The sequence below is a fragment of the Stegostoma tigrinum genome, chromosome 9 (genome assembly GCF_030684315.1).
Source record: "Stegostoma tigrinum isolate sSteTig4 chromosome 9, sSteTig4.hap1, whole genome shotgun sequence".
In the NCBI taxonomy this organism is placed as follows: domain Eukaryota; kingdom Metazoa; phylum Chordata; class Chondrichthyes; order Orectolobiformes; family Stegostomatidae; genus Stegostoma; species Stegostoma tigrinum.
This window is the reverse complement of record NC_081362.1, coordinates 94,700,352-94,844,530: the sequence shown is the minus strand read 5'-3', so window position 1 is coordinate 94,844,530 and position 144,179 is coordinate 94,700,352. Positions and strand designations below refer to the sequence as shown.

At 44.5% G+C, this 144,179-nt stretch overlaps 5 protein-coding genes across 6 annotated transcripts in view; 2 read left to right on the top strand and 3 right to left on the bottom strand.

Moving 5' to 3' along the window:
* Positions 1-1,074: 1,074 nt before the first annotated feature.
* On the top strand, positions 1,075-20,803 carry ltv1 (LTV1 ribosome biogenesis factor). The gene is made up of 11 exons (XM_048536819.2): positions 1,075-1,255; positions 6,144-6,272; positions 6,926-7,123; positions 7,720-7,807; positions 8,193-8,328; positions 10,517-10,757; positions 11,366-11,493; positions 13,879-14,012; positions 14,453-14,505; positions 16,571-16,771; positions 17,837-20,803. The coding sequence occupies exons 1-11, from the start codon at positions 1,253-1,255 to the stop codon at positions 17,951-17,953; spliced, it is 1,428 nt and encodes a 475-aa protein (XP_048392776.2). The 5' UTR covers positions 1,075-1,252; the 3' UTR covers positions 17,954-20,803.
* A 12,656-nt stretch (positions 20,804-33,459) lies between these two features.
* Positions 33,460-42,494, top strand: LOC132210043 (zinc finger C2HC domain-containing protein 1B-like). The gene is made up of 5 exons (XM_059648856.1): positions 33,460-33,687; positions 34,679-34,814; positions 35,695-35,885; positions 36,984-37,050; positions 42,412-42,494. Exons 1-5 carry the CDS (start codon positions 33,460-33,462, stop codon positions 42,492-42,494), a joined length of 705 nt encoding a protein of 234 aa, XP_059504839.1.
* A 1,161-nt stretch (positions 42,495-43,655) lies between these two features.
* LOC125454641 (zinc finger protein PLAG1-like) lies at positions 43,656-96,566 on the bottom strand. Of its 2 annotated transcripts, XM_048535621.2 has the most exons (9): positions 96,485-96,566; positions 88,145-88,342; positions 70,530-70,572; positions 68,774-68,929; positions 66,708-66,820; positions 59,560-59,709; positions 57,939-58,055; positions 53,527-53,942; positions 43,656-46,711 (listed from the first exon to the last, which is right to left on the bottom strand). In XM_048535621.2, the coding sequence occupies exons 2-9, from the start codon at positions 88,148-88,150 to the stop codon at positions 45,439-45,441; spliced, it is 2,274 nt and encodes a 757-aa protein (XP_048391578.1). In that variant the 5' UTR covers positions 88,151-88,342; positions 96,485-96,566; the 3' UTR covers positions 43,656-45,438. The 2 variants fall into 2 exon arrangements, with proteins under 2 accessions (XP_048391578.1, XP_048391577.1); XM_048535620.2 differs by lacking the exons at positions 88,145-88,342; positions 96,485-96,566 and having other exon boundaries at positions 70,530-70,681.
* Positions 96,567-119,461: 22,895 nt separating this feature from the next.
* sf3b5 (splicing factor 3b, subunit 5) lies at positions 119,462-122,130 on the bottom strand. Its single transcript, XM_048535988.2, has one exon. The coding sequence runs from the start codon at positions 122,011-122,013 to the stop codon at positions 121,753-121,755; it is 261 nt and encodes an 86-aa protein (XP_048391945.1). The 5' UTR covers positions 122,014-122,130; the 3' UTR covers positions 119,462-121,752.
* Positions 122,131-135,369: 13,239 nt separating this feature from the next.
* The window catches only part of oprm1 (opioid receptor, mu 1), a 15,329-nt gene continuing 6,519 nt past the window's right edge, over positions 135,370-144,179 (bottom strand). The window contains exons 2-3 of the mRNA XM_048536776.2: positions 141,538-141,890; positions 135,370-140,857 (exon numbers count right to left, since the gene is read on the bottom strand). Of these exons, the coding sequence (XP_048392733.1) occupies positions 140,325-140,857; positions 141,538-141,890 (886 nt within the window). The 3' untranslated portion in view covers positions 135,370-140,324. The remainder of the gene's footprint in view (positions 140,858-141,537; positions 141,891-144,179) is intronic.

The following is a 144,179-nucleotide window of genomic DNA, read 5'->3' as shown; positions in this document are numbered from 1 at the left end:
CTTTTAACATTTTCCCTATGACCAAGGTTAAGCTTACTAGCCTGTTACCTGCTCTACCTTTAGGACAAAAGTTACTGTAATTTTTTTTCCCCAGTGTAAAGCAACCTTCCCCAAGTCTATTGGGTTTTGGAATATTAAAGCAGCACACTGGCCACCTCAAAACCTGCTTCTTTTAAGGATGACATAACAGGACCCAGGGACTTATTAACTCACAGTTCTAAAAAATTACGCAGTAGCAGGCCAGGGTGGCATGGCGGCTCAATGGTTAACGCTGGTGCCTTACAGCACCAGGTACCTGTGTTCGATTCCACCCTCAAATGACCGTGCAGAGTTTGCACGTTCTCCTTGTGTCTGTGTGGGTTTCCACCGGGTTTCTCCCACAGTCAAAGATGTGCTGACTGGGTGGATTGGCCGTGCTAAATTACGTGCAGCGTTCAGGCATGTGTAGATGAGGTGCACTGCCCAGGAGAAATGCAGGGTTATAGGGCGGGATGCTCTTCGGTGGGTCGGTGTGGACTCGATGGGCCGAATGACCTGCGTCCACACTTGTATGGATTCCGTGAAAGAGGACTCTCCATCGGTTGTGAGCAATCACTTCGCGCGCAGCTGATGGTCATGACTGTCCTTCACTTTGTTCCTAGCCCTCTCCCTGCTAACCGTAATTTTCAGCTGTTCCACCCTCCCTTTCAATTCCTGATCTCGAGGGGGAATGGTTTCTTTCCTCGTCCTGAAAAACTGAAAGCACTTCAGTCTATAGTAAAGCAACTGGTGCTCAAAAGCGAACAAATGTAGTCGGTTGTGCCTCGTGACGGGTAACGAGTTCAACGGGTAACGATCCCCACCTCCAAACACGGGGCTCTCCTCCAGTATCCCAGAGTGCTTCACTACTCCAGCCAATCAGAGCCCAGAGTTCGGCAGGTGGTCTGCCAATATCCCAGAGTCCTTCACCACGTCAGCCCATTGGAGACCGGAATTTTGTAAGGCCGTCCTCCAACTTCACGACACCGGCCAATCGGAGCCTGGAGCCTGGGAGGTGGTCCTCCAGTGTCCCAGAGGCCTTCAGGTTTCCAGCCAATCGAAGTGGAGAGCGCGGCCGCATGGCGGACTAGAGAGAGATAGGGTTCTCTGTTGTTTCTGAGGAATTCGGTTTTCCGGTCTTTTCCGGGGATTCGCCCGCGCCTGGGGGACTCGAGGGGCTAATTCCCGGAGTCGGGGTTTGCATCGCGGAGGCGGGCGGCATCATCCAGCGACCATGGTAAGGGGGCCGCGGGCTCGGGCCGAGCTGAATTTCTGTAGCGCCCGTCACCCACCTCCCAGTTGCGCCGCTGGAAACATGGTCACGCGTCCACAGGAAGATCTCACATCGATCACTCTGTGCCTGATGTGGCCTGAGGGATACGTACTCAGTATGTGGGAAACTGTGGGACCTCCCTGGCCTTCCCCCTGTACTGTGGGGGAGGGCCGGGGGAAGGGTGGTGCCTTTAAGCTCACCTGGGACGGCGGACAGTGCCCCAGTCTGACTACTTTATCTGAGGGACTGCCCCTCCGACAGTGCAGTGCTCCGGGTAGTGCCCGCTTTGGGCTCACGCCTTGGAGTGGCACTTGCCCTTGTGGGAGAAGGTTGTAGGGTCATGGGTGCTGCTTGTCAAGCAATAACAGAGAGTATTCCGATTGGTGCGTGACAGATCGTTGAGGTTGTGTAGAGAGTCCTGCAAACTTCATCCAAAATCACCACTTACAGCAGATGTAGAAAAGATTTAAGCACTTTCGCCCAATGAATCTGATAGTGGCTATCTGTTTCTCAACCCCAATCTCTCGCCTCTTCCCCGTAACCCTTGATCCCCTTACTAATCAAGAACCTTTCTATCTGTGTCTTAAATGCACTCAATGACTTGTAATGAGTTACACAGATTAACCACAGAAGGTTGAAGAAATCTTAAGTCTAAAGAATTACTCCTTCACCCTGAGGCCCTAGTCTGTCCTAGTGGATATGGGGACTGCAGATGCTGCAGAATCCAAGATAATAAAATGTGAGGCTGGATGAACACAGCAGGCCCAGCAGCGTCTCAGGAGCCTCTGATGAAGGGTCTAGGCCCGAAACGTCAGCTTTTGTGTTCCTGAGATGCTGCTGGGCCTGCTGTGTTCATCCAGCCTCACATTTTATTATCACTGTCCTAGTGGAAACGCCTTCACCAGGTGCATTCTGTCCAGGCCCCTCAGTGTTCTGTAAATTTCAATAAAAATTATGCCCCACATTTTTCTAACTCCACTGAGTACCAATCCAGAATCTCCAACTCCTCCTCATATGGCAAGCCCTTCATTGCTGGGATTATTCTTGTAAACCTTATTAGATACTAGACCTAAATCTGCTCACAGAATTCCAAATGTGATCTGACTACCGCCGTATACAGCCTGAGCAGTACATTTCGGCTCTTGTATTGTAGTCCTTTTGAAATGGATGTTATCATTGTATTCGTCTTTCTATCTGCCAACTAAACTTGCATGTTTAGGAGTGGCACAGTGGTTAGCACTGTTGCATCACAGTGCCATGGATCCGGGTTCAATTCCACTGGAGGGTGATTGTCTGTGTGGAGTTAGCACATTTTCCCCGTGTCTGTATTGGTTTCGTCTGGGCACTCCAATTTCCTCCCACAGTCCAAAGATGTCCAGGCTAGGTGGATTTAGATTAGATTCCCTACAGTGTGGGAACAGGCCCTTCGGCCCAACAAGTCCACACCACCCCTTGGACCATTCCACCCAGACCCATCCCCCTATAACCCACACACCCCTGAACACTACGGGCAATTTAGCATGGCCGATCCACCTAGCCTGCACATCTTTGGACTGTGGAAGGAAACCGGAGCACCCAGAGGAAACCACGCAGACACGGAGGGAATGTGCAAACTCCGCACAGACAGTCACCCGAGGCTGGAATTGAACCCGGGTCCCTGGCAATGTGAGGCTGCAGTGCTAACCACTGAGCCACAGTGCCACCCCATTTGCTATGCTGAATTGCCCATAGTGTTCAGGGATGTGTCGATTATGTGGGTTATAGGGGGATGGGTCTGGGTGGGATGTCTGAGGGTCGCTGTGGACTTGTTGGGCCGATAGGCCATTTTCCACACTGTAGGGATTCTGTATGTTAAGGTTAACAGAATCCTGAACGAGGACTGCAAAGTCTGTTTGTGCTTCAGATTTCATCTGTGATTTCTTTGTCCACTGTCCTAGACTCCTAGACAAATCCTTCTGCAGCCTCCTTGCCACCTCAACACAACCTGCCCCACTGCCTTTCTTTTTGTCATCTGCAAATATAGTAACTTGTCAGTTTGGGCTGACAAGTGGCAAGTGACATTTGCACCACACAAATGACTTCGCAAGGGCAACTAGGGATGGGCAAGAAATGCTGGCCAGCCAGAGATGCCCGCATCCCACAAATGAATAGAAAACAATGTCCTCAGTTTCTTTGTCTAGGTTGTTAAAGTATAATTTGATAGCCGTTGTTCCAACCCGCACCCCTGAGGAACTCTACTCGTCACTGGTTGCTATCCTAGTAAAGACTCATTATCTGGTTTTCTGTCTTCTGCTGGTAAGCCAATCCTCTATTCATGTCAGTACCTTATCCCTCAACCACACGGGCTCTTGTGTAATTCAGCAGTCTCCTGTGCTGCACCTTGTCAAAGGCCTTCTGGAAATCCAAATAGATCATGTCCACTGGCTCTCCTTTATCTAACTTGCTCGTTATCTTAAAGAATTCTGACAGATTTGTCAACCATGATCTCCCCTCGACAAAGCCAAACTGACTCAGCCCCAAGTTGCAATGCAGTTCTGAGTATTTCACAATCTCATCCTTAACAGTAGACTCCAAATCATATCAGTGAGTGAGGTCAGGTTAACCAGCCTGTAGATTTCTGTTTACTGTCTTCCTCTGCCTTAAACAGGGGTGTTACATTAACCATTTCCTAGTCCTGTGAAACCTTCCCTGACTCCAGTGATTTTTGAAGGATCACCTCAAATGCCTCTACAGTCTCCTCAGTTATCTCCATTAGTTGTTTGGGGTGTAATCCATCTGGTCTTGGTGATTTATGCACTTTCAGGTTCCCCAGCACTTTCTCCTTTAGTGATGGCAACCACCTCTGTCCCTGGCTCGAAGTTCTGGTCTGCTGCTGGTGTCTTCCACTGTGAAAACTGATGCAAAGTATTCATTCAGTTCCTCTGCCACTTCTTCCCCAATATCACTAATGCCTTTTCCATTTTCCAGCAGTCCAGTGTCCATTCTTGCCACTGTCTTACCTTTTAGGTATCTTAAAAAAAATTATTCTAATATTCTTTTATATTACGTGCTAGCTTACACTCATATTTCATCTTCTCTCCTCCATTTGCCCCCAACTTTTTTTTTTAAAATTGTCCACAGAGTGTTTTTAAAGGCTTCCCAATCCTTGGGCTCACGACTGACATTCACCACATTGTATGCATTTAGTTTTGCTTTTATACTGTCCCTGATGTCCCTTACCAACCATGGTTGTTACCCTTCAGTGTGTTTCTTCGGATGAATTTCTGTTTTGCCCCTTTAATTAACCCCAGAAACTCTTACTATAACTGCTTCCCTTCTATTTAATTCTGACCAGCTCCTCCCTCATGTCTTTGCAGTTACCTTTACTCAATTATAAAATGTTACATCTGATTCCAGCCTACCCTTCTCAAACTATTGGTTGAATACTATAATGTCATGGTCACTGTGCCCAAGGAGTTCATTCACCCTAAGCTCCCTAATCAAGTCTGCCTCATTGCACCTCACTAAATCCAGAATTGCAAGTTCCCTAGTGGGCTCCATCACAAGCTGCTCCAAAAAAATTCTTGCAGACATTCCACCAATTCGTTCTCTGGGGATTCGCTACCAACCTGACTTTCCCAGTCCACCTGTACATTGAAGTCCCTCATGAGGATTGTAATAGTGTTTTTCTTAACTGCCTTTTCTATTTCCTTACCCACATCCTGACCACTGCTAGGAGGCCAAACCCAAGTCACAGTGCAGTTTTTTTCCTCATTGCACTTCCAAGTCTACACAGACAGATTCTGTGTCGTCCAACTTCTTGCAATTTGTTTAATTTCAAATCTTACAAACAAAGCAACCCTGACCCCTCAGCCCATCTGCCTGTCATAAAGTCATGCAGCATGGAAACAGACCCTTCGGTCCAAACAGTCCATGCCAAATATAAACTCAAACTAAACTAATCCTACCTGCCTACTCCTGGCTCATATCCATCCAATTCTTTCCTATTCATGTACTTATCCAAATGAATTTTAAATGTTGTTGTTGTACCCCTATCCACCACTTTCCCAGGAATCTCATTCCACAAGTGAACCACTCCTTGCACCTCGTCTTTTTTAAATATCTGTCCTCTCACCTTAAAAATGTGTTCCCTAGCCTTGAAATCCCCCATTCTAGGGAAAAGACAGCTATCATCAATTCTATCTCTACCCTTCATTATTTTATAACCTTCTGTAAGGTCCCCTTACAACCACCTGCGTTCCAGTGAAAACGGCCAGATTCTGTGTGGTATCTTCAGTGTAATCCTTCCTTTCTCCATAACTGAAACCCTCTCCTTTAGAAAGGATGTCTATCCTTGGGTATTTAGTTCCCAATCCTGATGCCGTGGCAGCCACATTCTCTGTGATATCAACGTTGCACCTGCCAGTTTCAATCTGTGCTGCATGTTCACTTGCCTCGTTTCATAGACTGTGTGTATTTAATGTGTCCTGCATCAACTTCCTTTCTTATTGTCCCCATATCTGATGTGCCCAAAGTTCAATTCCTGACACTTTCAACACACTCTGTCCTATCACTTCTTTCCCTTTAACCTTTTCTATAATTTTCCATGCTGACAATCTGAAATGAAGTAGAATGGGAGCAGACGAAGTGCACGTAGACCAGTTGGGCTGAATGGCCAGATTCTGTGCTGTGCCTTCGGTGTAATTCTCCCTTTCCAAGGTCTTGCCATTTTTAACATGGTGTGATATGACTGTCATTGGGTTTATAAACACACTATGATCAGTCTGTGAAGCTGACATGTGCTGATGGAGTTATTTCTCAGATCACTGTCTTATTTGTGCGCTGTAATCCCTTCTCCTGTGTTGTTCTTCAGCCTCACCGCAAGAAGAAGCCCTTCATTCAGAAGAAATCAGCGGTGACCTTCCACCTGGTGCACAGAAGCCAAAAAGATCCACTGGTTGCAGACGAGAACGCCCCCCAGAGAGTACTGCTACCAGCAGAGGTGATTCGCTTTGACATATATCACGAGCTGCGTATGAACGTGATAGGGATCAGCACAGGATGGAAGCAGCTTCCTAATGAATTGACCTTAACTTTTGATCTTTGGACCCTGGTAGGACCATATGAGATAACAGACCCCCTCAATTCTGCTCCATCATTGAGTTAGATCATTGTTGATCTAGGTCTCAACTTCTTCTTTCAGCCATGTTTTAGTTCGGAGTGATCGTGGAATATGGTTTGTTCACCTGACAGGGCTTGCATTAACAGAGATAGCAAGAACTGCTGATGCTGGAGTCACAGACAGCACTGTGTGGGGCTGGAGGAGCAGAGCAGGCTGGGCAGGATCAGAGGAACAGGAAAGTTGACGCTTCGGGTCAGAAATGAAGAAGGGTGCTGACCCAAAACATCAACTTTCCTGTTTCTCTGAGGGCTTGCATTAATGTTACCTGACAGGGCAACACTCCCTTTGTACTGCATTAAAGTGTTAGTCTGCATTGTGAGCTCAAGCGTCTGGAGTCCTGACGCTGAAGCCTTACCTGCTGAGCCTCTGTTAATCTGGGAAGGGACCACAGTTCCTGTGAGCTGATTGACTCATGCTATTTATGCTCAATGTAAAATCTGCAATCAGTATAAGTTTTAACTCCTTTCTTGCAGAGAGCAGATATACAAAAGCGGAAGGAAGAGGAGAGGAAATATGGCATCTTCTTTGATGATACTTATGACTACCTGCAGCATCTGAAAGAGGCATCTCCAGTTGCTGAGCTTGTGGCCTCTAGCGTATCCCAGAAGGAGTGCCGAGACAACATAACCACAGGAGATGGAGACCTGCAGGAGGAGGTGCAACAGATTCCCGTAAGCGCTACGTAGGCACAGCAATGAGAAACGTATACCAATTCAGTGATTTGGAAGGGATGTGAAATGGAAACAGAAAATGTACTACCCCAACAGATTTGGAGGATGTGAGGAAGAGATGCAAATCTCCCCTGTCCCCTAATGGATATATCTGTGCTTGTTGAAGATTAATTTGATCGGTTTCAGATATGTTGGAGCCATTCTCAGGATCTGATTGGCACCGACAAGGCTGGCATGTATTGCCTGTATGATGTTGCCCTGATAAGATGGCAATGGGTCATCTTGCACCAATACTGAATGTGTGTAGTGTAGGTGGGAGAGGCTGTCCCCCCTCATTGTCTCTCCTATTTCTCACCCCCCTCTCCCTTCTCCTTCACACCCTCTTCTCCCTCACCCTCTCTCACCCTTCCCTCCTCCCCCTCTCACACTCTGCCCCCTCCCTCTCTCTCACCCACCCCCTTTCTCTCTGTCAGACCCTCCATCCCTTTCCATCTCTCTCACTGCCTACCACCCCCCCCCTCCACTTTGCACATTGGATAGCTCTTGTCCCTACTGTTGGAGAGTGGACTGCAAACCTGTGACGTTTTTGATTTCAGGTTCACTCCATTAATCTGCCATCATCAGTTTTTGCTTCAGAGTTTGAAGAGGAAACTGGATTGCTGAACAAAGCAGCTCCTGTACGAGGTAACACTGGGTACCCTGTTCACACAGATTCTGTCAGTAATCGGTCGCGTCAGCCTGGGCTTTGTCCTTTAGTCCTGAGAGTCGGACTTGAACCTATGATTTCTTGGCTCAGAAATGTTAACCTGTGAGGAAAGTTCACTGTCATGAACAGGGAGGGTAATGGGTAAAGGTGCTGGGGGTGGGGGAGCAATAATTTCTGTATTTCTGTCATGAAGTAACTCCCACCATACCAGTTGTGTGTGTTATACAGTGAATTACAATGTTTCATAATATCACAATATGTGCCAAAGTTCTATGCTGATGTCTGCTGAACACAAAGCAGAGCAGCGAGCTTGACATCAAAAGTTGTTCAGAACATTAAAGGTGCATTTGCATTTGCCCTCAGGACCTCGCCTAGACCTCGATCCAGATATTGTCGCTGCTCTCGATGATGATTTTGATTTTGACGATCCAGACAACATTTTGGAGGATGACTTTGTGGTGAAGGCAGTCGGGAGAGGGAGTGCGGAGAATGCTGAAGTGTACGTGATTTAACCCCGGGGAAGGGGGAACATTAGCTGTGGAGAGACAGAGGAAGGGTTAGGAGCTAGAAAGTGCACAAGGCACTAATCCTCCTCCACGGTAGAGAAATTGGCTGGAAGAGGCACAAAGGTCACTCAAAATCCAAGCCCAACAAGTTGGCGAAATCTGGCAATATCTTCCCTGAACTCTTAATCAATTGAAATTAGTTCCAGAGACTACTCTGGGCCTAAATAACATAAACAGCAACAGAACCTGAGTGCTGAGGAAGGGTCACTGGGCCCGAAACATTAACTCTGTTTTCTCCTTCACAGATGCTGCCAGACCTGTTGAGCTTTTCCAGCAACTTGTTTTTGTTCCTCCCGTTTGTGTTTTCCTTCCTTCTTTCCCAGCCCCTGAAACTCGCTCAGACGCAAAACTATCCCTCTCGCTGTCGCTGCATAATCTTGGCAGTGAGCACAGAAAATAAGCAATAGGAGTCGGAGTGAATTCAGCCCTTCAAGGCTGCCCTGCTATTCTGTAAATATAATGATCTGGAGGAAGGTATAGATGGTCTGATTAGCAAGTTTGCAGATGACACTATGATCGGTGAAGTAGCAGATAGTGAAGGGGACTGTCGGAGAATGCAGCAAAGTATAGCTAGATTGGAGAGTTGGGTGGAGAAATGGCAGATGGAGTTCAATCCAGGCAAATGTGAGGTGATGCATTTTGGAAGATCCAATTCAAGAGCGAACTGTACGGTAAATGGAAAAGCCCTGGGGAGAATTGATGCACAGGGAGATCTGGGTGTTCAGGTCCACTGTACCCTGAAGGTGGCAACGCAGGTCAGTAGGGTGGTCAAGAAGGCATATGACGTGCTTTCATTCATCGGACAGGGTATTGAGTACAAGAGTTGGCAGGTCATGTTGCAGTTGTATAGGACTTTGGTTCGGCCACATTTTGAGTACTGTGTACAGTTCTGGTTGCCACATTACCAAAAAGATGTGGATGCCTTGGAGAGGGTGCAGAGGAGGTTCACCAGAATGTTGCCTGGTATGGAGGGCGCTAGCTATGAAGAGAGGTTGAGTAGATTAGGATTATTTACATAGAAAGACGAAAGTTTAGGGGGGAACCTGAATGAGATCTACAAAATCATGAGGTATAGACAGGGTGGATAGCAAGAGGCTTTTTCCCAGAGTGGGGGACTCAATTATTAGGGGTCACGATTTCAAGGTGAGAGGGGAAAAGTTTAAGGGAGATATGTGTGGAAAGTTCTTTACGCAGGGGGTGTTGGGGGCCTGGAACGCATTGCCAGCGGAGTTGGTAGAGGTGAACACAATTTAATACGCAGCTGGACAGATACATGAACGGGCAGGGAGCAGAGAGATACAGATCCTTGTAAAACAGGTGACAGGTTTAAATAGAGGATCTGGATCAGCGCAGGCTTGGAGGCCTGAAGGACCTGTTCCTGTGCTGTAATTTTCTTTGTTCTTGGTAAGGATGTGGCTGATTTACCGCGGGCCTCAATTCCGCTTTCAAGCCAGCTCCTCTAGAATGGGACGCAAGCTCTTAAATTGGACACCGTTTCAGAGATAGTAGGAATTGCAGATGCAGGAGAATCTGATTTAACAAGGTGTGGAACTGGATGAACACAGCAGGCCGAGGAGCGGAAAGGCTGATGTTTCGGGCCTAGACCCTTCTTCAGAAAATTATTTTCTAAAGAAGTGTCTAGGCCCGAAACCTCAGCCTTTCTGCTCCTCTGATGCTGCTTGGCCTGCTGTGCTCATCTAGCTCTACACCTTGTTATCTTAAATTGGACACTCTCCGTTTCATTTGGATACTCTGCAACAGGCTGGTGACCTGAACCTAACATCTCCTTGCTGGGGCCGAATGATCTCTTGTTGCAGCAGCTAAAACGAAGGCCCCATTTTTCTACACTCCCCCACCGTCACCATTACCACTATCCCACTGATGTTAACGTAGACACTGAATGGCCCTGTGGTACTGTTTTAGAAGGATAGCGAGGCATTCTCCTGGATTTCTCTTTTTTCCAACCAACTGCACCTGACCTTTACTCGTAATTTATCTCATCCATTCTCTGAGGGATCTTGCTGTACCCAAATTAACTGGTACCTTTGTCTACTTGTCGCTTCTTCAGTAATGATAATGCCCCCGACACTTTTTCTTTGTAATATGCTTCCGTTTCTTTAGGGATTCCGATGAGGATGACTGGGAGGATACAGAGGACGAAGACTTCGACTCAGCTGGTGCCGTCTCTGATGATGATGATGATGATGATGATGGCTCAAAGATGATTAATTATGAAGGCGGGGTGAGGGAATTCCCCTTCATGGACGAGGAAACCAGGAGTTGCTTCACTGCTTACTCTATGACATCATCTGTAATGAGACGAAATGAGCAGCTCACGCTGTTGGACGACCGTTTTGAGAAGGTCGGTTTACATTGCGAGGTATCAGACCAATAAACAGCTCAAAAGTTACGCCGTCCATCATGGATAGCACACTCACCCCTGAGTCACATGTTCAAATCCCACTTGGCTGTCCAGTTCAGTGCACTGTCAGAGCTGCCATTAAATAGATACCAGGTCTGTTTGCTCTGGTGGATATAAGAAATACCAAAGCTACTGTTGTAAGAAGAGCAGGGAGTTTCTCCTACCCAATACTTATCCCTCCATAAGCATCACAAAAAGAAGTGGGTTGCCCGGATACTATAATTGTGCTGGTTGCGAGATTCTACTCTGTACAAACTGGCTGCTGTGTTTACATTGCAACAGTGACTGCCTTTCAAACATTCTTCATTAATTATGAAGTGTTTTTTTTCTTAAATTTCCTTTCTCTCTTTTCACAGCCTCTTTCTTTTTCTTCCACTCTCTATCGGTTTTCTTTCCTGTGAAGGAACCAATGGGAGAGGTGGCGATACTCAGCTGATAATGTAGAAACACTACATTAAACGCCTCCCTCCTTGAAGGTGTTAAAAGTAGATGCATCCCTACAGATGTTGCTCTGTTTCTCTATAACCCTGTTTTTCTGTCTGCTTCAGTTGTACAAAGAGTATGATGATGATGAGATCGGAGCTCTGGATCACCATGAACTCGAGGGTCCAATTCAGGTGGACAGCGCACGACTGGATGACGTTATCAGTGATTACCACATGCAGAAAGCAAAAGAGTGAGTGGGTTTAAAGAATTCTCAATGACTGTGCATGTGCGGCCATTTGGCCAGTGAAACCTCTTTTAAATAGCAGTCCTACGAGTTGTCCTTCCCTAATGATTCCCTATAATTCTCAGACTTTTATGTTGTATTTGTGCAATATCCATTCAAAAGTTATTGTTGAATCTGCTTCCACTGCATTTTCAGGAAGCTGATTGTTGACCTTAAACGTTCAAAGTGGAAAACAGCTCCCTCTATCACTGCACCCCCTCAGCTAGCACCACCACCATTATAGCTCCCTTCCACACCCTGGTTATTTTTCTAATTCTCTTCAGCCTGTGACCTCCAGTTACTCCCCTTCCTGATAGCTTTGAATCCTGCTGTTCAATCCCATGTGAATGCTCTCTGCTTGAAGCAGTTGACTCCAGTCACCTCGCAGCAATTGAAATCACTTATCCCTGTTGTCAATCTCATAAAATATGCACCTTTGATAAACCCAACAATATGTTTGTGTTAAATGGGATGTCTGGATCAGTTGGACCACTTCTGGCACACTACGTGCAATTCTGGTCTCCCTGCTGTAGGAAAGGTGTTGTGATACTTGAAAGAGTCCAGGATGGATTTACAAGGAGATAACAAGGTGTGGAGCTGGATGAACACAGCAGGCCATGCAGCATCTTAGGAGCACAAAAGCTGACATTTTGGGCCTAGACCCGTCTGGCCAGAAATGTCAACTTTTGTGTTCCTAAGGCAGTACTGGGCCTGCTGTGTTCTTGCAGCTCTACACTTTGTTATCTTGGATTCTCCAGCATCTGCAGTTCCTATTATCTCTGATACAATTTTAACCCCACTGCAAAGCCTCTTCTAGGGATGCCTAACCTGAAGAAGTTACCCTCCTACCTCCAGACCAACCTCAGGCGGTCTCTCTCCCACTGCGACTCTCTTGTAATCTCTTCAGCCTTGAAACTGCTCGACCATGTCCTGAAGCAAAGCAGATACTACTGCCACATCACCTTCCTGACCACCTGCTTACAGAACCAGATCATCCCCAGTGGACTACAATCTACATTTCAAGCCTTCTCGATTTGGCCCCAACCATGACCGTATCTACATCCAGAACATCCAGACCCTTCAGAAGCGTTTCTCCCTGCAACTCCTGAAACACACACTTGCAGCCATGCGCTGGCATCTCCAGGCACTGCAACCCAGCCTACCCCAGCTCAGACCCTCCCTCTCCCAGACCTGCAAAGGATCTCTCCTGTTTTTTATTCTTCGTTGGATCTACAACCTGAACTCTCAATTCTACTCAGCTTTATTGGACACTAATAACTGTAAGTACAGTAAACTCACTGGTCCCTGCCTCCTAAAACGGGATTCCTCCACCTCCCCAATTCCCAGCCGTACCCAGGACCTTCCCCCACAATGTACCCACCGCCGTTGTCCATGAGGCCACAGTTGGAGAACGCACAGATGACGTCACATCCGCCACCGCCTGGTACACCACTTCCGGGACAATGAACACCATTGTTGTAGCCGTCGCCTCCACTTCCAAAACCAACACCACAGGCAATACCGTCACCACTACCGCCGCCACCACCTACCCAGCTCCACCCATCGCTGACGCCGCTCCACCCATCACGGATGCAGACGCAACTCCGCCCACTGCTGGTCCTGACGGAACTCCACCCACCACTGACGCCGACGGATGAAGGGTCTAGGCCTGAAACGTCAGCTTTTGTGCTCCTGAGATGCTGCTTGGCCTGCTGTGTTCATCCAGCTCCACACTTTGTTATCTTGGATTCTCCAGCATCTGCAGTTCCCATTATCACTGAAACAAGATTTCCAAGGATATTGCCAGGGCTGGAGGGTTTGAGCTATAGGGAGAGGCTGAATAGGCTGGCGCTGTTTTCCCTGGAGTAATCGGATGCTGAGCGGAGACCTTTATAGAGATTTACAAAATCACGAGGGGCCATGGATAGGGTGAATAGTCAAGGACTTTTCCCTGGGGTGAGGGGGTCCAAAACTAGAGGGCTTAGGTTTGAGGTGAGAGGGAAAAGATGTAAAAGGGACCAGAGGGTGATGCATGTATGGAATGAGCTGGCAGAAGAAGTAGTGGAGGCTGGTACAATTTCAACATTTAAAAGGCATCTGGATGGGTACTTGATTAGAAATGGTTTAAAGGGATATGTGCCAAATGTTGCTGCTAAATGGGACTAGATTTGTTTAGGATATCTGGTCGGTGTGGATGAGTTGGAATGAAGGGTCTGTTTCCGTGCTGTATGACTCTATGACGGTATGGAGATACAGACTTCTTTTATTATCTTGAAATGAGAGTGTGGAATTGTGTTGCTTTAATTGCTTTTTGAGGGATTTTTTAAAAACTTCTTTCAATCCCACCTGCAGCTGTCAAATGCCCGATGACCTGGGGCCAAGGGGCAATGTTCTGTTAAAGGGAGATGAAGATGAGGAAGACGAGGAGATTGAAGTTCTTGTCCTTGAGGAACCAACTGAGCAATGGGACTGTGAATCCATCCTTAGTAAGTACTGGCTGTTAAGTGGCTCTCTGCGCTATCCACATCTTCTACTCTGTTTTGTTGCTTAGGAGTGATACACTCGCGTCTTGTCAGGTTATTCCCTCAAATTGAGCAACAGATCCAGACCGATGCTCCCAGAGCAATACAGAAGGAGTGCTGCATCTTTGGTAGTACTGTTTTTCTGATGCGACATTGGGACGGGTCTAATCCCCCAGGCAGATGTAAAAGGTCTCAATGGCACAGCATGGAAGAAGAATAAGGTTCTTGCTGAAGCCCTGACTAACGTTTACTTTTCAATTAACATCGCTGTCACCAGGCTGATAATTGGTACACTGTGAGAGTGTGCTCAAGCTCTGTATCCATCCTAGTATGGAAGGCTAAACTGGTGGAATTGTCATGATATAGTTGTTCAGATCCTCAGTTTGAATCTTTTGATTTTACAGGCACCTATTCAAATTTATATAACCACCCACAGCTGATAACTGACCCGCCTAAGGTAAGCACAGTGGCTGCTGCTGGAAGTGTTTGCGACTCGGTTCCTACTTCTCGATGAGGTTGGGATACTGGAAAGGAGCTGATGTTTACCCTTAGATACTGGCTTTCCTTACCCACTGAGACTGCGGGCTGGGAGTTTGTCTAGCATGGGCAGAGTGGCCCAAGGCTGGAGCACAACTAAGATTGGGTTCATCCCCCTATTCATCTGAAGTACATCTTGAACTTCAATTCTGGATGAACAAAATGCAGAGGCCGAAAGTTCAAATCCTGTCAAGATAGACTCTGAAAGTGAACAAAACAATTTAGTTATTTCTTTGAGCTGGTTCCAGTCAAATTGGACTCAGCTATTGTTGTTCAAACCTGGGCTGGTTCAGTAGTGTCCTTCACAGAAGGGAACTTGTAGTGCTTGCATGTGGTTTTTTTTTCCTTTATTCATTCACATGATGAGGGCATCATTGACTAGGCAGCATTTATTGTCCATCTGCAATTACCCAGAGGGCAGTTGAGAATCAACCACATTGTTGTGGGTCTGGAGTCACATGAGGGCCAGACCAGGTAAGGATGGTAGTTTCCTTCCCTAAAGGGCATTTGTGAACCAGAAGGATTTTTTCTGGCAATCAACAATGGATGCATGGCCATCATTAGAATCTTAATTCCAAATTAGTTTATTGAATTCTAATTCCACCACCTGCTGTGGCGGGATTTGAACCTGGGTCCTCAGAATGTTATCTGGGTCTCTGAATTAATAGTCCAGCGATTAATACCAGTAGACCATCACTTCTCCATGTGGTTACCGTGTTAGGGGTACTTCAGACTTTGGGTTATGATGTAGAATGGGTGAAATCTGTGCATTGGAGAGTTACGTATAACAAGCAGCTGAGTCAGTATTGATCACTTGCCAATATTGGGCAGTCTGAATCCAATTCCCAATGACCTTTGCTGCTCTTTGTGCAGCTGGCTCCCATCCAATTCACAGAACAGCAATGACATTTTAGGCGGTCCCTCTCATCCCAACCTCCAGTCATGTATCTCTGTCTAGGAGACCCCTTCAACTGTAGGGTGAGGACAGTAGAGCTTCACCTCAGCTGGATAGCGGCTGAATTTATTGAACGCATGCTGGTGCCATTCCATGGTTTGAACTTGGAGCATGTTTAAAAGGTGTTTCCCCCTCAAGGTCCACGTTCTCATCGCTCTCAAAGCAGCGTGATTCTCCCCTGAAATTTGCTGTTGGATTTATTAATGATCACTCGTATCTATCGTCCAAGGTCTTCTGGAGCTGCATATCTATGATCCAATGTAATGTAGTTAATACTCCGCAGCATTCTCACCATTGTGTGTGCAGTGACATTTTGGAAAGGCATCTTGTTTATCTGTTCATTTGGGCACTTGCTGCTGTTGGTCAGTTTGTCGCTCTGCAGCTGGTGGCTGAATTTTTGTTTGCCTTGTCCACGACTCTGAAATTCCCTTCCAAAACCTCTCACCCTGTCTACCTGACACTCCTACCACTTTGGCCGGACTTTTGAGCATCTGTCTTCATCTCTCATTGTGTGACACAAAGATGGAAACAATGCTCCAGTGAATTTCTGAAGAAGGGTCTGGGCTGAAACATCAGCTTTCCTGCTCCTCTGCTGCTGCTTGCCTGCTGTGTTTATCCAGCTCTACATCTTGTTGTCTCCAGTGAAGTGCTGTAGGACGTTTTTAAAAGAGAGAGAGTGGCATGGTGATAAAGTCACTGCCCAAACGCTGCAGGGACAGGGGTTCAAATCCTGCAGCAACTGATTAAATTTGAATTAAATTAATATCTCTGGAGTTGAAAGCTAGTCTCGGTGATGGTGACTCGATTGGTGTAGAAACCCACAAAGCTCGCTAATGTCCTTTCTCAGTTTGGACTTCATGTGACTCCAGACTTACAGCAATGTGATTGACTCTTATCTCCTCTGAAATAGCTAGGCTTTTTCCAGGGAAATGGGTAACAAATACTGGCTTTGGCAGCAATGCCCATATTATTTATTTTATAAGCACACATTATGCAAGTTGTAAATTGTTATTTACTTGGCTCTTTTCAGCTGTATCCAATCAAGGTATCAAAAAAAACAGGGATTCCCTTGGACGTTTTACCGAAAAGGAGTCTGACTGCTAAACAATTGGAGCGAATGGAAATGATTAATGTCAGTGACATCCCCAGAGCCTCAACACAGGCACGACCACGGAATGAGAGCAAAGAAGACAAGAAAGTCCGGAAACAGAAAATTAAAGGAGAAAGGAAGGTGAGGAAAATCCTTTGCTGTATCACAGGGCAAGAAGATAAACTCTGGATTCTCTACGATGAGGCTGGGGCTTTCATGGGGCAGTGTCACAGAGTAGTCCCTCCTTCGGGAGTATCCCACAATCATCACACGGTAGGTTCATACGTGTATACCCTGATGCAACAGACCCCAAGCTGCAGCATGGAAATTTTGGCCATTGCAAACATTTTTTTCCTTGGTTTAAAGATATTTAATTACTTGTGACAGTTCACGCAGATTGCTGTAATAAGCAACAGTGGCTCAGTAAAACCATTGCTTTGGCTGATTTGGATGTTTCTTTCCTTATCAGCTATTGGGTGATGTTTATTATTATGTTGTAAAAGATTCACTTTGCAATGTCTGAATGCATACGGTCACTGGTTTCAGCATTTAATGGATATTAATGAAGTTGCTGTTGGCTAACTGCCCAGACAAAGTGGCATTTTCATTGTGGTGATACTCCAGCTGCACAAAGCTTCAAGCTTAATAGGAAATTGAGCCTGACACCTGGTTCGAGAATGTGTCACTTCTGCTCCCCTACCCTTTCCTTTCCATGACAACGTCTCCCCACGTTAGGAAACAGCATGAAAAGAGGTCATTTAACCCATTATGTCTGTGCTAGCTCTTTGAAAGAATTTAATTATTCCATTAAGTTCCCCCCAAAAATAAAATTTTCCACCAGGATCCTGTGACTTAGTCTTTTCCTATTCATGTTTGAACATAATTATTTCTTTTCCCATCCTTTTTAAACAGCATCTTTCAAAGCCCAATTTTTGACTTTTACCAGTTCCATTAAGCCACAGTACTGGGGTTTATAAATGTACTGCTCCTAGAAAGATTCTCTTTGTTTTATTAAACCCAGAATGGTTTTGTAAACCTCTGTTTAATCTCTAACCAAATCCTAACTACCTCCGCTCTAAGGGAACAAAGCGTAGCCTATTCAGTCTCTTCATTAATATTTAATATTTAATGTGGTCATCATTGGAAAATATGCTGCCTTTTCTAATCCTTTCTCTTTCTCTTCCCAATCCACCCTGCCACATATAGGAGCGAAGACAGGAGAAAAAAGCAAACAGAAATGCATTTAAAATGGAGAAAGCAAGACAGGAACAAGTGGTGCTGAACCTGAGACAGAACTTGCAGGGGATCAAACTCGGATTATAGTATATAAGGCTTGTCCCTCTGCCACTGGACATTGGATAATGGAGAGATTTTGTTGGAGATTCAGTCACTCACTGGCCTTTTAAATGAAAGGATAACACTTGCACCTCCACTGCCTATGACCATCAAACAAACCAATGGACTCTAATCCTTTCCAAGATTCCCAAACCTGTGGCACTCCTTGCAACGATTACAGCATGGACCTGGATCTTTCCTCAAGTGAAACTCGCCCTTTCACCCAAGGATAAAACTTCACTAGGATGTGTGCAGAGTGCGTTCGTAACTCCAATCAAGTTTGCCAAGTAATGGCTCTTTCATTTGTGGATATTTATCCCACAACAGACAGTTCTTAAAAAAAAAATTGTGCCTGTATTTACTTATGGAATGCTTTTGAGTTTTCTCAATCAACAGGGTGATCAGTTTAATTTAAGTAACATTTCACAATGAAGTTGTCCCATTGGCTATATCTGTTCAGTTGGTTGGACAGCTGGCTAGTGACAACAACAACATGGGTTCAATTCCCACACTGGCTGAGGTTACTATGTAGGACTCTCCTTCTGAACCTTTACCCTCACTTGAGGTGCAGTGATCCTCAGGTTAAACTACCACCAGTTGTCTCCCTAGAAAGAGCAGCCCTGTGGTCTGTTAAGACTGTGGCAACTTTACCTTTACTTTTAGTGTCTATTCCATGCAGCAGAAGATGGCCTGAGTAGGAGCTGGGCTCTTGACTTTGTGTTGAGTCAGGGGCTTTCTGGAAGATGTGATGCCTCAATCTGGCATCAGACGATGCAGCGCTGCTGAGATAGCATTCTTTGAATGAGATATTTTAATTGACGCATTGCAAAAGTTATGAGTTTTTATGAAATGATTGCGAGACTACTTACAGTACCGGTAGTGACAGCACCAAGGTGGGGGACATAAATTTATGATGATGATGATTAAAAGATGCATAAGGTGAGAAATATAGTGAAGTATGTCCTGAATGTGCTACCTGAAAGAATAATGAAGAGCATTCAGTAATCAGTTTAAAAAGGAAATTGGTTAAATACTTGAATGGGGAAAGGTTTGCAGAGTTATTAGCAAAGGGCAGATAAATGGAACTAATCAAATAGATTTTTCAGACAGCCAGCACAGGTACATATGGGCTGAGTGGCCTCCTCCTGTACTATGTAATTTATGGTACTTCAACCTAGCAATGAACTCCTTCTCTAGACCGTAGTTGTGACGTTTCTCTGTGGTGGCATGAGTTGTGCAACCTCTGTGTCTTGGTTGCCTCTCCAGATGTATACCAAATGCAGCAGGAGGATGAGGTACAGTTGAGCATCATCAAGCACTGATCGTAACTAATACAAGTCGACTTCAGAAACGCGTTTTAAAACCCAAACTGCAGACATTTTCCACACTCTTGTCATATAACTGGTACCACTTCAGCATTTTATTTGAGAGAGGAAGCAGAGCGAGTGTTGTGCGCCTCTGTCTGTGTGCGCCTCTGTCTGTGTGCGCCTCTGTCTGTGTGCGCCTCTGTCTGTGTGCGCCTCTGTCTGTGTGCGCCTCTGTCTGTGTGCGCCTCTGTCTGTGTGCGCCTCTGTCTGTGTGCGCCTCTGTCTGTGTGCGCCTCTGTCTGTGTGCGCCTCTGTCTGTGTGCGCCTCTGTCTGTGTGCGCCTCTGTCTGTGTGCGCCTTCACCTCCCCAAGCCATCGCCCTCCCTGACAGGCCCTATGCAGCACAGAGCATGTGGAAGCAGGAGGCAAAAGTTGGTGGATGGGATGTGCCATTGCAGTGCTGGTTCTGGTGCGTGAGGAAGACATCAGTGTTAGCTGTGGACCTGGTGTCACAGGGGTGTTTTGTTTACTTTTTTCTCATTTATTGCACAATATAGGGCAGCAGTTCAGAGAATGAACGTCCTACATGGTAGGTGATAACTCTCTGGCCTTGCTCAATGGCCTGACACTTTAGATAAACTTTCAGAATCATTTGTTTGAACTTGTAGTTTCCACCAATGACTATGTCTTTTTATAAGCTTTGCAATAGCAGGAAGCAGGCATCTGTTTTTTTTTAAAGAATCATGAGATGTGGGTGTTGCTGCTAAAGCGAACATTTGTTGCCCGTGCATATTGCCCTGGTGAATGTAGTAATAAACTGTCCCCTTAACTACAAGTGGGAATCTTGCAAAGCCTTTGCACGTACACAAAGGCCAACCACATTGCTATGGATCTTGAATTGCAAACAGCTCAGAACTGGGTACGTTCCCTTCCCTGAAGGAACAGGCTTACCACCTCCTTCAGGAATCCCCTTGATTTTCCAGGAATCAAAGGCTTATTCTCTTGATATTACCGTAAGCAATTAGGGGCATTAAAATGAAGTGATTTCTTACTTACGTTCAAAGTGGTTTGTTTTGGTTGTAAAATGATCAGCAAGGAGTTAAAGCAGATTGCCAACACGTTCATGAGTGACAGATAGCTCACTATCTGCTAATGAGCAGCTTGCATTAACGTTTGGAAAATAAAGCCATCGCAGGATTCAAGTTGCAAGATGAATTTCATTCCCCACCCCACAGCAGCAAACCGACCTGCCAGAACTACTTGCTGACACCAGCCCCCCTAGCCCCAGGGGCTGCCACCCACGAGGAGCCCAGCCAGGAAGAGGAAGCCAGGAGGGCTAAGGAAGGGTTGAACCACCACAGGTGGCAGCAACTGGAGAAAGAGAAGGGAACTGATTTGTGAAAGCTGAGCCCGAACTGTAGCCAGCACCAGGCACAGAGCTGTTTGGCAACAGGAGGCTAGTTTTCCTTCATCTTCAACATATATTTTTGTAATTTAGCTATAATAAATATGTAACTGTACCAATTCATAACATTTCTCAAATGTTTTTGTAACTTGTGATGATTTTATTAGTCATGTTGAGGTAAAGGGCGGCACGGTGGCTCAGTGGTTAGTGCCTCACAGTGCCAGGGACCCGGGTTTGATTCTGCCCACAGGCAACTGTCTGTGTGGAGTTTGCACATTCTCCCCGTGTCTGCGTGGATTTCCTCCGGGTGCTCTGCTTTCCTCCCACAGTCCCATGATGTGCAGGCTAAGTGGATTGGTCATGCTAAATTGCCCGCAGAGCTCCGGGATGTATACATTAGGTGGGTTACAGGGGGGTGGGTCTGGGTGGGATACTCTAAGGTTTGGTGTGGACTTGTCGGGCTGAAGGGCCCGTTTCCAGCCTGGAGGGATTCTAACAAAAAAGGTGTGAGACTCCTGGTTAAAACCCCCGCATTTGATTGGATTGTTCATGAGGAAGGTGGTTGATGATAGTTGGAGAAGTTGTTCATGATATAGGCAGTTTTGATAACAATTTGGTGTTTCCATTTCTGAGATTAGCTTTTCAATGCAGATTTATTGATTAACTGAATTTTAAATTCTGCTGCTACCATAACAAGATTTGAACTTTTGCTGTTGTACCGTAAGAACTGTCATTTTATCCCTCGGTTGAGGAAAGCCGATTTTCTTTCTCTTTGCTCAGTGTTGTGGCTCTGAAAAGCCTTGGATTACTGGCTGACTGTAGTTTCTACCACTTCTTGAGTGTGCAGTTAACACTATATTTCTGGACTGGAAATTCACTGAATATCTTTTGTAGAACCTTGATTCATGAACGTCTGAGAGCTGGGATGGTTTTCAGTCCTGAGATCCTGCTCTGAGTGGATACCTTATCCAGGGTTCTGTTCGCTGCACTTTTGTCTCCACAACAGAAAGTTGAAGTTTACTTTGCTCCTGAGTAATACTTCCAGGCGATTGACCTGAAAGGAGTACTGAGGGAGTGCTGCACTATTGATAGTGACTTCTTTCAAATCAAATTCTAAAAGTATGTTGTGTCCTTGGTGATGCAAAAGACTTGCATTATTAGAAGGCAACTAGGGGAGTATCCTGTAAATATCAATCCTTCAACTAGCAAATGAAATCTGGTCATTATCTCATGTTTGCCTGTGGGATATTGCTGTGTGCAACTCGATTTCTATGTTCACCTTTAGGTTCGTAACATTGCTTCAAAAGTAACTCATAGGTTGTGAAACAGTTTTTTGAACATCCTTGGAGTGTGGAAGGTGCTCAGTAAATACAAACCTTCATCTTGAAGGGTGATTTATTAGTGCAGTCATTGTTGGACTGTCAGGCAGGTCATTGAGTAATTTAGGATAGCAACAATATTTAAAATTGCCCACTGTCAGAGGTAAAGTTATCCATGATGTAGAAAAATTTGTCACTCCACAACATCACCTCTTAGGTCACAGCAGAGAGTATCACACAATTTATGTATTGTGAACATCGAAAAGCCATTCCATCTTAATTAAAAGATCTATCATTCAGTAAGTATCTTACATCTCAACTTTTGTACATGACTCTTGCCTCTTGATTCTCTTAGTATCAAGATCTGTTGATCTTGATCTTGAATAGATGCAGTGATGGATCATCCACAGCTCTCCAAAATAGAATATTCAAAAAGTCCTTCCTTTTCTAAGGAAACAAAAAAAATGAGTAGGTTATTCAGCCCTTGAAATCTGCCCAATTCAATATTTCCATCATTCACTCCACCCCCGTGCCCTTTGATTTCTACCCTAACCCTTCCAAGACCCTCAGTTTTTTTTCTTAATGAAGCTACCACACATTCTTCTAAACTGCGGAAATTACGTCTAAGCTGCTCCATACTTCTTCAGGACAGTCCTCTTGTCCCAGTAACTAACTCAAATGAACAGCTTCTAACCACAACATGTAAGGGCATGTGCTTGACACAATTCAAGGTGAGCTAAGGATTGAGTGGACTCCATCTTCCTTGCTTTCCTGCTAAATGTAGCTTTCATTCTTTGTTTTACTTGCGTGCTGAATAAAAACTGTAAACAAATAAGGTACAATTTCAGCACAGGCCAATGAAAGGGAGCAATGGAGGAAAATGAAGAGAAATTGTTCTCATTGTTTGCCCTAGCAACGGTTGCTATAGAGTATAGCCCAGTCTGGCACATTTGAAAGGGGTGGGTGGGGGGGGAAGAGGCCCTGCACCAACCATCTGCCAACAGACCTGTACCATCTGATTTGGAGGTCAAGCTTCTCTTACCAGGCCTAAAATGAATGCTTCTCGTAAGTAGATGTTACTGCTTTGAATACATCAGAGGGAGAAAACAGGAATAAGTGCAGTTAGGGGCTTATTAAGAATGACAATACTGCTGATGGGAGTGGAGGGAGGATAGATTGTTAAGAAGAAGATAGAATATTGCATTCATTCTTCTTTTGTTACAGCCTCTTTTGAGTCATGTACATCACTACATTGCTGCACTGACATCACAGCGGTCTGATCAGATGTTTATCTCGCAGAGACGCTGGGGGCCATGACAATATTGATTGAATGTTTTTGAGATTTTTGTGTTGATCTTTCAATAGTGCCTTGTTCACTCTCAGTGGGGAACAATGATGTGGACTGGGGATAATTGGGGGAGTCATGATGGCTGCCTAATGCCCTTTCGGGGAGGAGAGTTCCTGCCCACGTTTTCATGAAAGAGTTAGATAAAGTCTTCAAGGCTAAAGACATTAAAGGGGGAACAGGGTACTGAGTTGGATAATCAACGACCATCATATTGAATGATGGAGTGAGTTTAAAGGGCCGAGAAAGCTGGTAAGAGAAGCTTGACCTCCAAATCAGATGGTACAGGTCTGTTGGCAGATGGTTGGCGCAAGGCCTCTTCCCCCTTCCCCCCCGCCCCCCCCCCCCCCCCCCCAAATGTGCCAGCTCCTACTTTCACTGTGTCTATGTTTATCCAGCAAGGATTTACATGTGACTGCACTGTCATGACCGTTTTGGACATGCTTGAAAGGAATTGGCGCTCATCCCCAGCCAGAAGTGCCATGTGGATGATACTTCACAGGTTTTAGTATCCCAATTTCAGCCAATTTAATTTACTCCATTAATTAATTTACATCCTGGTTGATGAAGAACAGTGCATTGGAACTAATCGTGGTACATGTTCCTGTTAAAACATTGATATCTACTCTAAAAATTGTTCTGCTTTATCCTTTCTGGACAAGCCCTATGACCAATTATAGTCCTGTCAGTCTATAGTTAAAGTCTCAATGACACTTTGCTGGTAATTATGAAGTCCTCTGTTGCTCAGTTTGAGCATTGGCAGGATTGTTCTGTTCCAGATGTCATTACAGATTTAGCCCATATCTGATGAAATTGAATTGAGAAGTGACATTACCTGTCCTCGACAGCAAGGCAACATTCCACCATGTGTGGCATTAAGGAGTTCTTGCACACTAGAATCAATTGGATAAGAACAGAAAATGCTGGAGAAGCTCAGCAGGCCTGGCAATATCTGTGGAGGGAGAAACAGAGTTCAAGTTTCGTGTCCAGTAGAACTTCTTCAGCATCAATGGGATTCAGGAGAATACTCTTCACTGGTTCAAGTCTGATCTGGCATAAAGGAAAATGTTTGTGGTTGTTGCCTCAGCTCCAGGACATTGCTGCAGGAGTTTGAGCCTAAGACAATCATCTTCAGCTGCTTCATGAATGACCTTCCCTCCATCATTAGGTCACAAGTGGGGATGTTCGAAAATCGTTGCATAATGTTCAGAACCATTCACAATCGCTTAAATAATGAAGAAGTCCATGCTGCATTCAGGAAGATCAGGACAGAATTCAGGTCTGTGTTGCTAAGTGCCAAGTAACATGCAAGTTCCAGGCAATAATCTCCAACTGGAGAGAATCTAACCGTTTTCTCTTGACATTCAATGCCAGTAACATTACCACCATCCATCCCACCCCTGCCTCTACCACTCGACTGCTTTCAATGGAGGGTGTCCAGCGGAGTTTTCCAGGAATGATGCTCGGAAAGAAGGGCTTGTCAAATGATAAGTGGTTGAGAACTCTGGATTTTTACTGGAGAGTTCAGAAGGATGAGGGAGGGTCTCATAGTATTCTGTAAGTTTCAAAGGTTCTGGATAGTAAAGTGTGGGGCTGGATGAACACAGCAGGCCAAGTGGCATCTTAGGAGCACAAAAGCTGACGTTTGGGCCTAGACCCTTCATCAGAAAAGGGAGATGGGAGAGGATTCTGAAATAAATAGGAGAGAGGGGGAGGCGGACCAAAGCCCTTGAGGTTGATCCAGAGGGAGGAGGGTAACTTATTCAGGTGAGGCATCCTGGAAGAGGCTTCGCAGTGAGGATAAAGTTGAGTAGATTTGGGAGAAGATGTTTACCTTAGTAGGAGAGACTAGGACCAAAGGGAAAGCCTCAGAGTGAAGGAATAACCTGTTAGAACTAAGATGAGGAGACATTTCTTCAGCCAGAGGCTGGTGAATCTGTGGAACACCTTGCTGCAGGGGGCTGTTGAGGCCCCATCATTGAGTGTATTTAAGACCGAGATATGTAGGTTATTGATTACTACGGCATTCAAATGTTACAGGGATGAATGGTGAAACAAACTGGATGGACCGAACCATCTCATCCGGCCCTTATCTAGTGGTGTTACGTTCCTGACTTAATTTTCTATCACAGTTGCTGGATCAAAGTCCTGGAAATCCTTTCTACAGCATTGTAGGTGTCCCTTTACCCCAAGGACTGAAGCAATTGAAGAAGGTAGCTCATCACTTGCCATCAACAAATGCTTGCCTGACCAGCGAGGCCTGCATCCAAAGAATTAGTCATGAACAATTAAGGGAAAGTGCATTATTCCATCTGAATTTTGTTTCCAGCATCTGACTTCTTTATAACTACTACTTGGTATTAATGGCACAGGTGAATATCTGTTATATGGTGGAGGAAGGGAGTGATTCAAGGAGAATCTATTAGTCATTATAAACCCTAAACCTGAGGAGATTAACCTTTGGGATTCTTGCCTGGAGCAAGTAGGTTGTCTTGTGGATTTATTGCACATCTCTCATCAAACAATCATCAAACAGTCCTCTGTAGATTATGTTTTGGATTTTGCTTTCTCAGAACCATCCAGTTGAAGAAACAAAAACTTGGATCACACATTGAAGAAGAGCAGGGCACCTGATATCTACACGTCCATTTGCTAATTTGACTGTGAGCAGACACGGACTTTGAAAATCCACAATATATCTTCAGCAATCTTCAAGCTCATCTACAAATTACTTAGTGCGACCTTATGATACACTTTATCTGCCCCTGTGCCATTCTTGTTCACCCAACACACTGTTATCTGACCTACATTGGCTTCCAGTCTATATTTCAAATTTTTCATCAAATCACGCCCTCCTTCCTCCCTTATCTCCTCCATTTCCCCCTGACCTTGTCTGTCACTTGTCTCTTCCAATTCCTGACTCTCGCATCTCTCCAGTTTTCATGGGGTTACAGCTGCATAAACCTGAGCTGCTTGGGGACCCGGTCCGTTTTCTTAAACCCTACTTCTCTCACCAAGCTTCTCAGCCATTGTTCTAATCTCCATATGTAGCTCAGCAGCAGATCAACTACCTCAGTTGGCTGGAAGGCTGGTTTGTGATTTTATTTTTTAAATTCTAAAATATATTTTATTCATAAAATATATTAATATACATAGTCACTAAAGCCATTCAGTTCTGTATGATCGCAGAAGAAGAAACAATCAAACTTGCAGAGTAACACCAACAGTGTGAGTTCAATTCCGGCATTGGGTGAGGTTACAATGAAGGTCTCTCCTTCTCAACCTCTCCCCTCGCCTGAGGTGTGGTGACCCTCCAGTTAAACCACCACCAGTTTCTGTCTTTCTAATGAGAGAGCAGCCCTATGGTCTGGTAAGATTCTAGCTAATTTATTATCGTTTAGTCAAATTATGTCTGACAACGTTCCTGTAGAGCACCTTGGGAGGCTACCATAAGTGGTTCTAAATAAATACAAGTTCTTTAACTAGAAAGTGACCAATCCAACACACAGGTCCATGCTGACCAGATATCCTAAATTAACTCAGGCTCATTTGGTCCATATTCCCTCTAAACCTTTCTTAAGCATATATCCATTTACTTGCCTTTTAAATGTTGTAATCATACCCATTTCCAGCACTTGCGCTGGCAGCTTGTTCCACACACACACTACCCTCTGCATAAAAAGTTGCCCCATAGGTCCATTTTAAATTGTTTCCCCTCTCACCTTAAACCTATGTCCTGTAGTTTTGGACACCCCTACCCTGGGAAGAGACCTTGGCTATTCACTTTATCCACGCCCCTCATGATGTTTGTGATAACCATGGCTCCATGCCGCTTGTCGAGAAGAAAGCCATCTGGTTCACTAATGACATTTGGGGAAGGAAGCTGCCATCCTTACTGGTCTGACCTATACGTGACTCCAGACCCACAGCTATGTGGTTGACTCTCAACTGCCCTCTGCGCAATAAATGCTGCCTAAAAGTGATGCCCTCACCCTGTGAGTGAATAAAGGAAACGAAATGCTCTGCGTGAAAAATTTCCCCCTTAGGTCCCTTTTTAAACCTTTCACCTCTCACCTCAAACCTATGGCCTCCAGTTTTGGATTTCCTCAAAACCGAGGAAAGTCCTTGTCTATTCACCCTATCCATGCCCCCTCACAATTTTATAAATCTCTATAAGGTCTCCCCTCAGCCTCTGACGCTCCAGGGAAAACAGCACCAGCTTATTCAGCCTCTCCCTATAGCTCAAACCCTCCAACCCCAGCAATATCCTTGGAAATCTTTTCTGAATAGTAGTCAAAACTATGTTGCCAGTGGGTTAGCTAGGACGTTAAATTACCAATCTGGTCATATTACCGCTACACTACCATGTCCCGTTATTTCAGTGGGTTGCTTGAAGAAATTTGGGAAGACTAGTCAAAGGGGATTTTTTTGATTAAGGTGTTCAAAATTATGATGGATCTGGACAGAGTAGAGAAAGAGAGAGAGAAACTGTTGTTATTGGTGGAAACAGCAAGAGGAAACAGATTTAAGATTTTGGCCAAGAAAGCAATGGTGACATGTGGAAGAAGAACAGTGAGTGATTAGGATGTGGAATGAGGTGTGGAAGGCACAGTCAATAGAAACATTAAAAAGAGAATTACATTGTTATCTGAAAAGGAAGAATGGGGAGGGTTACAGGGAGCAGGCAGGAATTGGCATGGACCAAGTGAGATTCTCTTTCAGAGGGCTATTACAGACAGGTTGGGCTGAATGACCTCCTCCTACACCATAATATCTCTGTTATCCTATGGTATCTCTGGTGCAGGACTTAATTGCACAACCTGCTGACATCAAGAGGCATGAATACCATCCACTGAACTACAGCTAATACCCATGGCTACTGATCAGAATGGTTTAGTGGGCCAAATGGCCTTTTATGTACCAGATTCTACTGCATTCTTGTTAGCCATCACAGTATATTACAATCTTTGATCACTCATTCATTCTTGGGATGTGCACATTCCTGATGAAGCTGGTATTTACTGTTAAATTCCTAGTTTATCTTAGAAGGTAACTGAATAGCTTCTGGGTGATTTCAGAAGGGATTGAGGAGTCAGTTATATTAGTGTGAGCATGGAGTCACATACAGAAAACAGCTCACCATCACCTTCTTAAGAGGCAACTAAGGATGGGTAATAAATGCTGGCCAGCCAGGGACACACACACATCCCACGCATGATTAAAACGATTAGCACTAGACAGGGTGAGGAAGGCAGATATCTTTCTCCAGGGAGGCATTTATAAGCCACACAAGAATTTACAACAATCCTGAACTCTACATTGGAGACTTTCACCGATATAATGTTTTCTCGACAAACTGCTGGGGTGAGATTTGAACTCAATTGAGTCCTCTGGATTACTGGCCCAGTAACAATGAATGAAAAACATTGAATTTTGATTTATTTAGCTTTCTTTTTCTTGAAAACAGAGCAGAATCTGAACCTTGTACCCTGTAGAAACTGTGGAAGAAATTTTGAGCCAAATAATCTGGTAAGTTTGTGTGCGAGATTTGTGTGTGGCTCTACGTTTGTTTCGTAAATTACCATTAAAACAGCCAAAACCCTGCTGCCTGACTTAACTCACATGATGTCCTCTTGCCCTATCATCCCCTGTGGCCCCTGACCAGGTTCATGGGTAAGTAACATCAAGATTTTAAAATTCTCGTTTTTGTTTCCAAATTGGCCCAAAGCCTCAGATTCCAGCTATCTCTGCAACGTCCTCCTAGTCCCACAGCCCTCTGAGATATTTGTGCTCTTGCAGATGTAACCTATTATGCACCTCTAATTTTCATTGTTCCATCATTGGCAGTTGAGCCTTCATTCACCAGAACCCTAAACTCTCGAATTTCCTCCCTGTATTTCACCCTCCCTCTATCCCATTATCCTCTTCAGCTCACTCCTTAAACCCCATCTCGTTGATGAAGGATTTATATAATTTTTATTCTCCTAATGTGTCTCAATGTCAAATTTTGTTTTATAAATGCCCAGTGATGCATTTTAGGACATTTTATGAATTAAAGCTGCTATATAAATTAGAGGTTATTGTCAGGTCATGTTCACCCCTTTCTATATTCAGGGTAGTTGATTTTTTAAATGGGACTTTATGGTGATGTTAGGGTTTGGGTTAGGATTAAGGTTAAGGTTAGGGTTAGTTTTAGAGTTAAGGGTTATGGTTTGGGTTAGAGTAGGGTTAGGGTTTGGTTTAGGATTAGGTTGGGGTTCGGGTTATGTTTAGGGCTTGGGTTAGGTTTAGGGTCTGGGTTAGGGTTTGGGTTAAGATTTGAGGTAAAGTTAGGATTAGGGTTAAGGTTAGGATTAGGGTTAAGATTAGGGTTTGGGTTAAGGTTAGGATTTGAGTTAAAGTTAGAATTAGCATTAAGGTTAGGAATAGGGTTAAGGTTAGGATTAGGGTTAAGGTTAGGGTTAGGATTAGGGCTAAGGTTAGGATTAGGTTAGGGTTAGAGTTATGGTTAGGGTTAGGGTTAGAGTTAGGGTTAAGGTTTGGGCTATGGCTAAGGTTAGGGTTAGGGTTAAAGTTATGAATAGAGTTAGGTTAGGGTTTAGGTTAAATTTAATATTACGGTTAAGGTTAGGTTTAGGGTTAAGGTTAAGGTTAGGGTGAGGTTTAAGGTTTGGGTTACTGTTAAGGCTAGGGTTAAGGTTTGGATTGGGGTTAAAATTAGGGATAGGGTTAAAATTATGATTAGGGTGGAGGTTAGGGTTAGGGTTAAGGTTAGGGTTAGGGTTAGGGTTAGGGTCAAGGTTAGGGTTTGGTTACAGTTAAAGTTTAGATTAGGGTTAAGGTCAGCATTAGGATTAAGGTTAAGGCTAGGGTTAAGTTGAGGATTAGGGTTAAGGTTAGATTTAGGGTTAAGGCTAGGTTTCATGTTAAGGCTAAGGCTATGGTAAGGGTTAAGGTTTGGCTCAAACCAGCAAGTGGTCCATGTGTTGCCATCTTGGAGCCTCGTGCCCTGAAAGAAGTGAAGTTTTGCCCATAATTTTCTCTGTAATCATTTAACAAGGACATGGTGATGTCCTGCTTGCTGCTCCCTTTCTTCTACAGTATCCAGCAGAGTGACTATTTCAGCGCACAGCAAATCACAAAATAAAATCCAAGCCTGCTTTTACTGATCATTTTGCATCATCAATAAGAAGAGGACTGCTTTCTCCTTGAAGTTCCCAAGGCCAGCTTTCTTGCTCATCCTGTCGACAAAATGTTTTTTTTTTTCTGCTGCTTGTGGGAATATCTCTTCTTGTGAGAAATTTGAAAGTGAAAAGATTGGATCAAGAGTTCACAGAATCAAGGAGAGCCATTGAGTTTTTATAGCATAGCACACCAGGTCAGGACTTATACAGTTAATAGCAGGGTCCTGAGAAGTGTTATTGAACAGAGAGACCAAGGAGTGCAGGTTCATAGTTCCTTAAAAGTGGCATTGCAGGTAGACAGGGCGATGAAGAAAGTGTTTGGCACGCTTGCCTTCATTGGTCAGAGCATTGAGTACAGGATTGGGATGTCATGTTACAGTGGTTCAGGACGTTGGTGAGACCACTTTTACAATGCTGTGTAAAAATCTAGTCACCCTACTATAGGATGGATGTTATTAAAGTAGAAAGGGCACAGAAAAGAGTTACAAGGATGTTGTCAGTACTAGAGGGTTTGAGTTATAAGGAGAAGCTGGATAGGCTGAGACTTTCAGAGATAGTAGGAACTGCAGATGCTGGAGAATCTGATATAACAAGATGTAGAGCTGCATGAACACAGCAGGCCAAGTAGCATCAGAGTAGCAGGAAGGCTAGGCCCGAAACATCAGCTTTTCTGCTCCTCTGATGCTACTTGTTATCTTAGGCTGAGACTTTGTTCCCTGGAGTGCTGACGGCTGAGGTGTTCATAAGATCAATTAATAAGGTAATATTATTAAGTGTAATAACTGAGCATTTGGAAAGCGGTAACAAGATCGGCCCAGATCAGCATGGGTCCACTAAAGAGAAATCATGCCTGACAAATCTTCTGGGGTTTTTTGAGGATGTGACCAGTTATATGGACAAAAGTGAATCTGTCGATAAAAACCGAAAGAACTGCAGATGCTGCAAATCAGGAACAAAAACAGAAGTTGCTGGAAAAGCTCAGCAGGTCTGGCAGCATCTGTGAGGACAAAAAAAATCAGAGTTAACATTGTGGGTCCAGTAACCCTTGCTCAGAATCTCTGTTCTTCACAGAAGCTGTCAGACCTGCTGAGATTTTGCAGCAATTTCTGTTTTTGAATCAGTAAATGTTGTGTATCTGGACTTTCAAAAGGCTTTTGACAAGGTTCTACACAAGAAATGAGTAAGGAAGATTAAGGCTCATGGTATCAGAGGTAATGTATTGACATGGATAGAGAACTGGTTGGCAGACAGGAAGCACAAAGTTGGTCCTTTTCAGAGTGGCATAAAGTGACGAGTGGGGTACCAGCTGGGATTTCAGTTGTTCACAATATACATTGAGGATTTGAATGATGAAATTGAATACAATATTTCCAAATTTGCAGATGGCACCAATCTGGGTGGCAGTGTGTGCTGTGGGGAGGATGCTCAGAGGCTGCACAGTGACTTGGATGGACTGGCTGAGTAGGAAAAATTTTAGTAAATGAAGTGGAATGAGGATAAGTGTGAGGTTACCCACTTTGGTGCCAAAAGCAAGAAAGCAGATTATTATCTGAATGGTGACAGTCTAGGGAAAGGTGAGGTGCAATGAAACCTGGGTGTCATTGTAGAACAGTTGCTGAAGATTGGCATGCAGGTGCAGCAAGGCAGTGAGGAAAGCTGAGATAACAAGGTATGGAGCTGGATGAACACAGCAGGCCGAGCAGCATCTTAGGAGCAGGAAAGCTGACATTTTGGGTCTAGACCCTTCATCAGAAATGGCATGCGGATGCAAGTTTCAATCCCAAAATTCAAAGTTCTCTGTCATCTTCCAAGCTTAGCACAGGGGCCTCGTTCAGGCAGTGAGGAAAGCTAATGACATACTGGCCTCCATAGTAAGAGAATTTAAAGTTGTTGGAGTAAGGATATCTTGCTGCATTTATACAGGGCCTTGATGAGGTCACTTCTTGAGTATTGTTTGCAGTTTTGGCCTCCTAGTCTGAGGAAGGACATTCTTGCCATTGAGGGAGTCCAGCACAGATTCACCGGACTGATTCCTGGGATGGCAGGACTGATATATAAAGAAAGAATAGATTAAGTGGACTTGTTCTTGCTGGAATTTAGAAGAATGAGGGAGGATCTCATCGAAACATATAAAATCCTGATGGAACTGGAAAGGCTAGATGCAGGAAGTCCAGAACTAGGGGTCACAATCTAAGAATAAGGCAGAAGCCATTCAGGACTGAGATGAGGAAGAATTTCCTCACTCAGAGAGTTGTGAACCTGTGGAATTCTCTCCCTCAGGAAGCTGTTGGGGCTAAATGGTTACACATATTCAAGAGGGAGCTGGATCTGCCTTTGCACCTAAAGGGATCAAGGGGTATGGAGAGAAAGCAGGAGCGACATACTGAGATTGCATGATTTGTATTGAATGGTGATGCAGGCTCGAAGGGCTGAATGGCCTACTCCTGCTCCTATTTTCTGTTTCTATAAAATCATGAGAAGCATAGATTAGGTAAATAGCCAAGGCTTCATTTCCAAGGGTAGGGGAGTGCAAAACTAGAGGATATAGATCTAAGGAGAGAGGAGAGAGACTTAAAAGGGATCCAAGAGACAGCTTGTTCACACAGAGGGTGGGACATGTATGAGATGAGCTGCCAGAGGAGGTGGTAGAGGCTGGTATAATTATAACATTTAAAAGACATTTGGACAGGTAATGGATAGGAGAGGTTTAGATGGATATAGGCTAAACAAAGACAAATGGGACTATTCAGTTTAGGAAACCTGGTTGGCATCGCAGAGTTGGACCGAAGGGTCTGTTTCTTTGCTGTGCAATTGTATAATGCTCTATAACAATTGGCTGCAGTAAAGTAGGGCATTGTGGGATTAGGATGCCAGGTGACCAATAGCAAGAGGTTGGGGGAAAGAGTTCCTGTGATGAGCCTTCAGGAACTCTAAATGGAGATTGGGGCAGGACGGAGACAGGAGAAGAAAGGGTTTAGTTTCAGGTTTATTTGGAATAGATTTGAAATCATTATAAAACTCAATGTTGGCTTCTGTCTCAAGGAACGACATGAACCTATTTGTAGCAAAGTTTCCAACAAGAAGAAAAGAGTCTTCAATTCGTACAAGCAAAGAGCTGCTGGGACAGGCATTTCATCAGTGAGAGGCCCATCAGTTGCCAAGGTAGGACTCATCCCTGAGCAGTGGGGAACAGTTGGGGTATTGGCTCTGTGCGTGTCCTCACACGGTTTCTTAATAGATTGAAGTGAAATTGTTCAGGTTCACTGGCTGATAAATGGAGAAGATTGAATCAATACAGTTGTGGTTAGCAATAAAATAAACAGAGAACCATGGGATATCCACCCTGGGACTCCAGACACCAGGTTTAGTACTAACCCCCTGTGAAGGTTGAGACAAAGAAATTATCCCGGATTTTGGGTACATATTTCTTTCAGTCTTATTTTGTTTGAACATCTAAAAGGATTTGGAAGGTGGATTTAAACATTATGTATAAATTTGGAGTAGAATACTCACAAAATCATAGAGCTGTACAGCAGGGAGACGGGCCCTTCAGCCCAACCTGTCCATGCTGAACAGATATCCTAAATTAGTCTAGTATTTGTGCCAGCATTTGGCCCACATCCCTTTACACCCTCCCTATTCGTATTTGATAGTCTATGATACAGTGTTCATTCTGTTGTAATTTAGAATTTGTTCTCACAATAAATATTCATAAGTAACTCTAAAGAGGTGACAGTCTCACACTGAGCTTCTTATGAGCCCATCTTCAAATAACAACACCCTTGGATTGTGCCTGCTGATATTGGCAAACTGAAGCAGGCAGCGGCCTTTGTTGAAAAGGAGATAATGTTTCTGGTTTGAAAACTTCTGGGGGAAAAGAACATTTCATTGCAAAACCTGGCCTGGAACTGCTAAAGGTGATAAAGTTTCTAGGCTTTCACTTTGTTCAGATTTTAAGCTGTTGACAAGTTTGACTGGGGTGATTTATGGTGCCTGGAGGTGGAGGAAAAGTGAGAGAACTGATTACACTCATACTGCCCAATCCTGTGAATGTACTCGAGGTTGCTTTGCGATGTTATGTCTGGGAGTATCCCGGGTGACGGCGACTGGAAATAGTTTTAAACTGGCAAATGACTGTGTGGCTCTTCCGCAGATGCCTCTACCTGTGTCACATTGGAAGCAACAGCATGAAGATTTCATCAACACCATCAGGTCAGCTAGGCTCGCCACAGATGCTGTTAAAAAGGGCCTGCCTCTTCCCCCTCCCCCACCCGCCAGCATCAACCCAGGTAAAACCTTGCTTCAGTTGAGTTGCTTTCATTGGTACAGCTGTCTGTCTGTCCATCCCAACACAAGGTGATGCGCAAGTCTTGTGAAAACCCTTTCCTCCACTCCTCACATTGACTTCCCACAAGCCTTTGCTCTTGAGACACCCGAAGGCCAAACCTAGGTCTTTCCAATTTTTGGCACTTTCATTTCCTGGGAATAATCTCTATCTATGGCCTCTGGGAATCCTTTGAGTAATATCCACCCTTGAGTCTACCTTTTGTGGCGTGGAACTGAAACATGTTCTGCAGCGTGACGAAAACAAAGGGATTTCAGGCAACATTCGGAAGGAGGGTCCCTGGATCCAAGACATTATTAACTCTCGGTTTCTCTCTGCACAGGCGCAGCCGGACCTGCCGAATTTCACCGGCAATTTCTGTCTTTTTAATTTCAGGTTTCAGCTAGGCCTTGCTGACAATTGTCTCCCTCCTCTGTCTCTGCTGGGTTTAACGGGGTTGGGGGGGGGGTGGAATTAATCAGGCTACAGCTCTCTTACCTTCACTTCCACTGACAGGTGTGCCCAGAAGAAGAATAGGCCATTCAGCCCCCTTGAGCATGCTTGTCTATTCGGTAAGATGGTGGATTGAGAGCTCAGCTTCACTTTGTCACTGAGCCGGAAGGTGATATTTGAGGCAGCTTTGCCGAGCTGGCATGAATTGGGTTTGAGGCGTGGGGTAGATCGGTCATGAATAGGGTTGCAGGCTTAAGGGGATGAATGGCCTAGTCGTGCTCCTTTTTTCCAATGTCAGAAGGAAATGACACCACTCTGACATGAATGCACCAGTATGGGTGTTTCTGCAGTGAGCCCTGACCGGGGAATGATTGTGTGTGTCTAACCCCCAGATTACATCGAGTGTCCCTACTGCAACAGGCGTTTCAATGAAACAGCTGCTGAGCGACACATCAACTTCTGCAAGACTAACGTTAACCGCAAGGTTGTGGCCAGGCAGGCCCCGGTGCCATCCTCCATCCAGCCGAGACCTCCCCCTCCTCCAGCGCAAGTTCAGTTGGCATCCAAGCAGCTCACGAGCCCAGTGAGAGCTCCAGCTGCGCCGTCTACCTCCCACCAGCCCCCGCGAGGCCCTCCAGCACGGACAGCACAGGCTGTATATTCACACCCTACAACATATTCATCACCTTCGGTAAGGACATCTACCCTGACGATCACTTGGTCTAATACCGGTCACTCCTTGTTATCTCCATTTTTGTGCCCGTTCATTTTTAGCTAATAATCTCTATCAAATTGCAACAGGCATTTCAACTCCACCTGGTACAGTCACTCCACCTGGTACAGTCACTCTGTCCAATACAGTGACTCTGTCCAAAATGGCCACTCTGTCCAATATGGTCTCTCCACCCAAAACAGACATTCTGTTTGATGCAGTACTCCACCCTGTATGGTCACTCTGCCTGGTACGGTCACTCTGTCCAATATGGTCACTGTCCAAAATGGTCACTCCAGCTGTTATGATAACTCTGTCCAAAATGGTCACCCGATCCATGTGGTCACCTACCCAGCATGTTTACTCTGCCCAGTAAGGTGCCTCTACACGGTGTGGTCACTCTATTGGATGCGGTCAGTCTGTTCAATATGATCACTCTACCCAGTGCAGTCAGTCCACCCAATACGGCCATTCTACCCGGTATAGTTACTTCATTCAGTTCAGTCACTCCACACAGTATGGTCACTCTGTCCAGTATGGTCTCTCCACCCAATACTGTCACTTTATGTAATATGGTCACTCTGTCTGATGTGGTCATTCTATCCAGTACAGTCACTCTGTCCTGAATGGTTACTCTATCCAGTATGGCCATTCTGTTTGATATTGTCACTCCATCTGTACATTCACTCTGTCTGATGTGGTCACTCAGTCCGGTATGGTCACTCTGTCCAGTACAGTTGGTTAGAGTCCTTCAGGACTTTGTTCTGAGCTTTCAAGAGCGGGCATTCTTGAAGCCAACCATTCCAGGTTCAAAGATGAGAGATTGCTCCGAATGTATCTTGAGGAATAATTGAATGTGGGTTCACAGATGTGACTGTCAGACCTGACCTTGCATTGTTGTAGTCAATGTTTGTGATTGGGGATCTCTTACTGATTTTTCTTTGTCTCCCTCTTGCCCCTGAATCAAAGGCAGCAGGCCCTCCATCGAGAGGCAAACTGACAGCAGCTGCCCAGGCTGTAATGGGAGTCAGAGCAGGTAAGGACTGTGTACACTGTTGCAATAATGTCAGACAGTAAGTCACAACTCAGAGCTTAGAATGAGTTAGAAAAGATTGATCAGACTAATGAGCTTTCCTTTTGAAAGTAGAAAGCTGAGGGGTGGAATGACAGAGCTCTGTAAAGAGTTGACATTTTCTCAGTCACTGAGCATGTTCAAGACTGAAATTGACAAATTTCTAAATGTTTTCATTTTTTTCAAATTTATTCTGTTGTGGCACGTGGTCATCGCTGGCATTTATTATGTATCCCTAGCTGCCCCTTGAGAAGGTGGCGGTGAGCTGCCTCCTTGAACCGCTGTAGTCCATGTGCTGTAGGTTGCTCCACTCTACCCTTAGGGAGGGAATTCCAGGATTTTGACCCAGTGACAGCAAAGAAACAGTGATATGTTTCCAAGTTGGGATGGTGAATGGTTTGGACGGGAACATGCAGGAGGTCATCCCATGTATCTGCTGCCCTTGTCTTTCTAAATGGAAGTGGCCATGGGTTTGGAAGGTGCTGCCTAAGGATGTTTAGTGAATTTCTAGAGTGCAATTAGTAGGTAATACATACTGCTGCTACTAAGTGTCAGTCGTGGAGGGAGTGCATGTTTGTGAATGTGATGCAGATCAATTAGGCTGCTGTGTCCTGGATGGTGTTAAGCTTCTTGAGTGTTGGAGCTGCACTCATCCATGAAAGTGGGGAGTATTCCATTACACTCCTGACTTGTGCCTTGTAGACTGTGGACAGGCTTTGGGATTGAAGAGGTGAGTTACTTGTTGCGATATTCGTAGCCTCAGAGTTCAGTTTCTGGCCAAAGGTGACCCCCTCCTCCAGGATGTTGACAGTGGGAGGATTGTGATGGTACCACTGTTGGATGTCATGGGATGGTGGTTAGATTGTTTTTTTTATTGGTGATGGTCATAACCTGGCATTTGTGTAGCATGAATGTCACTTGCCACTTGTCAGCCCAAGCTTTGATATTGTCCACTGATATTAGGAACTGCCAATGCTGGAGAATCTGAGATAACAAGGTGTAGAGCTGGATGAACACAGCAGGCCAAGCAGCATCAGAGGAGAGGGAAAGCTGACTTTTAGAGCCTAGGCCCTTCTTCAGAAAATGAAGATTCAGAAAATTTGCTGAAGAAGGGTCTAGGCCTTAAATGCCAGCTTTCCTGCTCCTCTGATGCTGCTTGATCTGCTGTGTTCATCCAGCCAAGCACCTTGATATTGTCTAGATCTTGTTACATTTCAACATGGACTGCTTCCATTACTGAGAAGTCATAAATGGTGCTGAATATTGTGCAATCATCGGTGAATATCTCCACTTCTGACCTTATGATGAAGAGAAGGACATTGAGGAAGCAGCTGAAGATCGTTGAGCTGAGAACAGTATCCTGAGGAATTCCTAATTCCCATTGATTCCAGTTTTGTCGGGTCTCCTAAATGCCAAACTCGGTCAAATGTCAAGGGCTGTCACTCTCTCCTCACCCTCTGGAATTCAGCTCTTTTGTCCATGTTTGAGCCAAGGCTGTAATGAGGTCAGGAGCTGAGTGGCCCTGGCAGAACCCAAACTGGGCGTCACTGAGCAGGTTATTGCTGACCAGGTGCTGCTGGATAACGCTGTTACTGACACCTTGCATCGCTTTACTGATGATCGAGAGGAGACTGACGGGGCGGTATTTGGTCGGGTTGGATTAATCCTGCTTTTTGTGTAGGATAGATGCCAGTGTTGCGGCTGTTTTGTAAGAGCTTGGCTAGGGGAATGGAAAGTTCGGAGCACAAGTCTTCAGTACGATTGCCAGAATGTTGTCAGGGCCTGTAGCCTTTGCAGTATCCAGTGTCTCCAACAGTTTTTTGATATTATGTGGAGTGAATGGAATTACCTGAATCTGTAATGCTGGGGACCACTAGAGGAGGCCGAGATGGATCATCCCTTCAGCACTTCTGGTTGAAGATTGTTGCAGATGCTTACCTTACCTTTTGCCATAATATGCTAAATATGAAAGATATCTAAGGATGTAGGGAAACGGTGTTGAGGTAGAATTTCAGCCATGTTCCCATTGAATGATGCAGTAGATGCAATGAACCAAATGGCCTGTACCCTTGCTTATTTTCCATGTTCGTGGGTAAGAGATGCCTGGGTGAGGGTTTTTATCGTTCAGGAGCTGAGGTAAAGGTGGACATATAATGAAGGTGGAAACTGTGGTACTTGTTCACAGGATAGGATGCTGAAGAAATGTTTTCTCAGAACGTGGTCAGAGGTGGAATTCACCAGCCCGAGAAATAGGAGCAGTAGTAGGCCATTAGCCCTTCGAGCCTGTTCCATCATGACCGATCATCCAACTCCGAATCCTGTTCCCACTTTTTACCCATGCCCCTCGAACCCTTTACTTCTGAAGACATCAAACTAAGAATATCTGACTCCTTCTTGAAACCAACTGCTGTGGCAGAGACTCCCACAGGCTCCCCCACTCTGGGTGAAGACATTTCTCCTCATCTCAGTTCCAAATGGCCTACCCTGTATCCTTAGACTGTAGCCCCTGGTTCTGAACTCCCCAGTCATCAGAAACAGCCTTCCTGCATTTACCCTGTCTAGTTCTGTTAGGATTTTATAGATTTCTGCAAGAATCCCCCTCATTCTTGTAAACTCCAGTGAATATGGTCCTAGCCTCTCTTCATACTTCAGTCCCAGGAATTAAGCCAGTGGTACTGATGTATTCCAAGGTAAATTGGATAAACACACGAAGAAGAATAGAAGAATGTGCAAGTTGGGTGAGATGAATTCATGTGGGGGGATATTAGCCTGGACTTTGTATCTGTTGGGTTGAATAGTTCATTTCTCTGTTCTGAGTTTGTAATTCAGTGACTTTAATTGTAAATGTATTGTTTATATTTAATGTATTTTTGTACATTTTACATATTGAAGATTACAATGATCCATCCACCAGTCGGCCATCAGCCAACATGAGAGGGCCACCTGATACAAAAGGACCATTTTCCGCACAGCAGTGAGTAAATGCAGTGGGCCAGTCCATCAAACAATGGGCCAGTCCATCAAGTATTGGGCCAATCCACCAAGCAACAGGCCCGTCCACTAAATGCTGCCCTTTGGGAAGGAAATTTGCAAAGCTCTGGGTTGTTATGTCCATCATACTGAGAGGCGGGACAGATGTTAAGATGTAGGAGCAGAAGTAGGCCATTCAGCCCATTAAGACTGATCCACAATTCAACTAGGGGCAGCACAGAGGCTCAGTGGTTAGCACAGCTGCCTCACAGTGCCAGATTCCCCCCTTCAATTCCACCTTCGGCTACTGTCGGCCTGGAGGTTGCATGTTCTCCCTCCGCCTGCGTGACTTTCAGCTGGGTGCTCCGATTTCCTCCCACAGTTCAAAGATGTGCAAGCTAATGGATTGCCCATGCTAAATTGCCCATAGTGTTCAGGGATGTGTAGTTAGGTGCATTAGCTACAGGAAATGCAGGGTTACAGGGATAGAGTACAGCGATGGGTCTGGGTGGGATGCTCTTCGGAGGATCAGTATGGACTTATGGGGTTGAATGGCTTGTTCCTACACTGTGGGTATTGTATAAAAAAAACACAGCTGATCTGATAATGCTAAACTCCACTTTCCTGCCTTTCCACATTACCCTTATTTCTTAAAAAACGATGTCAGCCTTGAATACACTTATTGACCGAGCATAAACAGCCCTCTGTAAAGAATTCCACAGTTTCACTACCTTCTGAGAGAAAAACTTCTGTCTCATCTGCCTTGAATGTGTGACATCACTATTTGATGGTGGTGCAGTGAGAAAGCCAATAATTTCACTGAGCTAGTCATCCAGAGGGCTAGGTCAAAGTTCTAGTGATATGGGTGGTGGAATGTAAATTCAACTCATAAACTCTGGGACTGAAAGCTAGTCTCTGTGATGGTGACTATGACATTGTTGTTAAAAGCCCATCTGGTTTTTTAATGACCCTTAGAGAGGACAATTACCTTATCTGGTCTGGCCTATGTGTCACTCCAGACCAACAGCAATGTGGCTGACTCTTAAAAGCCAATGGCTGCGCAAGACACTCAACTCATCTTGGGATGGGCAACAAATGCTGGCTCTTACCAGCAATCCCCGTGTCCCATGAAAAGTGCAAAGGGGGAGCTCCCATTGAAAGAGGGAACTGGCCAACAAGTTTCAGTGCGATTGCTGTAAGTTCTAAGGAAGGGTCACGTGACCTGAAACGTTAACTCTGATTTCTCTCCACTGACGCTGGCAGACCTGAGCTTTTCCAACAATTTCTGTTTTTTGTTTCTAATTTACAGCACCTGCAGTTCTTTTAGCTTTTAGTTACTGAAAATGTTAAGGTATCACGTTTAGCAAGGAGGAACAAGGAAGCCACTAAATGCACTAACTCAGCTTAATAAGGCCAATAAAATACCCTAAACACTGAGATTTGTTTTTGGAGGCTACAGTGAAAAGTTAAGCAGTCATGTTAACATATATTGAACCTTGGCTCGACCAGACAAGGAAGATTACAGGCTAGTGTAAAGTGGATGAATCTACTGGTGAGAATATGAAATGATAAAAATACTGGAAATGGCAGTTGTGTAAAGAATCTTGTTTCTCTTGAAGACACAAGGCTGAAGGGGTGGCCTTAGGCAGGTTTCATCTTCTGGCGAAGAGTGTAGTTTGAAACTATCATTACATGACAGACACCACAAAAGCACCTTCAAAACACCTTCCAAAGCCAGTGAGTGTGGAACTCGCCACCAGAGGAAGTGAGTGGAATAAATAGCACTGATGGATCTTAGAGAAAGCTCAATAATGCAAGGAGAGAGGGAAGAAAGTTAGTCCGAGCAGTGACCAGCAGCAACAGAGCAAAGGAGAGCGAACCTGGGGGTGAACAAAGACAGCAGGGTAAATACCTGAAGAGCATGGCCAGTCAGAGTGAACCTGGGGGTGAACAATGGAAGCTCATTATTCCACATGGTGATTTTCTCGCCCTTTCCCTGTATTCTTTACTGATTCTTGATGAGCACACAAGGACTCTGTGGTAAGGAGTTCCAAAGATTCATAACTCTATGAGAGAAGAAATTCGTTCCCACCTTAATCTTAAATTGGCGTCCCTTTGATCTGAGACAACATTACCTGGTTGTAGACTTTCACATGAAGGGAAACATCCTCTCATCATTTACCCTGTCAAGTCTCTTAAGAATCCCACATGTTTCAATGGGATCACCTCTCATTCTTCTAAACTCCAGAGAGTAAAGTCCCAACCCAACCAATGTGGATCAGCTTAACCCCAATGGAATAAGACAAAGTCCTGGTCAGACAGCACACTGTCTCTTTCTCTGATCTGTTTTTTCAGGTCTCGATACAGTCGGAAGTAACAGCAGAGTATGGAGATTGGGAAAAGCTGGTAGAAGAAGTTCCAAACTGCAGCAGGACTAAATGTCTGAGTGAATCCAGCTGCACCTAATCCTCCTTGTGCCTCCTCAGCACCAACTGGTCTCTCCCCACAGTCAAAAAGCAGTAAAGGTCAACTCAGTACCGTCTGGTTCATTTAGTGGGCACATGGGCTGGAGGGGAAGAGGGGCAGGCGGTGGATGGGTGAGCGCTGTCAGTATGACAACTCAACACTAACATTAAACCCTAATCATCCAACGCTTCACTAAACAACACCCAGAGTTAGTGTTTAATTAAATTCGATCTGTGTTTGTGACTGTAAAAAGGATAGTGTGCATGTGTGGGGGAGACCAATTGGCTTACCAATAGGAAGGGATGAGGGGGATAGAGGCTGAATGCTGGCAAATACAGCTAGACTAATTTAGGATGCGTTGGACCGAAGGGTCTGTTTGTGAGCTGTATGGCTCTATGAGGTGTGTGAGACAGAGTACGGTATGTGTTTGTATGAATCAGAAAGATTGGTGTATGTGCTCATGAGTGAGAGAGAGAGAGTGGTGTGTGTGTGTGGGTGAGAGAGATTATGGAATGTGTGTGTGAGTAAGAAAGTGGTGAATGTGCAAGAGTGGGGCATGTGTTTGACTGACAAAGAGTGGGGTGTACATGTGTGTATGAGAGAGCGGGGAATTTGTGAGTGAAAGAGTGCGTTGTGTGTTTTATATGTGAGTGAGAGAGTGGGGTGTGTCTCTGAGTGAGAGTATGTGTGTGTGACTGTGAATATGTGTGTGTACATTGGGGGTTGAATCCGATTGCTTGCTTCCCCAATGTTCTGACAGATCAGAGTCTGCTGTTCTACTTCCCAGACTCCCATCCCATTCCCAGTGCCATCCTGGGCCCAGACTCCAGAGCGTCACTCCCTGTTTTTCCAAATGGGTGTTAAAATTCCACTCTGCTGTCTCAATGCACTAACCAGGAAATTTATCAATACAGACAGTCAATTATATCAGCTAAATAATGAGCTGAGTTAGACACAGAGACAAAAGCAACAATTACTAGTTCCAAATCAGATATAAGATTTTAATACATTGTGTAAAAAAAAGTAATAATTTCCAAAAAAAATATACTTTTCCATTTCACAATGTAAAACCAATCCTCATCACTTCAATAATTATACTGTGATCAGTCTTAATATAAAATGTTTGTGGTCAATTCCAGCAAAAATATAAACATCTTTTAAAAAGTAAAACCTTACTGAATATTTGCGTTCACCCCAGTTTTTAAAACTCATCTTTCTTAAAGAGAGATTAGGGAAAAAAAACCTAAATGGGAATCAAAACTGGCCATCAAGGGAAGCAGAACTGAGGAAAGCTGATTGAGGATTAATCAATAATCTAATTGATGGGTTCAAAGGGGTTTATACATAGAATATCAAATATCATGGAATGAGTTACAGACTGGAATGTAATTGAGGGTTCAGGGGTAGAACAACAGATACCCAGAATTGAATTACTGGCTCGTATCTAATTAAGGATTGTAGGGGTTTGTATAGAGAATAACAGATACCTGGGAGTGAATTACAGACTAGAATCTAGTCAAGAGGTTTGGGGCATTTATATATAAGATAACAGATACCCAGGAGTGAGCTACAGACTGGAATTTAGTGGATAGATTCTGGGTTGCTTTATATATAGAATAACAAATACCCAAGAGTGAGTATTAGACTGGAATCTAACCAGGGGGTTTGGGTTAGTTTATATATGGAATATCAGATACCTGGGAGTGAGTATTAGACTGGAATCTAACCAGGGGGTTTGGGTTAGTTTATATATGGAATAACAGATATCTGGGAGTGAGTATCAGATTGGAGTCTAATTGGTGGGTTTGGATGGAATACTGGTTAACTGAAAATAAGTTACAAGTTAAAACCTAAATGACCTGTACAAATTTTTGTAGATGAAATATCATCCAGGTGCGAGTTACAAATGGGAATTTAATTGTGGGAGTCTCCGGAAATGTGTCAATACTTGCGAAGTGAACTGGAGGAGGCCATTCAGCCCTTGAGGCATCTCCACCATTCAATCAGATCATGGCTATCTGCATCTCAACTCCACTCAGTCCCTTCCTTCCAATCCCTTCTTATCTTCACAAAAAAAAATGGATCAATCTCAATTTTGAAATCTGCCATTGGAACAAATATCCCTCTTTGGTGGAGAAGTGTTGGTTGATTCACACAAAACTGATTTGCTGCCTGATAACTTATTGCTAATTTTAAAGCTAGAATCAGCAAGCACAGAGGGAGGTCATTCTTCCCCTTGTATCCATACTAGCTCTTTGGTAAAATTATTCAAGCCAGTCCACTCCCTTGCCAGTCAACCACTGGTCAGCTAATTTCTTTCCCCTTCAAATATTTAACTCATGTGAAAGTATTGTGAATGAAGGGGCACAGGTTTAAATTAATCAGTAAAGGTAGCAAAAGCAATATGAGGAAGATCATTTTCATACAGAGAATGGAACACACTGCCTAACAGCACAATTGAAGCAAGTTCATTTGAAACATTGAAAAGGAAATGGGATCATTGCCACGTGCAGGGTTACGGGGAGATGAGGGAGCGACACTAAGTGGGCTGCCCATTTCAAGAGTTAGTGCATAGAATGATGGGCCAAATGGCCACCATCTGCAATGTAAAAACTGTGTAATTCTTCATATTCCCCTCAGTTTGAAATTGATTGAATTGAATTAGTACAGAAAGATAAGCTTCCAAAATAAGTTGTAATACACACTGAAAACTGATTACACGTGGAAGTACTTTTATCTACAGGCGTGGAGATTTCATAGCCTGACATTGGTAGAAAACAATTTATTTACATAAATACATATAAAATCTATTTTAAAAATTGTTAAAATTCAACATTGGCATCTTGACACTTTCTAATTTGCTTCTCAATGCTCTGTTGCCTGTGGCTCCTCGATAGAATGAAGGGCACCAGGGGATTACTGAAAGATTTGGTGAAAGCAGGGCAATGGAGTCGGTGCTAGCATAGAGGAGAAGGTTGGCGCGACTTGTTGAAGCTGGTTCAAGTTCAAACTTGTTATGGGAGCACTCCCTTCCCGCGCCGTCTGCTGCTGCTCGAGGAGGGGGCCGACCCTCTGCCCAATCTCCCCTTGCCTGTACGACAGCACCGCATCACCACCTGAAGGCTGGCCAGTGGTACCAGGAGGCGAGAGTCCAAGCAAACGGGAGATGTCAGTGGAATTCACATTCAAGGGCTTGATGTTTTTGTGCATCGTGCTGTCACAGTCTGTGGTGGCGAGGGAGACCGTCAAAGTTTCCAGGCCAACGTCCGAGTCTTCCTTGGTGGGCACTGATTGGGATTCAAGACCAGGTAGATCTCCTGGCAAACTCAGATTGTAACTCCTCATGCCATTCTTTGTTGACTGGTTTTTGCTGTGCAAGGGGCTATAGGAGGGAGTGTTGAGTTGGTATCGGGGGTGTTGTATACATTGGCTTGGAGGATGTGGTGCGGGAGGAGAAAGTATCGGAGATGGCATCTCCATGAAGCTCCACCTTGTCCCCAGTGAGCCGGGCACCATGTGGCGAGTCTTCCTTGTGTGCTGGCTGAATGGTAACGGATGGGCATAGAATTCATTGCTCATGCTGGCATTGCCCTTCTGCTCCAGCTCGTCAACAGGATCAGGCCAGGCACTGGCAATCTCCTCCTTTAAGGAGATGGAGGAGGCATCATTCATTGGCACTGCCAATCTGTCAGCCTCTGACCGCCCCTTCAGCAGCTCCTGGGCGTGGCTTTTCTTGGTGTGCCTCGTCAAGTGGTCCTTCCGGCCGAAGCGCTGTGAACAGAATTGGCAGACGAAGTCCTTGCGCCCCGTGTGGACCACTGTGTGCCGTTTGACGTCCTTGCGGGTGTAGAAACGGCGCTCACAGCGATCGCACGCATGTCGCTTCTCCCGGGCACTGCTGGTCAGTTTGCCCGCATGACCCTTCAGATGTTCCAGGAGCTGGTCTGACCGTCCAAACTCACAGGCACACACTCCGCATGTCAGGTCACCGCTGGCGGCCGTGTGCCATGCCAGGTGCCGCCTGTAACCCAGCTTGGTGTTATACCTCTTGCCGCACTCACCACACCTGAAGAGAGTCTTGTTAGGGTTGTGAGTCTGAAGATGGTTCTTGAGGTGGTCCTTCCGATGGAACATCTTCTCACAGTGCGAACATCGGTGAGGCTTCTGAGGACAGTGAGTGGCCATGTGTCTGAAGGAGCAAGCACAGTAGGAAGCTTCTTAGAAAATTCTTTCACCAAAGATCTTCAGAAGCACATTCCAAACCCAAGACAGTAGTGACAGCTAGGGATGGACAATAAAAGCTGGCCCAGACAGTGACGCTCGCGTGCCATGAATGAATAAATTAAACAGGAAAATTAACAAGGACAGCGAGGTCTTAAATCTCCAGTTAAGGAGGATGTTTACTCTCTTGATCCCTGAAAAATCCTGTCGAGGAAACTTCCCAATCCAATATGCCCACTGTGCAACCATGTTCCCTGGAGCCTATGAGCAATGCGCTCATCCTCATTATCTTCTCTTCACCACACTTCTCTTGAGCTTGTGGATGCTTTCTGAGATCAGAATATGGCCGTGAGGTTGGGAACAGTGAGGTTGGGCACGCAGTGAGGTTGGGAACACAGATTCAAACTGTTTAAAGCCCCAACGTAAGATCAAAATCAGGAACGTAACCTCAGCTCGAGATTAGCCACCATCTGGAAGAGATTTTCAAGTCCAGCAGTGGAAGCAAAATTCCTGAAATCATTTAAGAAGAAATAGATTCACCTGTAGGCCATTCGGCTTCTCTAGTGTACTCCATGAATCTGTCTGATGACAGTTTATGTTCAATCTCAATTTCATTTTCCCACTGATCCCCATATTATTCAGTTCCCTTAGTGTCTGAAAACACATCTAACTCAGCCTTGAAAATATCAGTGACTGTTTCCACAGCGCTAGCGTAGCGCACTCCAAACATTCATCCATTAAAATGAAGAAGCTCTTCTTAATTTTAGTCCTAAATGGCCAATCACATTTTCTGAGACCGTAATGCCTAGTTCCTAGACTTTCCAGCTACAGAAATAGCCCCTCAACAAGCCCTTTGAAGTTACAATGAGATCTCCTCTTATTCTTCTAAACTCTTCAGGGTATCAGTCCATCCTGCTCAATCTCTCTGAGCAGGAGCCAACCTTGCCTGGGTGACAGGTTAAAATTAAACAAACGGTCATCTTGATTGGATCTTCAGATTGTGGTCCAATCATTGCCAAAAAGATTCAGACTGAAGTCAAACCCAGTCAGAGACACGCCTCTGAGTGAGGTAGGACTTAGATACAGGCTAAGTCTTGGTTCAGATGTAAGGGTACTACCACGGCATCACAAGAGCCCTAGCCAGGGGATTATAGGAAGACACGTTCTACAAATTACCCGGAAACGATTTGGATATTTATTGTGTCTCTCTGCGGCTTTCTCTTACGAGATTGTGTCCAGGAAAGCAGTTCACTGCATCAAAACCATCAATACCATTAAGGTCCCTGTTCCAATGAGATACTCTCAATACCTGAGTGACGATTCACCCTCTTCCAGCGTGACTAGCATGATTACCTGCCATTATCATACTGCTTTTTTTGTGATGTCTTGCTGTGCACACTTTTGGACATTCAGAAGGCATGAGAAAGACTAAATGATTGCAAGAGTTTTCTTATTTTCCACGGTTCCCAAAGCTCACCAGCCCCATGAGGTTTCCATGTTGCATGCCTAGATCTGCTTTCAATTTTTTTTTAAAGTTATTTACTCATGACGTGCCACCGGTCAGGCCAGCATTAATTGCACATCCCTAATTGCCTGGTCAAGATCCACCCACATTGCTATGGGCTCGGACTGACATTTAAGCCACACCAAGTTTTCCTTCCCTAAAGGACATTAGCGAACTAGATAGATATTAAAAACTAGAATCAGCATTTAATTCCAGATTTTAGTGATTCACAATGTAACCATCTATCAAGCTGGATTTGAACCTATAGCCCCAGAATTTTAACCTGACTTTCTGGATTACCACGCCAGTGACATTACCGCTATGACATCACGTTTGCAAAACACTTTTTAATCAATATATTCTCAGACGTTATTATACACCTCTGGAGCAGATGGTCTTGAAACCAGGCGTCCTGGCCTAGAGTTGGGGACACTACCAATGCAAAAGAGGCAGTGAATGCTCACTACGGTGAGTCACTAGCACCATTACTGTTGTATGATATCACTGATGGAAGGTGGACCTGCTTGATTATCCTCATGGGATGTAGGCATTGCTGATTGGCCAGCATTTACTGCCCATTCCTCGCTGCCCTTGAGAAGGTGGTGGTGAACTGCAATCCTGAACCTCTGCATTCCTTGTGCTATCGATAAACCCACAATGCCCTTGGGAAGGTAGTTCCAAGATTTTGACCCAAAGACATTTAAGGAACAGGAAGATATTTTCAAGTCAGGATGGCGAGTGGCTTCAAGGGGAACTTGCAGGGGGTGGTGTTCCTATGTATCTACTGTCCTTGTTCTTCTAGATGGAAGTGGTCATGGGTTTGGAAGGTGCTGCCTGATGATCTTTTGGTGAATTTGAGCAGCGCATCTTGTACTTTGTATATACTGCTGTGACTGAGTGTCAGTGGTGGAGAGAGTGGATGCTTATGGATGAAATTCCAGTCAAGGGACTGCTTCATCCTGGGCGATGTCAAACTTTTAAGTGTTGTTGGAGCTGCACTCGCCCAGGCCAGTGGGGAGTATTCCATCACACCCCTGGCTTTTGCATTAGAGATGATGGATGGGATTTGGGGAGTCAGGAGGTGAGAGTTACTTGCTGCAGTATTCTGAGCCTGTGACCTGCTCTTGTTTATGTTTATGTTTATGTGGTGGTCAAGTTGAATTTCTGGTCAATAGCAGCCTCAAAGGATGTTGATAGTGGGGGATTCAGTGATGCTAACACCATTGAATGTCAAGGAGCCATGGTTAGGTTGTCTCCTATTGGTAATGGTCATAGCCTGGCATTGTGCATGAATGTTACTTGCCAAGCATCAGCTCAAACCTGGATATTGTCTAGGTCTTGTTGCATTTGCTTCAGTAACTGAGGAGTCATGAATGGTGCAGAACACTGTGCAATCATCGGCAAACATCCCCACTTCTGACCTTATGATGGAGGGAAGGTCATTGATGAAGCAGCTGAAGATGGTTGGGCCTCGGACACTACCCTGAGGAACTCCTGCAGAGATGTCCTGGAGTTGAGATGTCTGACCTCCAACAACCACAACCATCTTCCTATGTGTCAGGTGTGACTCCAACTACAGGAGAGTTTGTCCCTGATTTCTGTTGGCTCTAGTTTATCCAGGGCTCCTTGATGCCACACTTGGTCAAATGCAGCCTTGATGTCAAGGGCTGTCACTTTTGCATCAACTCTAGACTTCATCTCTTAGGCCATCTTTGAACCAAGGCAGTAAAGAGGCCAGGAGCTGAGAAGACCTGACAGAACCCAAACTTGGGCATCACTGATGACACCTTCCATGATTGGTACCTCATCTACCATACTTTACACTCACACCATCTACCAGAGATGCACAATGGCAGCATGGTGTTCCATCTACAATATGCACTGCAGACTCTCACCAAAGATCACCAGACAGCACCTTCCAAAACCATGACCACTTCCACCTAGAAGGACAAGGGCAGCAGATGGAGTGAGAACACACCACCTGAAGGTGCCCCTCCAAACCACAGAACATAGAACATAGAACATTACAGCACAGGACAGGCCTTTCGGCCCTCAGTGTTGCGCCAACCTGTGAAAGCAAGCTGAAGCCCCTCTAATCTACACTATTCCATTATCACCCATTACATGAGCACCAACTAGCCACAAAAAGACATGACCCACTATCACTCGTATCCTTACATACAGATGTGGAAGGACACCACTTTGATTGGGATAACACATCCATCCTAGGACAAGCCAAACAGAGACATGCACGAGAATTCCTAGAAGCATGGCATTCCAACCGGAACTCCATCAACAAACACATTGATTTGGAGCCAATCTACCATCCTCTGAGAAAAAGAACAGGAAATGACATCACCAACCCAAGGAAACCTAAACACATAAATAGAAAGCGGGACATAACACCAGCGCTTCGTCGGAGGCTCACTGATGATGTTACCTAGAATGGTGACGAAACGTCTGAAAACTAACATTCCAGGTCAGCGAGCAAACTCACATACAGATTATCATCCATATTTATCCAATGACCATTTAAATGCCATTAAACTTGGTGAGCCTACTACTGTTGTAGGCAGGGCATTACTCACTGACTACTACTCTCTTACTACTTACTTACTTACTACTCTCTGAGTAAAGACATCTGACATCTGTCCTCTATTTATCACCCCTCAATTTAAAGCTATGCCCCCTTGTGCAGGCCATCACCATCTGAGGAAAAAGGCTTTCACTGTCTACCCTATCTAATCCTCTGATCATCTTGTATGTCTCTATTAAGTCGCCTCTTAACCTTCTTCTCTCTAACAAAAACGGCCTCAAGTCCCTCAGTGATAATGGGAATTGCAGATGCTGGAGAACCCGAGATAACAAAGTGTGGGGCTGGATGAACATCGCAGGCCAAGCAGCATCTCAGGAGCACAAAAGCTGACGTTTCGGGCCTAGACCGTTCATCAAAGGGGGATGGGGAGAGGGTTCTGAAACAAAACGGGAGAGAAGGGGAGGCCGATAGGGAGAGAGGGGGAGGGTGTATCGGCCTCCCCTTCTCTCCCTATTTATTTTAGAACCCTCTCCCCATCCCCCTTTTCTGATGAACGGTCTAGGCCCGAAACGTCAGCTTTTGTGCTCCTGAGATGCTGCTTGGCCTGCGATGTTCATCCAGCCCCACACTTTGTTATCTCAAGTCCCTCAGCCATTCCTCATAAGACCTTCCCTCCATACCAGGCAACACCCTGGTAAATCACCTCTGCACTCTTTCCAATGCTTCCACACCTTTCCTATAATTCCTATTCGCGACCAGAACTGTACGCAATACCCCAAGTGGGGCCGCAACATGACCTCATGGCTCCGAAACTCAATCCCTCTACCAATAAAACCTAACACAATATAACAAAATGTGAGGCTGGATGAACACAGCAGGCCAAGCAGCATCTCAGGAGGACAAAAGCTGACGTTTAGGGCCTAGACCCTTCATCAGAGAGGGCGATGGGGAGAGGGAACTGGAATAAATAGGGAGAGAGGGGGAGGCAGACCGAAGATGGAGAGTAAAGAAGATAGGTGGAGAGTGTATAGGTGGGGAGGTAGGGAGGGGGTAGGTCAGTCCAGGGAAAACGGACAGGTCAAGGAGGTGGGATGAGGTTAGTAGGTAGATGGGGGTGCGGCTTGGGGTGGGAGGAAGGGATGGGTGAGAGGAAGAACCGGTTAGGGAGGCAGAGACAGGTTGGACTGGTTTTGGGATGCAGTGGGTGGGGGGGAAGAGCTGGGCTGGTTGTGTGGTGCAGTGGGGGAGGGGACGAACTGGGCTGGTTTAGGGATGCAGCAGGGGAAGGGGAGATTTTGAAACTGGTGAAGTCCACATTGATACCATATGGCTGCAGGGTTCCCAGGCGGAATATGAGTTGCTGTTCCTGCAACCTTCGGGTGGCATCATTGTGGCAGTGCAGGAGGCCCATGACGGACATGTCATCTAGAGAATGGGAGGGGGAGTGGAAATGGTTTGCGACTGGGAGGTGCAGTAGTTTGTTGCGAACTGAGCGGCGGTGTACTGCAAAGCGGTCTCCAAGCCTCCGCTTGGTTTCCGCAATGTAGAGGAGCTTGGAGACCGCTTTGCAGAACACCTCCGCTCAGTTCGCAACAAACAACTGCACCTCCCAGTTGCAAAACCATTTCCACTCCCCCTCCCATTCTCTAGATGACATGTCCATGATGGGCCTCCTGCACTGCCACAATGATGCCACCCGAAGGTTGCAGGAACAGCAACTCATATTCCGCCTGGGAACCCTGCAACCTAATGGTATCAATGTGGACTTCACCAGTTTCAAAATCTTCCCTTCCCCTACTGCATCCCTAAACCAGCCCAGTTCGTCCCCTCCCCCCACTGCACCACACAACCAGCCCAGCTCTTCCCCCCCCACCCACTGAATCCCAAAACCAGTCCAACCTGTCTCTGCCTCCCTAACCGGTTCTTCCTCTCACCCATCCCTTCCACCCACCCCAAGCCGCACCCCCATCTACCTACTAACCTCATCCCACCTCCTTGACCTGTCCGTCTTCCCTGGACTGACATATCCCCTCCCTAACTCCCCACCTATACACTCTCCACCTATCTTCTTTACTCTCCATCTTCGGTCCGCCTCCCCCTCTCTCTCCCTATTTATTCCAGTTCCCTCTCCCCATCCCCCTCTCTGATGAAGGGTCTAGGCCCGAAACATCAGCTTTTGTGCTCCTGAGATGCTGTGTTCATCCAGCCTCACATTTTATTATCTTGGAATTCTCCAGCATCTGCAGTTCCCATTATCTCTGAAACCTAACACAATGTACACCTTCTTCACAACCCTATCAACCTGGGTGGCAACTTTCAGTGATAAGCCATTCACCATCCTGACTTGAGAATATATTGCTGTTTCTATAGTGTCACTAGGCCAATATCCTGAAACTCACATACCAGTGCCACTGATGACCCTATACCCCAAGGACCTGAGTGTTTCAAGATGACAGCTTACCACCACCTCTAACTCCAGGTCAACTGGGGATTTGTGATAAATATTGGCCCAGCCAGCAACGCCTGCATCACCAGCTTTTTTTTAAAAAAAGGTGCACCCTGGTCTTATTTCATCCAATAGTTTCAAAGTTTCTACCACAGCTTCAATGTCCAAATTTGTGCCAAAGCCTTTCACTGGACCAAACAGAGAGATGGTGGGAGCCTGACCAAAAGACTCAGTCAAGAGGGTGAGGGAAGAGAGGGAGGGGTTTAGAAAGCAAATTTCCAAAACTGCAACCATTACCTGATCAGTTTGTATTTGGAGATGAAAGCTTTCGCACACTCATGATGCGAGCAGACATGTGGACGTTCTCTGCTATGAGAACAGGAGTGAGCGGTCAGCTTGTCAGCACTGAGGAAGATCTTCTTACACAATGGACAGGGAAAGTGCTTCTGCATTTCTTGTCCCTCCTTGTCTGTGTCTGACTGTCCATCTTGCTGCAGCACATTCAGACCCAGCGTCCACTCACCCTGACCATCCGGGACAGAAATGCCTGCTTTCCAGCGAGCAGCCCTGTAATCTGACCCCAGGCACCCAGTGTCAGCCAATCCCCTCACGCTCCCTTGGCCTGAACTGCTACAGGGATGCGACTCCAGCAAACTGGAGGAGCTGAACACACGGCAACAGCTGGAGCATTTCCACCGATTGGCAGCCTCTATCTGCAGGAGAAAAAGGCATTTGAAGTTAGAGTTGCAGATACGCGCTGGTAGAAAATGGGGTTTAGCTTGTCTTAACCGGCTCTGTGAAAGATTGATTTAAATAGTCCCACACATTGGAAAGGACAGGGAAATGTCCTATGAATCATAGAATAGAATCCCTACAGTATAGAAGCAGACTATTCAGCCCGCCGAGTTCACACCAACCCTTTGAAAGGCATCCCAACCTCGTCCGAAACCCCTTTCCTAGTCCTGTAACCCTGCATTTCTCATGGCTAATCTACCTAACCTACACATCTCTTTGGACTGTGCGACAAAGCCCACACAGAAACAGGGAGAACATGCAATCTCCACACAGACAGTTGCCCAAAGGTGGAACTGAACCCAGATCACTGGTGCTGTGAGGCAGCAGTGCTAACTACTAAGCTACCCTTTGGCCCGTTGAGTCTGGCTCATTGTTGCCAGTCAAAAAATATCCACTTAACTGTTCTCATCCTATTTTCCAGCACTTGACTCAAAGCCTTCTAAACCTTGGCATCGCAAGCGCACGTCTAAATATTTCTGAAATGTGATGTGTTTCTGCCTCTCTCACCCTTATAGGCATTGGGTTCCAGATTCCCCACCATCCTGTGGGTGGAAAAGTATCTCCTTACATCCCCTACACACTTCCCACCCCTTACCCCTGATCATTGATCCCTCTGCCGAGGGAAAATGTTCTTCCTGTCTGCCGGGTCTATGTCCCTCATAATTTTATATATCTCAATCATGTCTGCCCTCAGTCTCCACCGCTCCAAGGTAGCTCTGCTGCCTCACAGTACCAGGGACTGGGGTTTGAATCCAGCCTCGCGTGACTATCTGTGTGGAGCTTGCACATTCTCCCTGTGTCTGCGTGGGTTTCCTCCGGGTGCTCTGGTTTCCTCCCACAGTCCAAAGATATGCAGGCTAGGTGGATTGGCCATGCTAAATTGCCCGTGTTCAGGGATGTGTAGATTAGGTGAGCTATAGGGGGATGGGTCTGGTGGGATTCTCTGAGGGTCGTTGTGGACTTGTTGGGCCGAAGGGCCTGTTTTCACACTGTAGCGATTCTATTAAATCAATAAAAACACCCCCAGACTGTCCAATCTCCCTCCACTATTAAAACTCTCCACTCCATGCAATATCCTGGTAAATCTCCCTGGTACGCTCTCCACTCATATCATATCCTTCCCATAATATAGATTCCAGAACTGCACCCAATATTTGAGCCGTGGATGAGCCCACATTTTATAGTTCCAGAACCTTAAATTCTTTGTCTCGGCTAAAAAGGCAAACATCTTTTGGCTTTTCGCTGCAATTTTCTCTCCATCAGGAATTTCTTTCAACTCCCTTTTGAAAGCTTCCAGCAAATTTGCCACCATCACCCTTTCAGGCAGCACGTTCGAGATCACAAGAATTCACTACAAAGAACAAAGAAAATTACAGCACAGGAACAGGCCCTTCGGCCCTCCAAGCATGCGCCATTCCAGATCCTCTGTCTAACCTGTCATCTATTTTCTAAGGGTCTGTGTCCATTTGTTCCCTGCCCATCCATGTGCCTGTCCAAACATATCTTAAAAGACACTAACGTGTCTGCGTCTACCACCTCCGCTGGCAACGCGTTCCAGGCACCCACCACCCTCTGTGTAAAGAACTTTCCACGCATATCTCCCTTAAACTTTCCTCCTCTCACTTTGAACTCATGACCCCTAGTAATTGGGTCCCCCACACTGGGAAAAAGTTTCTTACTATCCACCCTGTCTACACCCCTCATGATTTTGTAGACCTCAATCAGGTCCCCCCTCAATCTCCGTCTTTCTAATCTACTCAACCTCTCTTCATAGCTAGCGCCCTCCATACCAGGCAACATCCTGGTGAACCTCCTCTGCACCCTCTCCAAAGCATCCACGTCCTTTTGGTAATGTGGAGACCAGAACTGTATGCAGTATTCCAAACGTGGCCGAACCTAAGTCCTATATAACTGCAACATGACCTGCCAACTCTTGTACTCAATACCCCATCCAATGAAGGAAAGCATGCCATATGCCTTCTTGACCACCCTATTGACCTGCGTTGTCACCTTCAGGGAACAATGGACCTGAACACCCAGATCTCTCTGAACATCAATTTTCCCTAAGACTTTTCCATTTACTGTATAGTTCACCCTTGAATTTGATCTTCCAAAATGCATCACCTCACATTTGCCCGGATTGAGCTCCAACTGCCATTTATCTGCCCAACTCTCCAGTCTATCTATATTCTGCTGTAATCTCTGACAGTCCCCTTCACTATCAGCTACTCCACCAATCTTAGTGTCATCTGCAAACTTGCTGATCAGACCACCTACACCTTCCTCCAAATCGTTTACATATATCACAAACAACAGTGGTCCCAGCACAGATCCCTGTGGAACACCACTGGTTACAGGTCTCCAATTTGAGAAACTCCCTTCCACTACTACTCTCCGTCTCCTGTTGCCTAGCCAGTTTATTTACCCATCTAGCTAGCACACAGTGGACTCCATGTGACTTCACTTTCTCCATCAGCCTGCCATGGGGAACCTTATCGAACTCTTCACTGAAGTCCATGTATATGACAGCTACAGCCTTCCACTCATCAATCAACTTTGTCACATCCTCAAAGAATTCTATTAAGTTGGTAAGACATGACCTTCCCTGCACAAAACCATGTTGCCTGTCACTGATAAGCCCATTTTCTTCCAAATGGGAATAGATCCTTTCCTTAGTATCTTCTCCAGTAGCTTCCCTAACACTGACGTCAGGCTCACCGGTCGATAATTACCTGGATTATCTTTGCTACCATTCTTAAACAAGGGGACAACATTAGCAAGTCTCCAGTCCTCCAGGACCTCACCCGTGTCTAAGGATGCTGCAAAGATATCTGTTAAGGCCTTGGCTATTTCCTCTCTTGCTTTCCTCAGTAACCTGGGATAGATCCCATCCGGACCTGGGGACTTGTCCACCTTAATGTCTTTTAGGATACCCAACTCTTCCTCCTTCCTTATGTCAACTTGACCTACAGTAAGCAAATATCTAACACTAACCTCAACATCTGTCATGTCCCTCTCCTTGGTGAATACCGATGCAAAGTACTCGTTAAGAATGTCACTCATTTTCTCTGACTCAGTGCATAACTTTCCTTCTTTGTCCTTAAGTGAGCCAATCCTTTCTCTAGTTACCCTCTTGCTCTTTATATATGAATAAAAGGCTTTGGGATTTTCCTTAACCATGTTTGCCAGCAATATCTCATGTCTTCTCTTAGCCCTCTTAGTGCCTATACTTCTCAAATAATCCTCCAGTTCTTTTCCCAATTATATCTCTCTTCCTTGTGGTTACAGCCCTCCTGCCAACAGAAAAAGAAAACATCTCTCCATCTGTGTATCTCACTTCCCTGATATCACTTGATGATCCTTCTGGAGATGAGGAAATGTCTCAGCAAAAAATGGAAGGATGCTTTGGAAAATTATCTGCTCCGTTTTCTAGATCTCGGTCTATCTTCCCTCTGCATCCCAAACATAAGTTGCTGCAGTCAACTACTGAGAAGTAAAGTCTTCCATTTTTGTCGCATCTAGTCCATATCTTGACACATGGAAGAGTGTCCACATTCTTCACGTGCAATGAGTTAGTTTAGAAATGAGTAACTGTTCATTTGCAGATAATCAAACCTGCCAACATCCTCCCTGTCAAAATCCCTCAAGGAGATGAAAGAGATAGTAATAACTGAGGGAGAAGTGTTGAGCAGGGCACTAGATGGGCTACCACTGGCTTTTAATCTTCACCTCAAGCAGTGAAACGAGTTGCCATGGGCAGAGAACTGAACTTGGGATCTTCCAAGTCTGTTTGGCAAAGAGACTGGCTCTCTAGCTTTGGGTTATGGGTATAGTTCAACTGGTTTACTATTAATCATCTGGTGACATGAATTAACCTGACCAAACCAATCTCTCAGTGACAAACTGAGACTTACTGCAGCAGGAGATGTGCAGAGTCCAGGCTCCTGCTTGATAACCACCAAAGGAGCTTCTATGAATTTGGCGTAATCTGCTGCATACCAGACTTTCAGCTCCACATGCGGTTGGACATTCTGCAGAAGAAACCATTCTATTGGTATTGACATAGATAACACTTAACCCTGATGTACATCACACTGTCCTGCTTGTACATATCTGGCAGAATTCTGTATTGCGTGACGCTGCTCTATGCAGTGACACGTCTAGGAATTAAGCAATACCGGACCTAGCATTGTGCAATGAGACAAGATTAATTAATAACTACACAGCAAAGGCTTCCCTAGGTAACGATCATACGCTTAAATTTCATATTCAGTTTGAGAAAGAGAAAATTGGGTCCAGGATTAGTATTTTAAACTCAAATAAGTGCAATTATGAGGGCATGAAAGGAGAAGCAATTGAAGTGAACTGACCAATAGGTTAAAGGATAGCTCAATAGACCTAACCAAACGTCTAAGGGAAATTTCTGAAAACACAGACTAAAAACAGTCTGAGAAGAAATAAAAACTTCAAAGCAAAGATTCACCACATGTGGTTAAGTAAAAATGTAAAAGATAGTACCAAGCTTAAAATTAAAGCATATAATTAGGCAAAGATGGGTAGATAGGTTAACAAGGAGGGAAAAAGTGGCTTGCAAGAGAAAGCTAGCTAGAAATATAAAATCAGGTTGAGTTTCTAGCAAAGTTTAAAGGCTTACACTTGCTGACACTAATCTGTGTGCTATATCTCTTTCTAATTCACACACAAGTGAATAAATAGTTTCAGGCAGTGTGTCCCAATGCCTGGGAGTGAGCAAGGGGGTGGGGTGGGGGGGAAAGTTGAAGAGGAAAGAGGCTGGTGGGGGTCTCTGGGGTCCCACATCCACGCCCTCACCCCACCCTACACCTTCCTGTCCTCCCACACCTGTAACCACACTCCCATCCCATGTCCCACCCCTGAACTGTGTTCCCACATTGCCCCCACTCCCATGACCACACTCTCATCCCATGTCCTGCTGCTACCCTGTGCCCTCACATTCCCACATCCTGTGCTCTCACAGCCCACTGCTGTCGCAAATTCTGCGTGACCAAATACTGAGCCTGCAGTCACAGATGCACGGTTGCCCGCTGTTGTAGGTGTCAGTTGACACTGCCTTTCTCTCACTCAGTGTGGATAGATTCTTGACAGGTAAGATGGCAAAAGGTTATCGGAGGGTATGGGAATGCAAGATAATCAGACCAGCTATGATCTGACTGACTGGCAGCAGAGGTTCAAGTGGCAGAATAGACTACTTTTGCTCCCAATTGCATTAGTTAGCTCATTTGGCTGGACAGCTGGTTTGTGATAGCAACAGTGTGGGTTCAATCCCTGCTCTGACCGAGGTTACCATGAAGGACGTTCCTTCTCAAATTCTCCCGTCACTTAAGGTGTGGTGACCCTCATGTTAAATCACCACAAGTCATTTCCTTCTCTGTAATGCAGAGCAGCCCTATGCTCTGGTAGGACAGTGGTGGCTTTACCTCTAGATTTTTTCACGTGCTTGTACGTACCTGCTCACCTCCAATGGATCCAAGCTGTGATAAGATCTCCGGCCCCTACCTTTACAGTGGTGAAGTACACCTCTCCCCGGTGCTGATACGCAACGAGGGTTTGCTCCTCGAGGTTCCTTGCAGGGCGGACAAACATCATCCAGTTACCAGACTCTTCGTCTGGGTTGTTCAGGAAATATTTCACTCCATCCTTTAAAACCTGAGGAGGACAAGAGTGTACACATTGGAGTGTGTACGTAGAACGAGGCACACAACAAGGGATTCCTCAAGCTCAAGCTGAACTTAGTGGGGACAATGGCCTGTTGGTATTATAACTGGACTTCTAATCTAGAGACCCAGGTAATGTTCTGGGACCTGGGTTCGATTTCTGTCACTGCAAACGGTGGAATTGGAATTCAAAAAACATTTGGAATTAAGAAACTAATGATGACCATGAATCGATTGTCAGGAAAAACTATCTGGCTCATTAATGCCCTTTAGGGAAGGAAACTGCCTTCCTATCATGCCCTTGCTCATGTGTGACTCCAGACCCACAACAATGTGGTTGACTCTTGCCTGCCCTCTGGGCAATTAGGGATGGGCAAAGAATGCTGGCCTAGACAGTAACACCCACATCCTGTGAATGAATAAAGAACAAACAATTCCCCTGAAGCCCCCTCCCCAGTGACATATATAAACAATTCCCTTGAGCCCCCTCCCCACTGACATATACAAACAAATACCTTGTGCCGCCTCCCCAGTGACATATGCAAACAATTCCCTTCTGCCCCCTCCCCAGTGACATATACAAACAATTCCCTTGTGCCCCCTCCCCAGTGATATGTACAAACAATTCCCTTGTGCCCCCTTCCCCAGTGACATATACAAACAATTCCCCTCGTGCAGGACAGGCGGGTGGACACCTGCCTCGTCAGCCTGGACCAGGAGAAGGCCTTCGACAGGGTCTCTCATGCTTACATGAGGGACGTCCTCTCCAAATTGGGGTTCGGGGAGGGCATCCGCAATTGGATCCGGCTGCTCTACGCCAACATCGTTAGCACAGTCTCGATCAATGGGTGGGAATCGGACAGTTTTCCCGTCAGATCTGGAGTCAGGCAGGGTTGCCCGCCCTCTCCTGTCTTGTTCATGTGCTGTGTGGAGCCCTTCACCGCATCCATCAGGAAGGACGTGAGCCTGAAAGGCGTGACTATCCCAGGCAGCGGAGGCCTTCAGGTCAAGACCTCCCTGTACATGGACGATGTCGCCGTCTTCTGCACCGATTGTTGGTCGGTGAGTAGACTATTGAACATCTGCGGCCAGTTTGAACTGGCCTCGGGTGCCAAAGTCAATAGGGGTAAGAGCGAGGTCATGTTCTTCGGGAAGTGGAACGACCGCTCCTTCATCCCCTTCACCGTCAGGACAGACTACCTGAAGGTTCTGGGTGTTTGGTTTGGTGGAGCTGGGGCGTGCACTAAGACTTGGGAGGAACGTATCACCAAATTGAAGCAGAAGCTGGGCAGGTGGACGCTCCGGTCCCTCTCCATCGCGGGTAAGAACCTGGTTGTCAGGTGCGAGGAACTTTCGGTACTGTTGTATGTGGCGCAGGCCTGGCCTATTCCTTGGACCTGCGCCGCTGCGGTCACCCGGGCCATCTTCCACTTCATTTGGGGGTCGAGGATGGACCGGGTCCGCAGGGACGCCATGTACAAAGACCTGGAAAATGGGGGAAAGGGCGTACCGAACGCCACCCTCGCCCTGACGGCTACCTTTGTGTGCGGCTGCATCAAGCTATGCATAGATCCTCAGTACGCAAACACCAAGTGTTACTACTTACTGAGGTTCTACCTGTCCCCAGTGTTGCGAAGGATGGGCCTGGCCTCGTTGCCGCGGAACGCTCCGAGTAGTTGGACCATTCCGTACCACCTGTCCTTCGTGGAGAAATTTTTGAAAGGAAACACCTTTGACCACAAGGCCGTCAGGCAGTGGTCAGCACATAGTATCCTCGAGACCCTTCGGGAAAAGGAGAGGGTGGATCCCGTCGTGTGGGTCCCCACGCAGACTGCCAAAGTCGTTTGGCAGAATGCCTCATCGCCAGAACTTTCAAACAAGCACAAGGACATTGCTTGGCTGGCGGTGAGAGGGACTCTGCCAGTGAGATCCTTTATGCATGCCCGGAATCTCTGCGCCACCGCACGCTGCCCTCGAGGTGGCTGCGGGGGGAACGAGACTGTCGATCACCTCCTTCTGGAGTGTGCCTATGCGCAGGAGGTCTGGAGGGGGATACAGTGGTATTTGTCGAGGTTCGTCCTGAGCAGCTTCGTGACGCGGGACTCCGTGCTCTACGGGCTGTTTCCTGGGACGTGCACCGAGACTAACATCAACTGTGCCTGGGGGACCATCAATGCGGTGAAAGACGCTCTTTGGTCTGCCCGCAACTTGCTGGTCTGCCAGCTGAAAGAACTGACCCCGACTGAATGTTGCAGACTGGCGCACTCCAAGGTCCAGGACTACGTGCTGAGGGACGTGCTAAAGCTTGGGGCAGCCGCCGCCAAGGCGCGGTGGGGAAAGACCACCATATGAGCCCCCTCGTCCAGAATAGAAACAAGGGCCCTATCTGGTAACTGGGCCCAGCTGGCGCCTTCCCCAACTGGTCAGGGGGCCAACGGGGACTGTACGGGGAGACGACTGCTGGGGTATTTTCTTTGCTTTGTCTTTTTTTTCTTCTTTGTTTGTTTCTTCCTTTAGTTGGTGTATGTACCCCCTGGGTAACCCGGAGCGGCTTGCATGACTGGGTAGGTGTATAAATATGTTTTATTTTTTGTACATTCTATGAATAAAGTATATTTTTTTCAAATAAAAACATGGTGATGAAACGTCTGAAAACGAACCTTCCAGCTCAGCAAGCAAACTCACATCCAGAACCTCAACCTGAGCTACAAATCTTCTCAAAACTCGATATGCAAACAGAAGAAGTCCTTGACTGTAGGCTGTTTAACAATTCAACCTGATCATTGTTAATTGACGTCTTCATTACCTGCTTTGTTTCCATGTCACATAACATCCTTGTCTCGTAAAAGCCTATCAACTTTGGAATTTCTTTTGATGTGCCCCACAACATTTTGAGGGGAATTGTCTTTAATGTCTACCCTGCTTTGGATGAAGAAATACATCCTTGATGAAGTGCACAGACTCTGCCTGTGCGGACAATGGTGCAGGGAGTGGCTTTTCCTGTAAGACCTTGCCTCAACACTCATTTCCGAAAATCTTTGAAGGAATCCGCCTGAAGGATGTCTGAGGATGTTATTGTGGCCTTTACTGGCACAGGTCAGGAGTGTGATGGAATACTCCCCAATTGCAATGATGGGTGCAGTTCCAACATCACTCAAGTAGCTTGGCACCATCTCGTACAAAGTAGCTGCTTGTTTAACACCAGACCCTCAAACATCCACTCCCTCAACCAGCAACACTCAATAGCAGAAGCGTGCATTATCTACAAGATACTCTGCATTGAGGCGCTTTTGACAAACATAGGTTATTGGAGCAGGGGTCAGCCATTTGGCTCATCAAACCTTCCTTGCCATTCAATGTGATCATGGTTGATCATCCAACACAGTATCTGTTCCTACTTCTCCCCATATCCTTTGATCCCTTTAGCTCTCATGACTATATCCTTCCTGAAAACATTGATTGTTTTGCTTTCTGTGACAGAGAATTCCGCTACCTCTTCATTTTCTGGGTGAAGAAATTTCTCCTTATCTTGGTCCTAAATGGTCTACCTTGTATTCTTGGACTGTGTCCCTGATTCTGGACCCTCCAGTCATCAGGAACATCCCTCCAGTGTTTACCAGCCTAGTCTTGTTAGAACTTTATTGGTTTCCATAAGACCCCATCCGTCTCCATTCATATGATCTCCAGGAAGTATAGTCCTAACCCGTCTCTCTTCACGTAATGGTGCTGCCAGTCCAGGAATCTGTCTGGTAAAGGAGATAGTAAGGACTGCAGATGCTGGAAGTCAGAATCATAAAATGTGGAGCTGGAGGGACACAGCAGATCAGGCCGCATTGGGGGAGCAGGAGAGTTGATGTTTCGAGTCTGAAAACTTCATCAGGACTGGGGAAGGGTAAGGGAACTCATAAATAAATATAGGGAGGAGGAGACAGGCTGGGGGAAAGTAGGTGGGAAGACAGAAGGTAGATGCAGGAAGGGGTTTGTAGAGATTGGTCAGTAGGAAGTGTGGGGTGGATAGGTGACAAGGAAGATGGACAGGGTGTGTCAGGTCAAGAAGATGGGGATGAGAGAGAGGGCTGAACATGCAGTGAAGCCAGGGATTGGGGAGATTCTGAAGTCTGGTGAATTCTACATTGAGGCCATTGGGCTGTAAGTTCCTGAGGCGGAATGTAATGTGTTGTTCCTCTAGTTTATGTGTGGCCTCAGTTTGACAATGGGGGAAGCCCAGGGTGGACATATCACCGAGGGAGTTGGAGTGGGAGTGGAAGTTGAAATGGCTGGTAACCAGAAGGTGGTGTTGATTGGAGAGTACATAGCGCAGATGCTCCAGAGATTGGTCCCCAAGTCTGCACTTGGTCTCCCTGATATAGAGGAGACCGCATCAGGAGCCCAGGTTAGAAAATGTACATGTGGATCCCTGTCAGAAAGAGGATGATTGTTTGGGGCCTTGGACAGAGGTTAGGAGGGAGGTGTAGGGGCATGGAAAGGCACCGGGTGTGGTGGAAAGGTTAGTGGGGAGCGTGGAACTGACGACTTAGTTGCAGAGTGAGCAGTTCCTATGGAAAGCAGACAGGGGTGGGGAAAGAAATATCTTTCAGGTAGGGGGGTCAGATTGCAGATGGCAGAAATGGGGGAGGATGATGCATTAGATTTGGAGATTGGTGGGGCAGGACGTGAGAACCGGGGGACTGTATCTTTGCTGTTGTTGTGAGGGAGCGGGTTTGAGGACTGAAGTGTGGGAAATGCAGGAGATGCGGTTGTGGGCATTATCAACCATGTGAGAGTGAAATTACAGCCCTTGAAGTTGGAAGACATCTGAGATATTTGAGAGGGCAACGCTTCATCCCAGGAGCAGATACAGCGGAGGTGGAGGAATTGAAAGTTTGGGATCACATTTTTGCAAAGGGTGGTTGACTGGAGGTGTAGTTAAGGGAGCAATGGGAGTCGTTGGTTTAAAAATGGATGTTGGCTCTAAGACAGTTGTCTCCCCCCCGACTCATTTACTTCTGAGCTCCTTTCCCCCCTTCCCAGTCCATACTAAGGGTCCAGACCCAAAACGTTGACATTCCTGCTCCTCTGAAGCTGCCTGACCTGCTCTACTCCTACAGCTCCACATTTTATTGAATTCAGTCTGGTAAATCTTTGTTGCAACCTCTCCAGATCTGGAACCCCCTTTTTCTGATAAAGGAGATGAAAGACAATATCTGAACCCCTTCCAAAATCCACAACCACATCCATCTAGAAGGACAAGGGGAGCAGATACAAGGGGGCATCATCCCCTGAAAGTTTTCCTTCAAGCCACTCGCGATTCTGATTTGGAAATATATCACTGTTCCCTCACAATCGCTGGGTCAAAATCTCGGAATTCCCTCCCTAAGGGTATTGTGGGAGAAACCTCACCACATGAGGTGGAACATTTACAAAAGAATTTCGCCACCATTGGAGCTGGCCTATATATATTTCAAACACAAATGGGAAAAACCAGACATGGATATCTGGACAGAGCCAGATACTTGTGGCACGCTAAGTTCAAGGGTTTAAGATGGTGGACTGTTTCCATTGGCCAGAAAGTGTCAAACTCAGAGGTCACAGTATCGCTTAGTTCTGAGGTGAGATATTTTCAGTCAGAGAATGGTGAGTCTTTGCAATTAGAACATAGAACATAGAACATAGAACAATACAGCACAGAACAGGCCCTTCAGCCCACAATGTTGTGCCGACCATTGATCCTCATGTATGCACCCTCAAATTTCTGTGACCATATACATGTCCAGCAGTGTCTTAAATGACCCCAATGACCTTGCTTCCACAACTGCTGCTGGCAACGCATTCCATGCTCTCACAACTCTCTGCGTAAAGAACCTGCCTCTGACATCCCCTCTATACTTTCCACCAACCAGCTTGAAACTATGACCCCTCGTGCTAGCCATTTCTGCCCTGGGAAATAGTCTCTGGCTATCAACTCTATCTATGCCTCACATTATCTTGTATACCTCAATTAGGTCAATTCCTATAGCGTGGAAGCAGTCTGTATCAATCCTCTGAGGAGTATCTCAACCAATCCACCCACTACCCTAATCCTGCATTTCTCATGGTTAATCCACATAGTCTGCACATGCCTACATGCCATAAGCAAATTTCCCACAGCCGATTCAATTAACCTGCATATCTTTGGACTGTGGGAGGAAACCCACGCAGGCACAGAAAGGATGTGCAAACACCACACAGACATCTGAGGCTCGTATCAAGCCTGGCGCTCTGAGGCAGAAGCGCTAATCACTGAGCCACTATGCAACCCATAGCTCTTCACATCAGAGAGTTCTTTATGCTCATTTGCTGAATATGTTCGCAACTGAGATTACGAGATCTTTAGGTGCTAAGGAAATGCAAGGGTACTGGATTAAAGTGGAGTTAAAGATTAGCCATGGTCTTCCTCAATGGTGTAGCATCTTTAAGGCACCATGGGGTCTCTATTCCTTATATTAATCCAAACTCATTGTAAGGGAAGGAAAAAAAAATGAGAGGTGGAAATGGAAGCCTTCACTCCATTGGGCCTGCTCTGCCACTCTAGATCATGGCTGATCATTCTACCTCAAGGCCATATTCCAGAACTATCCCCATATCCCTTTACATCATGAGGAATTAGAAGTCTATCCATTTCTGTCTTGAAATTAGTCGATGAAGGAACATTCTCAGCCCCCTAGGGTACAGATCTCTAAAGGTTCACAACCCTCTAAGTGAACAAATTCCTCTTCAGGTCAGTTGCAAATGGTTTGTCCCTTATTCTGAGACTGTTCTCCTGGTCCCCGGGCCTTCAGCCTATCTATGTTTACCCCATGGAGCTCTGGAAGGATTTTGTAAGTCTCAATGAGAGTACTGTACATTGTTTTGAAACTTGAGAGAACCCAGGCCTAATCTCCATGGTCCCCCCACATAAGACAATCCAGCCTGCACAGGAAATAGTCAGAAATTGCCTTTCTCAGTCCCTACCTGGAACACAAGCCTGTTGTCATCACTGTTAGTGAGACTGGTTGAAAGCTGCCCCACGTATGGTCCAAACTGTGTCCTCTTCTGGATCACCTTCTTAGCAAATACACCAAGGACTGTGAAGAGGTGGCAAATTAAATAAAATTAAATCAAAATTACATCAGAAACAGTGTTTATGCTCCACTCAACATAATCTCTATTGTTCTGTTTTTCATGGATCTTTCCTCCTAATCCTGCACCAGACCCACAAAGGAAAACTGCTTCTCAAGGTCAATTGTTTGGGAAATTTAAAGACCACTTTCTACCAGTTTAGGAGGCTGGGCTGTAGGACCTTCCTCAATGGAAGGGTACGCAGCGTATTCTAATCAAGCTTTGGGAGAAGTTTAAATTACAGATGGTGGGTCAGCCACAAGTTAATAGCAAATACATGGGCATAGTTGAGGAATGTGTAGCCATACATGCTGCAACAGGCATTTCAGAGCAAGATTCACCCTTCTGCTATTGGTTGGTGCATTGCCCTTGATAGGTAAGAAGTCACTATGAACCAGCCTGTGTACCAATGTCTCGGTGAACCAGCCTGCGTACCAATGACTCTGCGAACCAGCTGTGTTCTAATGTCTCTGTGAACCAGCTTGTGTACTAATGTCTCTGCGAACCAGTTTGTGGACTAATGTCTCTGTGAACCAGCCTGTGTACCAATGTCTCTGTGAACCACCCTGTGTTCTAATGTCTTTGCGAACCAGCCTGCGTACCAATGTCTCTGTGAACCAGCCTGTGTTCTAATGTCTCTGTGAACCAGCCTGTGTTCTAATGTCTCTGCGAACTAGCCTGTGTACCAATGTCTCTGTGAACCAGCCTGTGTACCAATGTCTCTGTGAACCAGCCTGTGTTCTAATGTCTCTGCGAACCAGCCTGTGTACCAATGTCTGTGTGAACCAGGCTGTGTACCAATGCCTCTGTGAACCAGCCTGTGTACCAATGTCTCTGCGAACCAGTTTGTGTTCTAACGTCTCTGTGAACCAGCCTGAGTACCAATGTCTCTGCCAACCAGCTTGTGTTCTAATGTCTCTGTGAACCAGCCTGTGTACCAACGTCTCTGTGAACCAGCCTGTGTTCTAATGTCTCTGCGAACTAGCCTGTGTACCAATGTCTCTGTGAACCAGCCTGTGTACCAATGTCTCTGTGAACCAGCCTGTGTTCTAATGTCTCTGCGAACCAGCCTGTGTACCAATGTCTGTGTGAACCAGGCTGTGTACCGATGCCTCTGTGAACCAGCCTGTGTACCAATGTCTCTGCAAACCAGTTTGTGTTCTAACGTCTCTGTGAACCAGCCTGTGTACCAATGTCTCTGTGAACCAGCCTGTGTACCAATGTCTCTGTGAACCAGCCTGTGTTCTAATGTCTCTGCGAACCAGCCTGCGTACCAATGTCTCTGTGAACCAGCCTGTGTTCTAATGTCTCTGTGAACTAGCCTGTGTACCAATGATTCTGTGAACCAGCCTGTGTACCAATGTCTCTGTGAACCAGCCTGTGTACCAATGTCTGTGTGAACCAGGCTGTGTACCAATGCCTCTGTGAACCAGCCTGTGTACCAATGTCTGTGTGAACCAGGCTGTGTACCAATGCCTCTGTGAACCAGCCTGTGTACCAATGTCTCTGCGAACCAGTTTGTGTTCTAACGTCTCTGTGAACCAGCCTGAGTACCAATGTCTCTGCCAACCAGCTTGTGTTCTAACGTCTCTGTGAACCAGCCTGTGTAGCAACGTCTCTGTGAACCAGCTGTGTACTAATGTCTCTGCCAACCAGCTTGTGTTCTAACGTCTCTGTGAACTAGCTTGTGTACTAACGTCTTTGTGAACCAGCTTGAGGCTAGTCCAAGTCAGTTTCTAGTTGGTGATAACTCCAAGATGTTGCTTCATTATTCCATTCTTTTGCTTTGGAGCTGCTTCTGCATTATGTTCGTTGTTAGGTTCCCTTCTCCTCCAGTTTATAACCATTCACCTCCAACTGTAAGTGATACCTTCAGAACCTGCGGCCCGTGTGGCACAGTTTCCTAACCGGGCACTCACTGTGTTTGTTGACAGCTGGCATCTCCAACACTCGGAGGGCAAGGTAATGTGGAAGAGTCAGCCTGGCACGGCTGGGAATGGTCCTGTCTTTCACCTTGATCAACGGTCCATGTATCCTACACTCCCCTGGCAGGCATTTCCCACAGTCCACGCACCCTGTGACAACAATGACAACCTGCGTTTATATAGCAGCTTTAATTGTAGCTGACCTGGAGAATGACCCATGAAATTAAAGTTCAAATTGCAAATCAACAACTGGTGATCTCCAGTTTTGGGTTGACTGCTGTGTGGGACCACATACTTTTTATTTTCCTTTCGGACTCCAAGCTGGAAGACAGAAGTTGGGCATTGTTATATCGCCATGGGAACCAGAAAAGTATTTATAAGTTGAACATCAAATAGGATTGTGTAGTGCACACCTCAAGTGTACATGATTATGTTATTTTATGGAATCCCTACAGTGTGGAAGCAGGCCATTTGGCCCAACGAGTCCACACTAACCCTGCAAAGAGTATCCTGCCCAGACTCACCCCCTTATCCTATCTCTGTTGCCCTGGATTTCCCATGGTTAAGCCACCTAGCCTGCACATCGCTATACACTACAGGCAATTTTGCTTGGCTGATTCACCGAATCTGTACATCTTTGGATTGTAGGAAGAAGCCGGGGCACCCGGAGGAAGCCCATGCAGACATGGGTAGAATGTGCAAACTCCACACAGATAGTTGCCTGCGGGCGGAATAAAACTTGGGTTCAAAGAAAAAAGAACAATACAGCACAGAAATCAGCCCTTTGGCCTTCCAAGCTTGCGCTGCCACATTTTGCCCTTCCATTTTGCTTGTTCCTGGCATTGTGAGGCAGCAGTGCCAACCTCTGAACCGCCATGCATGGATTTATAGATCAGTGACATAAATACTTTATGAGGAAGGGCGCACCAGGAGGTTTTTGTGAAGGAAAAACTGCTTAACGACAGCCTTTGTATTGGTCTGGCTGCAGTTTGTTAGACTGGTGAGTGTCATGTACTCAGAGTTATCCAGAAACATGTAAACAAGAAGCATCTCTCACCACCTCTCTCCATTACCAGAAGAGGAAAATAAAGAAAGATTTCTGATAAAGAAAAGACCTGTATGTCCATCCAATGAGCTATCCAATCAAAGGTCAACCATTGCTTTGCAAATAACATTGCGTCATCATCACTGGGGAAAGCTTTAAAAGGATCATGTGAAACAACTTGCCCCAATCTTTGGTCTGGAATTTGAATGACAGAATTTGTTTTGCCCTGCCTATATTTTTCTATCTGAATAATTTATAGTCAAGTCATCTGTATTTTATCTTTCTTATTTGTGAATGAACGTGTATACGCTTGGGTTTTAAAGGATTATAGCTTATGTTGAAAAGCAGTAATGACTAAGCTATTTTTGTTTCGCCATTTGTAGGTGAATAAGATTTTTTTGTTAAATAAATCATTATTTTCCTGTTAATGAGGAAACCTGGTGTGAATTGGCTTTGTCCTGAATAGCAGTGAATCAAGCAAAGTAATCATTTTGGTTGGATATTTGTGATGGCTTGTGGGATTGTGGGCCTCCATTCTGGCATGTTTCTCTGACTCTGATCACCTACTGACACTCACGCACTCAAAACTGGTGTGTGTGCTCGTCATTAAATGAGGAGTTCAGAATAAAATGAGTAGGGTAAATGAGCTCCAGGTGAACACAAGTCAAACATTCCAAAACAATTTATGAAAAAGGGTGAACTTACAGAGCTCATCAGAGGACATGTTCAAGGAGCATGAGCGGAAGACCTGCCAAGGGAAACATTGTTTAGTAAAACACACAATGACAGTCCTTAATCCTACCATAACCTTGCTGGTACACCTCCTTGTCACATCACTTACTTTCATGATTCCTTCGACCTTAGCGAGCCCTTTCCTCGGTTGGAATACAGAGGTCAGTGAATTAAAGGAAAGGACTTGGCTCTAGAGAAATCTCTCAAATACCATATAATTGAGACACTGCAATAACAACAAGCTGCCCACAATTTGCACTTAAAACATTGCCTTAATTAAACTACTCTAACACATGCCCCTGGAGCATTATTGTACATTATTGAACAGTCACATAAGCAGACATTCAACCTATTGACTGAAAGCTGATCTAATGCAGTTGGTTTTGAAGAGCAGCTTAAAGGAGGAAAGAGATTTTGAAAAGTTTAGCGAGGCACTTAGGGCCCTGGACGTTTGTGGGAGCTTGCTACGTGTTAATTGCCTGCAATGTTTCCTCTGTTATACCAGGGACACAGTTTAGAAACTCTTTATTGTGTCCAAAGCATATCCTGAGGACGTGAATGGCTCTGTTTAAATACATGGATAGATTTATCATCAAGTGCACTGAAATACAGTAAAAAGCTTTGTTTATGAGCAGTACAGGCAGATCACAGTAAGCGAAGGATGTATAGATCAAAAAGACTTAGGCAGAGGCACACAGGTTACATTGCACAGGACGTGCAATGACGAGGTCAATGTTAGCAAGGTCAGTGCTATGTGAGGCTACAGTGTTCATTCACCAATCTAATAATGGCTAGGAAGAAGCTGTCCCTGAACCTGTTCATGCATATGTTCAAGTTTTCTGTATCTTCTTCCTGATGGAAGAGATTGTAAGAGAACAGCAACATTAATATCTCCACAGTCCTTAAACCTTTTTCCCTGTCAATGGCAAGCACATACGGGGAGAGTTCAGGATATTCTCCCAGGGGTTTAAGCTGTAGCATCAAATTTCAGCAGTAGCCTTCACTGGTCAATCATCCTCTCCCAGATTCACCAGTGGCACTGTACTCTCAGCACTACAACCTTCTTGCAAACGACACTCCACCTCTTTGCTGTTCATTTTCATTCAGGCATCAAATATGGACTTTACTGATAAGACTGGCATTTGAATCCCTCCCCTCACCAACCCAGTGATGGCATTGTTGCACCTTCTCTGTATTCTGCAGAAGCAGTTTGATACACCTGAGTGACCATTTTGGAGGAAACTTGGGAGTCAACAGTGTTGGTTTGGAATTGAGGTCACCTCCTGTAGTTTGACCAGGTGAGTACAGTCAGTTGTGGAAAAACAAGAGGCTGGAAGAACAGGACTGGAGAAGAGTTATACCCGAAACATTGACTGCTCCTTTCCTCCAGATGCTGCCTGGTCTGCTGTGTTCCTCCAGCCTCCTGTCTGTCTACCTTAGATTCCAGCATCTGCAGCTGTTTTTTGTCTCTAGTCGAGAACAGTCAGGTTCCAGCCCTAAAAGGTGATCAAGTTAGATTTTATGACATTGCTGATTACGGTTTTTTGAATCTAATTCTTTTTTAAAACTGAACATAAAGCGGAGTTGACCTCACTGTCTACCCAATTATTAGCACGGGCCTCTAAACTACAGGAATTTGATGACTGCAACATAATTTATTTCTGTTACTCACTGTTGACAAAACCATAAAATAAAAGAGGAATCCACACATTCAGTGAAAGCTACAGTCAGCATTGGTGAAGAGTCTTCAGCGAGCCCTTACGACAAAAATTGGGGATGAAATCTGAGTGAATTTCAGCAAATTCAATGCACGGCAGGTGAACTGCAGCAGTTCAAGAAAGCAGCTCACCATTACCTTCTCAACAGGCAATAAATGCTGGCCCAGCCAGTACCCCCAATGTTCCCTGAGTGAATAAAAAAAAATTCACTCTTTCCTCTTTACCCCTTACACTTCAGTCAGAAACCATAAGGTAAACACTTCACCAAACAAGCAGCAGAAGAACTAAGTGGAATTTCAACCCCAGAACTTGGAACCTGTAGCATAGAATCAGGCCATTCAGCTCAACTTGTCTCTGCTGGCATTTATACACTTGAGAAGCCGACTCCCAGTCCATTCATCTTGTCTCAGCCTTCTAGGGTATCTTGCTGTCCCCATTTCTCTCATGTATTCATCTGGGTTTCTCAAAGAGAGGAGCTACCCATGAGAGGAAAGATATGTCTGCTGGATTACCAATCCATTTAGATGCATTCTTGCATGATACTTCACAACCATTCCTCTCTCTCATCAGCACATGGCTCCTTGTTGGGACAATTGATCAAATGGCCTCTTCTCACATTCCATTTCTTTAGCTCAGTATCTTGCTCCATTCCATAACATCACACATGACTCATTCCCGAGCTAGAACTAGATACCATCATGATGAGGGCCACAGATCTTCAGGGAGTAGGGGAGGGTCATGGACCAAGAGGATGGATCCATCTTGATTGATAGCTGGGTATAGATCTGTCCAGAACAGTGAGATGAATATATATAGATAATTTTGAAAGTATGGGTTTTCAAATAGTGGCATATAGCTCTTCTGAAGCATTTTTAAAAAATAACTAGTTCAGACAGTCTTCTGGAATAGTGATCTAAATCAGTACATATCAGTCAGCAGAGGCATTTGAAGTGTTCATGGAAGATTGTTTTGATTGTTTCTTTTATGACAGCTTGAGTAAATATTGAAGCTATTTGCTTATTTTTTATTGAGGTCAAGGATTGTTGCTGAAATTGAAAGAATTTTCAGTTAGTTCAAAATAGACTGAGTGGGTTCAGGTAAATATATTTAGCTAAGCAAACATAATTTCTTTCTGATAAAGAAGTATATGACAGTTCAGGGAAAACATGGTTATTTTGGTTTAAAATGTTTAGTTTGTGAAACAACTAAACCTGATGTATTAGAGTAGAAATCTGCAGGTTATTGGGAGCTAAGAAAGTTTAAGCTCATATTTGACGGTTCACAGAATAGAGCTAGACAGAATTAGTGATATAAAATTTAAGTATTTTGTATGGTAGAGTAATTTCACTGTATTTGAAACTCTGTAATGGGTAGTCTCAGAAAACAGAATGAGACTTTCTTTTGTTGGATGTTTCAAGAAGTTTCAAACTGTGCTCTAGAATTAGAAAACCTTTTTTCTTGTCTTTTGTATAATAACTTTCTATTCCATTGTTAAAACAAAAACTACATTGTGGTATTCCTATGTTTTATTGAATGACTACCAAATTATCTAAAATAAAAGAAACATCAGGACAGCTTTCATTCCAGGATCTGACTTACTCAGCCTGGTTCACAGAAAGGACCTCACACTGGGGTCGATAAGGAGAAGAGAAAATAATAGACCTGACTGGTGATGAATGATATGGCAATTAGAAGAATAATTGTATGACAGTTTAGCTTGTTAATCATCCAAACAAAGCTTTCTAACACTTCACATACGTCTCTGAGGGATACTGACACAAATGAGGCAGCAAATTTCAAAGATAAAGCAGTCTAAGGTTCTGAGGAAGGGCAGGGAAGTGGAGTTGAGAATGGGAGATGGTCGCCTAATGGTTTTATCACTAGATCTATTAATGCAGAGACCTACGTAATGTAATGGCAACTCTGCATTCAAATCCTACCATGGCAGATGGTGGAATCTGAATTCAATTCAATGAAATTTAAAGTTTAATGAAGACCATCACTGACTTTTCGGGAACAGAAACCCACCTGATTCACTAATGTGAAAGGAAAGGAGTTCTGCCATCCTTATCTGGTCAGGTCTACCTGTGACTTCAGACTCACAGCAACATGATGAATCTTATAAGTGCCCTTTGGGCAATTAGGGATGGGCAATAGATGCTGGTCTAGCCAGTCACACCCACATCAGATGAATGAATAAAATAAAAATCATCTTGAACATATTGTTCTAAGTATCTGCCCTGAATACATTCTATGAATTCTTCCTCATGGCTATCTTTGCCAATCTGACTATCCCAATCTATATGAAGATAGATGATTAATAACTGCTATTTTAACATGCCCTCATTACCTCCTGATTTCTTCTCAGCTTAATGTTAGGGGTTAATAGAAATCATTATGTTAAAGGTTAATTAAGACTAGACCATAAATTACTTACAGATTGGAATTTCTAAGTATATTATGACAACGCCTGAGGCAAATGTCATGGGGGGAACTTGGTTTGGTACAAATGTTTCCAATTTTCAATCAAAATGTCTTGAAATAACGAATTCATGCTGGCATGAACAAAGAATTTCTCCACAGTGTTGCTAATTCAGAGGCTCCAACATCATGTAACATTTTCATTAAAACAAAGGTATGAAGGGAATATGGGCCAAAGGCAGATATGTCAAACTAGGCCACAGATCAACCATGATCTCTCTGAATGGTAGAACATGCTCGATGGGCTGAATGGCCCACTGCTGCTTCTATGAATGGACTAGCCTTGTTCAATACATCAGCCATATGTCTTTCAGAATACAGAGGTATATTCCTGCAATTTGATTATGTGATCTGAATACTCATATTGGTACGGTGTGTGAATTTAACCCCTTCCGTCCCATTTTTAGTGAAACAGATAATGTGCTGTGTAATGTTTGAGTGTCCTCTCGTTATTGCTTTATGTATAAATCATATAGACTCCAGTATCGGATCCCAGTGACTAACGTGTTACTACTTTCAATCTTATTAGTTTCATGTGCATAGTTCATGTGACTCAATCTCAATTTTTCTACGACCAGTATCTCAACTCTTTAACATGCAGGGCAATACACCTCCTTCCACAGATCAAAAGAAATCAGTCTGTAAAAAAATACGGAACAAATCTTTTGTCAATAAACACACTCTTAATTATCAAACCAGCTGCTGTGACTCCAAGGCCATGCACTGTTTCTGCTTTAACCACCTAACAGCATTGCCACACTGATTGATGTGTAAACACAATGAACAGAGCCTTTTAAACCAGCAGTGTCCAAGATGTTAGCCACATGTGGTAAATTGGGAATCCAGATGTGAGATTATTACATTCTTGATTTGTATGCTTTTTGAAAAACTCTTTCATTGATCACCTGATCACAATAGTCATGTTGCCAAGATGTGTGTTTGTGAATTTTAATCTTTGTCAGATGTTTGTTTGGTAACATATGAAGGCAGAGAATGCAATTTTTGTTTTGATCAATGTGACTGCTTATATCTCTGGTTACTGAGCAGCTGTAGGTGTTGATTCAATAGGAAATACACATTGCAGATTCACAGAATTGTTCCAATATAGATGAGATTCCCTACAGTGTGGAAACAGGACCTTCAGCCCAACAAGTCCACACCACCCCTTGAAGCATCCCACCCAGACCCATCCCCCTATAACCCACACACCCCTGAACACTACAGGCAATTTAGCATGGCCAATGCACCTAGCCTGCACATCTTTGGACTGTGGGAGGAAACCGGAGCATCCGGAGAAAACCCACACAGACACAGGGAGAATGTGCAAACTCCACACAGACAGTTACCTGAGGCTGGAATCGAACCCGGGTCCCTGGTGCTGTGAGGCTGCAGTGCTAACCACTGAGCCCCCGTGCTGCCCAAATATAGATGAAGGTTACTTGGCTCATTGTACGTGCACTGCCCCCTTGAATGGGCATTTTTAAAAATTGGTTTTATGGATGTGGGCATCATTGGTCAGGACAGCGTTTGTTGCCCATCATGAAACATCTAGAGGGCAGTCCAGAGTTATTGCTGTCAGTCCAGAGTCACATGTAGGTCAGAACAAGTAAAATGATGGCGCATTTCTTTCCTAAAAGAACATTAGTCTCCAAATGTGACTTTTATGATATTTGACAATGTTTACAGGGTCACCATTAAATTCCAGACTTTCAAGAATCCAAATTTCAACATCTGCCATGATGGGGTTTGAACTCAAAGTCCCAGTGCACTGGCCTGGGGCTGGTGAAGATCTACCATCCGTAACATTCTGGTTTGCAAGTGGGTGCATTTGTGAGTGTGTAAGTCTGTGTTTGTTTATGTGTATGCAAGTCTGTGCTTGTGTATGTGTGTCTATATGCATGGAAGTCTGTGTTTGTGTATATATGTCCATGTGTTTGCAAATCTGTGTCTACCCGAATCTGTCTGTGTACGTAAATTTCTGCGTGTCTGCTTTTGAGCGTGGGTGCATTTATCTGTGTGTGCACATACATGTAAACCCAGATATATTCTTTGTGTAGAGTGCATTGTTTGAACGGGCCTACGCAGCTCACATGCTCAGTAGATTTTACTTTCTCTCAGAATCATACAGGACAGGAAAGGCCCTTTGGCCCATCGATCTATGACAGCCTATCTATTCCAATCCCACTTTCCAGCACTTAACCCAAAGCCTTGAATGTTATGACATTTTAAGTATTCATAACCCATCCTGCCATCTTGTGGAACCTGAAGACAATCAGCCCATGATCCCTCCATTCCTCTCTGAGCTTCCTAGTGTCCTGCCATTCATTACATACTCCCTTGTCTTGTTACTTCTGCCAAATGTATCACCTCATACTTTTCAGGGTTAAATTCCATCTGTTACTGATCTCTCACCCACCCAATCCACTTGTATCTTCCAGTGACCTAAATCCTTCTCCCATACTATTAACCATCCAGCTAATTAGTATCAGAGATAATGGGAACCGGAGATGCTGAAGAATCTGAGACAACAAAGTGTGGAACTCTATGAACACAGCAGGCCAAGCAGCATCTTAGGAGCACAAAAGCTGACGTTTCAGGCCTAGACCCTTCATCAGAAAAGGGGGAAGGAGGAGAGGGTTCTGAAATAAATAGAGAGAGAGGGGAGGCGGGTCGAAGATGGATAGAGGAGAAGATAGGTGGAGAGGAGACAGACAAGTTAAAGGGGTGGAGATGGAGCCAGTAACGGTGAGTGTAGGTGGGGAGATAGGGAGGGGATAGGTCAGTCGGGGAGGACGGACAGGTCAAGGGGGAGGGATGAGATTAGTAGGTAGGAAATGGGGGTGGGGCTTGAGGTGGGAGGCGGGGTAGGTGAGAAGAAGAACAGGTTAGGGAGGCGGGGACGAGCTGGGCTGGTTTTGGGGTGCAGTGGGGTAAGGGGAGATTTTGAAGCCTGTGAAATCCACATTGATACCATTGGGCTGCAGGGTTCCCAAGCGGAATATGAGTTGCTGTTCCTGCAACCTTCGGGTGGCATCATTGTGGCACTGCAGGGGACCCAGGATGAACATGTCATCTGCGGAATGGGAGGGGGAATTGAAATGGCTTGAAACTGGGAGCTGCAGTTGTTTATTGCGAACTGAGCAGAGGTGTTCTGCAAAGCGGTCCCCAAGCCTCCGCTTGATTTCCCCAAAGTAGAGGAGGCCACAACTGGTACAGCGGATGCAGTATACCACATTGGCAGATGTGCAGGTGAACATCTGGTTGATGTGGAAAGTCATCTTGGGGCCTGTGATAGGGGTGAGGGAGGAGGTGTGGGGGCAAGTGTAGCACTTCCTGCGGTTGCAGGGGAAAGTGCCGGGCGTGGTGGGGTTGTCAACTGCAAGCTTACTTTTCAACCCTCCTCTCCACATTCTTACTGACATTGTCTGTCACAAAGATTAAGGGGCTTAGCACTGATCCTTCTGGTGCACTACTGAATACTAGGCTGCAGTAACATCTGCCCTGCTCTGATGAGGAGACATTCCACTCCCAAGCATCCCAGATGTCCGTCTTTTTCAAACAATGCTCTTTCCCCACTCTACCATCCAGCCAGGTCTCCCCTGCAGCTCCTCCAGACCCTGCCCACAGCTCTTAACCACCATCTCCCTCCAAACATAATAAAAATAACATCCCCCTTGACCTCACTTTACACCCCACCAGCCTCTGCATCCAACGTACCATCCTTAAACACTTCCGCCAACTCCAGTTAGACCCCACCACCCAGACTATCTTCCACTTCCCACTCCTCTCTGCCTGCCGCAAGAACCTTTCACTACTCCTTAGTTCGCACCACACTCCCCACCAACCACTCCAACCCCCTCGGTACCTTCCCCTGTAACCGTAAATAGTGCAATACCTGCCCTCACACCACCTCCCTCACTTCTATCCCAGGCTCCAAACAGCCCTTCCAAGTGAGACATAGCTTCACCTGCATCTCTTCCAACCCAGTCCATTGCATTTGCTGCTCTGGTTGTGGACTTCCTCCACATCGATGAGATCAAATATGGACAAAGTGATAGTTTTGCTCAGCATTTCTGCCTGGCCCATAACAGCCAACCTAACCTCTCAGTCATCGCCCATTTCAAATCTGACATGTTCCCATCCTAGGTGTCCTCCAGTGTCACAGTGACTCGGAACGTAAATTTGAAGAACAACACCTGACCTTCTGTTTGGGCACCCTACAGCCTGGAGGGCTCAAAAGTGAGTTCTCCAATTTTAAATAACCTTCCCATCCATCCCCAGCTCCTTTTCCAGCCCCACCTTCTGCCTTCCATTCTGCCGACTGACTCTCCCTTCCAGCCATCAACTGGATTCACCTCTCCCATCGACCAACCAGGTCATACCTACCACCAGTGTCCACCTATCACCACCATCCCGCCTCCAACCCTCGCCCCTCCTCTTTATCTGCAGCTCCCCTGACCCTCACATCCCGTCTTCAAGAAGGGTAATACCCGAAACACTGACTGCTCCTTTGCTCCAGATGCTGCCTGGATTCTGTGTACTTCCAGCCTCCTGTTTGTCATCCAGTAATATGTACAGCTTTCTACCATCACTCTCCTTCTCCTGCCACAAAGCCACTTTTCAATCCATTGCGATAAGTTCCCCTGGATCTCAACTTCCTGTCCAATTTCATGATAAAATTTGTTTGGCAATGAGTATCAGATAATGCACTCAATGAATGGAGATAATTGAACTTTCTTCCTCACATTAAGTGAACAATACGTGTTAAAACAGTCTAAGGTACAATATACTCCTGCAACATGAGCCCTTCAATGGGAAAGTTAGTGTCACAATGGTAATGGTACTAATCTAGCATTCAGATAGCTTTTCTGGGGGCTTAGGTTCAAAGGCAACCAACGTAGCTGAGCTACAGCAGAGGTGATGACCCAGTGGCATTATCCAGTTCATGTTTTGGGGACCACGGTTCAAATCCTGCCGCAGCAGATAGTGGAATTTGAATTTTTTTTTTAAAAGTCTAGAATCTGATTTCCATAAATCCATTGTCAATTATTGGAATAATCCCATCTGGTTCAATTTAGGTAAAAGAACTGCCATCCTTCCCTGGCCTGGCCTACCTATGACTCCAGGCCCACAGCAATGTAGCTGACTCTTAATTGCCCTTTGGGCAATTAGGGATGGGTAATAAATCCTCACCCAGCCAGTGATGCCCTCATCCTGTGAATGATAAAAAGAAAAAAGTGCATGTTGGTACAAAAACAGTGGCTTGCTATTGTAAGAAAAAGTCAGTGATGTTCCATTCAACATTGAATCATCATCCTTCTCATTCACTGTTTTTGTTTCAGGTCTTAATTTTAAAATTCTCATCTTGTATCCAAATCCCTCCATGGTTTCATTGAACTCTCTATGAACGTCTCAAGTCCCGCATCTCTCCAAAGTCTTTGCATTCTTCCAATTCTGGCCTGTTGCACATCCCCACCATTCATGGCTGCGCCTTCAAATGCCTAGATCCCAAACTCTGGAATTCCCTCACTAAACCTCTTCACTTTCTTTATTATGCTCTTTAGAACCTCCTTCCATCTATTCCATCATCCACAGCTTTTGCACAGCTTCGATTTGTGCCAAATACACCTTGTTTCTTGATGTGATTTACTTCATCAAATCTGCTACATAAATGCAAGTTGTTGTAATGTGCTGACAGTGTCCGAAACTGAAGCATTGATTGGGGGATACTTTTGACAGCACCGTTCAGTCAATAACAGACTGGGAGATTCTGAATCTGTACAATAAAATATATTTATTTTAAGAAAACCCTTCATTTCTGTAGTATCTTACACAGCGTCAGGACATTGTAACATCTCAGGAAGTTCAGCCAATGCTGTAAAATAGACCATAAGAACATAAGACATAGGAGTAGAAAGTAGGCCATTTGGCCCATCGAGTCTGTTTTGCCATTCAATCATGGCTGCTAAGTTCCTCAACCTCACTGTCCTACTTTCTTCCCATATATCTTGATCCCCTTGATAATTAAGAACATATCTATCTCAGCCTTAAATGTATTCAGTGACCTCACCTCCACAGCCTTCTTTGGCAGTGAATTCCATAGATTCTCCACTCTCTGGCTGAAGAAGTTTCACCTTATCTCTGTTCTAAAAGGTCTCCTCTTTACTCTAAGGCTGTGCCCTCGGGTCCTACTCTCTCCTACCAATGGAAGCATCTTCCCAACATCCACTTTGTCCAGCCCATTCAGTAGTCTGGAGGTTTCAATTAGATCCCCCTTCATCCTTCTAAACTCCAATGAGTATAGTCCCAGGGTCCTCAAACATTCCTCATATGTTAAGTTTTACATTCTTGAGACCATTCTCATGAACATTCTCTGAACCCGCTCCAGGGCCAGTACATCCTTCCTGAGATGTGGGGCCCAAAACTGCAGACAATACTCCAAGTGTGGTCTGACCAGACCCTTGTAAAGCCCCAGTAGTACATTCCTGCTTTTATATTCAAATCCTCTCAAAATAAGTGCCAACTTTGCACTTAACTTCCTGACCACTGACTCAACCTGCAAGTTTATTTTGAGAGAATCCTGGACTAGAACTCCTAAGTCTGTTTGCACTTCAGACTTCTGAATTTTTTACTCATTTAGAAAATAGCCCATGCTTTTATTTTTCTTATCAAATGCATGACCTCACACTTTCTCACGTTGTACTCCATCTGCCACTTCTTTGCCGACTGTCCTAACCTTACCAAATCCTTCTGCAGCCTCCCCACCTCCTCAATACTACCTGTCTCTCCATCTATCTTTGTATCGCCTGCAAACTTAGCCAGAATGCCCACAGTTCCTTCATCTAGATCATTAATGTAGAAAGTGAAAAGTTGTGGTCCCAAAACTGACCCTTGTGGAACACCAATGGTCACTCGCTGCCATCCTGAGAAACGTCCCTTTATCCCGACACTCTGCTTTCTACCAGTCAGTCAATCTTCTATCTATGCTAGCACCTTGCCTCAAACACCATGGGCCCTTATCTTACTCAGCAGCCACCTCTACACCATCTTGACAAAGGCCTTCTTGAAGTTCAGGCTGAAAATATCCATTGGCTCTCCTTGGTCTACCCTGCTTGTTACTTGCTCAAAGAATTCTGGCATGACCTCCCCTTGATGAAATCATGCTGACTTTGCCCTATTTTACCATTCTTCCAAATATCCAAAAATCTCATCCTTTCCAGGAACTGTTGCTGACAATATGCTCACAATTTTCCACTAGCAATGAGATGGATGCCCAGTACTGGATGAAGGATAACTATTGACATTGGAAAAAATCTATATGACTCCTTTTTGAGACCTTAGGATCTTTAATGTTCATCCTAGACTGTGGGCATGCATTTGTTTAATATTTCATCTTGTGTTAAACAGTATCTCTGACCAGAGCAGCTCACTGGTATGATCATGAGTTTGTGTGATGACCCACAATCCGGGGTCTGAGATGAAAGTATTCTCCACTGAAACAATGTGATATATTGCTGTGAAAAGAGAAATTCTATTAAAACTTTCTACCTAAGGACAGACACAAGAATACAAGAAGGATCACGGACCCAAAATGTTAACTCTGTCTTTTCCTTCACAGATGCTGCCAGACCTGCTGAGCTTTTCCAGCAACTTTGTTTTTATCCCTGATTTACAGCGTCCACAGTTCTTTCAGTTTTTATCAAGAATATCAAATTTCAAGCTGAGCAACAATTTATGCTCTATGAGAAAAGTGTGTTGATTGGTAGACAAGCTGAGATATTCCTATCGAGAATGCACCAGTGAATTGCTGCCTGTGTGCTTTTGAGGACAGGGTCCTATCTCTGTATATGTGTAACAAGTGTCTGTGAGTTACAATGATTAAAAATCTTAAATCCATTGTTAGTGCAATTCTTAGTACATTTGGGATTGTTTGGCAAATGCTGTCCAACTGTGGAGTCACATTTAAGGATGCACAGTATGCTCTGAATTTTGTAAGAGCAGCCTGATTGAACATGGTCATTATGCTGCTTGCTGCAAATAGGCAGAAAGTGGGGATTAATACAATCCACCAGGAATTATTAAATCACAAGACCTATGCATCTAGCATTGCACCAGCACTAAAATTTATCTCTCACCTTATCATCTCTAAGGTGGGAATAACATTGCTTTGCCTTGCCTGCAATTTCTTGTCAGAGGAGAAAACCATTTGTATTGCCAGTGCCTAATGGCTGTTCAACTATTTCAAAGAACCCTTTTCTTATGCATAGAACATAGAACATTACAGCACAGTACAAACCCTTCGGCCCTCGATGTTGTGCCGACCTGTCATACCGATATGAAGCCCATCTAACCTACACTATTCCATGTACGTCCATATGCTTATCCAATGACGACTTAAATGTACCTAAAGTTGGCAAATCTACTACCATTGCAGGCAAAGCATTCCATTCCCTTCCTACTCTCTGAGTAAAGAAACTACCTCTGACATCTGTCCTATATCTTTCACCCCTCAATTTAAAGCTGTGCCCCCTTGTGCTCACTGTCACCATCCTAGGAATAAGGCTCTCCCTATCCACCCTATCTAACCCTCTGATTATTTTATATGTTTCAATTAAGTCACCTCTGAACGTTCTTCTCTCTAATGAAAACAGCCTCAAGTCCCTCAGCCTTTCCTCGTAAGACCTTCCTTCCATACCAGGCAACATCCTAGTAAATCTCCTCTGTACCCTTTCCAAAGCTTCCACATCTTTCTTCTCATGCGGTGACCAGAACTGTACACAATACTCCAAGGGCGGCCACACCAGAGTTTTGTACAGCTTCACCATAACCTCTTGGTTCCGGAACTCGATCCCTCTATTAATAAAAGCTAAAACACTGTATGCCTTCTTAACGGCCCTGTCAACCTGGGTGGCAGCTTTCAAGGATCTGTGTACATGGACACCGAGATCTCTCTGCTCATCTACACTGCTAAGAATCTTACCATTTGCCCTGTACTTTGCATTCCGGTTACTCCTACCAAAGTGCATCACCTCACACTTGTCTGCATTAAACTACATTTGCCACCTCTCAGCCCAGCTCTGCAGCTTATCTATGTCTCTCTGCAACCTACAGCATCCTTCATCACTATCCACAACTCCACCGACCTTAGTGTTGTCTGCAAATTTACTAACCCATCCTTCTACGCCCTCATCCAGGTCATTTATAAAAATGACAAACAGCAGTGGACCCAACACCGACCCTTGCGGTACACCACTAGTAACTGCTCTCCAGGATGAACATTTCCCATCAACTACCACCCTCTGTCTTCTTACAGCAAGCCAATTTCCAATCCAAACTGCTATATCTCCCACAATTCCATTCCTCTGCATTTTATACAATAGCCTATCGTGGGGAACCTTATCGAACGCCTTGCTGAAATCCATATACACCACATCAACCGGTTTACTCTCATCTACCTGTGCGGTCACCTTCTCAAAGAACTCAATAAGGTTTGTGAGGCACGACCTTCCCTTCACAAAACCATGCTGACTATCCCTAATCAATTTATTCTTTTCTAGATGATTATAAATCCTATCCCTTATAACCTTTTCCAACACTTTACCAACAACTGAGGTAAGGCTCACTGGTCTATAATTACCAGGGTTGTCTCTACTCCCCTTCTTGAACAGGGGAACCACATTTGCTATCCTCCAATCATCTGGCACCATTCCTGTAGACAATGACGAGTTACAGTATAAATTGTTATTACTATTGAAGTTTGGTATTTTTGCAGCTGTGCTGATGAATGTAACTGAAAAAGCCTTGACAATATTGATCTGATTTTCAGAGCTCACATAGTGCTTGTGGTTAGTTTGCTTGTAGGAGTTTTCTTTGTTGTAAGAAAATCGACCATAAAATTGAGGTTTCAGAAACTGAATCCCAGACAGTTATCTAATATATAGAATCACAGAATTATGGAATCCCTAGAGAGTGGAAGCAGGCCATTCAGCCCATCAAGCCCACACCGACCCTCTGTAATGCATCCTACCCACATCAATCCCTCTACCCTATCCGTGTAACCCTACATTTTCCATGACTAATCCACCTAGCCTGCACATAACCAGACACTACGGGCAATTTAGCATGGCCAATCCACCTAACCTGCACATATTTGGACTGTGGAAGGAAACCAGAGCACCCGAAGGAAACCATGCAGACAATGGAGAATGTGCAAACTCCACACAGACAGTCAGTCAGAGCTTGTGACTACATTGTGATGGTTGACAGAAAAAAAGCAATTGGGGTAAATCTCGATTAGCAACAGGGAAAGTTGGAAGAGAAGCGGGAGCCAAACAATGGAAATTAAGTGTTAATGGAAATTAAGTTCAAGACAAGTAGGATGTACTCATGAGGATGCTTCTCATTGACCACTGATTCATCAGTCATTGTCTCCTCAGTCGTTCTGGCCCACCTTACATCTTGGTGATCAACTTTGGTCTTCAACTTGTTTTACAAACTCAAAACTTAATCCTCAAGTCTCCTCTCCACAGTAAATTTAATGCAATCATTCATTCATTTTAAACAGATGTGTCAAAGCAGCCAACAGGAAAGTTTCACCCAAATGGCAAGGATTTCATAAAACCAACACCAGCTTCTGAGAGTCTGTGCATCTGGGAATTGCAACCATTTCATTGCCTTAAGGGGGCTTTTGTGGAGCAGTGGTCATAACCCTCCCTCTGGGCTGAAGGTTCAAATCCCAGCTGCTCTGGAGGTGTGTCAAAACACATTTGAACAGTCGGATTCAAAATAATGTTTTTCTGACATAAGCATTAGTTCAAAGTGATCAGAAACCCCCATTAATGGGCTTAAAACAATTGAGTTTCAATGTATAACAAGACCCAAATAAACTTAGGCATCAGGAGATCTTTCTTTCCAGGATTTGTGAGTTTGTGTGACTGAGGAGGAGACACCATAGACATGTGGGAACCATAGGAAACAGCAAGAGAGAGGGAAATAAGGACATGTGCTGTCTTCACCCTCCAGTATGTTGGATGTTGCAATGCTAATTACAGAGCAAGGGGGTGTGCGCCCAGAAAGCAGAGGCGGCAATTAAAAAAAACATTAGAATTGTCAAGGACTCTCAATGTGTAAATAAAGGCTGATGCGGTGATGGTCTCCTGGCCTGTGTGCGAGTTATTTCAGTTGCAATGAGAGAAAAGTGCACTCCTGAAGAAATTCACTTGCAACTGTCATCTTTGAGTTGGGGGAAGTGTTTCTGGCATCATGCCGCTATTTGGGAAGCTTGATCCATTCTATCCTGCTGTCAAAGACTGGGCCCAGTATGTGGAAAGAATGCGCTATTTTTTCCAGGTAAATGACATTGGGGAAGATGAAAGGCAGGAAGGAAATCCCCACCATCCTTGGCACCTTTCTCTGCAACCATAGGAGGTGCTACACCTGCCCTTACACCCCCCCACTTCACCTTCATTCGAGGCACAAAACAAACCTTCCGTATCAAACAGAGGTTCATCTGCACATCCGCCAACTTAGTCTACTCTATCCGCTACTCCCCACGTGGTTTCCTCTACATTGGTGAGACGAAACATAGACTCGTAGAGCATCTGTGCTCTGTACACAAAAAATGACAACACCTTCTGGTCATGAACTATTTTAATTTCCCCTCCCACTCCCTGCCTGACATATCCATCCTGGGCCTCCTCCTCGGAAGGGGCCTGGCCCAAAACATCAGCTTTCCTGCTCCTCTGATGCTGCCTGGCCAGCTGCGTTCCTCCAGCTCCACACAGTGTTGTCTCTGACTCCAGAATCTGCAGTTCTTACTATGTCTAAGAAAATCTCCTGACAGCTTGTGGACCGCAGCTTTTTATGGTTATTAGGAGCCTAACTTTCCCTGGGGCTCCTGATGTAACATCTTTCAAGAGTTGGCAGACTTAGATAAGGAATATTATGATCCCAAGTCTTCTCTAATTCTGAGACACTATCAGTTTTACTCGGCAATTTGAGAACCAGGGGAATCTATATCAGGATTTCTGATCAGGTTAAGATGACTGGCAGAGGCATGTGACTATGGTTTAATCCTTAATGAGATGCTGAAAGGCTCGGAGGAGATGAGATGCAGTGATTGTAACAAGGTCATTGAATGTCACTTCCCTGATTGGAGCTGTTAATCTGGCCCAATCAGGGAGCCCTGGCTGATGGATATAAACAGGAATGTCAGATGCTCTGAAGCTCTGGGAGCTGGACCTGAAGGAATATAGAATATATCATATCCTTTCTCATGACTTGTACTCCAGTACAGTGAAAAGTTTTTATAATGGCTGCCTTCTAACAGTACCATCTTAGCTACAAGTACCTAGGTACAAATCTTACAGATTAACAAAAAAATGCTGTGAAACAAAAGATTAAAAGGAAGGCAGAAGCATCATTTGCAGTGTCAGTGAATGAGTTAGGGATGAGGAAGTTATAACATTGTGAAAAAGCCAAACCGCAGCAGGCAGAAGTGCTGAATCAGGACTCTCCACCAGGAAACAAGGCTGACTTGGTGATGGGATACTAGCCTCCGTGGAGTTGTTTTGGGAATGTGTCTGAACATCTTGCTGAATGAAGTTGAGGTTATGTATGAAAGTAACAGTACACTATCTGTCAGCTCTAAATGTTGGCTACATTACATTTTACAAGGCAACTGTCTGGGTATGTGACAAGGAAGGATTCAGAGGGATATGTGCCAAATGCTGACAAATAGGACTAGTTCAGCTTGCAATATTTGCTCAGCTTGGACGAGTTGGAGTCTAGGGTCTGTCTCCATGCTGTGTAACTCTATAACAAGCCCCGATCTGAGCCCCGCCCCCATTCCTTCATGGTCATTCATAAAATTCCGATGAATACAAGAGGTCAGACCTAGAGTGGTAATTGTATTTGAACAAAAAAACATTGGCCAGAGAGAAAGAGAGAGAGTAAAGTCTGTTAATTGTAGATTACTTTGCAAAACAAACAGACTCCAGGACTGCACCCCTCCCCCGAAGGACAAGCACAGGGTCTCTCAGTCCGAAAGTATAACCCACACACATGAGGAAGTTGAAGAATTTCACCAAAATGTGATGTTGCTGCAGTTGGTAGTACAAAGAAATCAGCAAATCAGGGACAGAGTAATTATAGCAGCTCATTCTTCATAAACAGTACAAACTCACTTCAGATGCAAATGAAACCTGTAATCAAAACCAATATATTCTCCCCTGCCTCCCCAAATGGTGCAACTGTAAATTTAATCAGTCATTTTGCCTTGGCATTCAGGCGAGAAGAGGATACAGAAGGAAGACTGCGCAAAGAGAGACCCCGGGTCAGAAGTTTCAGGTTTGCATTGTCAAAGAATATGCTTCTGAAAGGGGAACTCACCAGCATCGGCCCCCCTCCCCGCCCCTCATTCACACCTCCTCCGAGAGGCCTCTCGCTGGTCCTCACTGCTCCCCGAGGGTCCCTCCGTCCCTTCCTGTCCAACAGGCTGAAAAACTCGACAAGATCCTAGGGGTGGGTTTCACAAAGGAAGTTCCAGCTCTCCTCAAATTGAACATACCAGTCATTGAGATCCACAAGCTGCTGGGGAGGGGGAGGGAGAAGAGGAGGGGCAACACTACAATTGTAACTCAAACACACTATACTCACCAACACAGACTGCTCAATAACACACACACACAGAATACTCACTAATACAGACTGCTCAATAACACAAACACACAATACTCACGAACACAGACTGCTCAATAACACACACACACAATACTCACTAACACAGACTGCTGAATAACACACACACAATACTCAGTAACACAGACTACTAAGTAACACACACACAATACTCACTAACACAGATTGCTCAATAACACAAACACACAATGCTCACTAACACAGACTGCTGAATAACACACACACACAATACTCACTAACACTGACTGCTCAATAACACACACACAATACTCATTAACACAGAATGCTGAATAACACACACACACACAATACCCACTAACACCGAATGCTCAATAACATACATACAAACAATACTCACTAACACCGACTGCTGAATAACACACACACACAATACTCACTAACACAGATTGCTGAATAACACACACACACAAATCTCACTAATGCACACTGCTGAATAACACACACACACAAACACACACACACACACACACACACACACACACACAATACTCACTAATGCAGACTGCTGAATAACACACACACACAATACTCACTAACACAGATTGCTGAATAACACACACACACACACAATACTCACTAATGCAGACTGCTAAATAACACACACACATACACAATACTCAATAATGCAGACTGCTGAATAACACACACACACAATACTCACTAACACAGACTGCTGAAGAACACACACACATATTACTTACTAATGCAGACTGCTGACTAACACAAACACACAATACTCACTAACACAGACTGCTAAATAATACACAAAAACAATACTCACTAACACAGACTGCTCAATAACACACACACACAATACTCACTAACATAGACTGCTGAATAACACATACACAAAATACTCACTAACACTGATTGCTGAATAACGCACACACACAATACTCTCTAATGCAGACTGCTGAATAATACACACACACACACACACATACACACACACACAATACTCACGAACACAGACTGCTCAATAACACACACACAAAATACTCACTAACACAGATTGCTGAATAACACACACACACAATACTCACTAATGCAGACTGCTGAATAACACACACACACAATACTCACTAACATCAACTGCTGAATAACACTCACACATAATACTTACTAATGCAGACTGCTGACTAACACAAACACACAATACTCACTAACACAGACTGCTGAATAACACAAACACACAATACTCACTAACACAGACTGCTGAATAACACACACACACAATACTCACTAACACAGACTGCTGAATAACACACACACAAAATACCCACTAACACAGACTGCTCAATAACACACACACACACACACACAATACTCACTAACACTGCTTGCTGAATAACGCACACACACAATGCTCACCAATGCAGACTGCTGAATAACACACACACACAATACCCACTAACACAGACTGCTCAATAACACACACACACACACACACAATACTCACTAACACTGCTTGCTGAATAACGCACACACACAATGCTCACCAATGCAGACTGCTGAATAACACACAAACACAATACTCACTAACACAGATTGCTGAATAATACACACACAATACTCACTAATGCAGACTGCTGAATAACACACACACACAATACTCACAAACACTGATTGCTGAATAACACACACATACAATACTCACTAATGCAGACTGCTGAATAACACACACACACACACACACACACACACAATACTCACTAAAAAAGACTGCTGAATAATACACACACAATATTCACGAACACAGACTGCTCAATCACACACACACACACACACACACACACAATACTCACTAACACACAGACTGCTGAATAACACACACACACAATACTCACTAACACAAACTGCTGAGTAACACACACACACACAATACTCACTAACACAAACTGCTGAGTAACACATACACAATACTCACTAACACAGACTGCTGAACAACACACACACACACAATACTCACTAACACAGACTGCTGAGTAACACACACATGCAATACTCACTAACACAGACTGCTCAATACACACACGCACACAATACTCACTAACACAAACTGCTCAATAACACACACATGCACTACTCACTAACACACAGACTGCTGAATAACACATACACAATACTCACTAACACAGACTGCTGAGTAACACACACACACAATACTCACTAACACAGACTGCTCAATAACACACACACAATACTCACTAACACAGACTGCTGAGTAACACACACACACACACAGACACACACACACACACACACACAATAGTCACTAATGCAGACTGCTGAATAACAGACACACACAATACTCACTAACACAGACTGCTCATTAACACACACACACAATACTCACTAACACAGACTGCTCAATAACACAAACACACAATACTCACTAACACAGACTGCTCAATAACACAAACACACAATGCTCACTAACGCAGACTGCTGAATAACACACACACACAATACTCACTAACACAGACTGCTCAATAACACACACACACAATACTCATTAACGCAGACTACTCAATAACACAAACACACAATACTCACTAACACAGACTGCTAAGTAACACACACAGACAATACTCACTAACACAGACTGCTCAATAACACAAACATACAATACTCACTAACACAGACTGCTAAATAACACACACAGACAATATTCACTAACACAGACTGCTCAATAACACACAGACACAATACTCGCTAACACCAACTGCTGAATAACACACAGACACACACACACACACACACACACACACACACACACACACACACACACACACACAATATTCACTAACACAGACTGCTAAATAACACACACACAATATTAACTAACACAGACTGCTCAATAACACACACACAATACTCACTAACACAGAATGCTGAATAACACACACACACACAATACCCACAAACACCGAATGCTCAATAACACACATACAAACAATCCTCACTAACACAGACTGCTGAATAACACACACACACAATACTCACTAACACAGATTGCTGAATAACACACACACACAAATCTCACTAATGCAGACCGCTGAATAACACACACACACACACACACAAACACACACACACACACACACACACACACACACACAATACTCACTAACACAGATTGCTGAATAACACACACACACACACACACACACACAATAATCACTAATGCAGACTGCTAAATAACACACACACACATACACAATACTCACTAATGCAGACTGCTGAATAACACACAAACACAATACTCACTAACACAGACTGCTCAACAACACACACACAATACTCACTAACGCAGACTGCTGAATAATACACACACACAACACTCACTAATGCAGACTGCTGAATAACACACACACACACACACACACACACACACACACACACACACACAATACTCACTAATGTAGACTGCTGACTAATACAAACACACAATACTCACTAACACAGACTGCTCAATAACACACACACACAATACTCACTAACACAGACTGCTAAATAACACACACAGACAATATTCACTAACACAGACTGCTCAATAGCACACAGACACAATACTCGCTAACACCAACTGCTGAATAACACACAGACACACACACACACACACACACACACACACACACACAGACACACACAATATTCACTAACACAGACTGCTAAATAACACACACACACAATATTAACTAACACAGACTGCTCAATAACGCACACACACAATACTCACTAACACAGACTGCTGAATAACACACACACACAATACTCACTAACACAGACTGCTCAATAACACACACACAATACTCACTAACACAGATTGCTGAATAACACATACACACAAATCTCACTAATGCAGACCGCTGAATAACACACACACACACACACAAACACACACACACACACACACACACACACACACACAATACTCACTAACACAGATTGCTGAATAACACACACACACAATAATCACTAATGCAGACTGCTAAATAACACACACACACACACACACACACACACAATACTCACTAATGCAGACTGCTGAATAACACACACACACAATACTCACTAACACAGACTGCTCAATAACACACACACAATACTCACTAACGCAGACTGCTGAATAATACACACACAACACTCACTAATGCAGACTGCTGAATAACACACACACACACACACACACACACAATACTCACTAATGTAGACAGCTGACTAACACAAACACACAATACTCACTAACACAGACTGCTCAATAACACACACACACAATACTCACTAACACAGACTGCTCAATAACACACACACACAATACTCACTAACATAGACTGCTCAATAACACACACACAAAATACTCACTAACACTGATTGCTGAATAACGCACACACACAATACTCTCTAATGCAGACTGCTGATTAATACACACACACACACACACACACAAAATACTCACTAACATAGATTGCGGAATAACACACACACACAATACTCACTAATGCAGACTGCTGACTAACACAAACACACAATACTCACTAACACAGACAGCTGAATAACACACACACACAATACTCACTAACACAGACTGCTGAATAACACACACACACAATACTCACTAACACAGACTGCTGAATAACACACACACACAATACTCACTAACACAGGCTGCTCAATAACACACACACACAATACTCACTAACACAGACTGCTGAATAACACACACACACAATACTGATTAACACAGACTGCTCAATAACACACACACACACACAATACTCACTAACACTGATTGCTGAATAACGCGCACACACACAATACTCACTAACGCAGACTGCTGAATAACACACAAACAAAATACTCACTAACACAGATTGCTGAATAATACACACACACAACACTCACTAATGCAGACTGCTGAATAACACACACACACACACACACACACACCCACACACACACACACACACACACAATACTCACTAATGCAGACTGCTGAATAACACACACACACAATACTCACTAACATCAACTGCTGAATAACACTCACACATAATACTTACTAATGCAGACTGCTGAATAACACACACACACACACATACACACACACACACACACAATACTCACTAATGTAGACTGCTGAATAACACAAACACACAATACTCACTAACACAGACTGCTAAATAACACACACACACAATACTCACTAACACAGACTGCTCAATAACACACACACACAATACTCACTAACATAGACTGCTCAATAACACATACACAAAATACTCACTAACACTGATTGCTGAATAACGCACACACACAATACTCTCTAATGCAGACTGCTGAATAATACACACACACATACACACACACACACACACAAAATACTCACTAACATAGATTGCTGAATAACACACACACACAATACTCACTAACATAGATTGCTGAATAACACACACACACAATACTCACTAATGCAGACTGCTGACTAACACAAACACACAATACTAACTAACACAGACTGCTGAATAACACACACACACAATACTCACTAACACAGACTGCTCAATAACACACACACACAATACTCACTAACACAGACTGCTGAATAACACACACACACACACACACAGACACATACACACACACACAATACTCACGAACACTGATTGCTGAATAACGCACACACACACAATACTCACTAATGCTGACTGCTGAATAACACACACACACACACACACACACACACACACATACACAATAATCACTAATGCAGACTGCTGAATAACACACACACACAATACTCACTAACACAGACTGCTCAATAACACACACACAATACTCACTAACACAGACTGCTCAATAACACACACACAATACTCACTAATGCTGACTGCTGAATAACACACACACACACACACACACACACACATACACAATAATCACTAATGCAGACTGCTGAATAACACACACACACAATACTCAGTAACACAGACTACTCAATAACACACACACACAATACTCACTAACACAGACTGCTAAATAACACACACACACAATACTCACTAACACAGACTGCTGAATAACACACACACACAATACTCAGTAACACAGACTACTCAATAACACACACACACAATACTCACTAACACAGACTGCTAAGTAACACACACAGACAATACTCACTAACACAGACTGCTAAATAACAGACACACACAATACTCACTAACACAGACTGCTCAATAACACACACACACAATACTCACTAACATAGACTGCTGAATAATACACATACACAACACTCACTAATGCACACTGCTGAATAACATACACACACAAACACACACACACACACACACACGCACACACACACAGAGAATACTCACTAATGCAGGCTGCTGAATAACACACACACAATACTCACTAACACTGATTGCTGAATAACACACACATACAATACTCACTAATGCAGACTGCTGAATAACACACACACATACACACACACACACACAATACTCACTAACACAGACTGCTCAATCACACACACACACACACACACACACACACACAATACTCACTAACACACAGACTGCTGAATAACACACACACACAATACTCACTAACACAAACTGCTGAGTAACACACACACACAATACTCACTAACACACAGACTGCTGAGTAACACACACACATAATACTCACTAACGCAGACTGCTGAATAACACACACACACAATACTCACTAACACAGACTGCTAAATAACACACACACACACACACACATACACAATACTCACTAACACAGACTGCTGAATAACACACACACACAATACTCACTAATGCAGACTGCATAATAACACACACACACACACACACACACACACATACACAATGCTCACTAATGCAGACTGCTGAATAACACACACACACAATACTCACTAACACAGACTGCTGAATAACAGACACACACAATACTCACTAACACAGACTGCTGAGTAACACACACACATAATACTCACTAACACAGACTGCTGAATAACACACACACATAATACTCACTAGCGCAGACTGCTGAATAACACACACACACAATACTCACTAACACAGACTGCTGAATAACACACACATAATACTCACTAACACAGACTGCTGAATAACACACACACATAATACTCACTAACACCGACTGCTGAATAACACACAAACACAATACTCACTAACACAGATTGCTGAATAACACACACACACAATACTCACTAATGCAGACTGCTAAATAACACACACACACACACACACATACACAATGCTCACTAATGCAGACTGCTGAATAAGACACACACACAATACTCACTAACACAGACTGCTCAATAACACACACACACAATACTCACTAACGCAGACTGCTGAATAACACACACACATAATACTCACTAACGCAGACTGCTGAATAACACACACACACAATACTCACTAATACTGATTGCTGAATAACGCACACACACACAATACTCACTGACACAGATTGCTGAATAACACACAAACACAATACTCACTAACACAGACTGCTGAATAATACACACACACAACACTCACTAACACAGACTGCTGAATAACACACACACACACACACACACACACACACAGACACAATACTCACTAATGCAGACTGCTGAATAACACACAGACACAATACTCACTGACACAGATTGCTGAATAATACACACACACATCACTCACTAACACAGACTGCTGAGTAACGCACACACACAGTACTCACTAACATAGAAACAGTTGATTAACACACACACACACACACAATACTCTACCGCAGAAGCAGCGGAACAACACAAACGCATAATACTGTAACAGAGAAATAGCTGGATAACACATACTCACAATATTCTCACAGACTGTGGAATAACACACACACACACACACACACACACACACAATATTCACTAACACACAGATTGCTGAATAACATGCACACACACACTACTCAGGAACATACAGAAGAAGACCCTTCAGAAGGAACGTCAGCTTTCCTGCTCCTCTGATGCTGCTTGGCCAACTGTGTTCATCCAGCTCTACACGTTGCTTTGTCAGATTCTCTAGCGTCTGCAGTTCCTACTATCTCAGTAACACACAGGCTGCTGAATAACACACATGCACTGTACTCTAACAGACTGAAATAACACACCGACACACTGCTCACTAAGACAGACTGCTGAATAACACACATACTCATGAACACAGACTGCTCAATAACACTCTCACACAATCTCATTAACATGCAGACTGCTGAATAATTCACACACCATGCTCACTTACATACAAACTGCTGGCCCTCATCAGATGTTGATTATGTTGGTCATATTTTTGGAAAAAGAATTCCGAATGAATGATTCATATTGCACAATAGCAGTTTAAGAATTTGAAATCAATGTCAAAAATATTTGAAGTAACATGCTGGTAATAGTAAACATTGCTGTGAAACTGTCAAATTCGTGTGTGCCAATCAACGTATTAATCAGGAGGTGGGGTGTGAGCTACTAATTTACTAATGTTCCACTTTCCATTATAACACCATTTGGAAATCTACTTCAACGATGTTGCAGTATCAAGGATACCAACAAAAAAGCTGAACAACTGTATTTGTATCATGCCAGGTTTCAATCATAGCCCAGGGAGTTAATCTGATCATTTATAATAAGAAGTGAGGAACATTGAAACTTAAACCCCTGATGGCAGCTTTGATCCCTGCCTATTGTATTATCTTTAGGATTCTTGATTGCATCTCATCTGGGCTTTGTGCCTATTAATATTTCATGCTTTGTTAACTCATTAGTTGATTATAATTTTACCAGTCAATTTGGATCTTGAGTTTGATCACAGACTTTATTTGCGTAAAATCAAATTAATCTATTTTTGATTTGCAGATCCTTTCAAATGTCCTATCTGACACCAAGTCACACATGTCTCTCACTGCTGTCTCTGAGGGCATTCATTTGCTCCCAGTCTATTGCCAGGTTTTAACATGTTCAATGGCAGTTTTTCTTTCCAACTTGCTTTCATTTCTTCATCTTCCCTGGCCATCAATTCCTAGACCTGGAATTGTATATCCTCTTACATGTCCTCACCTCATTTTGCTCATTCCTTCTGTAGCCTCAGCTCCCTCTTGGTGACTGTATTTCAGTTATGTTGGTCTGCTTCTCTAGAATTCCATTCTCAATCCCACTGCATGTCCCTCTCTTCCTTTAAAACCCACTTCAACAATTAAAAGCCATGCAGAAGAGCCACCCATCCCTGCACCTGGCCAGTAGCTCTGAATGTTATTGACGCTTCAAGTGCTCATTCAAGGCCGTGAAGGTAAGCTTTCCCACACCCCATTTCCTCTAGATGAAAATGGATTTCCTCAAAGCACTTCCATACCTTTAACTTTCACTTTAAAAATGTGCCCCTCCATTGACGCTTTGACTAAGTGGGACTGCTACCTTCTATCCATCCTGTCCATGTCCCTCATAATCTTACAACCTCTATCAGATTGCCCCTCAGCCTTCTCTGCTCTGAAGAAAACAACCTGAGTTTATCAGTTCCCATTATCAATGAGTTTATCTAGCCTCTCTACATCACAGAAATGTTCCATTCCAAGCAACTTTCTTTTGAACAAAAACAAAAAGTTACTGGAACAGCTCAGCAAGTCTGGCAGCATCTGTGAAGAAAAAACAGAGTTAACGTTTCGGGTCTGGTGACTCTTTCTCAGAACTGCCCAGGCATGATGAGGGAATGGTGACTCAGATGTGACTTGTGTGATGAAACTTTGCAGGAGATGATGATATTCCAGACTTTGCTACTCTTCTTCTTCAAAGTGTTAGGAGTGAGATGTATCGGACCAATCTGAGTGAATCCAGACTAGATCCTGGAGATTGAATATGCTGTAATCAGTGTGTAGAGAGGGCTGAGTATTCAGACCAGTGGATGGGTCAGTGAGTGAATCCACTCTGAATGTTTTGACCATTAATGTGCCTGTAACCATCCAGGAAACCAATGATTATTCTCTCAGATAACAAGGTGTAGAGCTGGATGAACACAGCAGGCCAAGCAGCACCTGAGGAGCAGAAAGGCTGATGTTTTGGGCCTAGACCCTTCTTCAGAAGTAGGGGAGGGGAAGGGGGATCTTAAATAAATAAGGAGAGAGAAGGAGGCGGATAGCAGATGGATAGAGGAGAAGATATGTGGAGAGGAGGCAGGCTGGTCAAAGAGGCAGGGATAGAGCCAGCAGAGGTGAGTGTAGGTGGGGAGGTAGGGAGGCGATAAGTCAGTCCAGGGAGGAAGGACAGGTTAGGGAGGCAGGGACCAGCTGGGCTGGTTTTGGGATGCGGTCGGGGGAGAGGGGTTTTGAAGCTTGTGAAGTCCACATTAATACCATTGGGTTGCAGGGTTCCCAAGCAGAATATGAGTTGCTGTTCCTGCACCCTTCAGTTGGCATCATTGTGGCACTGCAGGAGGCCCATGATGGACATGTCATCTGTGAACTGGGAGGTGCAGTTGTTTAGTGTGAACCAAGCATAGGTCTTCTGCAAAGCGCTCCCCAAGCCTCCGCTTGGATTCCCCAGTGTAGAGGAGGACACAACGGGAACAGCGGATACAGTATATCACATTAGCAGATGTGCAGGTGAACATCTAATTGATGTGGAAAGTCTTCTTGGGGCCTGGGATGGCGGTGAGATTGGAGGCGAAGGGGCAGGTGTAGAACTTGCTGAGGTTGCAGGGTAAAGTGCCAGGTGTGGTGGGGCTGGAGGGGAGTGTGGAGCGGACATAGGAGTCATGGAGAGAGTGGTCCTACCAGAAAGCAGATAAGGGTGGGGATTGAAAAATGTCTTTGGTGGTGGGGTCGGATTGTAGATGGCGAATGTGTCGGAGGATGTTACGTTGGATCCGGAGGTTGGTGGGGTGGCATGTGAAGACGAGGGGGATTCTGTTTTGTTTGTTATTGCAGGCTCTTTCAATTCCTCCTACTTCCTACAGAAAAAGCGGTGGCCATGGGTACCCGCATGGGCCCAGCTGTGCCTGCTTCTTTGTAGGTTACGTGGAACAGTCTTCTTCTATACCTACTCTTGCCCTAAACCCCACCTCTTCCTCCATTACATTGATGACTGTATCAGCGCTGCCAAATGCACCCACGAGGAGCTCGAACAGTTCATCCCCTTCACCAACACCTTCCACCCCAGCCTCAAGTTCACCTGGACCATCTCAAACACTTCTCTCACCTTCCTGGACCTCTCCTGTCTCCATCTCCCGCAACCACCTAGATACCAATTTCCATTTTAAGCCCACTGGCTCCCACAGCTACCTAGAATTCACCTCCACCCACTCACCTTCCTGTAAAAATTCCACCCCTTATTCCCAATTCCTTTGCCTCCACTGCATCTGCTCCCAGGATGAGGCGTTTCACTCCCGTACGTCTCAGATGTCCTCATCTTTCAAGGACCACAACAACCCACCATCAGTGGTTGAGAACACCCTCAACCGTGTCTCCTGCATTTCCCGCAACTCATCCCTCACACCCCATCCCCACAATAACAACCAAAACAGAATCTCCATCGTCCTCACGTACAACCCACCAACCTCCGGATCCATAGTATCATCCTCCAACACTTCTGCCATCTGCAATCCAACCCCACCACCCAAGACATTTTCTCACCCCACTCTTATCTGCTTTCCGGAGGGACCACTCTCTCCATGACTCCCTTGTCCACTCCACACTCCCACCAGCCTCACCTCCACCCAGCACTTTACCCTGCAACCGCAGAAAGTGCTACACTTGCCCCCACACCTCCCCCCTCACCCCCATTCCAGGCCCCAAGAAGACTTTCCACATCAATTAGATGTTCACCTGCACATCTGCTAATGTGATATACTGTATCCGCTGTTCCCGTTGTGTCCTCCTCTACACTGGGGAATCCAAGCGGAGGCTTGGGGATCGCTTTGCAGAAAACTTATGCTCGGTTCACACTAAACAACTGCACCTCCCAGTTGACAGATGACATGTCCATCATGGGCCTCCTGCAGAGACACAATGATGCCACCCGAAGGTTGCAGGAACAGCAACTCATATTCCGCTGCTTGTCAACTGAATCAGTTGAAACAGGAAATTTTCCAAGCCAGACATTGTTCAAAAGCCAGCCTCAGCAGTGCTCACAACAAAGCTTGCAGTTATCACCAGCCACGTGATTTTGATCAAGTTTTATTAAAAAAGGTTCAATGATTATTGTGAACCTTCAATGAACAAACCACTCTGCCTCTGTGCACAAAACTTGAAATAAGCATGATTTTCTGCAGCCTTGCAAAACCTGAACCTACAAAGCAATACTGAATATACGACATCTGTGTAATACTTATCCATCATAACAATGGGTCAACATATTACAACATAGAGAAGATATCATAGAATCAAAACATCACATTTTACCGAAGGGCCTAATGGCCCATTGTGTCTATACTACTCAAGCTACACTAAATCTACATGAGAATGACTTTCCAGCACTCAGATCATAGCCTTGACTGTAATAACATTTTGTGGCAATATCCCTATCCCTGGGCCAGAAGGTCTTGGTTCAAGTGGCACTTGCTATGGGCGGACATTGCAATGTGTCAGGACAGGTTGGTTAAAAATCACTTTGACAACACACCTCCAGGACAGATGCTACACAGTAATTGTCTATGTCTAGTTCAATGTTCTCCCAATAAGACCTTAAGTGTAGTTCTCGCCATCACTGCTCAGGCAGTGTTAAAGTGCAGTGGATGTTTTAATCAATTATGTAGAGTCCTCATGATTTTGTTGGCATGAAAAGTGAAAAGTTCTGCAATGGGAGAACTACCCACTGAGCCAGGTTAGTGTCCAAATGGTGAAAATGGAAATGATCCGCTTTAGCCTCCTCGTTAACAATCTTAAATGGCACAAAGCATATTTGGTAGAGAAAGATAATGGGAACTGCAGATGCTGGAGAATCCAAGATAATAAAATGTGAGGCTGGATGAACACAGCAGGCCAAGCAGCATCTCAGGAGCACAAAAGCTGACATTTCGGGCCTAGACCCTTCATCAGAGAGGGGGATGGGGAGAGGGAACTGGAAGAAATAGGGAGAGAGGGGGAGGCGGACCGAAGATGGAGAGTAAAGAAGATAGGTGGAGAGAGTATAGGTGGGGAGGTAGGGAGGGGATAGGTCAGTCCAGGGAAGACGGACAGGTCAAGGAGGTGGGATGAGGTTAGTAGGTAGATGGGGGTGCGGCTTGGGGTGGGAGGAAGGGATGGGTGAGAGGAAGAACCAGCTAGGGAGGCAGAGACAGGTTGGACTGGTTTTGGGATGCAGTGGGTTGGGGGGAAGAGCTGGGCTGGTTGTGTGGTGCAGTGGGGGGAGGGGATGAACTGGGCTGGTTTAGGGATGCAGTAGGGGAAGGGGAGATTTTGAAACTGGTGAAGTCCACATTGATACCATTAGGCTGCAGGGTTCCCAGGCGGAATATGAGTTGCTGTTCCTGCAACCTTCGGGTGGCATCATTGTGGCAGTGCAGGAGGCCCATGATGGACATGTCATCTAGAGAATGGGAGGGGGAGTGGAAATGGTTTGCGACTGGGAGGTGCAGTTGTTTGTTGTGAACTGAGCGGAGGTGTTCTGCAAAGCGGTCTCCAAGCCTCCACTTGGGTTCCCCAATGTAGAGGAAGCCACACCGGGTGCGAACTGAGCGGAGGTGTTCTGCAAAGCGGTCTCCAAGCCTCCGCTCGCTGTCTTCGCCTCCATGCCTACTTCTTCAACCGGGAACCTAACCCTCCCTCCACTGACCCCTTCACCCGCTTCCAACACAAGTCCTCCTCCTGGACACCACCCCCAGGCCTCCTACCCTCCCTCGACCTCTTTATCTCCAACTGCCGTCGAGTCATTAACTGCCTCAACCTCTCCACCCCCCTCACCCACTCCAACCTCTCCCCCGCAGAACGGGCAGCCCTCCGCTCCCTCCGCTCTAACCCCCACCTCACCATCAAACCCACAGACAAGGGTGGCGCAGTGGTAGTATGGCGCACTGACCTCTACATCGCCGAGGCCAGACGCCAACTCTCCGGCACAACCTCCTACCGCCCCCTCGATCATGGCCCCACACCCGAGCACCAAACCATCATCTCCAACACCATTCATGACCTCATCACCTCTGGGGACCTCCCACCCACAGCCTCCAACCTCATTGTTCCCCAACCCCGCACGGCTCGTTTCTATCTCCTTCCCAAAATCCACAAGCCTGCCTGCCCCAGTTGACCCATTTGTCTCAGCCTTTTCCTGCCCCACCGAACTCATCTCCACCTATCTGGACTCCATTTTCTCCCCTTTGGCCCAGGAACACCCCACCTACGTCCCTGACACCACCCACGCCCTCCACCTCCTCCAGGACTTCCAATTCCCTGGCCCCCAACACTTCATCTTCACCATGGACGTCCAGTCCCTATACACCTGCATTCCGCATGCAGATGGCCTCAAGGCCCTCCGCTTCTTCCTGTCCCGCAGGCCCTACCAGTCCCCCTACACCGACACCCTCATCCGCCTAGCTGAGCTCGTCCTCACCCTCAACAACTTCTCTTTTGACTCCTCCCACTTCCTACAGACTAAGGGGGTGGCCATGGGCACCCGCATGGGCCCCAGCTATGCCTGCCTCTTTGTAGGTTACGTGGAACAGTCCCTCTTCCGCACCTACACAGGCCCCAAACCCCACCTCTTCCTCCGGTACATTGATGACTGTATCGGCGCCGCCTCTTGCTCCCCAGAGGAGCTCGAACAGTTCATCCACTTCACCAACACCTTCCACCCCAACCTTCAGTTCACCTGGGCCATCTCCAGCACATCCCTCACCTTCCTGGACCTCTCAGTCTCCATCTCAGGCAACCAGCTTGTAACTGATGTCCATTTCAAGCCCACCGACTCCCACAGCTACCTAGAATACACCTCCTCCCACCCAACCTCCTGCAAAAATTCCATCCCCTATTCCCAATTCCTCTGCCTCCACCGCATCTGCTCCTACGATGAGGCATTCCACTCCCGCACATCCCAGATGTCCACGTTCTTCAAGGACCGCAACTTTCCCCCCACAGTGATCGAGAACGCCCTTGAGCGCGTCTCCCGTATTTCCCGCAACACATCCCTCACACCCCGCACCCCCCCCCCCCCCCACAACCGCCCAAAGAGGATCCCCCTTGTTCTCACACACCACCCTACCAACCTCCGGATACAACGCATCATCCTCCGACACTTCCGCCATTTACAATCCGACCCCACCACCCAAGACATTTTTCCATCCCCACCCCTGTCTGCTTTCCGGAGAGACCACTCTCTCCGTGACTCCCTTGTTCGCTCTACACTGCCCTCCAACCCCACCACACCTGGCACCTTCCCCTGCAACCGCAGGAAATGCTACACTTGCCCCCACACCTCCTCCCTCACCCCTATCCCAGGCCCCAAGATGACATTCCACATTAAGCAGAGGTTCACCTGCACATCTGCCAATGTGGTATACTGTATCCATTGTACCCGGTGTGGCTTCCTCTACATTGGGGAAACCAAGCGGAGGCTTGGGGACCGCTTTGCAGAACACCTCCGCTCAGTTCGCAACAAACAGCTGCACCTCCCAGTCACAAACCATTTCCACTCCCCCTCCCATTCTCTAGATGACATGTCCATCATGGGCCTCCTGCACTGCCACAATGATGCCACCCGAAGGTTGCAGGAACAGCAACTCATATTCCGCCTGGGAACCCTGCAGCCTAATGGTATCAATGTGGACTTCACCAGTTTCAAAATCTCCCCTTCCCCTACTGCATCCCTAAACCAGCCCAGTTCGTCCCCTCCCCCCACTGCACCACACAACCAGCCCAGCTCTTCCCCCCCACCCACTGCATCCCAAAACCAGTCCAACCTGTCTCTGCTTCCCTAACCTGTTCTTCCTCTCAACCCATCCCTTCCTCCCACCCCAAGCCGCACCTCCATATCCTACCTACTAGCCTCATCCCACCTCCTTGACCTGTCTGTCTTGGCTGGACTGACCTATCCCCTCCCTACCTCCCCACCTATACTCTCCTCTCCACCTATCTTCTTTTCTCTCCATCTTCGGTCCGCCTCCCCCTCTCTCCCTATTTATTCCAGAATCCTCACCCCATCCCCCTCTCTGATGAAGGGTCTAGGCCCGAAACGTCAGCTTTTGTGCTCCTGAGATGCTGCTTGGCCTGCTGTGTTCATCCAGCCTCACATTTTATTATCTCAGCATATTTGGTAGCATTGATTTTGTAAAAGGATGAACTTGAAGACGTTAGTTCTGAGGAAGGGTCACCGAACCCCAAATGTTAACTTTGCTTTCTCTCCACAAAAGTTGGAAGCTTTTGCTTTATTTATAGCAGACGTTGGTGAGACGTCACCGCAAATCCTCTGCACCCTACTGGTCTCCTTGATTAAGGAAGGATGTGAATTTATTGGAAGCAGTTCAGAGAATATTTACAAGATTAAAACCAATAGTGAATATGTTGCCTTACGGTGAAAGGATGACTTATGTACTCTGTAGGACGGAAGGTATTGAGGTGACTTAATTATAATGTATAAGTTCCTGAGGGATCTTGAGCGGGAGGAGGTGGAAAGGATGTTTCATCTTGTGGGAGAACCTAGAACTAGGGTCAGAGTTTAAAAATTAGGGGTTGTCCATTTAAAACTGGAACCCAAGAAAAGTGTCTTTCTCATGGAAGGCCATGCATCTTTGGAGTTCCCTCCCTAAAAAAGGCAGGAAATGCAAGTCTTTTAATCTCTATAAAGCGGAAGGAGACAGGGTCTTGATAAGAGATAATGGGAACTGCAGATGCTGGAGATTCCAAGATAATAAAATGTGAGGCTGGACGAACACAGCAGGCCAAGCAGCATCTCAGGAGCACAAAAGCTGACGTTTCGGGCCTGGACCCTTCATCAGAAAGGGGGATGGGGGGAGGGAACTGGAATAAATAGGGAGAGAGGGGGAGGCGGACCGAAGATGGAGAGTGAAGAAGATAGGTGGAGAGAGTGTAGGTGGGGAGGTAGGGAGGGGATAGGTCAGTCCAGGGAAGACGGACAGGTCAAGGAGGTGGGATGAGGTTAGTAGGTGGCGGGGGGTGCGGCTTGGGGTGGGAGGAAGGGATGGGTGAGAGGAAGAACCGGTTCGGGAGGCAGAGACAGGTTGGACTGGTTTTGGGATGCAGTGGGTGGGGGGGAAGAGCTGGGCTGGTTGTGTGGTGCAGTGGGGGGAGGGGACGAACTGGGCTGGTTGAGGGATGCAGTGGGGGAAGGGGAGATTTTGAAACTGGTGAAGTCCACATTGATACCATATGGCTGCAGGGTTCCCAGGCGGAATATTAGTTGCTGTTCCTGCAACCTTCGGGTGGCATCATTGTGGCAGTGCAGGAGGCCCATGATGGACATGTCATCAAGAGAATGGGAGGGGGAGTGGAAATGGTTTGCGACTGGGAGGTGCAGTTGTTTTTTGCGAACTGAGCGGAGGTGTTCTGCAAAGCGGTCCCCAAGCAAGGTCAGGTGGAGACACAATGTTCATGACGTGGAAGTGAGTATGCAGCGATTAGATCAGCCAAACTAGTTATGGAATAGTCAGAGGGGATGAATGGCCTATTCTTGCTCCTAATTCATACATTCTTGTCCAGAAATGAAGAGAAATTCTGGAGTGGATTGTATCAAGATTCTGTACATGAATCATCACTTTAGCTCCTTTTGCTGTTCCAATTTGTTCCTGTGTTCTAAACTTTACTGATCTGTATGTGAATGGGCACTCAAAACTCTTTTCTCAATTGCAGCTCCTGTGGTTCCCCATTAAAATATTTATTTCTCAGCATTAAAGTGGATGACCGCTCAGTGCACTGCTTTCTGTAGGTTTTCACACTGATGTAACCAATGGGTAGCACTGACTGCTCTTACCCACCTAACCTTACTCAGGTGTTTCCTTATTCAGTTTAGCTTTCAAGCTTATATATATAACTCTCTCTTCCTTCAACTATGCCATATCTAGGTGAGGAAAGGTTGACTTGTAGTGATCGTAAGGAGGTCAGCCAGCTGGGCCTCATTGAACATGAGTTCCCTGATTGGGGCTGTTAATCTGGTCCAATCATGGAGCCCTGGCTGACAGATAAAAAGGGTAAGTGTCAGGGATACTCACACTCTGGTACCTGACTCTGAATGAGGCAATCGTAATTGAAGCACTGCTCATGTGTAAATAAAGGGTGACTTGGTGACGGGATACCGGCCTCTGTGGAGTTATTTCATGATTCTTTAGTTTAAATCATCAGGGAGCACCACTATTTCATGGTATCATTATAGCGCAGAAGCAGGCCATTCAGCCCATTGTGTCTGTCCAGCTCACTAAAAGAGTAATACACAGTGCTACTCTTCAGTCTTCTCTCTATAGTTCTTCCCATTCTTCCTTTTCATATAATATTCACTTTTTATGGCTAAATCAAACCTGCCTCCACCGCATTCTTAGGGAGTGCTTTTCAGATCGTAAACACTCGCTGCAAGAATTTTTTTTTTCTCATGTCACTTTTGGTCTCAAAATGATCTGAGCAGTCCAATGAAATCCTGGCCAGGTTTTGGGGACAAAGCCCTTTAGATCATTAATATTCTTGAGGGAAGAAAGCTATCCTGTATGGGACTCTAGACCCACAGCAATGTGGCTGACTCTTAGCTGCCTTCTGGGTGATAAGTGATGGTTTGGTCAGTGATGACTACATCCTATGAATGAATTAAAAAAAAACTTAAATTTAAAAAAAATAGGTTTTTCCATTTCAATGTGTTTGTGTGGTTAACATGTGTGCTCTACATGGCCCAAGTGAAATCCAAAAAAAAAGTGTTACGATGTAATCAAATAAAAATTGTCCCACTCAAGAAATAAACTTTATTATCATTCATAATCCGATTGAATAATTTGAACAAATAAAAACAAAATAAATCGTGGAAACATTTATTTACTGACACTCATTTTTACTAATAATAATGGATTTGCAATGATAGACATAGAACAGTACAGAACAGTACAGAACAGTACAGGTTGTTTGGCCCACGATGTTGTGCCAAACCTTTACCTAATCCTAAAGTCTATCTAATCTCCACCCCTGCCTTATACTATCATCCATATGCCTATCTAATAGCTGTCTAAATGCCCCTAATGAGGCCAAGTCTACTCCCCTCTCCGGTAATGCATTCCACATCCCGACCACTCTCTGAGTAAAGAACCTACCTCAGATGTCACCACCTCCACTCACTTTAAAACTATGCCCCCTCGTAATAGCTACCTCCACCCTAGGAAAAAGTCTCTTGGCTGTCCACTCTAGCTATACCTCTGATGATTTTAAATGATGTTGTATCAATCACATCTTTAGAACTAAACTTTGGCTCGGATTCCTTTGAGCTTTAATGTCTGAAAGGTAGGAGCAACTTTTTACACAAAGAATATAAAATGTTAGTTTTTTTGGGCTAAACTCACAGGATTGTCTTTGACATAAAATCACATTGACACAACTGTATGGGAGTACCCTTAGTCCCTTTTAGCTGCGTCCCAAGTAATTGCTAGCCTGTCCAAAGGTTGCTTCTCGCTCCCTCCACCCTTAATTTTGCAAATAATCTTTCACATGACACCCTATCAAATGCCTTCCAAAGTGCATATATTCAACATTCACCAACAGTCCCCAGGACCTCATAGCAACCTGTTGAAAAATCTTTGCCAAATTAGCCAGATGTGACAAACCTTTCCAAAATCAGCATTAGTTTTATTATTGATAGCAAAGTGTGGGGCTGGATGAACACAGCAGGCCACGCAGCATCTCAGGAGCACAAAAGCTGACGTTTCCGGCCTAGGCTCTCTCTTAGTTTTATTATTGGTCATTTATGGTCCACCAGGACTTTGACATCTTTACCTTTTTGCTTGTTTAAGTGCTCATTCAATCTTTCCCAAATGATAGGTGCCAACAATTGTTTCTAAACTGATAAGCTTGTGATTACCAGAGGAATTTTCTCCTTGCCTTCTTTAATACTAGAGCAATGTTTACAATTTTGCAATGTAATTTCTGAATCTAGACAGTGTTGGAAAATTTGGACCAACGCATTTGCAGATGAATGAAATATTTATTTTAAATTGAAGACTTGCATTTGTGTAGAACCTTTCAGGATGTCTCAGAACATTTTACAGCCCATGAAATTCTTTTGAAATGTAGTTCCATTTTAATGTGGTGGTAAACAGTAAGATTTTTACGTTATTAATTGAAGGATATTGTCAGGGACATCAGGGACAAGTCCCAATTTCTTCGTCAAAACAGTTACATTGGGTCTTGGGCAACCACTTGAGATTTCATCGAACCAGCAGTTGCAACAGTTTTGCACTGGACTGTCATGGAGCTGTACAACACAGAAACAGACCCTTTGATCCAACTCATCAGCGCCAACCAGATATCCTAAATTAGTCCCATTGGCCAGTATTTGGCCCACATCCCTTTAAATCCTTCCAAAACATGTACCCATCCAGAGAACTCTTACATGTTGTAGTTAGACCCACCTCCACCACTTTGTCTGGCAGCTCATTCCATACTTGCACCACACTCTGTGTGAAAATGTTGGCCTGGGTCCCGTTTATACCCTTCCCCTCTCACAGTAAACCTATGCACTTTAGTTTTGGCCTCCCTTATACTGGGGAATGGACCTTGCCTATTTAGGCTATCCATGTCCCTCATGATTTTAAAAGCCTCTATAAGTCATCCCTCAGCCTCCCACACTCCAGGGAAAATAGCCACAGCCTGTTCGGCCTCTCCCTATAGTTCAAAACCTCCAACCCTGGCAACACCCTTGTAAATTACTGCTGAACCCTTTTAAGTTTAACTGTGCTATTCCTGGAAAGGGTCTTGAATCTACAACCTCAGGGATTCAGAGGCAAGAGTAACTGTGCTCACAAATCTACAAACTGGTGGAGTAAGTCTTAAACCATCTGCTCTTGTCCTATTTCATGACAGAACAGCACCCCTACTTTCCCAGTGGGGCATTTCCCATTGCTATTGCTGTTCCCATACGGTGACTTTGCCTGAGCAAATTTGTAAATGTAAGATATGCTTGGACAGTATTTGCACTGATTTTCTGTTGCAGCTATTTCATCTCATTTTACCCCAGTCAACTTCTATATGTATCTCTGCCAAGTGTTTTTTTTCTATCATTTCTTAATGCTGAAAATAACTGAGGTTCAATAGGGAATCATGAATGTTTGATCCTTTTCTCCGTTTGATTCAAATTAATGAAGTTAAAGACTATGCTGCTTGAATGGGCAGAAAATAGTTAAGCAATCTTTGAGTATTGTAAAATATATTGATTCAATTTATATAATAATGTTGAGGAATGTTGTTTTAGGATTTTGTAGGCACTATGTATCAATCAATGTGGGGTCGAGCAATTAAAAGCAAACATGCCTCAGGAACTTTCTTTAACTTGCATCTGGAAGCACTTAGAAAAGAACCTGATCTCACAAATGGCAATTGATAACTGTAGCTGTGGATACTGTGCTAATTGGCCTCATGTGCTGTGGGCCAATCAGCTTTGTTCTCCCAGTGCCTTGTTAAATTGTAGGGTGCAAAGGTCACAGATCCCCAAGCTATAAATTGCTGCTCAAAATTGAAAGGTGGACAGAGGGACAGAGAAATGTTGGGAATGCAGGATGGCCAAAAAAAGGGGATTCCTGGTTCTTGATCTTGAATGTATGGCCACAAAAATGGGGTGTTGCTTGTGGAGCCAAATGTTTCAAATAGATGCTGAGTAGGAGGAGGATGGGGTCTTCATAGAGAGGCACAAACTAGAGGGTAAAGGAGGCCTGAGGAGCTAAACACTCAGTCCCTCAACTACCGATGCACAGGGGCACCAAGATGCTTGTATCAATTCAACAAGCTTCCTTAGACTGAATCTTTCAAACTTCTACCAACTAGGAGGACAAAGGCAGAAGTTAAATGGGAATGTCTTACATCTGCAAGTTTCCCTCTAAACCACTCATCATCCTGACTTGTAAATATATTGTTGTATCTTTTGTGTTGTGAGGTCAAAATCCTGGAGTTTCCCAGTAGAAGTAGATGTGCCTACCCTCCATAGACTGCAGCAGTTCAAGGATGTGGTTCACCACCACTGTCTCAAAAGGTAACTGGGAATGAGGAATAAATGCTGGTCCATCCAACAATGGCCATATCTCGTGAACAAATAAAGTGGTGTAGGTACTGGATAGGGGTACAGATTTCAGAAGAATGTACGTAATCTGGTTAAGGCTAAAATATTGAATGTTTTCCAGAAGGAGTTAGGTACAGTTCATAGACCTAAAGAGATCAAAGGGTATGGGGGTAAAGCAGCAGCAGGGAATGGAGTTGGAAAATTAGCCATGACTGTATCGAATAGGGGAGCTGGTTTGTTTAGGTGAATGGCCTAGCCCCACAGCTGTTTTCTATGCTGCTGTATTATGTAAGGTGCTATTCAGAGACACAAATTGGGGGCAAGGCTGGGGAAAGAGGCAGACATATACTGAATGGAGACCAGTGAGAGATACTGAACCAGAGATTAGTGACACCAGAGGAAGGTATAAGAGTGAGTCTGGTCAAAGAACTACTGAGTTGATGAGAATAGTTTCAGAATACTGGATAAGAAAGTGACATAATGTATAGGACATATCTACAGGAATAATGATGTTAATTTAATCATAAATAGGGACTGGGATTCTGAAACATTCACAAAAGATTTAAAGACAAATATGGCTTTTTAAAAAAATATCATCACAATGTCTCTGAGGAAGGGTCACTGGACCCAAAACATTAACTCTGATTTGTCCCCACAGATGCAGCCAGACTTGTTGAGTTTTTCTAGTAATTTATATTTTTGCCTCTAATCATTGGATTCCACTGTGTGCTGTAGTATTACTGTGCATTAGCTTCATATTGTTCACATCATTTAGCCATTTGCCATGTAACAGAAAATTGAAATATAATGAATGCCACATTTTGACGAAAGAATTATTTAGGGTTAGATCTCACCAAAGTATACCCAACCCGAATAAATAATTTCAGACTCAACCTGGGGTTCTGGTCATAATTCAAAATATTTCAATGATTACAGCCAGATGTTAAGTGTCTGAATATGTTTATAAATTCATGAGTATCTTGAAGGGGCTGTTTGCTGTAATCAGTGGTGTTTTCATAACAGAAACAGAATGGAGGAACATGCAGGATGTTTTCTGTCATCTGCAGAATTTGCACAAATACCAATCACTGGATCTGTTCATTGCAAACAGACTGTTTTCTCATCATGTGCAAAGAAAGGACCTACTGTTCATCATTGCAGGATATGCCCAAGCACTTTTGGAGTTTATCCTTGTTATACTGTACGAAATGCAGCAGCCAGTTAGCAAAGTAAGCACAGGAATAGGCCATTCAGCCCCTCGAGGCTGTTCAACCATACAATAAAATAACGACTGATCTGTGGCATAGTTCCAAATATATTCCTTTGGCCCATATCCCTTAATACCTTTGCTTAATAAAAATTGTCTATCTCAAATTTAGAATTAACAACTGATCCTGCATCTACTGCCATTTATGGAAGAGGGTTTCAAATCTCTAACACCCTTTGCGTGTTGATATGCTTCCTGACATCTCTCCCGAAAGGTCTGACGTCTCCATCTATTTTAGTGTCATCTGTAAATTTGTCTATTGTACTTTCTGTCCCCACATCTAAATTAATATAGATTGTAAATATGGTTCAATCCTTGGGCCCCAACTGTGGAATCCCACTAGTCCTGCCTTGGCAACCAAAAAAGACTCTTTATTCTGACTCTGCTTTCTTATTGGCTAGCCTATTGCCTAGCCAAGATGCTAAATTAACCCAAACCCATGTGAACGTATCTTGTGTGTGGCACCTCATCAAATGCTTTCTGGAAGTCCAGATACGCTACGCCTATGGGATCCTTGCTATTCACAGTTTGGAGACTCTGGAACTGGGGGGCTTATTCTGAGAATCAGGGCCAGACCGTCAAGGAGAGATATTAGCAAGTTCTTCTACACGCAAAGGGTGGATGAGACTTGGAACTCTCACAAGCAACAGTGGATGCTGGATCAGTTGTTAATATTAAATCTCAGTTGGACAAATTTTTGTTAAGCAAAAATATTAAGAGATATGGGCCAAAGGCATGTATACAGTGCTAGACCATGGGCAATTTCACTGACTGGTGGAACAGGCATGAAGGGTTAAATAGCCTACTGCTGCTCCTATGTTCCTATTACCAAGTCAGATGGCTTGGAGAAGAACTCATAGGCGGTGCTGTTTCCACACTTTCAAATACTGATTTTTGTTTTGAAAACAGCTCTTTTCCATTCCAGTCTCCAATTTTAAAAAATACAAATGAAAATACACAGCCCTTTACACCAGGAATTGCTGGCAAAGGAAGGTTTGTATATAACGTAGTCAAACAGATTGCATCTCCTGAAATTACTATATCTGTGTATGCCGAAAATAAAATTCACAAGAGATTTCTTTATTAAAGACCTTTCACAACACATGTTTTTAATAAGTTTTGATCTTCTATATAGTAAGATGAGGTTAGAGTGACTGCCCTTGACATCAAATTGACATTTGACCCTGTATGGCGTCAAGCAGCCCTGAGCAAAACTAGAGTCTGTGTGGGACTCTAGGGGAAAACTCTGATTAAAGTCATACCTGGCACAAGAAATGATGGTTGTGGTTGTCAGAGACCAATTATCTCAGCTCCAGAATATCTTGTGGAAGTTCTTCAAGGTAGGCTGAGCCATCTTCAGCTGCTTCTCTCTATCATAGGATCAGAACTGGGGATGTTCACTAATTGTGCAATGTTCAGCACTGTTCACAAGTCCTTGGATACTGCAGCAATCCATGCTCATATGCAACAAGATCTGGACAACATGCCAGGCAATGACCATCTCCAGCATCGCTGCTTGACATTTAATGGCATTACCATCACTGAATTCCCTACTATCAACAGCTTGGGGGTTTCCTTTAACCAGAAATTGAACTGGACAAGCCATATAAATACATTGGCCCCAACAGCAGATCAAAGGCTAAGAATTCGGTGTGAGTAACTCCCCTCCTGTCCATCATCTACAAGGCACAAGTCAGGAGAATGGTGGAATACTCCCTAATTGCCTGAATGGGGACATTTTTAATAATATCCAAATGTTTGAAACCATCCAGGGCAAAGCAGTCTGTTTGGCTGGCACCCAATCTACCACCTTTGATATTCATCCACCATCAATGTACAGCAGCAACAGTGCATGCAATCACTACAATATCTCTCCAAAGCTCCTTCCATAAAACCTTCCAAACCTGTGACCTGCACCACCAAGAAGGACAAGGACAGCAGATTCGTGGTAAAGCCACATTGGCCTCTAAGCTCTTCTGGCTCTGAAATATATTGCAGTTCCTTCAGTGCTGCTGATTCAAAGTACCGCAGCTCCCTTTCTACCTATACATTATGAAGGTGCCTGCACCTCTCAGACTGATTTAAAAAAGATATGAGGGGCAATTGTTTTACACAAAGTGGTTCTTGTGTGGATTGAACTTCCAGAGGAAGTGGAGGGTGCAGGTGCAGTTACAACATTTAAAAGAGATTTAGATAAGTATATTGACAAGGAATGTTTGGAGGGATATGGGCCAAGCGTAGGCAGATGGGACTAGTTTAGTTTGGGATTATGGTTAGCATGGGCTCGTTGGACAGAAATGTCTGTTTCTGTGCTGTATGACTCTATGATTGTAAAAATTCAACAAGGCAGCTCAACATCACCTTCACCAGGGCAGCCAGGGATGAGCAATTAGCAATGGGCAATAAACGCTGTCCCAACCAATGACGTGCATCCTGCAAACAAACAAAATAAAATCTCAGCAGCAAGAGTGATGCTTGAAATCCCTACAATATATAGACCAATGGCATGGTCTATGGTAGGAGAGACTCCTGGTCCACCATATGCTGGAAAGAAGTTTAGAGCCTCTGCCATTAACATGCATTCCTCCAGACTACAACATGCATGTAAATGTGCACATTGCCGCAGAAATCCAGGTCTTCTTGAGGGGCTGAAATTGTTACAGAGATAGTAAGAACTGCCGATGCTGGAAAATCTGAGATAACACGGTGTGAAGCTAGATGAACACAGCAGGCCAAGCAGCATCAGAGGAGCAGGAAAGCTTGATGTTTCAGGTCAGGACTTTCAGAAGAAGGGTCCCGACCCGAAACGTCAAGGTTTCCTGTTCCTCTGATGCTGCTTGGCCTGCTGTGCTCATCCAGCTCCACACCGTGTTATCTCTTTGAGGGGCTATTTGCTTCAGTTGGCTGAACAATTGTTGTGGATCAGATTGGTGCCAACAGCACAGGCTTCAATCCCCTTTTTGGTTGGGTTGGACTTGACTGCAAGTGCTGTGGGCCAGACCTGCCTTCAGGCAGCGATCTCAAAAACAATAATGGCCTTTCATTTAAGGAGGCACCAGCAGTGGTTCACAAGGCAGCCATTGTAATCAAGACTGATCAGGGATGCATTAAGTATACTGTTAAACAAATAATTGGTACGGATAACCATTACAGGCTGATTAGGAAAGGGTTAATTAGCTTGCAATGTTGATGCAGAATGGAATGAATGCCATTTTTCTAATGTTTCATGTTTTTTAAATCAGGAAGAAGCCTAAGCTTAAATGAATGCTTCAACATGCTTTATCATCACATGCAAGTTAACACTCCTGTTTTGTCCCTTTCCTAAGTATAAGACGATTTATTCTGCTACATGGTTCCCCAGCTGTCAGTTATCCTTGGGATCATGCTTTCCTTTCCTTAGGGAATGGCTGTTGTTATTAGAGGCTCAGATGAACCAAATGAATCCATTCAGGTTAGTGCTGTCTGTCTGCATATTTGTGGCAGCTCCATCAAACACATGTGTGATCCTAATACAATCTAAAACCACATCCATATTCACATCTGTAATTCATTTCAAGGTCATCTATTACCTACATTCAGCGCCCATATTGAATTCCACAGTACATCATGAAGCATTTACAATGTAATTATCCCTAAAGTTGCCAGCTGCCAAATTACTGAAATTAATTTTAATGAGATTATTGGGTAAACTCAAGAACAAGCACACAAGAATCATGAGCAGGAGTAAGTAATTTGATAAGATCATGGCTGATCTGATTTTGGCCTCAACTCCATGTTCCCGTCAGCTTCCCAATAATCCTAAACTTCCTTATCGACCAAAAAATATCTAACTTGGCCTTGAACATATTGAATTACTCTGCCTCCACTGCTCTCTGGGGAAGAGAATTCAACAAATGAAACCCCTGTTTCAACTTGCTCTCAGGCTATAATGTCATGAACTTTATTTGACAAATAAAGGGCTAGAGATTCAAAATATTGAGGCTTGTCTTCAGATCTGTCAATTTAAGAATTAGGGAGAACTTCGCCTGCAATTTTAGACATGTGGACCAGGCTCTCAGCTAAAAATGTCTAAGATTATACTGATCAACATATTTGGCAAAATAGGTCATGAATTTCAGGTTTGGAAAAGCAACTTACAAGTGTATATGGAGATTTTACTTTTTTTAACAAACATACATTAAAACAAAGAAATAGCAAGAACTGCAGATGCTGGAAATCAAAGTTAATACAGTGTAGAGTTGGAGGAATACAGCAGGTCAGGCAGCATCAGAGTGTGTGACACTGATGCAAGAAAGACAAACGCAAAACAGCCACAGGAAATTGGTCAAGGGATTGGATGAACACCAAAGAGACTTGCTCATGCTCTTTTTCAGAAGAATAGATGTTCTACATCTACTTGAGAGGGAGCAAATTGGGTGTTAGTGTTATGTCTCAAAGCATAGGTGACAGTACAGCACTCCATCAGTAGTGCACTGGGATCGTCAGCCTGAAACAAGTTGACTTTCTGAACTAATAGGTAAGAACATTACCAACTAAGCCAAGAAAACATGTCGTCATTAGAATCATCAGGAATGAGAGTTGTCAAATACAAGATCTGTTTGGAACTTTTGTTTTTGTGTCGAAGGAGTTATATGCTTATTACCATGTATAGCCACTATGACGTGAACTGCTGGAAAATTACAGCATTTGTTAAGATCTGTGGTGAAACAGAAAAGCTTCTAGACCATTTTGAATGTGTTTTTAGACTTCAAGAGGGCAGAAATGTTAGCTTGCCCTTTGTTTCCTTCCATTACCACCAAGACTGTGGACTTATAGACTTTTCCAAATTTGTTAACAGGATAAAAGCTTTTCATGCAGTAAGTACATGTAACACAGGATAGTATTATAATATTAGTCTGTGTCAACATCTTTTGGGATAAAATTTTCCTTGTGGTTTAGACTGTTTTGGAGGAAGTGTTGCTTGCAGAATGATGGAAGCTCTTCTTTTGAGTTTCCAGCAACTTGTTATTGAGTTTTGTCCTTAGCATCTTGCAGGGTGTTGGCCAGTTCATCAATCATCTGCTTGTAAATGAGTGGTGACAATGCATGCCGAAGTTTCATGTTATGGCACCAGTGGGATCAGTCAGAATAACCACTGCAATTCCCTGCCCCTAAGCATCAACCTGGCCTTCTGGTTTTAGTCCAGCAATATGGCCACTATCTTTCGTCAAATGCGCAGCAAGTTTGAAATGCAATTAGGTGTGCTTTACAGAATCGACTCAGAGGTAACTAAATTAGCACACATTCCTGAAAAACACACTCACTGAAAACATATAGAAAATATATCTGAAACTTTTAAATTAAATTTGAAAATGTTGATATGAAGCTGGTGCTAAGATTTTTTTTCAATTGCCCTAAGGTAAGGCAAATCGATTTCAAGACAAAGAGTAACTCCCACTAACAGCATGTAGATTTTACAGGGATACTGGTGTATTACAGATAGAAAGGAATGAAAATAATTATGCAAATAAAGAACATGAGAAGGGTGTTTGATCTATTGATCCTGCATTGACATTTACTTGGATCTTGGCTGATCTGTGTGCAGTTTTGATTGACTTATTCAAAGAAGATAGAACATTCAGCAGCAAGTCAGATCTATTAATACCTGGAATGAATGTGTTGGCTTACAAGGAAAGATTGGTTAGGCTGGTGTGAAGACTATAATCTTTTGATTTTTGTATTTTTATAGACAAAAATGGGTAAAGAACTGTCATTGTTGGGTTGCTGCTCTTTTCTTAAATTACCTAACATTCATCATAATTAATGTTTACACTGCTGTTCGTTGAACGGTGGGGAAACTGAGTTACATGCCAGTTGGAGCCAGGGGGCTGTGTTCAAATGAAAATTTGACCTGCAACAAGTCACTAAATGGTGATCATTGACGAAAATTTCTTGCCTGCCAACAACTCTGAGCAGTTAAATACAAAATAAAAATGGAAAAAGCGTGGATGCTGGAAATCAGAAACAAAAACTAGAAAAGCTCAACAGGACTGGCAGCTCTGTATTGAGAAATCAGGGTTAATGTTTCAGGCCTCGTGGCCCTTCCTCAGAACCTCTACAATTGTCTCCCAGATACCTGAACAGCTAAGGGTTGTGAACTTTCAGGCCAGAAGCAATCAAGCCTCAGCAAAGAGTTGTTTTGCCTCTTCAGTAAAAAAACAATTATTTCTCTTCACCAGTCTCTGTAAGCTGTGACTTGTAACTAAAAGGTCATAGATAGTTATTAGTGTTAACCAGTCATGTTGTGTCTCCTGCAAACAACTGAAAATACCTGGAAAAGGAAGATCAAGGAATAGTGTTCTTATCAGTAAGATGATAATCTCAATGAATTCTGTGGATCAGACTGATTCAGCTGCTTTCCCCATTTGTCCCTCCACCCATATCACTGTTCATTTTCATCTACCTGTACGTGTAGTGAAAGTTCTGTATTGAGGTTGGTCGGCTCACCAAGCTGGTTTGTTGTTTTGCAGACATTTCATTACCATGCTGGGTGACATTACCTGTGGAGCTTCTGAAGAAGCTTCATCGGAGGCTGTACTGATGATGTTACCCAGCATGGTAATGAAATGTCTGCGGAACAAACCAGCTCGGCAAGCCAACCAACCACAACACCCACAACCCGAGTTACAGATCTACTCCAAATCCTTCAGAGTTCTATATGTGGATTAGACTTTCGACTGGTAAGAGTTTTATACGTCAAAGGCTTGTAACCGTTTACCGATAGCTAAAAACCTATTTATAGGATATAATTATTTCTGTTAAGTACAGAAACTGGGCCCTTGCTGTCAACCTGGATCTAAGACAAGCAAATTGGGGAAATTACACTTTTTTTTTAAAAAAACCTCATTACATTTGAGATTCCAGGAATAACAGGGCTGATTTTCCAACTTGATTTCCTGCACAGTGAAACAGTTATCAAGAGTTTAGAAGGGCAAAGGACCACTTTAGTGAAGTTTCTGCGATTGCCCTGAGAAGGTAGGTGTGTTTACTCTTGTGGGAGAGACCAAAACTAGGGGACTTCTCAAAAAAAAGAGTCACTGTTTTTAGGTCAAAGCTGAGGGGCAGTTGTTTGAAACTTGTGCGACTTTAAAATTCTCTGCCTCAGAAGGTGAAGTAGGTTAGGGCTATTGAATGTTTTTAAGGCATTTTAGATTTATGTTCGGCAAGAAGGCTAAGGTAATTGGGATATTGAGAATGTAAATGAATGTGTGCAAGAATGGAACAGCTCAACCATGATTTTTTGAACAGCAGAGCACATTTTGAAGGGCCAAATGGCTTATTTCTGCTTCTAATCCATATACATATTTAAAACATACACAATAAGGACAAAAGATTGTGTTCTGTAAATTCGGTGCTCTTTGACCGTGACCATCTATTTACCTAGTTATCTCACATTTCAGAGGAACAAAAAATCAAAACAACTAAAGTATTAAAAAAAACTGTCCATTTATTGAGCCACAGATCAGTGTAATGGTATACATTTAAAGCAAAATATTTTGTTTCTCCAGTTTAAACCAAATTGTTTACGAATTACAGTTTGTACTGCCCAGCAAAAACAGAACAGGAATAAACTGGCAACACAAAAAAGGTACAAAACCTTCCCTTCTGAATAATGAGACATTTTCTAAGTGACCTAGTCATGGTTGAGCAGGTTTCTGATTTTGCTGAACAATCGCTGCTAAAACATTACTCCATTCACTCGCAAAAATCCCCTGGAACATTATCCAATAAATCACCAAGTTTTAGGAAAATCACTTGATGGGTTTCTCTTTATTTCCAAAATTTCAATCCTTCTAAAATCAGTAACATTCTAAGTAAATTCCCCTTAAATAAAAAATATAAAGCTGCCATGCTTTTATCATGCATGGGTTTCAAGGAATCTTTCTACTTTGTTGACAACCACTTATCCAAACACTTGCCAACATAATGGCTTTTTCTATAGTTCAGTTGTTGGGGAGAGGTTATCAACGCTCTCTGTAGATTCATATAGTTTTACTCCGTACGGCACCCCATATACCATTTACGATGCAATTCATTCTTGGGAGTTTTTCCGTGCAGCAACCATCCGTGTGAACATTGGGTACTTCTGTAATCCTTCTTTAAGATCTATGTGACAGTAGTGGGCTTCGGTTTCAATATCAGCAGCAACCTCCTAGGTGAAGTCAAGCAGGGAGCTCCTCACTGATGGAGGTGTATGGAGACCATTCCATTTAACTGGGGAAGAAAGCAGATAGTCTTTGTAAGATTCCTTTCCTCGGTTGCTCAAGATTATGTTGCCAAAGTGAGTGCAAATCACAAGTAATTCACTGGATGGGTGTTCAGAACATCTTGAAACAGTGAAATTTCCCTTCTGTTGACAGTGACAAAGTTTCACTTGTGAGAGCAAGTCAGATGGACTGGCCATTTTTACAGTAGACTTTTTGTGGCCAGTGACCATTTTATCTATAAAGTAGTTCAGTTCAACAAAAAAGTCATTTGCTTTTGTAAAGCAAGATGATATTTCAGATGAATAACAAAAGTTTAAATCAAATGCATGTCCTTGTGCTGGCAGAGCCCCCAAGAGAAGTGTGGACTCCCTTGCTGCTGGAGCAAGATGGGTGGTGGATTCCTTTGCTGATTGTAGAGCGGAAGAGGGTGGCTGAAAAACGACCTGACTGGCTGGGGAAGGCAAAGGTGGATCCACTTAGAGGGGGCCAGGTACAGTTCTTCAAGTCATATTGGATTTAAAATATTAGCTGTTTCTCTCCCCTTAAATATGGCCAGATCTGCTGAGTTTCTCCAGCATTTTCAGTTTTAGTTTCAGATTTCCAGCATCCCACAGTATTTTGCTTTCATTTGTGTACAGGAATGATGCCATTTTGGAAGCGGATTGGATCAATCCCTCAGTCATTGACAACGACTTTGGATGTGCTGATGGCAAATGGGAGGGCCAAAATTCAAGTCCAAGTTTTGGAGGGAAAATGGAGCACAAATAACATTTGTACCCTAAACTCTCATCACTCCTCTTCAATAGCCATAGAACAGCTCATCCTCATAACCCAGCCTTCACAGGTATGCACTTCTGATCCAACCATCCAAGTCTCTTTTGTACTTCACCTATATCTCCCTTCAATCACCAATAGGCCACTTACTTCACCCAAATCCCTCCTGTTACCCAACTGTCCAGCCACAGCCCAACCTCTAAACATCTCACACTCCCCCAGCCTACACCTGTAACCATCCCATTTATGGTATCTTTCTTATCCTCCAACTGTATACCCCATACATGGTCTTCTTCCTCCAACAATATCCACCACATACCTCCACACATATTGCAATCACACTCCCCATATTCCCTCCTTATCCTCCACCCATGTCCCTGCACCTAATTACACTCATTACCATATCTATACCCCAAAAATCCACCAGACATCAATACTTATAGCTCCCAAATCCTCATTCCTCCCCACATACTCACTTGTATCTTCCCAATTCCCACTATATCCCCTTCACCCAACCACACTTATACCACACTCCACTCCCTTCACCCAGTCATACCTATACTCCTCCCATCCCCATTCCCACCCCATCCCATCCTTCACCTATCCACAGCCATGCCCCCCAATCCCCTTCACCTATCCACAACCCTACCCCACATCTCGTATCTCCATATCTAATCCTCACCCTTCGCCCACACCGCACCCCAGCAACCCCCCCCCCCCCCCCCCCCCCAAGGCCCTCTTAGGCCTCCTCGGGCTTGTCGGGCGGGGGCCCACACGGCTGTAGCATCTTCTCCATGAGGTTGAAGCGGACTCGGGCCTTGGTCTCGTTCTCGGCCACGGCGAAGTAGTTGAGGAGGTCGAAGTGGCCCATGTACGAGGCGTACGAGTCGCGGTGCTGGTTGACGAGCCACTCCCACTTGGTGGTGTCGGCGTGCCCGGTGCCGATGTACTTGGACTGGAGATGTTCCAACTGGCTGTGGATGTTGTAACGGTCCGTCATCGCGGCTCCGGCTCTCCGCTTGAAAAAAGATTCGAATCCCAACCGTCAACCGCCCGCCGGAGGAAACCTAACATGGCCGCCGTTACCAGGGTTACCGCCACGTGGCTTTCCGGGAAGCTGCAGGTACAATTAAATGAAAGTAACCGTTCGGGACGAAATTGTGATTTTGTCTCATGTGAAGAGAAATCTTGGTAAATTAGGGCTATTAAAAATGTTTACACGATGTTGCGCAATCGCCTGCGTTGGAGCTCCGCCCCCTACCAGGCGACCTTTACAGTTATTTTTTGGAATAAAAAAACAACGCTTACCGAAGAAATACTGACAATCGTATGCTTGGTTCTGACATAAAACAATCGGTTCTTTAACAAATCGGCGTTATTAAATTGATAGACATTGACGCGCAGGCGCATTGGATGCCGGGTTTGAGGCCCCACTGATGCTTTTAGCACCACCAGGTGCCCCCTAGATCGGAGGACCGCTGCTATGTGGTATTGCACTCTCAATTTATTGCATTGCAGCGACTAATTTTGGTCCATCGCCAGATACATGGAGTAACAATAATAAATAAAATAAAATTTCAGTTAGTGATTTTTATAGAATCCATAAAGTACAGAAAGAGGCCATTCGGCCTATCGAGTCCATAAGACTATAAGACATAGGAGTGGAAGTAAGGCCGTTCGGCCCATCAAGTCCACTCCGCCATTGAAATCATGGCTGATGGGCATTTCAACTCCACTTTCCTGCACTCTACCCATAGCCCTTGATTCCTTGTGAGATCAAGAATCTGTCGATCTCTGCCTTGAAGGCATCCAACGTCCTGTCACCACGGACCCTCTTAAGAGCACCCCGCCCAAACCCATCCCCTTACCCTATCCCTATAAACACGCATTTTCCATGTCTAATCCATCTAGCCTTCAACATCCCTGGACACTATGGACAATTTAGCAAGGCCAATTTATCTAACCTGCTCATCTTTGGACTGTGGGACGAAACCGGACCACCTGGAGGAAACCTACGTAGACATAGGGAGAATGTGCAGACTCAACACTGCGATGTCCCTGGTACTGAGAAGCAGCAATGCCAACCATTGTGCCACCCTTGATCAGTATCATGAATAGGCGTACCTACATTGGTGCAATAAAGAACTGCCACTCGTTTGCAATAAAAATCAAACCATCTTCAGCCACTTCATCAATGACCTTACCTCCATCATAAGGTTAGAACTGGGAATGATTGCACAATGTTCAGCACTGTTCACAACTCCTCACTTCTAAGCAGTCGGTGTTCAAATGAAACAAGATCTGAACAGTATTCAGGTGTGATCTGACTAGATCTAGATAAAATCTTCAAAACGCCATCAAGGATGCCAAGAGACAACACCCGAACTAAACCAGAGGTCCCAGATTAACCACAGAAACACATGTTGAATTTGGCAAGACTTACATGATTTAAGGGGCGACAAAGCAAAGTTGAGTACAATTTCTGAAAGCAATACATTTCTCCCCAGTGAGCTCATTTTAAACAACAGGTTAGTGAAATGATGTCATCTGTCCCGACGATCTCGGGATCACCTGTACTCACAGTCACCACTGCAGATGTCAGATCAGTGGCAAATTTGAGGTGATGCGTTTTGGAAGATCTAATTCAAGAGCGAACTATACAGTAAATGGAAAAGTCCTGGGGAAAATTGATGCACAGAGAGATCTGGGTGCTCAGGTCCATTGTTCCCTGAAGGTGGCAACGCAGGTCAATAGGGTGGTCAAGAAGGCATATGGCATGCTTTCCTTCATCGGACGGGGTATTGAGTACAAGAGTTGGCAGGTCATGTTACAGTTGTATAAGACTTTGGTTTGGCCATATTTAGAGTACGGTGTACAGTTCTGGTTGCCACATTACCAAAAGGATGTGGATGCTTTGGAAAGGGTGCAGAGGTGGTTCACCAGGATGTTGCCTGGTATGGAGGGTGCTAACGATGAAGAGAGGTTGAGTAGGTTAGGATTATTTTCATTAGAAAGATGGAGATTGAGGGGGGACCTAATTGAGGTCTACAAAATCATGAGGGGTATAGACAGGGTGGATAGCAAGCAGCTTTTTCCCAGAGTGGGGGATTCAATTACTAGGGGTCATGAGTTCAAAGTGAGAGGAGGAAAGTTTAAGGGAGATATGCGTGGAAAGTTCTTTACACAGAGGGTGGTGGGTGCCTGGAACGTGTTGCCAGCGGAGGTGGTAGACGCAGACACGTTAGCATCTTTTAAGATGTATCTGGACAGGTACATGGATGGGCAGGGAGCAAATGGACACAGACCCTTAGAAAATAGACGACAGGTTTAGACAGAGGATCTTGATCAGCGCTGGCTTGGAGGGCCGAAGGGCCTGTTCCTGTGCTGTCGGTTTCTTTGTTCTTTGTTCTTTGTGTCCTTGAGAGTTACCCCCTCAGAAAATGACTGGTGCATATGGGGTCCCTGATTGTGAACTGAGATCCTGCACAGACCAGCTGGTGGGATTATTTGCAGACGTCTTAACCTCTCCTTACTATGATGTGAGTTCCCACCTTCTTCAGGAAGATGACCATCATCCTGGTGCCAAAGAAGAATCAGGTCATGTGCTTTAATGACTGCTGCACTGATTCTGACATCCATCATCATGAAGTGCTTTGAGAAGTTAGTAATGGCTCACATCAACTTCAGCCTCCCAGATTGCCTTGGCTCACAACAGTTTGCCGACTGTCACAGAAGGTCCATGGCAGACACCATCTCCCTGGCCCTACATTCAGCCCTGGAGCATTTAGATAATAAAGACACCTACATCAGTCTCCTGTTAATTGACTTTAGCTATGCCTTCAATACCATAATTCCAACAAAACTCATCTCCAAGCTCCAAGATCTAGGAGTCTGCTCTCCCTTCTGTACCTGAATCCCTGACTTCCTGACCTGCAGACTGCAATCAGTGAGGATAGGTGACAACCCCTCCACAATAATCCTCTATAGTGGGTTGGACCTCACACAACAATGAGACAGAGTACAGGAAGGAAATAGGCAGTTTAGTGGCATGGTGTGGAGACCACAATCTCTCCCCCAATAACAGCAAAATGAAAGAGCTGGTCTTCGACTTCAGGAAGCAGAGTGGAGGGCAGGCAACTGTCTGTATCGATGGCGTTGATGTGGAGGTGGTCGAGAAGGTCAAGTTCTAAGAGTAAATATCACCAATGATCAATCCTCATCCATCCATGTTGATGCTGGCCAAACAAGCAGACCAACACCTCTGTTGCTTCAGAAGGCTAATGAAATTCAGCATGTCCACAATGACTCTTACCAATTTTTATAGAAGTACCATAGAATGCATCCCAACCAGAAGCGGCAGAGCTTGGTATGGCAACTGCTCTGCCTAAGCCTGAAAGAAATTATAGAGAGTTGTGAGAGTCAAAGTCGTGGTTCTCCTTGTCCATCTTTGACTGGGACAACACCAAGATGCTGGGACAGGTTCAGCAGAGTCAAGCACGAAAATTCCTGGAAGCCTGGCACTCCATGGCACTCCACATTGAACTTGACCCCATATACATTCTACTGCGGAGGAAACCCGGAAGTGAGGCAGTTCATCGCAACGGAACCCAGAGTTTAAAAGCCAGGCGGGAAAACACACACTGATGCTTCATCAGAGGCTGCACTGAGGATGTTACCCAGCACGGTAACGAAACATCTGCAGAACAACAAACCAGCTCAGCGAGCCAACCAACCTCAACACCCACAACCCGAGCTACAAATCTACTCCAAAACCTTAGATTCTGGTGTTATCATTGACCAGAAACTGAATTGGACTCACAACATAAACATAGTGTCTACAAAGGCAGGGCAGACACTTGGAACACTGCAGCCATAACTCATCTCCCTAAAGTCTATCCACCAGCTACAAGGTACAAGTCAGGAATATGCTGGAATACTCCCCACTTGGCTGGATGGGTGCAGTTCCAACAACACTGTCTGGTGAGTGACACCCACATCCCATGATTGAATGGAGAAAACGCACCCATTAGACCTCACCTGGGGTATTTGTCAAATTGGCACTGTCCTGCAGAAGCCGGTGTAGAATCATAGAATCTCTACAGTGCAGATCGAAGCCATTTGGCCCATCGAGTCTGCACAGACCCTATGAAGGGCACCAGGTGGTTATTTGGATATAAATAGTATGGGCCTATGGGAAAAAGGCAGCAGATAATGACGTGATAATGGGAACTGCAGATGCTGGAGAATCCAAGATAATAAAGCGTGGAGCTGGATGAACACATCAGGCCAAGCAGCATCCCTGTGCTCCTGAGATGCTGCTTGGCCTGCTGTGTTCATCTAGCTTCACACTTTATTATAGCAGATAATGATGTTTGTTTGAGGAACAGGTGCAGGCATGATGGGCCAAAATGGATTCTTTTGATGTCACAACAATTCTGTGACTTTACAGTGTCATCCTATCGGATATAGGCCATTTGGCCCTTTGAGTCTATTCGGCCTTTCAATGGCTTATCTGGTAATCCTCAACTCCACTTTCCTGCCTTTTTGATTCGCTTACTGAATGACAGTCTGCCTGTCCCAGCCTTGTATGTACTTAACTGCTCAACCTCAATTGCCATCTGTGGTATAGAGTTCCACCGATTCATTTCCCTCTGAGTGAAATGGGCAGGGAATTTAATACATCCAGGTCCTAATGCAATACACACATATATAATTTATTTTAAAAATGTCTTGTTGACCAAAACTAATCACTGTTAAAATCAATCAGTATCTCATCAGTGTTTGCTCAGGTCAGCTTTTATTTGATATTTATTTGAAAAGAGCACCAACATCTTCTGTACCATCAGCTTCAATTCACCTGGTTCCCAATGCATCTGCCCCTGAAATATATCTTTTTAGAAAAGACTTTTACCAATATTCTGTTTTTCTGTTAATCTCTTTTTTTAAGTGGGTGTCCCTTTACTCTGAGATTATGCCTCTGCTCCTAAACTCTCCCACAAGGGGAATAACCTTTCTGCATCTGCCTTGTCAAGCCTTGCATGTTTCAATAAGATTGCCTCTTATTCACTATTCCACTGCATATAGGTCCAACCGACTCAACCTCTCCTCACAAGACAGTCCCTGCACACTCAGGGTAAACTGAGTGAATCTTCTCTGGATTGCTCTAATAGCAGTATATCTTTTCTGAGATAAAGAGCATGAGCATTTCACAGTATTCCAGCTGTGGTCCAATGAGTGTGAAATATCATTTCAGCAAGAATTCACTCTTTTCGAAGTAAAGGCCAACAGTCTATTTGCCTTCCCTATTACTTGCTGAATTTGAATGCTAACTTTCTCAGTTCATGCATGAGGATTCCCAAATCTCTCTTTGCTTCAGCTTTCTGAAGTCCTTCTTCTTTGAAATAATATGCAGCTTCTTTGTTCTTCCTTACATTTTTCTCACATTACAGTCGATCTGACAAGGTTTTGCCCATTCATTAACCTGTCTGTTATCCCTTTGCAGTCTCTCTGTATCATCCTCACTGCTTGCTACCATTCTTGTCCCAGATTACCTTCTGCCATCCCATAGTCTGACTTTTGAGATGGGTCCAGCCTTTCTGTGATTTCTTTAGCCTTTTTGATGGGGGATGTTTGAGCTGGCAACAACAGAAACTGGGTAGCCATGGCTCCAGATCAACCTCCGATCCCAGCAGCACCCCTACATTGTTCAGTAGCATAGAAAATAGGTGCAGGAGTAGGCCATTGCGCCCTACACCACCATGCATTATGATCACGGCTGATCATGCAACTTCAGTATCCTACTCTCTCCTTCCTTCCATATCCCTTGATCCCAGTAGCTGCAAGTGCCATATCCTGCTCCCTCTTGAATACATCTAATGTTTATAGAGGATCCCCCTATTAATTAATGCTAATGCATTAATTTTCATAAGATATTGTTTTACACCAATCTTTAATGGACACAGATAACTATTTACTAATCCAAGATCTTTGCCAATGGATAGAACATCCCTTTTACCCACCTCTTTGTGACCTTTGTAAAAGCATACAAAGCAGCAGCAGGCACAACACCTAACCCAACCTATCGGCACTATAGTGGACTGTCTAGTTGGCACAGACCCATTAAGGGTGACAAGTTCCCTTTCTGTTTCATTGGACATCATGTTAAAATTATTCTATTCAGGGTCTTGACAGGATACATGTGGAAAGGATGTGGGATGCGACAGTCAGGAAGGCACAACAATGTTTCTCCTTCCTCAGGTGGCTCAGGAAATTTGGCATTTCCGTAAGGCCCCTCACCAAATCTACAGATGCACAATTGAAAGAATACTGTCTGGGTGTATAACGGCCTGGTATGGTCTGCCCAGGACCGTAAGAAACTACAGAAGGTGATGTACACAACCCAGACCATCACCGAAACCAACCTTCCACCCATCAACTCCACTGACACGGCATTTGCCATGGAAAGGCGGCCAACATCTTGAAAAGACCCACCGCAACCCGGTAATGATCTCCTACAAGCTCTTCCATCAGGCAGAAGATACAGAAGCCTGAAAACACGCAAAGCAGGTTCAGGAACAGCTTCTTCCCAGTCATTATCAGACTGTTGAATGGACTCTCTAGCCCTAAATAATGCTGACCTTGCTAATAGTGATCTTGCCTAGTGCACACCCTGCACAATGAAACCTGTATGCCTCTGTCTAAGTCTTTTTGATCTGTGCATCCTTTGATGACTATGATTTGCTTGCATTGCTCATATACAAAGCTCTTCACTGTATTTCAGAACATGCGAACAAAGAAAATTACAGCACAGGAACAGGCCCTTTGGACCTCCAAGCCTGCGCCGACCCAGATCTGCGATCTAAACCTCTCTGATGAAGGGTCTAGGCCCGAAACGTCAGCTTTTGTGCTCCTGAGATGCTGCTTGGCCTGCTGTGTTCATCCAGCCTCACATTTTATTATCTAAACCTGTTGCCTATTTTCCAAGGAACTGTTCCCCTCTGCTCCCTGCCCATTCATGTATCTGTCTAGATACATCTTAAATGATGATATCGTGCCTGCCTCTACCACCTCCGCTGGCAACGCGTTTCAGGCACCCACCACCCTCTGCGTAAAGACCTTTCCATGCATATCTCCCTTGAACTTTTCCTCCTCTCACTTTGAACTCAAAACCCCTAGTAATTGAGTCCCCCACTCTGGGAAAAAGCTCTGGCTCTCCACCCTGTCTATACCTCTCATGATTTTGCTGACCTCAATCAGGCCCCCCCTCAACCTCCCCCTTTCTAATGTAAATAATCCTAATCTACTCAACCTCTCTTCATAGCTAGCGCCCTCCATACCAGGCAACATCCTGGTGAACTTCCTCTGCACCCCCTCCAAAGCATGCACGTCCTTTCGGTAATGTGGCGACCAGAACTGTACGCAGTATTCCAAATGTGGTCGAATCAGAGTCCTTTTCAACTGTAACGTGACCTGCCAACTCTTGTACTCAATACCCCGTACGATGAATGAAAGCATGCCATATGCCTTCTTGACCACTCTATCAACCTGCGTTGCCACCTTCAGAGTACAATGGACATGAGCACCCAGATCTCTCTGTGCATCAATTTTCCCCAGGGCTTTTCCATTTACCGTATAGTTCCCTTTTGAATTGGATCTTCCAAAATGCATCACCTCACATTTGCCTGGATTGAACTCCATCTGCCATTTCTCCACCCAACTCTCCAGTCTATCTATATTCTGCTGCATTCTCCAAGTCCCCTTCACTATCCGCTACTCCATCAATCTTACTGTGATCTGCAAACTTGCTAATCAGACCTTTTATACCTTCCTTCAAAGATAATGGGAACTGCAGATGCTGGAGAATCCGAGATGACAAAGTTTGAAGCTGGATGAACACAGCAGGCCAAGCAGCATCTCAGAAGCACAAAAGCTGACGTTTCGGCAAAGGGTCTAGGCCCGAAACGTCAGCTTTTGTGCTCCTGAGATGCTGCTTGGCCTGCTCTATACCTTCCTTCAGATCATTTATGTATATGTGACAATTAAGCAATCTAGAACTAAGGGTCATTGTTTAAAAGTAGCAGCTGTATAATTAAGACAGAGGACAGGACATTTTTTTTCTCACTGAGGATCATCAGTTTTTGAGAGTTCTTCTAAACTCATTGAGAAAGAGTCTGAACATTTTCTCATGCAAAGGCAGACAGATTTTTGACAAGCAAGGGGAGAAAGGTTATTGGGTAGGTCCGAATGTGCAGGTATCAGATTGTATTGAGTGGTTGAGCAGGCTGGAGGGGTTAGAGATCTCCTCTTGTTCCTAATAAGACCAAGGAGCAGAAATTAAGCCTTTCAGCCCACTGAGTCTGCTTTGCTATTCAATCATATCTGATAAGTTCCTCAACCCCATTCTTCCACTTTTTCCCATAACCATAAGACCATAAGACATAGGAGTGGAAGTAAGGCCATTCGGCCCATCAAGTCCACTGTGCCATTTAAATCATGGCTGATGGGCATTTCAACTCCACTTCCCTGCACTCTCCCCGTAGCCCTTGTTTCCTTGTGAGATCAAGAATCTATCAATCTCTGCCTTGAAGGCATCCAACGTCCTGGCCTCCACTGCACTCCGTGGCAATGAATTCCACAAGCCCACCACTCTCTGGCTAAAGAAATGTCGTCTCATTTCAGTTTTAAATTTACCCCCTCTAATTTTAAGGCTGTGCCCACGGGTCCTAGTCTCCCCGCCTAACGGAAACAACTTCCTAGTGTCCACCCCTTCTAAACCATACATTATCTTGTAAGTTTCTATTAGATCTCCCCTCAACCTTCTAAACTCTCATGAATACAATCCCAGGATCCTTAGCCATTTATCATACGTTAAACCTACCATTCCAGGGATCATCCATGTGAATCTCTGGTGGACACGCTCCAGCGCTAGTATGTCCTTCCTGATGTGTGCGGCCCAAAATTGGACACAGTATTCTAAATGGGCTCTAACTAGAGCTTTATAAAGCCTCAGAAGCACATCGCTGGTTTTATATTCCAACCTTCTTGAGATAAACGACAACATTACATTCGCTTTCTTAATTACAGACAATACCTGCAAGTTAACTTTTAGAGAATCCTGGACCAACACTCCCAGATCCCTTTGTACTTCTGATTTGTGAATTTTCTCATCATTTAGAAAATAGTCCATGCCTGTATTCTTTTTTCCAAAGTGCAGAACCTCACATTGAATTTCATCAGCCATTTCCTGGACCACTCTCCTAAACTGTCTAAATCTTTTTGCGGCTTCACCACCTCCTCAGCACTACCTGCCTGTCCACCTATCTTTGTATCATTGGCAAACTTCGCCAGAATACCACCGGTCCCTTTATCCAGATCATTAATATACAAGGTGAACAGCTGCGGCCCCAACACTGAACCCTGAAGGAGACCACTTGTCACCGGTTGCCATTCCGAAAAAGAGCCTTTTATCCCAATTCTCTGCCTTCTGTCAGACAGCCAATCCTCAATCCAAGCCTGTAGCTCACCTCGAACACCATGGGCCCTCACCTTGCTCAGCAGCCTTCCGTGAGGCACCGTATCAAAGGCCTTTTGGAAGTCTAGATAGATAACATCTACTGGGTTTCCCTGGTCTAACATACTTGTTACCTCTTCAAAGAATTCTAACAGGATTGTCAGGCATGACCTCCCCTTACTAAATCCACGCTGACTTGTTTTAATCTGACCCTGCAATTCCAGGAATTTAGAAATCTCATCCTTGACAATGGATTCTAAAATTTTACCAACTACCGAGGTTAGGTTAATCAGCCTATAATCTTCCATCTTTTTCCTTGATCCTTTCTTAAACAAGGGCGTTACAACAGCAATTTTCCAATCATCTGGGACTTTCCCTGACTCCAGTGACTTTTGAAAGATCACGACCAAAGCCTCTGCTATTTCCTCAGCCACCTCCTTCAGAACTCTAGGATGTAGCCCATCTGGACCAGGAGATTTATAAATTTTTAGATCTTTTAGCTTTTCTAACACTTTCTCTTTTGTAATGCCTACCGTACTCAACTCTGCCCCCGGCACTCCCTAATTGTTGGCGTACTACTCATGTCTTCCACTGTGAAGACTGACGCAAAGTACTTATTAAGTTCTTCAGCTATGTCCTTATCTCCCATCACTAGCCTTCCAGCATCAATTTGGAGCAGCCCAATGTCTACTTTTGCTTCTTTGTATTGAAAAGAACTTTTACTATCATTTCTAATATTACTAGCTTGCCTACCTTCGTATTTGATCCTCTCCTTCCTTATTTCTCTCTTTGTTATCCTCTGTTTGTTTTTGTAGCCTTCCCAATCTTCTGATTTCCCAGTGCTCTTGGCCACTTTATAGGCTGTCTCTTTTTCTTTGATATATTTCCTGACTTCCTTTGTCAGCTATGGCTGTCTAACCCCTCCCTGGGTAATCTTGCTTTTCTTTGGGATGAACCTCTATACTGTGTCCTCAATTACACCCAGAAACTCCTGCCATTGTTGCCCTACTGTCTTCCCCGCTGCTTCTAGTCGATTTTCGTCAATTCCCCTCTCATGCCCCTGTAATTACCTTTGTTTAACTGTAACACCATTACATCCGATTTTGCCTTCTCTCTTTCAAACCCTTGATCCCCTTGACAACCAAGAACCTATCTATCTCTGTCCTAAATGTACTCAATGACCTGGCCTCCACAGCCTTCTGTAGCAGTGAATTCCATAGATTCACCACTCTCTGGCTAAAGAAGTTTCTCATTATCTCTGTTCTAATAGGTCTTCCCTTTTCTCTAAGGCTGTGCCCTTGGGTCCTGGTCTCTTCTACCGATGGAAACATCTTCCCAACATCTACAGTATTCTGTAAGTTTCAATTAACTCCATCTCATCCTTCTAAACTCCATTGAGTATAGATCCAGAGTCCTCAAACATTCCTCATACATTTAGCTCTTCATTAGAGTTTTGAAGGTTGAGGGGAGATCTAATATAAACTTACATGATAATGCATGGCTTAGAAAGGTTTGACATTGGGAAGTTGTTTCCGTTAGGTGTGGAGACTAGGACCCATGGGCACAGCCTTAGAATTAGAGGGGGTAAATTTAAAATAGAAATGAGGAGACATTTCTTCAGCCAGAGAGTGGTGGGCCTATGGAATTCATTGCCACGGAGTGCAGTGGAGGCCGGGATGTTAAATGTCTTCAAGGCAGAGATTGATAAATTCTTGATCTTGCAAGCAATTAAGGGCTACAGGGAGAGTGCAAGGAAGTGGAGTTGAAATGCCCATCAGCCATGATTAAATGGTGGAGTGGACTCGATGGGCTGAATGGCTTTACTTCCACTCCTATGTCTTATGGCCTTATGGTCTTATTGCTGGGACCATTCTCATGAATCTGTATGGTCATATATATTAACTCCACCTCGTCATGGGGACAGACACTTGGAGAATTCTTTCTCTCCTCATGGCCCTGAACAGAGACTGTGTCGCCCACAGCTCATTCTACAGGATAGCTGCATCATTCTTATAGCTCACAAGTGTGTTTCAATGACCACAAGAAATTGAGATGTGCCTGGGAGCCACTAGCTAACATTACCCCTATTTATTGGCAGTCTATATCATAGCTGAGTTGCCCACTGCATTATTTCTGAGTCAGAATATTCAAATATTCTGGTGCAGTGTTTGAAAAGCTTTGCTTTGTGGAAGCTGCCATCTTTTGGATAAACAACTGACTGGAGAAAGCACCTTGTGTGTCAGTGAATGTAGAGTCATTTCTCTATTTTACTTATTCTTAAACAAAAGAAATAATATCACTTGGCTTACCGGCCCATGCCAAATCTATCACTCAGCACTAACTCTGAAAACTGCTCATCTGGTTATTGATCACTGCGATGGTTGTGAGAGCTTACTATGTACAAATTGGCTGTTAGTTTTCCTACATAACAACCATTTCTTGTCTTCAAAGTACTTTGATATCAAGCCATTCAGCCTTTCAAGCGCATGCAGCCTGTCAGTGAATCATGGCTGATCTTCTATTTCAACACTGTTTTTCATAATACGCCCAGATCCCTCTATTGCATCAATACTTAGAAAAAACATCAATCTCAGTTTCGATCATAATCAATGACTGGACCTCCATAGCCCTCTGGAGAGCGACTCATCATCCTCCCAGTGAAGGGTTTGAGGTGCTTTGGCAAGAAGGGCTCATTACACACATAATTAGTCTTGCTGCGTATTTCTATTTATTCCCAATACCTGAGTGCCTTTGAAAGCAGCTTGAAACTCAGCAGTCTACTTGGTGTATGAACACTTAACTGTGCTGCTTACGCAAGAGACTCCAGGAATTTAACCCAGGAAGAATGAGGAATTTCCAAGTCAGGATGGTGTAGGACCCAAAGCATCTTGTCATTTTTGCAGGTGATAGTGGAGGGAGATGCCGCTGAAGTGCATTGCATTTTTTGACTGCCCATGTCGCAGGCACAATGGGCAAATGAGAGAAGGATTACAAATTAAATTCAGTGGTAAGGCCATCGAACATGTCCTTGGGGAATTTCTACAGTTTTATTGTGATTGGGCATTATCAAGGCAAATGATGACTATTTCATCACATAAACGACCTGAACCTCACTTGCTCTGCTGTACCTGAACATCCTCCTGAAACAGCACACTAATGTGGAAAACTCCATCAACATTATTCAGTCTCACCGTAGGCAATGCATTAATCCCTCCATCTCCCTTCCAAAACTCTGTGAATTCCTGAGGATGGGAAAAAAAATGGAATAATTGATAATGGGAACTGCAGATGCTGGAGAATCCAAGATAATAAAATGTGAGGCTGGATGAACACAGCAGGCCAAGCAGCATCTCAGGAGCACAAAAGCTGATGTTTCGGGCCTAGACCCTTCATCAGAGAAGGGAATGGGGTGAGGGCTCTGGAATAAATAGGGAGAGAGGGGGAGGCAGACCGAAGGTGGAGAGAAAAGAAGATAGGTGGAGAGGAGGGTATAGGTGGGGAGGTAGGGAGGGGATAGGTCAGTCCAGGGAAGATGGACATGTCAAGGAGGTGGGATGAGGTTAGTAGGTAGGAAATGGAGGTGCGGCTTGGGGTGGGAGGAAGGGATGGGTGAGAGGAAGAACAGGTTAGGGAGGCAGAGACAGGCTGGGCTGGTTTTGGGATGCAGTGGGTGGGGGGGAAGAGCTGGGTTGATGGAATCATTGTTTGTCACAGGATCCTTAAATAGACCTTAAATGGATCATTGACAGAGACCAGTAAGTGAAATCATGGGGATTACATATATCTTATAATATGTTTATTCTACTGCAATATCACTTCAAAGAAAATCAAACCAAGTCGTGCATGCATTGAATTGTGAAAAGTACAGATATTAATATACAAAATTAGTGGGTCCAGTGTTAATAGTCATTTGTTTCTATTACAAATCGGAACACATCACCAATAAAACAGAATTCAGTTTGGTAATTCACAGTCCTGAACCTTAGTCTGAAAAAAGCTACTGTGTCAAAATCAAATATCAACATCTTCTGTTACCGTTGTTTGGGAATTCTATTGGACTCCTTCCCATCGATGGTACTATTTCAAGAATGAGTAGAGAAAAATAAACTGTCTAATAATGGCTGGGCCAGCATTTCTTTTCCATCCCAAGTTACCCTTGAAAAGGTAGTGGGGAGCTGCCTTCTTGAACTGCTATAGCCCATGTGCTGTCGGTAGGTCAACATGCTGTAAGGGAGGGAGTTCCAGGATTTTGACCCAGCAACCGTGAAGGAACGGTGAGATAGTTATAGATGTGATAGTGTGTTTGATCCCTAATTATAGTTTTTTTCCTTGTTTCCAATACCAACAGACCTGCTGTGTATGTCTAATATTTTCTGTTTCTTTTTGATATTTAGTTAAATGTTTAGAGTATTCAGTGTGGCAAAGGTGACTTATGAAAAATATGAATATTGGCATTGCTAGAAATTTAATGTGTAAAGTATGAATATGTGAACCCATAAGTTAACTGTCTGTTGATATCAGAACATAGGAAATGGGAACAAGAGGAGACCATTCAGTCTTTCAATTGTGCTGTAACATTCAAGATGGCAATGGCTCATCGTCAGTCTCAACCCCACTTTCTGACAATGTCTCCATATTCTGTAATGCCCTTTGTGGCCATAAACCTATCAACCTCGACACCCAAATGTGGATGCTCAGTCATTGAGTGTATTGAAGGCTGAGAATTCCAAAGTCACGCTTTCTGACTGGAACAATTTCAGAAAGAAATCTAGTGAAATTCTGTTACACCTTCTCTAAAGCAAATATCTAATTTCATGGTTAATTTGGTCTTTAATAGGAAGCAAAATGGAAATACAGTTTGAACTGAGCAACGGTTCCCATCCTATGTGAGGAACAGGGTGCTGATTGGTTGGCAAATGGACTCTGGTTTGTTTACCAAACAGCACCCTGTTTCTTATGCAATTTAAATTGTTGACCCCTTTGAAATTCTCGCATCTGTCCTGATGGCTGCAAGACAAAATCTTTCTGCAGCATTTTTTGTTAAAGCAATGCTCATGTTCCATACTGCAAGAAACCGCTCTTGTGTTATTATTTCAGTATTTTCTTTTCAGTACCTAGAGTACATTGTGTTGTTGTTTCCTATTTATTGCCTTCTGGTACCAGGTCAAAATTAATTTCTTGTAACTTTGTTAGCTTATTTTATTGTAGGGCACTATAATTGAAAAAGACAGGGTTTTAGTTACTAATGGCTTGTTATTTATATTGTTAATATTTATTGATGATACATTATAAACAGAGACTGAGGTGACACTGCATTGGTAGATGGGAAGCAGACATATGTGAGGCTATATTCTGTAAATAAATGTAATGCCAAGAAAAGTATTAGTATTTAAGTATTTTACTTCACCAACTGTTTTGGACTGTATTAATATGACAAAGCAATGGTAGTCTGGCTCCAATCAAGTGGGCCAGACAAACACGAAGGGCTGAAACAAGGTAAAGAGCTGTGGATGCCAGAGATCTGAAACAAAAACAGAAATTGCTGATGATACTCAGCAGGTCTGGCTTCATCCGTGGGAAGAAAGCAGAGTTAACGTTTCATCAGTTCTGCTGAAGAGTCACTGGACTCGAAATGTTAACTCTGCTTTCTTCCCACAGATGCTGCCAGACTGCCAGCAATTTCTGTTTTTGTTTCAAACATTAGGGGCTGCACAGGTGTTGAGTAATGGAGTAACTCTGAGAAAGAACAGCCTTTCCACTCTCTTTCTCAAGCAATGAATGATGATGTATCACTGTTGTTATGTGTGAATGTGCTTCAATATTAACAAAGTAAGAGAACAGTGTCAACCAACTAACATCAAAAGAGGTGAGTGATTACAGGTGGGAGTTCTGAAGAGGAAGGCTTGTGGCAAGATTGCGAGAGACTAAAACATTAAGAAGAAAAATTGTCAATGGGGAACATTAAGTGTCTGAAATGCAACGGATAAAGATAGAAAGCTGGAACAAGGAGAACACAGAACATACCAAAAGGCATTAATTTCTAAACACACGGTAAGGGACAGCTCATAGAATCATAATTCACTACAGTGTTGAAGCGGGCCGTTCACTCCACCAAGTTCATACCAAACCTCTGAAAACCATTCCAACCAGACCCCACCCCAGTAGCCCTTGGCTAAACCACCTAGCCTGCACATTCCTGTACACTATAGGCAATTTAGCATGGCCAATCCAATTAACCTGCACACCTTTGGACTGTGGGAGGAAACCAGAGGACCCAGAGGAAACCCATGCAGACACGGGAAAACATGCAAACTCCACATAGTCACCCAAGGGTGGAATTGAACTTGGCCTCTGGTGCTGTGAGGCAGCAATGTTAACCACTGAGCTACTGGTGAAAATGGAATAGTTAAATTCAATGGTGTTGTGATTAATGTACAGAAAGAAATTTAATAATGAGCATAGCAAACAATATAATAATCCCTCTCCTCCCAATCATGTTATTTTGAAGAATTTCCTTAATATGTTTATGTCATAATTGCTTGTGCATTGTTTCAATGAAGTCAAAAGCCTGTTTATTGCACACGGGTAAGTGCCGATTATGAGGAACACAAAGGAAGTGGGTGCAAAGAATTGAACAGAAACATGAACACGTTATATTTAACCTCATTGTGAGTCATGAACCACAAGATGATGTACAACAACATTTTCTGTCTTCTCTTCTTCCAAATGGCCTCTTGTTTCAGGTAAGCCTTGGTATTTGCTGCGCTTCTTTCCTCTGAATGTTTCACACCTGTGATAAACTGTGACTGTGAGAGCTGGAAAACTATTCAATGAGCAGGTGGGTGTGGCATGGATTTGTCACAGTTGAGTTTAAGCCCACATTCACCGAGTTCCATTACAGATTACCAGCCCTTCTCTCTTCCTTAATCCAAACCTTGGGGCACTGAGACCCACTATAGTTTCTCCATGCCTGTCACAGATGAAAAGACTTCCCTTTTTGTTTCTTTCATCAGATATGGTATTACTGGATTTGTTGCCCATCCCTAAGTGCCCTTGAACTGAGGGATATTTGACAGTTAAACATTATTGTTATGGGATTGTGGTCAGATGCAGGCTAGCCTGGATAAGGATGCCAAGTTTCCTTCTATAAAGGACAGTAGTGAACCAGGTGTGTTTTTACAACACCCCATAATAGTTGTCATGGTCACCATCATTCCAGATTGATTAAAAAAGTTTAAAGTAGCATATGAACCCATGTCCCCTTGTCATTAACCTGGACCTCGAGATTGCTCGTACAGTACATTACTATTAGGCCACTGTCTCCTCCAGACCAGGGATTTAACCTGTTTCAGTCATTTCCATCACTCACTGGATACAGAGGCTATTTCAATGAGAAAGCTCCAACTTTATAGTTCACCTGGAGGGTTCACATTTCACGAGCAAATGTTGAGACTGAAGGCCTTCTGCTATTAAAAAAGAACATTTTCAGGATATTATCTCTGTTCTGTTCCCTTCAGAGTACATATAATTTAGTTGGCATTGCATGCTAGAAATCAAGTTACCACTGAGGACCTGCATTTTCCCTCCTTAGAATGGATCAGGTTCACCTCAACCAAGGTGGAAGAGCCCAAGATAACAAAGTGTGGGGCTGGATGAACGCAGCAGGCCAAGCAACATCTTAGGAGCACAAAAGCTGACGTTTCAGGCCTGGACCCTTCATCAGAAAAGGGGGAGGGGGTGAGAGTTCTGAAATAAATAGGGAGAGAGCGGGAGGCGGCCCGAAGATGGATAGAGGAGAAGATAGGTGGAGAGGAGAGTATAGGTGGGGAGGTATGGAGGGGATAGGTCAATCCGGGGAGGACGGACAGGTCGAGGGGGCGGGATGAGGTTAGTACGTAGGGAATGGGGGGTGCGGCTGGAGGTGGGGGGAGGGGATAGGTGAGAGGAAGAACAGGTTAGGGAGGTGGGGACGAGCTGGGCAGGTTTTGGGATGCAGTGGCGGGGGGGGGGTGAGATTTGCTGTTACATAAGGATCCGAAACAAAGGAGCAAATATTCCTGGAGTCGAAGGACAAAGTAGCAAACGACATAAAGGTTTGCAAATGTTAAAAGCCAACAGGCATAGCTTTTCTGCTGGTCCAGTAATATAAAAAATATGTGCTGTGAAACTGAACTCAGCACATGGTAGGTAAGACCCCATGGACATTTAGCCTAAAACCTGTACTCCGTTAACTGAGTATAGACAGGGAGTTATAATGGGAATTCCACAGTTTATCGACAGGGGCTTGGGGACGGTGGGGGTGGGTGGAATGTAGGATGAAGCAGGGTGAAAAGATTGGTATCAGCCAGAGTTCCTGTTTCTGATAGATTTCCAGTATTCAACCTGACATTCTTGTGGCAGAAATTCTGGCATGAGAACAGACCCACATGGTTGAACACTCTATTGTAACTATTGGCATATGAAGGAGCGACATTTGGATGATGTGCAGGGAAAGCCACTCGCAATGGATATTGGATTACACGCCAGTGCCACAGTTCAGAAAAGGAGAGGAAGAAAATTTGGAGGGATGTGGGTGCGGCTGGGGTAGGAATAATATGAAGGGACAGGATTGTGGTTCCCATTGCAAGATTTTCTCTGTTAATTAATGAGAAATCGCTGGCAACAATCAAGTATTGGGCATTAGCTCAGAAGCCCAAATGGCTGTCTTTCCCGTGTTACAGTCCTGTTGTGATTTGGGTGAGTTCTGAGTTGAGGTCCTCTCCCTGGTGCGAGTGGGATTCTAGGGACATCTGCATGCCTAGTCATACCTGGTGGTTAGTCCTATCAGCCGTGTGGATGGTGGATGGCAGCTCCCGGATGTGGTTCCGAACCCGGTTGGAGCTTTGGTACTGAATGGTTGAGGAAGTGGGCACACAGAACTCCCGGAAACACCGCTTGAAGTTCTCATCCAAGAAGGCATAGAGGACAGGGTTGAGGCAGCTGTTGGTGTAGCCCAGGGCAATGCAGAAGTGCCAGGCCACTGCCGCAAAGAGGGTGGATGGGATCTTCACCAGGGCCCTGAGGATGACGTAGATGTGGATGGGCGTCCAGCAGATGATGAAGACAGCCACCACCACAAGGACCATCCTGGTAATCCTCCGAAGGTTCCTGTCCTTCTCCTTTGAGCCAGAGAGCATGCGGACACTCTTCAGGCGCAGGATCATCAGGCCATAGCACACAGTGATGATCAGGACTGGCATAACGAAGGCAAAGATGAAGACGCAGATCCTCAGGAGGTTATCCCAATACCAGGAAGGGTGTGGGAATTTCAGTGTACAATCGGTTACTCCTAAAACTGAAAGAGTGAAAAGGTTAAAAACAAACTGTAGCTTGATGGCCATTTGTTTCAGCTATCCATAACAGGTCACATAGACAAGCATTCTATGATGATGGGCAGGGCCAGATTTTCTGCCTATCTTTTCTGGCCTATATCATTGCGGAGTCTTCTGCATAGTAATATAGAGATTCCAAATCCCATGGGCTGGATATTACAGCTCTGTACTGGCCAGGGCAGGGTGAGAACTGTGATAATAAGCCAAAGAACTAAAAAAAAGCAAGTAATCTTTCCATCAATTCTCGCCTACCCCAACATGTCTCCCATGTCACAGAAGGTGGGGATCATGTAAGGCCGGTTATTCCAGCAGCAGATAGAGGTGGAGTAGTCCAGCAGCTGTTACTGCGTGGCCTGCCATTAGACAGTAAGAGTAGGATACCTCCTGTGGGGTCTGCTGTACCCATTGGAAGCCCACCCCACTATGTTCGTACTCCAGACTTAAACCTAACCAAGGACTCTAAAGACGCTTAAATCTGATTTTCCAAAGCAACTTGCCCTATGCCATCTTACGGGAAAGATGAGAAATGAGACCACTACAGTGACCAGGTTTTGTTGGCAAGGCTGAGCTGTCTGGGAAATTTCTCCTCTGGAGAATCGGATGGATACGGTAGGTGTTGGAGCACCCATTGCCTGGCACTTACCACTGTCAAACCTTGTAGTTGCCATTAACATCACGGGAAGCCCAATAGCCGAGGACAGGATCCAGATGCAAACGTTGACGATCTTGGCATTCCGTGGTGTGCGAAAATCCAGAGCTTTAACTGGGTGGCAGACAGCAATGTAGCGGTCCATGCTCATGGTGGTGAGGGTGAATATACTGGTGAACATATTGTAATAATCGATGGACATGATCACCTTGCACAACAGCTTCCCAAAGGGCCAGGTTCCCATCAGGTAGTTGACACTTTGGAAAGGCAGTGTGCTGGTGGCCAAAGCATCAGCCAGAGCAAGGTTGAAAATATAGATATTGGTGGCTGTTTTCATTTTGGTGTACCTGAAAATCAAAGCAGGTGAAATATCGGGAGGTCAGTACATAAGCAACAAGAGTATCTATGGGTAATAAAAGTAAAATACTCTGGATGCAGAAAAGAGAATTATACAATCTTACAGCACGGAAACAGATTCTTTGGCTTAATTTGTCCTTGCTGACCAGATATCCCAAACTTAACTAGTTCCATTTGCCTGTGTTTCACCCATATTCATCTAAACCTTTCCTATTCATGTCCCTGTCCAAATGTTGTAAATGTCCCCACCTCTACCACTTCCTCTGGCGGCTCATTCCATACAGGCACCAACTTCTGTGTGAAAACATTGCCCTTTTTAAATCTTTCCTCTCTCACATTAAGCCTATGCTTTCTAGTCTTAGACGCCCCTATGCATGGGAAAATACTTGGGTATTCACCTTATCTATGATCCTCGCGATCTTATAAATCTCTACAATGTCACCCCTCAGCCTCCTTATGCTCCAGGGAAGAAAGTCTCAGCCTATCTAGCCTCTCCTTATAACTCAAATCCTCCAGTCCTGGTAACATTCTTGTAAATATTTTCTACACCCTTTCTAGTTTAACAACATCTTTCCTATTTTAACTTGTCTGTTTATAACCATCCTTCGGCAACTGTGCGTAGAATTTGCACATTCTCCCCAAGTCCTATGGGTGCTCAAGTTTCAACCCTCAGTCCAAAGATGTGCAGGTTAGGATGAATTGGCCATGCTAAATTGCCCTTTGTGCCGAGGAAATGCAAGGTTACAGGGAAAGGGTAGGGGGCTGAGTTAGTGTGGGATGCTCTTAGGAAGATCAGTGTGGACTCAATGGACCAAATAGCTTGCTTCCACACTGTAGGGATTCTATGATGCTATAACAAGACAACCAGAGTTGTAAGCCATATTTAAAATGTGACCCCACTGATGTCTTGTGAAGCCACGACACAATGTCCCAAATCGTACAGTCAATGCTCTGATCAATAAATCAAGAGCGCCAACCATCTTTTTCATCAACTTGTCTACCCTGATAATGTGCACACTGCTTTCAAGAAACTCTGATACTGCACCCTAGGTATCTTGTTTAACAAGGCTGCCCAGGGCGCTATGATAAACTGCATATATCCTGCCCTGGTTTGCCTTACTGAAATGCAACACCTTACATTTTATTAAATTAAACTCCATCTGCCACTTCTTGGCCCATTGATCCATCTGACCAAGGTCTCTTTGTACTATTTGATGACTGTATTCACTGACCACTGTACCATTAATTTTCAGTGGAGAAACTCAGCAGATCTGGCTGCATCTGTGGAGAGAGAAACAGTGTTACCATTTTGAGCCTGGTATGACCCGTCTTCAGAAACCTTCAGTTCTTTGTTAATTCTGAAGAAGTCATATCAGACTCACAATGGTACCTCTGTTTCTCTCACCACAGATGTAGCCAGACCTGCTGAGTTTCTCCAGCATTTTCTATGGGAGTACCCATAGGCCAGTGCATACCACTGTGAACACTCAGGGAATTACAACAAAATTCTTCTCCAGTCATCACCTTACCACTATCCTGAAACGAGTTAGTCCCTGGTACACTCAGCTCATTAGCAGCACAGGTTAGATACGAACTGAAGGTCCCCCTGGGTTGCTCACGTCAAATACTTTTAGGGCAGGTAATGTACAGATTAAATATATCATAAAGTTCCTTCCACATTGTCCCACCAAAATCTCCTAGGACAGGTACCACAATAGATGAGATAGAGTGAAGCTGTCAACACACTGTCCCAGTAAACGCTCCCAAGATTAAACACAGAATTGTGGAGAACCTCAGCAAATCTGGCAGCATCTGTGGACCAAGAAGCAGTGTTAACATTTTGAGTTCGATATGACATTTTTTTCAGAATGCTGCATTACAGAGGGATCTGGATGTCCTTGTACATGAATCACAAAAAGTTAGCATCAAAATGCTGAAAGTAATTGGGAAGACAAATTGAAGATAATAAAGTGTGAAGCTGGATGAACACAGCGGGCCAAGCAGCATCTCAGGAGCACAAAAGCTGATGTTTCGGGCCTAGAAACTTCATCAGAGAGGGGAATGGGGTGAGGGTTCTGGAATAAATAGGGAGAGGGGGGAGGCGGACCGAAGATGGAGAGAAAAGAAGATAGGTGGAGAGGAGAGTATAGGTGGGGAGGTAGGGAGGGGATAGGTCAGTCCAGGGAAGACGGACAGGTAAAGGAGGTGGTATGAGGTTAGTAGGTAGGAGATGGAGGTGCGGCTTGGGGTGGGAGGAAGGAATGGGTGAGAGGAAGAAC

Excerpts from the sequence above, each read along its gene's own strand:
- ltv1 (XM_048536819.2), top strand. Across the intron at positions 10,758-11,365 it reads TGGACGACCGTTTTGAGAAG|TTGTACAAAGAGTATGATGA; the intron begins GTCGGTTTACAT and ends TGTCTGCTTCAG. Across the intron at positions 16,772-17,836 it reads AAATTAAAGGAGAAAGGAAG|GAGCGAAGACAGGAGAAAAA; the intron begins GTGAGGAAAATC and ends TGCCACATATAG.
- LOC132210043 (XM_059648856.1), top strand. The coding sequence starts at position 33,460 with ATGGAGATTGGGGCAGGACGGAGACAGGAGAAGAAAGGGTTTAGTTTC. Across the intron at positions 34,815-35,694 it reads ACCCGCCAGCATCAACCCAG|ATTACATCGAGTGTCCCTAC; the intron begins GTAAAACCTTGC and ends TCTAACCCCCAG. Across the intron at positions 37,051-42,411 it reads TGTAATGGGAGTCAGAGCAG|GTCTCGATACAGTCGGAAGT; the intron begins GTAAGGACTGTG and ends CTGTTTTTTCAG.
- LOC125454641 (XM_048535620.2), bottom strand. The coding sequence starts at position 70,671 with ATGAAAGTAAGTGATGTGACAAGGAGGTGTACCAGCAAGGTTATGGTA. Across the intron at positions 68,930-70,529 it reads CATGTCCTCTGATGAGCTCT|GGTGCGTGGACTGTGGGAAA; the intron begins GTAAGTTCACCC and ends TTGTTGTCACAG. Across the intron at positions 46,712-53,526 it reads TCCAAATACAAACTGATCAG|ACACATGGCCACTCACTGTC; the intron begins GTAATGGTTGCA and ends TTGCTCCTTCAG.
- sf3b5 (XM_048535988.2), bottom strand. The coding sequence starts at position 122,013 with ATGACGGACCGTTACAACATCCACAGCCAGTTGGAACATCTCCAGTCC.